General features: G+C 47.0%; 3 protein-coding genes across 3 annotated transcripts in view; 1 reads left to right on the forward strand and 2 right to left on the reverse strand.

Annotated features, from left to right (window-relative positions):
- LOC136571828 (uncharacterized) overlaps positions 1-1,271 on the reverse strand; it is a 12,048-nt gene extending 10,777 nt beyond the window's left edge. Inside the window, exons 1-2 of the mRNA XM_066572454.1 lie at positions 1,125-1,271; positions 453-623 (exon numbers count right to left, since the gene is read on the reverse strand). Coding sequence (XP_066428551.1) covers positions 453-623; positions 1,125-1,271 — 318 coding nt within the window. The remainder of the gene's footprint in view (positions 1-452; positions 624-1,124) is intronic.
- A 14,246-nt stretch (positions 1,272-15,517) lies between these two features.
- Positions 15,518-16,234, forward strand: LOC136571829 (orcokinin peptides type B-like). Its single transcript, XM_066572455.1, has one exon. It carries the CDS (start codon positions 15,518-15,520, stop codon positions 16,232-16,234), a length of 717 nt encoding a protein of 238 aa, XP_066428552.1.
- Positions 16,235-21,761: 5,527 nt separating this feature from the next.
- On the reverse strand, positions 21,762-88,335 carry LOC136571830 (Fc receptor-like protein 5). Its single transcript, XM_066572456.1, has 13 exons — positions 88,305-88,335; positions 63,762-63,782; positions 62,953-63,219; positions 55,248-55,499; positions 54,900-55,166; positions 51,250-51,525; positions 40,381-40,662; positions 30,434-30,763; positions 30,088-30,159; positions 29,903-29,958; positions 25,302-25,370; positions 25,145-25,182; positions 21,762-21,909 (listed from the first exon to the last, which is right to left on the reverse strand). Exons 1-13 carry the CDS (start codon positions 88,333-88,335, stop codon positions 21,762-21,764), a joined length of 2,109 nt encoding a protein of 702 aa, XP_066428553.1.
- Between the last annotated feature and the right edge of the window lie 55,844 nt (positions 88,336-144,179).

Consider the following 144,179-nt stretch of genomic DNA (forward strand, 5'->3'; position numbering starts at 1 on the left):
TCCCTACAACAGCCCACTCCCGTATCCCTACCTACTTGCCCCCCTGGGCATGCGTCGCCGGCAGGATCGGGCAACCACCAACAAGGGGGAACCCCGACTGGAGCCGCCCACACTAACATCCACAGCGTCAGGATGAGCTGAGCGCAACCGCCGACCGTCAGCGCCCCCCAGCGGTAACCCTATACTTAACAGTACCCCCCTCTTATGGGGGGCCTACGGACCCCCAAACTCAGGAGCGGGCCTGAGAGGATGAGTCCTGTGAAAAGATTTAACTCATCGTGTGGCGTGCACATCCATTGCGGGAACCCAAGAGCGCTCCTCAGGCCCGAACCCCTTCCAGGAGATGAGGTATTGAGGAACATCCTGCCTCCTCCTGGAATCCAAAATCATGTCAACTTCATGTTCCATCTCTCCCTGGACTAGGGTGGGGAGGGGGGCCCGGAGGTGGGCACCACAGGAGGGACGACATATCTCTTAAGAAGCGACTTGTGGAAAACCCTATGGACCTTCCACGAGTGCAGCAGGGCTAACTCATATGCCATGGGGTTGATGACTCTGGTGACTGAAAACGGTCCCACGAACCGAGGAGCTAACTTTAGTGAGGATACCTTTGATTTGAATTCCTAGAGGACAGATACACAAACTGACCCATGGTAAATGGTTCTGAAACCATATGTCGGCTCACGCTCCTACCCTGCATCACTAACCGCGAATGCTCCAGGTTACTACGTAACTTTCTCCAGACCTCATGCAAGTTCTGCATGAGCGTGTCTGCCGATGGATTGTTATAAAAAAAAGGGGAACAAGATAGAAAAACAGGGGTGGCGCCCATAGTTGCAGAAGAAAGGAGAAACACCCGATGCAGAACTAGTGTGATTGTTTATGGCAAATTCTGCCAGCACCAAATAGTCAACCCAAAGACTCTGCTGGTCACTTACATACATTCTGAGATATTGCACAAGCTCCTGGTTCATACATTCGGTCGGCCCATTGGTTTCGGGGTGAAAGGCAGAGGAGTAGGACAACCCGATACCTAAGCACCTGCAGAAGGCCTGCCAGAACCGGGCAACAAACTGCACTCCTTGGTCGGAAACAATGTCTATCGGGACACCATGAAGACTCACAATCTCTTTGATAAATATGATGGCTAACTCTGGTGTTGAGGGAAGCTTCTTCAACGGTATAAAATGGCCCATCTTAGAGAACCTGTCAACCACCCCCAGAATAACTGAAAAGCCTTGAGACACGGGTAAATCCGTAATAAAGTCCATCGACAGATGGGACCACGGTCTATCTGGAACAGGAAGAGGGAGAAGCGGCCGACCACGTAAATTTCTTAGAGAAAAAGGCACAAGGTTGGAGACCGGCCTGGCCTGAGGATTCCTGGGAGAGAACTACCCCCACTCCATGTTCCGAGGCATTGCCCTCAATGATGAACAGGCGGTTAAGATCAGGCTGAAGTAGAATCGGCGCTGTGGAGAAGGCCCTCTTGAGAAGTACGAAAGCCTTAACAGCGCGGAGACCAGGAGTCAACCTCCGCTCCCTTCTTAGTAAGGTCGGTCAAGGGTTTGGCCACAATCGAAAAATTCTTAATAGAGATGAGCGAGCACCAAAATGCTTGGGTGCTCGTTGCTGGAATCGAACTTTCCGCGATGCTCGAGGGTTCGTTTCGAGTAACGAACCCCATTGGGTTCGACTCGAGCATTTTTGTATATCAGCCATGCTCCTCTAAGGTTTTCATTGGTGAAAATCTGCAAAACCCAAGAAAGTAATGGAAACGACACAGAAACGGATAGGGCAGGCGAGGAGCAACATGCTGGGCTGCATTTCTGGTTCCCAGGTCCCACTATTCAGCCACAATAGCGGCAAGAGTGGGCCCCCCCCCCCCTAACAATTTTTACTTCGGACAAACCCTCATTAGTAAGCCACACCTTAGCTAAGCACCACACTACCTCCAACTAAGCACAAGCACTGCCTGCGGGACACACCGCTGCCTCTTCTCCTGGGTTACATGCTGCCCAACCCCCCCACACAACCCTGCGTCCGCAGCGCACACAAAAGTGTCCCTGCGCAGCCTTCAGCTGCCCTCATGCCACACGCTGGCCTCATGCCACACCACCCTCATATATTTATAAGTGCGTCAGCCATGAGGAGGAACCGGAGGCACACACTGCAGAGGGTTGGCAGGGCCAGGCAGCGACCCTCTTTAAAAGGGGCGGGGCGATAGCCCACAATGCTGTACAGAAGCAATGAGACATCCAATCCTGTGCCACCTCTGTCAGGAGCTGCAAACGTGGGCATAGCAAAGGGGAATCCATGTGCCACACAGTATTCATTCTGTCAAGGTGTCGCATAGCTCAATCCACACTGCAAGGGGAAAGCCGTCAGCGCTCTGCCCTCTACCCAAGTCAGTCAGTGTCTTTGTGCCAGACAGGTCAAACACCGCGATGGGAACTAAATTTGCACCAACAGCATAGGTGGGTCCTAGGAAGCCCAAGACATGAACAAAAAAATGATCTGAGCAGCCAAACATGGCAGACTTGCACCGCGCCCACAACATAGGCCTCGTCCCACAGCTTCAGCAATCCTAGGCAGGAAGCGGACTTTCATTGCACCCAGGACATAGGCCTCTGCACAAACCCTCAGCAATCGCGGGCCTACAGCGGACTCCTATGCTAGCGTAGCTGTGCACGTCTCATTAGCGCTGTATTGCTCCTGTAGTTTGTCCCAATGCAGTGCCACGGATAGTAGAGCTAACGTCAGATTAAATACAGGTGGGCTTCGGCCCACACTGCATGCCCCAGTCTGACCGGGGTTTTTTATAAATAGTCACAGGCAGGTACAACTCCGCAATGGGAATTCCGTGTGCACCCATAGCATGGATGGCTCCCTGGAACCCACCAGCGGTACATTAATATATCCCATTGCAGTGCCCAGCACAGCTGAGATAACGTCAGATTAAATGCAGGTGGGCTTCAGCCCACACTGCATGTCCCAACCTGACCGGGGTTTTTAATACATAGACACAGGCAGGTACAAATCCCCTATGTGAAGTCCCTGTGGACCCACAGCATGGGTGGCTCCCTGGAACCCACCGGCGGTACATAAATATATCCCATTGCAGTGCCCAGCACAGCTGAGGTAACGTCAGATTTAATGCAGTTTGGCTTCGGCCCATACTGCATGCCCCAGTCAGACTGGGGTTCTTTATAAGTAGACACATGCAGTTACAACTCCGTGTGGACCGACAGCATGGGTGGGTCCCAGGAAGCCAGCGGCGGAACATAAATATATCCCATTGCAGTGCTCTGGACAGCAGAGCTAACGTCAGATTAAATGCAGGTGGGCTTCGGCCAAGAATGTTTTCATAGTTTGAGATGGAGGACGGGAAAGTTTTTGAGGCAGTACGTGTCCTGTCCCCGTGTCCGTGGTTATATGCACCTTCCCAGTGACCGCGTCGCTGAAAAGTTGTCGCGCCTGTGGAACCTAGTAGCGTGGCCTCGCCACCATCATGTCTTTGGGAAGCCTCCATTTCCACTACCCTGTAACATTGCAGTAGCAGCAGTATAGGCAGAGCCGAGAATTAGTAACATTTCAGCGGTAAGAGTATGCACAAACCCCTGTAACATTTCATTGGCAGCAGTGAGGACAGACCCCACTAACATTTCATTTGCAGCAGTATACACAGACCCCAGTAACATTTCAGTAGTATGAGTATAGACAGACCCCAGTAACAGTAACGTAGAAGCAGTATGGGCAAAGCAGCAGATTCACATTTCCCTGGCAGCAGTGTAGGGAGAGCATAGTATTGGTAAGATTTCAGTAGTAGGAGTATAGTCAGGCCCCAGCAACAGTAATGTAGAAGCAGTAGGGACAAAGCAGCAGTTTCACATTTCCCTGGCAGCAGTGTAGGGAGAGCATAGTATTGGTAAGATTTCAGTAATAGGAGTATAGACAGGCCCCAGCAACAGTAACGTAGAAGCAGTATGGGCAAAGCAGCAGATTCACATTTCCCTGGCAGCAGTGTAGGGAGAGCACAGCATTTGTAACATTTCAGTAGTAGCAGTATAGTCAGACCCCAGTAACAGTAACGTAGAAGCAGTATGGGCAAAGCAGCAGATTCACATTTCCCTGGCAGCAGTGTAGGGAGAGCATAGTATTGGTACGATTTCAGTAGTAGGAGTATAGACAGGCCCCAGCAACAGTAACGTAGAAGCAGTATGGGCAAAGCAGCAGATTCACATTTCCCTGGCAGCAGTGTAGGGAGAGCATAGTATTGGTAAGATTTCAGTAGTAGGAGTATAGTCAGGCCCCAGCAACAGTAACGTAGAAGCAGTAGGGACAAAGCAGCAGATTCACATTTCCCTGGCAGCAGTGTAGGGAGAGCATAGTATTGGTACGATTTCAGTAGTAGGAGTATAGACAGGTCCCAGCAACAGCAACGTAGAAGCAGTAGGGACAAAGCAGCAGATTCACATTTCCCTGGCAGCAGTGTAGGGAGAGTGTAGTATTGGTACGATTTCAGTAGTAGGAGTATAGACAGGCCACAGCAACAGTAACGTAGAAGCAGTATGGGCAAAACCCACTATTAGTTACATTTCTGTTATAGCAGTATAGACCTGCCCCAGTAACATTTCCGTTGAAGCATTATGGGCAGAGCCCAGTATTAGTAAAATTACAGTAGTAACAGTATATACCAACCAAGGTAACATTTCAGGAGCAGAAGTATCGGCAGACCGAAGTAACATTTCTGTTGCTGAAGTATAGTCAGACCCAAAAAAATTGTGCAAAACTGCTCACAGCAGCCACAACAGTAATGCAATAGCTAAGCTGTGGCCCTAAGAAGGGCCGTTGTGGTTCTTGAAGACGTTAACACTGTCCCTATAGCAGCAGCAGCATCAGCAGGACTTTCCCTGATCTCTCCCAGTGTGTCTCTGTGGAGAGCCGCGGGCGAGGCTGATTTAAATACCTGGGGGTCACTTGATCTCGCCAGCCACTCACTGCAGGGGGATGGGATAGGGCTGGAACGTCACAGGAGGAAGTTGTAATGCCTTCCCTGTGTTTCTATTGGCCAGAAAAGGGTGCAAATTTCTCAGGGAAGGAAATGTAATGGAGTCGAGTGCCGCGTGGTGCTCGTCTCGAGTAATGAGCATCTCGAACACCCTAATGCTCGAACGAGCATCAAGCTCGGACGAGTGCGCTCGTTCATCTCTAATTCTTAATAAATCTTCGATAAAAATTGGCAAAGCCAAAAAGCATTGCAAGGCTTTTAAATTGGGTGGCTGCACCCACTCGGTAATGGCCCTAACCTTGTCCGAAATCATACGTATGGCCGAAGGAAAGATGACATAACCTAATAACGAGATCACCTGAACCTCAAACAGACACTTTTCCAGCTTAGCAAACAAGTGATGTTCCCAGAGACGCGAGAGGACAGTACGCAAATGCTCCACATGGGATTCCCAATCAGGAGAGAAGACCAAAATGTCGTCGAGATATATAACTGTGAACCTGCCCAACAAATCATGAAAAATGGTGTTCATAAATCCCTGAAAAACCGTCGGAGTATTATATAACCCGAATGGCATGACTAAGCATTTGAAATGCCCTAGCGGTGTATTAAAGGCAGTCTTCCACTCGTTTCCCTCTCTAACCCGCATCAGATTGTAGGCTCCCCTGAGGTCGAGTTTGGAGAACCACTTGACCCCCACAATCTGATTTAGGAGATCCGGGATCAAGGGTAGAGAGTACTGGTTCTGGATGGCAATCTTATTCAGGGCTCTATAATCAACTCATGGCCGGAGACTACCATCCTTCTTTTCCACGAAAAACAAACCTGCCCCCGCAGGAGACTCTGAAGGACGAATATGACCCTTGGCAAGACTCACAGTGATGTATTCCTTCATAGCCTCCCGTTCGGTCACAGTCACATTATATATTCCCCTCCTTGGGAATCTTACTCCCGGGAATTAAGCCTATCTTGCAATCCCACTCCCAATGGGGGGGGGGGGGGTAAAGCTGTAGCCAGTTGGCTAGAAAACACGTCCTCAAAACCCTCAATATATTTAGGTAGCAAGAATTCCTCACCACTAACCGAATAACCCGGAATTGAAACCAGATGACCTTTACACGTTGAGCCCCACTGGACCAATTTGGAGTGAGCCCAGTCAATCTGCGGATTATGGAGTCGTAAACATGGTAACTCCAGAACCATGTCTACAGAAAGATTCTCCATCACCAAAAAGGAACAGGTCTCGGTGTGTAACGCCCCTACCGAAAACAGAATCTCCGGAGTTCTTCTCTGGATAAAACCAGCATGCAGGGAAGTGGAGTCAATTCCGGAGACCCATACAGGGTGTCTCAGGAGTTGCAGCCACTGAGAAATGGGCTTAAAAAACGCAAAATTCACAAAATTTTCCGCCGCATCAGAATCTATAAACGCTTGGCTGACAAAATTGTAATTACCGTAAATAAAAGCACAGGGCAGAAACAACTTTCAAGATTCTGGAAGTACCTGAGTTCCTAGGCGATTCCTCTGGACATCACCTAGGAGCGGAGGTTTTCCAGCGGCTGTCCCTTGCGGCTGGTGGCGACCCGGTGTCCTGGATCTCCACAGTAGAGGCATAACAGGTGCTTGAGCCGGTACTCCTTATGCTCCTGTGGGGACATGGAGCCTAGTTCCATAGGTTCGGCGTCTTTGATGGGAGAGGCCGGGGCCTGATTCCCTGGAAGAGCAGGAGGTACTCTGTGCTGAGGGTTTTGTCTGGCCCTAGGTCGTTGGTCCGCCCTAACTGACAAGGTCATGGCTTAATCTAACGTCTCAGGTTCAGGATGTGACAACAACAGGTCCTTTACCGCTTCAGGCAACCCAGTCAGAAACAAATCATTTAAAGCACGGGCATTCCATCGGGACGCAACGCAAAACTGACAGAACTGTGAACAATATTCTTCCACTGAGCGCCTATCCTGGCGAAGTTTTAACAGCTTACTGACAGCATACCCTGCCCTATAGAGTTTATCATAAATTTGACCAAGGGCCCAAAAAAAAAGTTTGACGGACTGACTGGGTGGTGAGTCGGGAGGCAACAAAAACTTCCAATTTTTAGGGTCACCACTCAGCCATGAGATAATTAAGCCCATCCTCCGGTGTTCAGAACCGGACGAGTGGGGTCACAAACTAAAGTATAACTTGCAACCCTCCCGAAAAGAAAAGGCGGCTCTACGGTCACCTGAAAAGACGTCTGGCATGGTGGCCTTAGGCTCACACCATGCTTCCGGAACCGCTGCTGGAGTCGAGCTGACAGATCCTGCACCAAACCAGTTAGGGCTTGCACTTGGTTCACCAGAGAGGATACAGTCTCCATGTCTGGCCTTAACAGGCAGGTCAGAAAGAAAAGCCCCCGATCATATCGGTCATTGTTTCTGTTAGGGCTGTTAGGGGACAGATGGCCAAGGGAAGTTCCCTACAACAGCCCATTCCCATATCCCTACCTACTTGCCCCCCTGGGCTAATCCCCAGGGTGACAACTGGGCGTCGGTCCCTGTGACCTAGTAACAGAAATCCCCAGGAAGTAGGACAGGAAATGGATGGTCAAAACCTGCCGAGTAGAGCCCTACCGAGAGTATGGGACCGAGAGTAACAGGGGTAACCCAATACGTGGTTTACTTTAACAGTATTTTGTCATGGGTGATGCCACCGTTCCTTCCTCTGCGGTGACTCTAGATGATGGAATAGGTGGTCCACACACACACAAGGAACTTTAAATGGCAAAGCTGGGAAAGGTCGGCAGTGCTGGTTTACTTGAAAGAAACTATTTACAGTTCAACCAATTGCATAACTTCACACCAGCAGAAATAATGGTGCAGAAATCACAAAGTGGTGCGACAGGGAGGAAACTCATAGGATAGTGAAAGAAGTTACAGTCCTAGTTATCTGTAGGGTTCTGGTCCCAGTACAAACTCCTTTACACTCGCCAGCTCTCTACTGGTCGGCACTAACATTTGGCAGGCACTCCATGCTTCATGGCGGATAACCACTGGAGTATATTGCTAGGTTGGACAGGATCCAAGGTGCACTAGCATTGCTATGGGGCCCTTACATAAATCTTCTCCCCAAAGACTAGAGAAAACAAAAAGAGAAAATACATCACTGGAGCTATGCAAAAAGAGCACAGGACAAGTGGAATGACCATCACTTTCCCGGAAGAAACTACGTGAATAGTGATAGCTAAAAGTCAATACCCCCAACCAAGTTGAGGAAAAGAATGATAATGGGGCTGTAACCCTGTGACAGACAAGATTACAGACAGGCACTGGCTCACAAGTACAGTGGGTTAGATGGAGACAAACCTTCTAACACATTTACATACAATCACTCAAACACAGACATTCTTGAAATGTAAGTGACTTTACTTTCCACACTTTCTTTACCCTCCTGCACATTTCTTAAATGCCGCCGTGTAGCAGGAAAATCCTGAACAGTGCTTTTGGCCCTGGACAAATAGGTAGTTTCGGAGGACTGCTGAGAGGCCGACGCAGGCTTTCTGGGAGCTCTCTTCAGCTACAATCAGAGAAATAGAGCTGCACAACCGGATCCCCAAAGTTACGGTAAAAGGCCGCAGTTCTGGAGGAATGGCCGCTCTCGCCTCTTGGTTGTACTCATGGATAACAGTCCATGGCTGGTACGGCCTGTGGCATTCCCTCTAAGGGACCTTCTCGAGCGGGTCCGGCAGCTGTTCCTCCTCCAAAGAGATAGAAATGAGAGGCGACTATTTCCTTGCTGGCACCAAGTCCTTCTAATTCAAGTTCATTTCCCCAGTAAAATCGAGGTTGAGGCGGAGGATATCCGTCTGGCACGCAACTGGGCAGTGTAAGAAGACATGTCCTCTCCTGCTGTGTCCTGGTGAGTCAAGTCTAGAGGTACACTCAATGAGCTGGATGACTGCTCCCCTGGGCTGTCCTTAGCTTGATGGAACTGAATTGGATTTAGACTTTGCTCCGCGTTGGGATTGATCTCCCCTATTTTCTCACAGCCTCGGCAGGAACAGAGAGGCGGGCAATTTTCACGGGCTTAGGTTTAAGTGGAGAAGAACAGGAAGGCTGGCGCCATCTTGCCAACCAATTGTATAACTTCACACCAGAAGAAATAATGGTGCTGAAATCACAAAGTGGTGCAACAGGGAGGAAAATCATAGGATAGCAAAAGAAGTTACAGTCCTAGTTATCTGTAGGGTTCTGGTCCCGGTACAAACTCCTTTACACTTGCCAGCTCTCTACCGGTCGGCACTCACATTTGGCAGGCACTCCACGCTGCATGGCGGATCCACTCTCTCACTCTCTCTCCTTTAGTGGTTCTAGGCACCACTTGCATCTCCTGGGTAAAGCAGGCCCAGGGAAGGCTGGGGATACCATTCAGCCTCTTCTATTCCTAGTCACACAGAACTGTGTGGCTCTCTTGCAGCTCAGAACATAAGCTCCACTGCTTCAGATTGGGATGGACTGGCTTGCAGAGACTTTGCAAAACATATATACAAAGCACAATCACATGATTAACAACAAGATACATTTCTCAGACATCTTATATACCAGACAATTAACTCATTCAGTGCTGCAGTTATGCAATACACATTATATTCATGCAGCATAAAAGACACTGACAACACATAGCCACGAGACAAATGCATACACACATTATGAAGGGGCCCCGTTAACTCCTGGCCGCTACAATGACATCACTGATATATTGCAGTGCTATGATCATCCACAGATAATGATGTGACAAATCACAGGATGCACAATATTTCATTATGAGACACAATGTGGAGATTTGTTGCTTCCTTTTAATTTGCTAAGAAGGGGGATTAAACCAAAATTTTTTGGGAACATTTAGGAACAGAGCACACAAGCCCAGTGTATATAATATAGGAAATACAACAGTGAAGGGAACACAGAGACGTTGCACCTCTACCGCCCCGGTGAATAAGTTTGGTTTCATCCCCCTTTCTTCTCATTGAATATATCCAATTTGATTGTCGCCACTATCAGTGATTTCCTTTTTAACTTGAAAACGTTGATTGTGCAAATACATCATTTACAGATACGTCATCACATTAGTCAGAAAACAAGAAGTAAGCGCCAGATTTGATGGCATTAGTAGTTTGTGTCGACTACAGGCAACATGTTGAACTTCGTCTCCATCATGGTAATGTGTAAGTAGAATTTTCCTTTACATTTGATGTGTTAAAGGGGAACCTGTCACCCAGCTCATGTTGCCCAAACCACAGGTATGTACACTGCTCCCATGTACTGTAAGTCTTATTCTAAAACGCTGCTGCTGTACTGTGATTGTGTAGTAGGCTTGGTTCTAGTACCGTATGTAGTCAGCTTTGTTCTGATACCGTTTATATACAGCTAGGACTATTAATATATCAGAACATAATTTCATTTTCAAAATTCTCTGCGAAGATTAAAATTTCTCTTTAGACAACTTGGGGTTCAATTATTCTCATAGAAAACTCAAAAGCCACTAATTCACTTTTCACAGTCTTAGAGCAAAATGGTAAAATTCTTGTTCCATACAGACACTCCTAGGGGCACTTACTGTATATAGATTTCTTATTCGTTCAGTGGGAGCTGTGTACATTTTTATGTAGTAATCTCCCCCTAGTGGAGGCTGCTCATAGTTGAAGGTAACAGCTTGATGTCATTTTGTTTCAAATTTTTGTCTTTTTTTTCCAGGTGGAGGTGTCTTGTCTCATGTGATAATGCATAAAGGTAAGTTGACCAATGACCATTTACACGGCTTGTTTTGATATTTCTTCCATGCAATCATTCCTTTGCACCAGTAAAGGATCACTATGAATGATCCAAGTCAATGGTGGATTATATTATGTGCAGTTTGGGTGTCAGCCTGGTGCCCGAGGCTCTCGAGGGGTTCATGGCCTCCCAAACAGCCCACCAACTTTAAAGATTGGATGTCAGTTAAAAGTGGCCGGTGATCACTAAGTATGTGCTGCAAAAGGCCACAATTACTGTTATTAGAGTCCGGGGGGCCCTCACAGTAATGGATCTTCAGTCAAGAATCAGCATTGCAGTCACCTCTCTTCTCCTCCTCTGGCTTGCCACCTCGGTTCTCTGCTGAAGTTGAGTGCTCCACTGCTCATATAGTTGTGTATACTTATTTATTTCTGTGTGTAAAAGTGTGCCTTGTGTGTTTGTAAGATCTGTTGCTCTGAGTGTTATGTATCAGACCCCCCTTTAAGCCTGAAGAAGACTGTGCAAACAAGGCATCCCAGAAATATTCATGAACTGAAACACATTTACAGGAAGGAAGTGTTCAAAATTCCTTCTCAGTGTTGTGTAAATCATATTTTGCTGCAGCAAGAAATGTTTGGTGGAGGTGATTGTTGCCAAAGGGTGATCTACAGGTTATTAAATTCAGTGGTTCACTTACTTTTACTCCCTGTGCAGTGGCCCAGTAGGTCCTACAGAACAATCACAGCAAAACTTGTCTTTTCACATCTGTCTATGTGCCGCCCTTGGACATAGAAGGTGCCGTCTGTAGAAGAGGCTAAAAAATTCACAAGTTTGGTGCTACATCTGTACATTTTTTTCTGACGACTGCGAGCATAAACTTGGTTCTGTTAGAATAGGTTCACATCTGCATCAGACCTCCATTGGGAACCTCTAGCACAGACCCAGCGTGAAGTCATGTACAAAACAACACAGCTTTCTGCTGTACAGGATCATCCTGGAAGGCATAGCCGTAGGTGGACAGACCCCATTATAGTTAATGGATGCATCTGAATTTCAGTTTGTTTTGTTCCTATGATAGAGCAAAATAGCAGAAAGCAAAACAGTGGTGTGATGTAACCTTATCTTATGCAGGTAGTAAACTTAGTTCTGGTACAGTATCTATGTAGTAAGCTCGGTTATTGCACCCTATCTATGCAGTAAGCTTGTTCTCTTTCCCTATCTGTGTAGTAAGATTGCTTCTGGTACCTTATTAAGTTAGTATGCTTGGTTCCGGTGCTGCATCTATGTAGTAAGCTTGTTTTTTCTACCATATCGTATCTATGTAGTAAGCTTGCTTCTGGCACTATATCTATGTAGTAAGCTTGGTTTTGGCACTGTAGCGTAGTACAGTGGATATATAAAGTGTACACACCCCTGGTAAAACACCATGTTTTTGTCATGTTAAAAATCCAACAAAGATAAATCACTTCAGAATTATTTCCACCTTCAATTTGACCCGTTATTTGTAGAATTGTATTGAAAACCGTACTAGTACTTGTCACAGAGTACTAGTACTAGTACTAGTACTTCACTGCCCAGTGTTGGCAGATCATCAGGAACAAGACGAACTCTGCATACACATCATCTGTTCTGAACAATTAATGCCCCAAAGCTTTTCATATTTATTTCTTGCCATGTGTCAATCATGAAGGAGTGCTGTTCTGAGAAGCCCAGCTATTGTCTGTTCTGTTGTTACTACTGATCCGTTATTTTTCCGGATCAGACGGAAGCTAAATAAATAATTGAAGTGGCTCAGTATATTTTTGTGACAACTGGCCACTTGATTACCTCGGTTATTTATGCCAGCAAGCGTACTGTCAATTACGCACAATAGCAACTATTTGTAGCAGCGTTAAGAAATAATCACCATTCACGGTATAGGTAAAATACCGGTGTACTTGGTTAGGTAACTCCAAAAGAGATAAACAGCTGGCCAGATGGATAGCTTAGATATATAGCTTAGATAATAGCCTATCAGATATACTACGAGTTATGCAGAAAAGCAATTATTTCTGTACTTCTGGGGGGGGGCATCCGTGCCCTTTAGTGTTTATGTTTTTAATCTAGTTAGCTAATAAACATTAATTTTACAAAGTCTAGTTTGTGAATGAAAAACGTACTAAAATTATATTTGGGGTGGAAAATTACAAATTGCAAAACTAAAATAATGTGGTTGTGAACTAATATTTTTTTGATGCACCCTTTGACTTTATGACAGCATTCAGTCTTTTTGCGTAGGTGTCTATCAGCATGGCCCATCATGCCCTCTCTTACTTGTGAGGGCATCTCGTGTTTAGCGCCCTCTTCAGGTTACCCACAGATCTTCAATGGATTCAGGTCTGGACTCTGTCTGGGCCATTCCAAAACTTCAATCTTCTTCTGGCAAAGCCATTCTTTTGGTGATTTGGAGGTCTGCTTTGGGTCGTTATTGTGCTGAAAGGTGCAATTCCTCCTCATCTTTAGCTTTTTAGCTGAGGTCGGAAGATTTTGTGCCAAAATGGACTGATATTTGAAATTGTTCATTGCCTCCCTACCCCACAGCCCAGACATATGAAGAATACGGGAGATGGTTGCCACATGCACTATGCAGCAAAACCGGTATCCCATTTAAAGAGGTCAAGCGTGAAAACACAGGTTCCCCAGGTGCTGCCACCTCAGATAGGCCAAAGCCAAACAGATGTGTGGCAAAGTGGATCCATATCCATGTGCCTGACAGCTTGCTTCTGGGGCCATATCTATGTAGTCAGCCTGTCTCTGCTATTGTATCTATTTAGTAAGCTTGATTCTGGTATGGTATCGATGTATTAAGTGTCAGATCACTTTAAAACATTAAACTAATGAAGGGTCAAAAGTCTTCATACAGATCAGGGCCCATAGTAGCCTTAATCTGACCTTCACCCATGTCATGCATAGTCCAACCCCTTCGTGACCAGCATGAGAATGGCATCTAGGAACAAGCGTGATCCACACAGTCAGAGATTAGGAGATACTTGACTTGTTGTGTTACTCAATGCCACTTACTATCTGGAGGCTTTCAATGCATTCTTTGTAATATGCTCCATGTTTTTATCCAAAATGGGAAGAAAGTGAGGAATTTTAGCTCCTCTAATCTGCACCGTATTCATTTCACTCATAAGATAAATAAGTAGACAAAGAAAAAGCATCTCTAACAGGTTAAGGAAAAAATTATAAAAAAAACAACCAAAAATACAGAATTCCTCTTTTTGCGTGTATGAAAGTACGGTGTATTATTAGTTCTCTACTCCACCCATTTAAAGGGAAGCTGTTAGGTCCTGTAAGCCCCATAACCTAAAGCCATGCACTGCTGAGTCTGCGGATGGGACTTGCATAATTATCTGTGGACTACGTGTTGCGGAATTACATCTCCTGTATGTTAGAAATCCACAACTACAATTCTGCAAGACGTTCTTAATTCCACAACAGAAAGCTTTTCTGCTGCCAAATGTAATGGTTTAATTCGTGGTTTTGAAGTAAAGATGCGAAATACAAGCCCCATAGGAATAACATTGGGATGAATAGACGCCCACGCGGACCTTTCACAGCCTACAGAATATTTCCACAATGCACACCTAAAGATGCAGGTTAATGGCTGGATTTCTGCTCTGTAACTCGCATATACTTTATACATGTCGATTTTGTGGTGGAATTTTCAGCATTTTTAGGTGCGTCTTGCAGAAATATTCTGCACGTGTGGGAGGTACCTAATTGGGCCCTTTCTTTTCTGGGCATATTCACCATAAGGCCACTTATTTTCTTTGCACAGCACTTTTCTTGTCACTACCAGTAGACTAATATGGCTACCAAGAGGGCTCCCAATGAGGAAGGAGACTCCAACAGATTTCGATTGCAATATCCTCCACAGCACCGCCTATTGGAAGATAGCTGCCAATACTAGTGCTGCAGAGAATTATTAGATCACTCATTTGCATAGATATTTTCCCAGGGAACATTGCATAGCCTATAAGGCTCTCTACACCCTTGTGGTGTTGTCCACAAGGAGAAACATACTCTCCAGACTAACAGAGTGGGAATTAGTGTTCTTCATGCTGATGGGGTTCTTAAAATGTTAAAAGGGGATATCCAGCTTTAAAAAAATGTTAGTCTAACAAAAAGCTTGTAAAATAATGACAACAGGCATATTTAAGAACTGTAAATAGTTTTATATTTTCACCATTTTTGTCCTTTCTATGCTTTAATTCGACTTGTTTTTACTTTAATAGAAACTGATGGGAAGTCACGCCGCAGTGTTTATGAATATTACAACTATGAAGACAACAGTGACACCAATGGTTATGGGTATTACAAGAACTATGAAGACAACAGTGACACCAATGGTTATGGGTATTACAAGAACTATGAAGACAACAGTGACACCAATGGTTATGACTAGAGATGAGCGAACGTGTCCGTAACGGACACATCCGCACCCGGACACCGGCTTTAGCGAACACTGGAGTGTTCGCGCGTAAGTGTCCGGGTGCCGCCGGGGGGCGGGGAGATGCGCGGCGGCGCGGGCGGCAGTAGCGGGGAACAGGGGGGAGCCCTCTCTCTCTCCCTCTCCCCCCCGCTCCCCGCCGCACCCCCCCGCGCTGCCACGGCGGCCCCCGAACTTTTTCGCCCGAACACCGAGGTGTTCGCAAAGTTCGGTGTTCGGGCGAAAAAGGGGCGGGGCCGAACGTGTTCGCTCATCTCTAGTTATGACATGAACTACGAAGAGAGCAGTGACACTAATTGTGAATACAAGAACTATGAAGACAACAGTGACACGAATGGTTATGGTGATTACAAGAAATATGAAGACAATGGTGACACCAATGGTTATGGTGAATACAAGAACTATGAAGACAATGGTGACACCAATGGTTATAGTGATTACAAGAAATATGAAGACAACTGTGACACCAATGGTGATGGTGAATACAAGAACTATGAAGAGAACAGTGACACCAATGGTTATGGTTATTACAAGAACTATGAAGACAATGGTGACACCAATGGTTATGGTTATTACAAGAACTATGAAGACAATGGTGACACCAATGGTTATGATTATTACAAGAACTATGAAGACAATGGTGACACCAATGGTTATGATTATTACAAGAACTATGAAGGCAACAGTGACACCAATGGTTATGATTATTACAAGAACTATGAAGACAACAGTGACACCAATAGTTATGGTGATTACAAGAACTATGAAGACAACAGTGACACCAATGGTTATGGTGATTACAAGAAATATGAAGACAACAGTGACACCAATGGTTATGGGTATTACAAGAACTATGAAGACAACAGTGACACCAATGGTTATGGTGATTACAAGAAATATGAAGACAACAGTGACACCAATGGTGATGATTATTACAAGAACTATGAAGACAACGGTGATCGCAGTGGAACAATGATGAATTGAATTTTAGTGGTTATAATCCTACATGGGAAGAATATGTGTAGTGATCTGCATTAGGATATAAAACCACTTTTGCGCAAACCAACTGCTTCTTTGGCTTCACCAAGTGGAAAACTGTAAAATTACAAAATGCAGTTTTCAAAATTTGAATATATCCCTATAAATAAAATTCTAAGCATTCTATAATTAAAAATGTTGCTATTTTTTTATAATATACAAGGAATATTCTAGTAAAATAGCATTTTGATAAGGAATTTAAAATGGCATACAGGTGGAATATTTCATCCTGAATGAGAACATCCTGGGAAAAAATGTGTTCAGGGACCAGAATGTGTAGGTTATATTACCTGGTGTCATCCTTTTCATAGTTCTCCCCACCACTATTGCTGCTGGAGCACCTAGTGGGACTACTATTACTACTAGGGCACCTGGAGGAGGCACTGTAATTGGGGCCACTACTGGGGGCATAATTACTAGTTGGGGTCACTATAACAACAGAGCCCAAACTACATTCCCTTTTACCTTGGCAGTAACTCTACTGCCACAAAGAGCACACTTTTGCTATGACCAATTGTTACGGTACTAGTTGGGTTGCGTAGGTACGCACGGTGCGGGGCTCCCTGAACTTCAACCACGCCACTGTCCCTTCCTGGAGATAGCCCTGATGGTGGACACGTCCAGGCCGCCAACTCTAACCCTACGCTTCCTAGAAGGGACAGGCAGGAACCGCAGTAGCTATGCAAGAGAATACTACACACTAGCACTGACAGGAAAGGCAGATGACAAAAACAAACATGAACAATACAAACAGAAGAGAGGCAGATGTAAAAGCCTGGCTGATTACAGAAAGTAAAACAGACAATAGCAAGGTCTAACGGACAAGCTGACAGAAGTAGTATACAAACGGAAGGCACTGAAAATAAAAGCAAGGTCTAGCGGACAAGCTCACAGACACAGAATACAAACGAGGCAGACTGGAAAACCCTGACTGATAACAGCAAGGGCTAGTGCACAAGCTAACAGAAACAGGATAAAAACAAAGGCAGACTGGCTAGCACACTGAGGGAAAGGCGCGAGGTACCAGGGCCAGACTACCAGCAGGTCGAAGTAGCTGGACTACAAAGCGGACACTGAAAACCACAAAGTACAAGACCGACACTCAGCAGGTCAGAGCCGCTAGACTACTCAGAGGACACTGCAAACTGAACACTGAACAATAATCAGCAACTCCCCGGCAGCCTGAGCTGGATCTTATAGGGAGGCGGAAGGAGCCAATAGGTAGATAGACCTGTCAATCACCAGCACACCTCTCAGACACATAGCAGGGTAATTAACCTGACTGGAAGGCACAGGAGTTGGTAACCCTGGCTCGTCTGGACAGAACAAAGTGTGCTAGCAAAATTAACTATAGGCTGACAGGCGTAACACCAATTGTCACGGGACAGCGGTTAATAGGTTCGACAGTCAACATTCTGGGACATCGACACCTAGGGAAGACCTGCAAAGACAATTTAGTTCCAGCTCCCCAGCTCCTGCACTCATGCAAGATGGAATTGAAATTGCATCCTGCAGGGCCTAACACACTCCAACACACCTCGCTGCCACAACTGACCAACAGGTAGGCCAGCCACCACACACGCTCACTACACTTTGGTGTTATGGATCCCTTAAAGTTTTCAAGGAAGACTAGTGTTAAAGTATGGGTTTCCAGCAACACAGCCCCACGGTTGGGGGTTGATTAAGCTGGCTGGGTGTGGATTTCTGCAGCCAGCCAATCACCACCGGTCTGCTGCTCATATATACCAGCACCTCTGCTAGAGGCTGCCGGGCTTTCCTCTGCTTGTTCAGTATGTTCAGTATACACAGTGTCATGTTCCTGCATGTCTGTTTAGGATGCCAGACAAGAGGTGCGGACAGTCCTGTTCAGTGTGCATGGTGTTCGGTGTTGTATGCAAATCCCTGGTGTGTTGGTGTGAGCTGCGTTCAGTCCTGCTGGGTTACGTTTGTCATCTAGGTCTAGGTAGGTCCCTAGGTTTCAGCACGGAGACAACAAGGACCCTTGAAGTGGGCTCGCGGGCTTAAGTATCTTGGCCAAAATACGGACCAATACCTTGCATCTTATCTACATGTTTGGGGCATTTGTCTGTCAATGTGTTATGTCTATCCGTGAGTTACGTTTCCGAGTTCCGCAGGAGTTTCGCCAGTTCATGAGTGTGAATGACATAACAACTAGTAAAGTTTAAATCTTTATTCTACAAAAAGAGGTAGCAGTGATTAGATAAAAATATACAAAAGATGATTTACATAAGATAAGGAGCATACAAGTACATACAAACAGTATAAAACAAAAGGAACAAAATAAGAGAAAATATCAGTCCATGTTGTTCCCAATAGTCCTGATATGCGAGGGGTATCGCAAAAGGATGATCAGCCAACACTCGATGTCACCCCATGAATCTGACCCCTTGGATAAGAAAGCCACTTAGTTTTAAAGCCTCTGCAGAACCACACTCCAGCCAACCTTTTTCTAATGTCATTAAGGGCGGGTTGAGTATATGCGTGGATCTGTAGAAAACCCTGATTTAATTTTTTGGCCATATTTCCCTGGGAGACGCTACAATGGGGAAGATATAGCCATCATGTTTAATATCGGAAATTTATCTACCCATGGATACCAAACATAACAAGAGATACATGTTCAGCTACGCCTATAGGCAATTCTGGGGATTATATAGTGACGGGAGTAACTGCACCAGGTCCATAGTGTCCTCATAGTTATGAAAATGTACTTGATGTTGAGCTGGGGCCTTCGGGGGACTCATAATCCCCTATATAAAATTCCCCTTTGATGAGGACACTAACAAGTCGCGGTGCCAAAACGTCTATGAGAAATACCAGAGGTGTCAAATCTTGGTGGGCAGGGGGTAATTAACATCCCCTTGTCACTGGCTAACTTTATTGCCATCAGGATCAAGGACTTCCTGATGTGCATCAAGGTCCCTGTAGCCTGCTGATGGGAGAGAGGCGGGAATGTATATTGACTAGTTCAACTCAGCTTTCCGCTAGTCCAGAGCGATGGCAAGTTGATACAGAAAGGTGGGTGACACACATATCATTATACCACACCTACCTGTGGTCCTAGCACACATTTTATCCTGGGACAGGAGGGTTACTTTAATAGAGCATATTTAGTGCTGGAGGACCTTCCTGCCCTGCATTACACAGACAACCCATTGTTATGTATGAACACTGTGTAATGTTTAAGTTTTTCTATGGTGGTGCTGCACAGAAATTGAACATTTACCACTAGGTTCCCCACAGATTCCAGAGCGGGAATTCTTTGTTATTGGTTTAATTTCAACGAGCTCTTATATCAAGGATTGTTCTTCTATCAAGGATTGTCGAGAGAAGAACTTATCTAACCTATATGTGTTGTTACAAGAGCCAGAGAGATAGTCACTGCGACTACTAAAGGTGCCACGTTGGCACCTAAATAGAGTGCCGAATATCACCATCAAAACAAGTGGCAGGACTATCTGGGTATTTACAGCCGGCCTTAGCTACACGCGACCTGTGTGGACACATAGGGTGTCAGACATCCGCTTGTAGGGGAGGGGGCACTAGGCGGATGGGGGCTGAGGGTGATCACCCCCCTTAGGTTTGCTTGGCCAGAGGATCTTCCATGCAGCAGTCTTATGGATTTACATGAATCATCCTCCTCTTGGCTCTGCTGACTTCCCTCTGATATTCTGAGACACTCTGTCATTCCATTAGTGCCTCTGCAACACAATCGCTTAGTTCTGCTACTGTATGTATGTTATGAGCTTGGTTCTGGTATTGTATCTATGTGCTCGGATGGGTTTATGCAGTATTTATTTTATGAGCCTATGTACTGAGCTTCGTTCTGGTACTTTAATTATAACGTTGATTCTAGTAGTGTATCTTTGCACTGAGCTTGGTTCTGGGGCTTTATTTATGTAAAGAGTTTGGTTCTGGCGCTTTATTTCTAACTTTGGTTCTGAGGCTGTTTTTTTAACTTTGGCACTATACAGTTATCTAATACAGGTGAACTGGATCATATTTTCCTCCAGCAGGTTTCAGGGTATTCTGTAGCTTCCTAATTGTATAGTGTGCACACATAATGAAAGAAACCAATTGGACACAAGTCATCAGCTTTAAATCTCAACCAGCTCTCTCTGAGTTATAATCCTCAGAGCCCTAAATTTTATTGAAACACATGATACCTGCCCTTTATGGGCGTGCAACAGATTACATTAGTAACATATACATATTCTTATTCGCTGGGTCATATAGAATTCCCTGCCTCCCTGCCCACCTTCTCAAGTCCAGTGTAGTGTGGACTTTGTCCCCTCAGCATGCGGTCGAGCTGAAGGGATTTCAGTGTACGTGGCAGTCTTTGTTGAGAAGTTTCTTTGTGGGGGGAGTTTCGGTGTGGGGGAAGGTAGGGCTGGGGTAACACAATAATGAATACAGGTATACATAATATTGTGACTTTAACTCTTAGAGGTTGCTTGTGGAACTTTGTATTAGGCTAACATTATATCACACATCTTTCACCATGCCATTGCCCAGCAATTACCATAATGAGATTATGCAGCCATTAGCCTCTACAGAGTCAAATCACTACAGCTGCGTAATACTTCCAGTTCATTACAAATCAATAGACATTTTACGCTAACTAATTATCATGTCTACCACACAGGAAAGAATAACTGACACCCATCCCTCAGATTATAGACCTCAGCTATGCTGTTAGGGGGTGTCTGCCAACAAGTTTGCTTATTGTTTCCAATAACAAACAGCAGAATAGTGAGTGCAGCTCCGGAGGATAATACTGGATGTAACTCAGGATTAGTACAGGATAAGTAATGTATGTACACAGTGACTCCACCAGCAGAATAGTGAGTGCATCTCTGGAGTATAACACAGGATGTAACTCAGGATCAGTACAGGATAAGTAATGTATGTACAGAGTGACTCCACCAGCAGAATAGTGAGTGCAGCTCTGGAGTATAAGGTCACTATTAATACTGGGGCCATTACTACTACTATTAAGGCCACTGAGGGGGGCACTTACTATTGGGGCCACTACTGGAGCCACTATTACTCTGTCACTTCAGACAAGTCTCAGTAATTTATATATGTGTTGGGTATCTTGTGTATTGATGCTTTCAGTGCCTGTAAAATAAGTAGTTAAGCAGTTACCCTTCGCCTCAGGCAGCATAAAGGCTTGCTACACCCCTGATGGTACGTTGATGGTGCAAATGGGCCTGTCTGATTTTAAGTGACTTTTCCTCCCAGTGTGGCCCTGATTAGCCTTATACTAAAGGGAACAAGCTCCTGCGTAAACCCCGCGGCTCATCACAGAGCTCAAGATAAACAGTCCACTGCAGAATCAGCGATCTACATCAATGTAGACATATTCCCTGATTGGGGTAAAGCCGGGATTTATACATATATTATAATACCGATCTATTATGGACAGACATCGCCTGACAAACCCTGACTGTCAGATCTTACTGATGATGATTGAGCTCAGCGGCTGTGATGGAACAGTAGAGATCCGTAGAGTCAGATATCCCTGCAGTCTTTTCATCCGTTTCGCTACTTGGATTGAGTTTGGCGCACTTAACCGCGGAGTAGGTAACCGTCCACTGCTGAAAAAGCAAAAACAAAAATTCTCTGTATCAGTAAAATTTGCGAAATTTAAGTTTAACCCATTCCTGCTGCAGCTCTTTTTTTCCCTTTCATTTTTTCCTCCTCACTTTCAAAAAATCTTTCTTGTGGGACAAGTTGTGTTTTTCGGTGGTACATTTAACGTAGCTTATGATGCACTGCAACACTTTAAAGAGTTTCTAAGTGGGGCAAAATGGAAAAAAAACAAAATTGTGCCATTTTTTTTGGGGGGGGGGAGGCAGGTTGTTTTTATTGCTTTTAAGATGTAGCAAAAATGGCACGTTATCTTTATTCTTGTAGGTGAGTATTACAACGATACCAAATTATAGTTTTTTTTTATTTAGTACTACCATAAAAAATGCTTTCTGCCACCATAGTTTAACCCCCATAAGTCTTTTATTTTTCCGCTGATGGCGCTGTGGGAGGGCTAGTTTTTTATGCGGTGATTCCTTTTGGTACTATTTTGGCATACATAAAGCGTTTTGATCACTTTTTATTCTATTTTATGGGTGGAGATGGAGTGACCAAAAACACAATTCTGGCCATGCATTTTTCTTTTCTGACAGCGTTCATCATGCAGGATTAATAATGTGATATTTAATCAAGCGGCATTTTATGCACCAAATTATATATATTTATTTTTTTGATGCAATAACTGCGAAAAGTTTTTTTTTTTTTAATACTTTTTATTTTTCTAAAGGTTAAAAAATTTGTAAGAATGAAAAAAATCTTTTATTTTTTTTTTAATAAAAATTCTTTATTTATAGATTTGAAGGGGACACAGAAGGAGAAAAGGGTAATGGGGGCAGGGGTGTAAATCTTTATTTTACTTATTTTTACTTTCGTCTTAGGGCGCCCACCCACTGGCGTTTGCGATTTTCGCGTTTTTTGCCGCGTTTTCACGGCGTTTTCGCGGCTTTTTCATTAATTTCCATTGACTTTCATGGGTGCATTAGGAGAAAAATAAGGACACATATGCAACTGACAGTTCCTATGTTAAAAATCGCAACGCAACGCAAAAAAAACGCCAGTGGACAGGAGTACATTCAATTCTAATTGCTCTTGAGAAAAAACACAAAACGCAAAGAAAAAAAATCGCCAGTGGGTGGGCGCCCTTAATCTAATATAAGGGACTTAAACAATTTACTGCAATGCTGCTGTATTCTGACATCCTGTTAAGGCCGGGCTCACACGAGAGAAATTTCAGCGCGTATTACATGTGCAATGTACACATAGGTGATATGGAGTCCATGAAAGAGCATTGATTTTTATTGATCCTTTCACATTTGTGAATATTTATTGCGTGTGATACGCGTGCAAAAAAGAAATCAGCATGTTCCACTTTGCGGTGTATTATGTGTGATAGAGCCAATTGTTCTTTGTGGGCGCATAATCATCCCTGTACATACGCCATTACAACGCTGAGATACGCTGCTGTGACTCATGCTGTGTTTTACACATATGGTTGTGTGAGCCCGGCCTAAGACAAGCCACATGCACAACTTAGCAGGCAATCATTCATGGCAGCCCTGAAGGAGCCAGTCTGCCATGATACTAAAACGGCTTTGCCCACGGCTGTCGCTGAAGAGTGTGAGAGGTCAAAGACAGCCGACAGTCGGTCATGTGATATGGCCTCCTCTCAGCCTGTCATGTCATCAAGGTGGCTCTCCAGCCGTCTTAAATAACTAAGCCAGCCCCCTCTTCTATTACAGCCGATGCAGATACAGACAAAGGGCTGGCTTATGGGGTGAGCCAAACATGATGACTAGGTGGGCACAGAGAGACAGGCTATACCACGTGACCCGGTTTTTAAACCAGGCTGCAAATGGGGGCTCAGACACAGCAGGTGTAATGCCACCATTCCGTCCTCTGCGGTGAATCCAGGAGTTGAAAATAAATAGTCCACACACAGGGATAACTTTCTGAGCAAAACCGAGAACGGTCGGTAGAGCTCATTTACTTGAATAAAACTATTTACTGTCCACAAACTTTACATCAGCCAGCATGACACTGGTGTAGACAGGATAGTGGTATGACAGGGAGGATTCACATGATGGCAGATGAGTCCACAGTCTCAGTTATCTCTGGGATTCTGCTCCCGGCAACTCCAGCTCTCTACCAGTACCCACTCACGTTTTAGAAGTCCCACTCAACGCCGCCTGGTGGTTCCTCTCACTCTCTCTCAGCTTTCTATTTTAACACCGAGGAGGCCTGGGTGATTTGCTACCAGGGCAGGCATTAGGCCATCGCTCAGCTTCTTGCATCCTGGGGATCATCGTAGGATCAGGCACAGTTTCTCCTACTCAACAAAAGTTCCTTTCCCACAAGACAGGCTTCGCTGCTTGCACTCTTGTAGACTTGCATAGACTGACTTGCAGACTAACTTTTGCAAAAAGAGCCTTGCACTACACCTTGCATACACATATATAAAACATGATCATGTGATATACAACAAGATATATCTCCCAGACATAACCCAGACGTTAACCCATTCAGTGCTGCAGAGGTGCAATACACATCAAATTCACACACATGCAAGACACTGACAATACAATTCCACAGGACAAACACATTCATACTTATAGAGGGACCCCATTAACTCTTGGCCACTACACAGGTCCGTGTAAGTATTTAGCCTCCATGGACAACCGCTATGAAATGGTTCAGAGAACTGTAATATATATCCCACTAGACTATGTGGTATAGACTAGTGGTGGCCAGTTAGTAGATATCGATCTACCAGTAGATCTCAGAGCAGAGTAGTTCTTCATGTCTGGCACCAGGCTGCTCTCCTAATGGCTTTAAAAGGGTTGACCCATAAAGATACCCCCTATGATATGGGCATATGGACTTCATAAGGGGGAAAGTAAGAGTGGCCCCTGGTTTTGTGACCTTGAGCTGTCCATGCAAGTGCAAGCACCACTATGGCTCCTATCATTGCTACAGGGGCACCGAGACACATCAGTCAAGGAAGTACAAATATTTACAGCAGTGTCCTCTGTGTATTACATGTAGCTGTCCCCGATCCCTTGACAAATCATCTAACCCAAGATCTGTGAAATACAGAACCCTTAGTAAGTTTAGGCATTTCTAGTATAGACCAAGCCAACCGCATAGTGTGGCCTACCCACAAATATACTCTATTATTTCAGCGCACATGAGTAGTTTGTCCATGTTTTCTCTCTCTGTGGAGGCATTATCCATGGGCATACTTACATCATCTCTGGTAGCACCAGCTGGGTAGGAGGAAGGAGCTAAAAGAAGATAATGAAGAAAGATACATATCACTGGTTGTCACATTCTCCAAGGTTTCTTTCTACACAGAAAGTCAGTAATGTGGTCGGTAGCTTCAAATACAGAGTATATCCCTTACCTTGCACTGCTTTGATGTTAATATAGGTGCAACCTTCATCTCCATCGTCAAGATTCTCCCTTGTTGGTACTGGAAAAAAAGTGATTTAGTCATCCCTCTATTTGTAGACCCTGATAAATTACCATGCTGCATTAAATTAGAGGGTTAACACAATGCCCACAATCATTTAATCAGGAAATATAAGTATATATAATGTATATGTCAAAGATATGAGAAAACAAAAGCAGAGCAAGGATTAGGACTATGAAGAGGGGAAGAGAAGGTGATAGGGAAGGTGAAAAAGTGAAATGAATAGAATGGAAAGTGACCGACAAAGAGGAGAAGTGAGAGGAAAGAAAGAGAAAGTGGAGGCGATAGAAGAGAAGGTAAAAGGGATAGAAAAGAAAGAGAAAGTATACGGTCAGAACGGTGATCCAGAGGATCAGTAGAGTGGAGACCATGCATGTCAGGGCTGCTAGGGAACAGGGAGTAAAAGGGTTAATTAGTAAACTTCTGCTGGGAAAGGAAAGAGGGGGGGGGGTTGAGGGGGAAAGTTAGGGATTGGAGGATTAGGGATATGGTAATTAGGAGAGATAGAGGCTATAAAAGAGGGGTTTTTAGGTGGGAACGCGGGAATTGCTTTGAGGTATATAGGGCCGGGGTTGTGAGCAGTGATGGTCTGTTTATTATGACATTTAGATGCATCTTTTTTTAATCAAAATTCCAATTTTTGGCGGTCCTTGGAAAAGTTGTGGAATTATTGGGATTGGAGAATGCAGGATATTCTTTGCATTCATTTAGAATTCGAGCGGCAACGGAAGCTGCTGCATGGGGTTTAAGCTCAGCTGTGATTCAGAAGATTGGAAGATGGGAATCTAGCCGTTTTAGGTTATATATTAGGCTGGAGGAGTTGTTCAGGGGTTGTGATTGAGTAAAAAGAATTATTTTAGGGAGGGGAGGTGGTTTAAGAATAATAGAATCGTTGGGGGAATTGTTATTTCTAATTTTGTTTATTTCCCAGGTAATGTTCCAGCATTGGTGTGGATCCTGGGACATTCTTTTGTTTTTTATGTGACGGAGCATACAAAGATCTGACCGGCTGGCCATCAGATTGGTATTTCAAAAAGTGAGGCAACGATACGTTGGTTGGGGTTTAGAGGCATGGTATGGGGAAGGGTTTATCTCTGAGGTTTTTTGTTTTTCAGAGTTAGATAGGGCTCCTAACATATTAGTGCTATATGTGGAGGACAATGACTTGGGTAGTTGGCCAGCTAGAGAATTACGCAGGGACATCCAGCACGATTTTCTGCGGTTGAGAAAAATGTTCCCTAGGATGATGATTGTTTGGTCAGAGAAGCTCCCCAGAAAATCGTGGAGGATGGCCAGGTCAGTAAAAAATCAATAAAGCGAGGCTGAAGATAAACCGGCACATATCAGCATTTGTAACAAGGAACGGGGGAATTAGTGTCGGGCATCGTGATTTGGAGGGGGTTATTGGGAGTTATGGGTTAGAAGATGGGGTTCATTTACTGGGAAGGTCTCAATAAGGGTTTGTAGGTGTCACAGCGGATGTGACTCTAGCATACCCGGGTCATGAAAGTGAAAAGAATAAATGGAAGGTGAGATCACTGGAAAAGAAAGTGAGTGTTGAGAAAGTTGTGAAAGGGAATGGAAGTGAAAGTGAAAGAGAGAATGTGAAAAAATGGAAGAGAAAGTGATAGAAGGGAAAGTGAAGGGAATGAAAGAAAAAATGAAGTGGGCGGAGGAAAAAGTTAAAGAGCCTTTTATACGGCCCAATAATTAGGCAAGAGCGTTCACCCAAACATTCTTTTGCCCAATCATCATGTAAAACTGCAAAAGATCAGCTGACGAACCAGCAAACACTCCGACGTTGGTTTAGTGGCTGAATTAGGCCTATTGCACACGGGTGTATTTGCACAGGACATGCTTTTCTATGCCCACGAGCGAAAATCAACTGCAATTTTCCGCTTGTGGTGGGAAAATCGCAGCATGTCCTATTCTAGTGCGCGCCTCGCACAGGCTCACATGGATGGCTTCCATTACAGTCAATGGAAGCCATCTGTCCCGTGGCGAGGCCCGGCAGATCAGCGTCATTGCCTGCGTGACTCCCTGCACTGCGCAAGTGCGGCGGCGCGCCAGAGCAGAGAGAAGACAAGACAGGTACGCGGGAGTCAATGCTGGGGCACAGGGTCTGATTCCGCTGCGAGATGTCACCATTCAGCCTTATACAAGCATAAAAATGCCTGCTGGTCAGCTGTAAACAGGGAGCCGTGCAGCCAACCGGTGGCAGCTCTATGGGGAAGAACAAGTGCATTAATGATTGTTCATTCCCACAGTACAGCTAATCTTCGCATGTAAATATTAAGCCCTTAATACCATGGGACGTAAGTTACCTCCTGGCAGGGTGGTACTTAACGGAACAGGACATAAACTTACATCCTGTGGATGGCACAGAAGTGGGAAGCAGTTGTGACTGACAGTTGGCCCCCACTACAACAGTGCGGATCTGTAAGAACACCGATCGCTGCTGGATACCCCTTACATGCCGTGATAAATGTAGATCGCAGCATGTAAAGGGTTCACAGAGGGAACTCGCTCCCTGTATGATATCATCAGCCCCCCACTATGTGGGCCTCCATGGCTTGCAATCACTATTGTGAGTGATAATGCATTGCAGTACAGGAGTACTGCAATGCATCATCATAGATATCATAGCTTTTCTGGTTCAAGTCCTCTTCAGTGACATATAGTGACATAAAAATGTAAAAAAATAAAAATAGCAAAAAAATAGTTAAAAAACACTGGCAGTATAATGGTAAAGAATGGAAGAGAGGAAAGAGCCGGATGGAAAGAAGTGCTGGGATGGATGCATCATCTATCCAGGACTGCACACATTTAGGATATCTCCTTACTATTTTCGTAGACTCCTTCAGTCCATCTTGTAGCATTCGATCTGCTTACATCTTCATGGTTCTGCTCCTTGCTCACCTCTGTAGATGAAACATTTTTGTCATCCAGTTTATAGACGCGAGTAGAGATGAGCGAACGTGCTCGATTAGGACAATTACTCGATTGAGCATCGCTTTTTTCGAGTAACTGCCTACTCGGGCGAAAAGATTCGGGGGGCGGCGGGGTGGAGCAGGGGGGAGCTCTCTCTCTCTTTCCCCCCCACTCCCCATCACAACCCCCCGCTCACCTCCGGCGCCCCTCGAATCTTTTCGCCCTATTAGGCAGTTACTCGAAAAAAGAGATGCTCGATCGAGTAATTGCTCTAAACGAGCACGTTCGCTCATCTCTAGACGCGACTTCAGTTTTCATATCAGTTGTAATATAAAACGCACTGAAATGTCTTGAATTCCTCCTCTGGCAAAGAGTTTGAAAAGTCAGCAAAGGGGAAGGGATTCCCCTCGTTCTGGTGCAACTACGCTGGCCATCCGAATAAACCCTCCGATTGTCCATATAACGTGCATAATGGGGACTGCAAATACCCCGAGTCTGAATGAGCCCTTACAAACGGCCTTTTGAAGGCAACCAGAATGCTGATGTGGCCCTTGGTGAAAATGAGTTTGACAACCCAGGGCTAGACGGCGTGTCTATTGGCTCCTAATTGGCCCTATAGTAAGTCTGCTAATTCACTTACTTTATCTTATACATATAATAGTGGGGGTTCTACATTTCATGGTCTTTTTAGGTATATTACCTTCCTTAGAGATTGGCCCTCAAACCTGCATGTTTAAAGGAGCACTAACTTTTCAGACAACTTCTACTCATCTACTAACTTCCATTAGTCTCATCATTTCTGTAATATACTTGTATTAAAAATGTTGTTGCCTTACCACTGTAAATCACATTAGAAGTGGCTGCCACTAGGGGTCTCCCTTTCAGCTTCTCGGCAATCCTCTCTATTGTTAGGCTTAGAGCTTCCTTAGTAACAAGGACACAGGAAATCTTCCATAGCTACAGATGGAGGGGCTATATTTACAGGAGGCACCCCTGCATTTGCAGGCTGAAGGCTGACAGATCTGCAGACACTGTAATAACAATCTCTACAATCTCTGCCTTTCCTGCTGTTACAGCATGTCTGTGTGTGTATGAGTTTACTAATCATTTGTCCAGAATGTCTCTAAATGCCTGATCATCCTGGAAAAGTAAAGGGGTGGGCATTCAGATACTACCTCCCTGCTGATTAGGTCAGAGATAATGCAATGCAGCTTCAGAAGTGAGGGCAAAGAAGTAAAGGACAGTTAGTTACTGGCAGAATGCTGGCTTCCTCCATGCCCCCTGCATGAAAGTGGATTGCATCAGGGCAACAGAAAAATGGGGAAGACCACCTGAAAATCAGAACTTACAGACATGAAACGGTGCAAACAGCAGCAAATTATGGTAATGTGATTCTGGTGTATTTTAGAAAACTTCTTGAAAACTCAGGTGCACTTTAAGATGGGAGAAGTAGACTGTGTCTTATAGGGACAAAGATCAAAGTGCATTTTTGCTTGACGTGGCTGTTATGAATATTAGCAGTCATAACCTGTAGATGGTCGTTCCTTGTGACAACGTCCAACTGACACAATTTTTTCTCTGTATGTTAACATCAAACCTACAGCAAGGATGATGACCAGCAGCCCAATCCCAGGCACTATCCACTGAATACTGCGGTCTGTGGAACAGAAGAAGAGAAGCCATAAGGTGATAAGATAGATGTCAACAGTGATAATAGTCAAATTGGGAGTCCTATGAAGAAGACAAAGAAGAAGATTAAAGTGAAGGAGACAACAAAGAAGAATACCATGAGAGGAGAATGGGGAAGACAATGTAATAAGAGACAAAAACCTGATGAAGAAGCCAGTGAAGACGAAGACTATGAGGAAGATGGAGAAAACAAAGTAAAAGCCGATGTAGGAGGAAACAAAACAGAAGTTGATGAAGATGAAGATAAAGAAAAAAACAACGAGGCAGGACTTTCAGTTTGGATGCTCTGCACGAGCGCTAACGACCTTAGCAGTCATGTCAGCGCTCGTGCAGTTACTGAAACGACTGTCGGTCCGTGTAAAAGAGCCTTTAGAGAAAGACAAAGAAGTAAGCAACACGAAAAACTAAAAATGCAAGCTAGTAAAAGAAACATATTAACTTACTAGTGATCAAACCGGCAGCATTCAACTTCAAGATGTTGACACTCCGGATTTCACTGAGCACAGAGAAAGTTCTGTTGACTGATAGTTTATTCTTGGCACAACAGCGGTAGGTTCCTTCATGGTGATACTGAAGGGAATGTATGGACAAGATTTTTCCATTGTCTTGAAGTTGATAGAACTCAGAATCTTCCTCTACTGAAGTCTCATTATGCCACCAGAAGATAGAGATGGAAGTGCCTCGCCGGACGGAGCAGGTAAGTGTCAAGGATTGTCCAAGTACATAACCCTCACCTTCTGTATCTGCGGTGATGCTAATGTCCGCTACCGGCTCTGGTTGGAAGAGAAATGTGATACAAGCGGATCACTAGTAGAATAGAACTGGGCTTAGATTGCCTTGGAATCTTCAGATGACACTGCAGGCCATCGATTTCCATAGACTCTTCTGGCTTTCCTGATTGACAAAATCTTTTCTATTCCCTTTATGCAGCATATCAAAAGGAGGTTGAAGAAAGCAAAAGACCTTTGTGGACCATGATGCAAATTATTGTAGAGAATATTATAGACAATATAGATTGATTAGCCTTTTTATTAGAGACGCCCATCTAATAGAGCCTGGAACTTCTATGGCCCTTCAGACCCCCCACAATTTAGCGTGGTGTTCATCTACAAGTATCAGAAACCCAGAGTTTGCCTAGAAAATATACCCCACACTATTACTCTACCAGCATCAACTGTTGACAGGAAGGGGTCAGCGATTCATGCTGCTTGCGCCAAATTCTGACCTCCCATTAGCACGGGGTAACAGAAATGTGGATCCATCTGACCAGGAGTTGTTTGTCCGCTGCTCAGTGATACAAGTTTTGCGCTCTTTTCCCGCTGGAGTCTCATCTTTCTGTGTCTCTTAGACACAATGGCGCTGGAACTGGTCATCTGCTGTTATAGCCCATCCGTGCTACGGAACGGTGAGTTGTGCATTTGGACACATTAGTTAGAGCAACGGCATTGTATATGCCTGCAATTCACTAAACTGTGCAGCGCTTGAATATACGCAAGTGTGAATAGATCAATGAAAGTCAATGTACTTTCATAGACTCCATACACTGCGTATTATGTTCATGTACATTGCACTCGTAATACGCAAATTACATTAAATTGCGCTTGTATGAGTCTGGCTTCACTCATCTACATAAATCTATATTCATGCTACAGCTGAATGCTCCAATGGCAGTCCTGTGAGAACATTAAGAATAGCACTGCCTAAGGGATCACTCACATGGGTGTATGTGCTCCATGTAATCGGGCGTCCCCACACAAGCATATGCGCAGAAACGAACGCAATAGCAAACATTTTTGCACTGTGAACGTTGTGCTATCATGCGCTTATCTGCACATTTTACTGTACTTTTTGTGCTGTCATGAATAGAGATGAGCAAACGTACTCGTCCGAGCTTGATGCTCGGGCGAATATTAGGGTGTTCGGGATGCTCGTTACTCTTAACGAGCACCACGCGGTGTTCCGGTTACTTTCAGTTTCCTCTCTGAGACGTTAGCGCGCTTTTCTGGCCAATTGAAAGACAGGGAAGGCATTACAACTTCCCCCTGTGACGTTCAAGCCCTATACCACCCCCCTGCAGTGAGTGGCTGGGGAGATCAGATGTCACCCGAGTATAAAAGTCGGCCCCTCCCGCGGCTCGCCTCCGATGCCGTGTGAGTTAGCTGAGGGACAGTGCTATAGTGTTGGAGCTGCTGTAGGGAGAGTGTTAGTAGTGAGTGTAGGCTTCAAGAACCCCAACGGTCCTTCTTAGGGCCACATCTATCCGTGTGGAGGCTGCTGTTAGCAGTGTTGCCCTTTTTTTTTTTTTCCAAAATCGGCTGTGCAGAGCATTGCGCCCTGCAGTAATACTACAGGGACAGAAGTGGTGGTTAGGCAGGGAGAGTGTTAGGAGTGAGTGTAGGCTTCAAGAACCCCAACGGTCCTTCTTAGGGCCACATTTAACCGTGTGCAGAACTGTGCAGGCTGCTGTTAGCAGTGTTGCATTTTTTTTTTTTAAATCGGCTGTGCAGAGCATTGCGCCCTGCAGTAATACTACAGGGACAGAATTGTGTAGGCAGGGCCAGAAGACATATATTATTGATTGAATATAGTCAGTGGGCCTTTTCTTTAAAAAAAAAAAGGGAAACATTCTATTTGGCCTGCCTCTGACAGTCCTCAGCGTTCTGGGTACGTGTGTGGTGGGTGCAGAACGTAAAGAAATCATACGCAGCCAGCTACGTTTAACAGCAGGCTTGCGCCAATTTCTTTCCTGCCTGGGAAAAATCACCGCTCTGCTGTAGTTAATAACTCTGCAACCCTGCAGTTCTGTGACACATTTGCAGGGCCAGAAGACATATTTATTATTGATTGAATATACGCAGTGGGCCTTTTCTTTTAAAAAAAAAGGGAAACATTCTATTTGGCCTGCCTCTGACAGTCCTCAGCGTTCTGGGTACGTGTGTGGTGGGTGGAGAACGTAAAGAAATCATACGCAGCCAGCTACGTTTAACAGCAGGCTTGCGCCAATTTCTTTCCTGCCTGGGAAAAATCACCGCTCTGCTGTAGTTAATAACTCTGCAACCCTGCAGTTCTGTGACACATTTGCAGGGCCAGAAAACATATATTATTGATTGAATATAGTCAGTGGGCCTTTTCTTTAAAAAAAAAAAAGGGAAACATTCTATTTGGCCTGCCTCTGACAGTCCTCAGCGTTCTGGGTACGTGTGTGGTGGGTGCAGAACGTAAAGAAATCATACGCAGCCAGCTACGTTTAACAGCAGGCTTGCGCCAATTTCTTTCCTGCCTTGGAAAAATCACCGCTCTGCTGTAGTTAATAACTCTGCAACCCTGCAGTTCTGTGACACATTTGCAGGGCCAGAAGACATATTTATTATTGATTGAATATACGCAGTGGGCCTTTTCTTTTTAAAAAAAAGGGAAACATTCTATTTGGCCTGCCTCTGACAGTCCTCAGCGTTCTGGGTACGTGTGTGGTGGGTGGAGAACGTAAAGAAATCATACGCAGCCAGCTACGTTTAACAGCAGGCTTGCGCCAATTTCTTTCCTGCCTGGGAAAAATCACCGCTCTGCTGTAGTTAATAACTCTGCAACCCTGCATTTCTGTGACACATTTGCAGGGCCAGAAAACATATATTATTGATTGAATATAGTCAGTGGGCCTTTTCTTTAAAAAAAAAAGGGAAACATTCTATTTGGCCTGCCTCTGACAGTCCTCAGCGTTCTGGGTACGTGTGTGGTGGGTGGAGAACGTAAAGAAATCATACGCAGCCAGCTACGTTTAACAGCAGGCTTGCGCCAATTTATTTCCTGCCTCGGAAATCAAATCACTGGTAATACAGCATGCTGAGGGGTAGGGGTAGGCCTAGAGGACGTGGACGCGGCCGAGGACGCGGAGGGCCAAGTGAGGGTGTGGGCACAGGCCGAACTCCTGATCCAGGTGTATCGCAGCCGACTGCTGCGCGATTACGAGAGAGGCACGTTTCTGGCGTCCCCACATTCATCGCACAATTAATGGGTCCACGCAGGAGACCTTTATTAGAAAATGAGCAGTGTGAGCAGGTCCTGTCGTGGATGGCAGAAAGTGCTTCGAGCAGCCTATCATCCACCCACAGTTCTGCGCCGTCCACTGCTGCAAATCCGAATCCTCTGTCTGCTGCTCCTCCTTCCTCCCAGCCTCCTCACTCCACTACAATGACACATGCTCAGGAGCGGGAACACTCCCAGGAACTGTTCTCGGGCCCCTGCTCAGATTGGGCAGCAGTGGTTCCTCTCCCACCAGAGGAGTTTATCGTCACTGATGCCCAACCATTGGAAAGTTCCCGGGGTCCGGGGGATGAGGCTGGGGACTTCCGGCAACTGTCTCAAGACCTTTCAGTGGGTGAGGAGGACGATGACGATGAGACACAGTTGTCTATCGGTGAGGTAGTAGTAAGGGCAGTAAGTCCGAGGGAGGAGCGTACAGAGGATTCGGAGGAAGAGCAGCAGGACGATGAGGTGACTGACCTCACCTGGTTTGCAACGCCTACTCAGGACAGGTCTTCAGAGGGGGAGGCAAGGGCAGCAGCAGGGCAGGTTGCAAGAGGCAGTGCGGTGGCCAGGGGTAGAGGCAGGGCCAGACCGAATAATCCACCAACTGTTTCCCAAAGCGCCCCCTCGCGCGATGCCACCCTGCAGAGGCCAAGGTGCTCTAAGGTCTGGCAGTTTTTCACAGAGACGCCTGACGACCGACGAACAGTGGTGTGCAACCTTTGTCGCGCCAAGATCAGCCGGGGAGCCACCACCAACAGCCTCACCACCACCAGCATGCGCAGACATATGATGGCCAAGCACCCTACAAGGTGGGACGAAGGCCGTTCACCGCCTCCGGTTTGCACCGCTGCCTCTCCCCCTGTGCCCCAACCTGCCACTGAGATCCAACCCCGCTCTGAGGACACAGGCACTACCGTCTCCTGGCCTGCACCCACACCCTCACCTCCGCTGTCCTCGGCCCAATCCAGCAATGTCTCGCACCGCACCGTCCAGCCGTCGCTAGCGCAAGTGTTTGAGCGCAAGCGCAAGTACGCCGCCACGCACCCGCACGCTCAAGCGTTAACCGTCCACATAGCCAAATTTATCAGCCTTGAGATGCTGCCGTATAGGGTTGTGGAAACGGAGTCCTTCAAAAGTCTGATGGCGGCGGCGGCCCCGCGCTACTCAGTTTCCAGTCGCCACTACTTTTCCCGATGTGCCGTCCCAGCCCTGCACGACCACGTCTCCCGCAACATTGTACGCGCCCTCACCAACGCGGTTACTGCCAAGGTCCACTTAACAATGGACACGTGGACAAGCACAGGCGGGCAGGGCCACTACATCTCCCTGACGGCACATTGGGTGAATTTAGTGGAGGCTGGGACAGAGTCAGAGCCTGGGACCGCTCACGTCCTACCCACCCCCAGAATTGCGGGCCCCAGCTCGGTGGTGGTATCTGCGGGGGTGTATGCTTCCTCCACTAAACCACCCTCCTCCTCCTCCTCCTCCAACGCAACCTCTGTCTCGCAATCAAGATGTGTCAGCAGCAGCAGCGCGTCGCCAGCAGTCGGTGTCGCGCGTCGTGGCAGCACAGCGGTGGGCAAGCGTCAGCAGGCCGTGCTGAAACTACTCAGCTTAGGAGATAAGAGGCACACGGCCCATGAACTGCTGCAGGGTCTGACAGAGCAGACCGACCGCTGGCTTGCGCCGCTGAGCCTCCAACCGGGCATGGTCGTGTGTGACAACGGCCGTAACCTGGTGGCGGCTCTGCAGCTCGGCAGCCTCACGCACGTGCCATGCCTGGCCCACGTCTTTAATTTGGTGGTTCAGCGCTTTCTGAAAAGCTACCCACGCTTGTCAGACCTGCTCGGAAAGGTGCGCCGGCTCTGCGCACATTTCCGCAAGTCCCACACGGACGCTGCCACCCTGCGGACCCTGCAACATCGGTTTAATCTGCCAGTGCACCGACTGCTGTGCGATGTGCCCACACGGTGGAACTCTACGCTCCACATGTTGGCCAGGCTCTATGAGCAGCGTAGAGCTATAGTGGAATACCAACTCCAACATGGGCGGCGCAGTGGGAGTCAGCCTCCTCAATTATTTTCAGAAGAGTGGGCCTGGTTGGCAGACATCTGCCAGGTCCTTCGAAACTTTGAGCAGTCTACCCAGGTGGTGAGCGGCGATGCTGCAATCATTAGCGTCACCATTCCTCTGCTATGCATCTTGAGAAGTTCCCTGCAAAGCATAAAGGCAGACGCTTTGTGCTCGGAAACAGAGCCGGGGGAAGACAGTATGTCGCTGGATAGTCAGAGCACCCTCCTGTCTATATCTCAGCGCGTTCAGGAGGAGGAGGAGGAGCATGAGGCGGATGAGGAGGAGGGGGAAGAGACAGCTTGGCCCACTGCTGACGGTACCCATGCTGCTTGCCTGTCATCCTTTCAGCGTGTATGGCCTGAGGAGGAGGAGGAGGAGGAGGATCCTGAAAGTGATCTTCCTAGTGAAGACAGCCATGTGTTGCGTACAGGTACCCTGGCACACATGGCTGACTTCATGTTAGGATGCCTTTCTCGTGACCCTCGCTTGCACGCATTCTGGCCACTACGGATTACTGGGTGTACACACTGCTCGACCCACGGTATAAGGAGAACCTTTCCACTCTCATTCCCGAAGAGGAAAGGGGCTCGAGAGTGTTGCTATACCACAGGACCCTGGCGGACCAGCTGATGGTAAAATTCCCATCCGACAGCGCTAGTGGCAGAAGGCGCACTTCCGAGGGCCAGGTAGCAGGGGAGGTGCGGAGATCGAGCAGCATGTACAGCACAGGCAATACAACAGTCTTTAAGGCCCTGGACAGCTTTATGGCTCCCCAGCAAGACTGTGTCACCGCTCCCCAGTCAAGGCTGAGTCGGCGGGAGCACTGTAAAAGGATGGTGAGGGAGTACGTAGCCGATCGCACGACTGTCCTCCCTGACGCCTCTGCCACCTACAACTACTGGGTGTCGAAGCTGGACACGTGGCCTGAACTCGCGCTGTATGCCCTGGAGGTGCTTGCTTGTCCTGCGGCTAGCGTCCTGTCAGAGAGGGTGTTTAGTGCGGCTGGGGGAATCATCACAGATAAGCGTACCCGCCTGTCAACCGACAGTGCCGACAGGCTTACACTCATCAAGATGAACAAAGCCTGGATTTCCCCAGACTTCTCTTCTCCACCAGCGGACAGCAGCGATACCTAAGCAATACGTAGGCTGCACCCGCGGATGGAAGCATCGTTCTCTCTCACCATCCAAAACGGGGACATTTCTGCTTCATCAATCTGTGTATAATATTCCTCCTCCTCCTCCTCCTCCTGCTCCTCCTCCTGAAACCTCACGTAATCACGCCGAACGGGCAATTTTTCTTAGGGCCACAAGGCTCACTCATATAATTTTTCTTAAAATTTTTTATACGTTTCAATGCTCTTAAAAGCGTTGAAACTTTAACTTGAACCAATTTTTCGTTAAACTGGGCTGCCTCCAGGCCTAGTTACCACTTAAGCCACATTAACCAAAGCGATTAATGGGTTTCACCTGCCCTCTTGGTTGGCCATGGCCAATTTTTCTGATGTACATTAGTACTGTTGATACAGCAATTTTTGTGGGCCCTCGCCTACAGTGTAATCAAATGAATTTTTAGCCCACCTGCATTACAGCTGACGTTACATCCGCTGTGTTGGGCAATGCAATGGGATATTTTTATGTACCGCCGGTGGCTTCCTGGCACCCACCCATGCTGTGGGTCCACAGAGAATTATAAATGCATCTGTTTCCACTTCTAAAGAACCCCAGTCAGACTGGGGCATGCAGTGTGGGCCGAAGCCCACCTGCATTAAGCCCAACATTACTACCTCAGCTGTGTTGGGCAATGCAATGGGATATTTTTATGTACCGCCGGTGGGTTCCAGGGAGCCACCCATGCTGTCGGTCCACAGGGACTTGTAAATGAATCTGTTTCCACTTCTAAAGAACCCCAGTCAGACTGGGGCATGCAGTGTGGGCCGAAGCCCACCTGCATTAAGCACAACATTACTACCTCAGCTGTGTTGGGCAATGCAATGGGATATTTTTATGTACCGCCGGTGGCTTCCTGGCACCCACCCATGCTGTGGGTCCACAGAGAATTATAAATGCATCTGTTTCCACTTCTAAAGAACCCCAGTCAGACTGGGGCATGCAGTGTGGGCCGAAGCCCACCTGCATTAAGCACAACATTACTACCTCAGCTGTGTTGGGCAATGCAATGGGATATTTTTATGTACCGCTGGTGGGTTCCAGGGAGCCACCCATGCTGTCGGTCCACAGGGACTTCACAATAGGGAGTTGTACCTGCCTGTGTCTATGAATTAAAAACCGCGGTCTGACTGGGGCATGCAGACATCTTGACAGAATGAATAGTGTGTGGCACATAGGTTCCCCATTGCTATGCCCACGTGTGCAGCTCCTGATGGCGGTGGCACAGGATTATATTTCTCATTGCTTCTGTACAGCATTGTGGGCTATCGCCCCGCCCCTTTAAAAGAGGGTCGCTGCCTAGCCGTGCCAACCCTCTGCAGTGTGTGCCTGCGGTTCCTCCTCATGGCAGACGCACTTATAAATAGACATGAGTGTGGCGTGGCATGAGGGCAGCTGAAGGCTGCGCAGGGACAATTTGGTGTGCGCTGTGGACACTGGGTCGTGCGGGGGGGTTGGGCAGCATGTAACCCAGGAGAAGTGGCAGCGGAGTGTCATGCAGGCAGTGATTGTGCTTTGTTGGAGGTAGTGTGGTGCTTAGCTAAGGTATGCATTGCTAATGAGGGCTTTTCAGAAGTAAAAGTTGTTGGGAGGGGGGGCCACTCTTGCCGGTATTGTGGCTTAATAGTGGGACCTGTGAACTTGAGATGCAGCCCAACATGTAGCCCCTCGCCTGCCCTATCCGTTGCTGTGTCGTTCCCATCACTTTCTTGAATTGCCCAGATTTTCACACATGAAAACCTTAGCGAGCATCGGCGAAATACAAAAATGCTCGGGTCTCCCATTGACTTCAATGGGGTTCGTTACTCGAAACGAACCCTCGAGAATCGCGATAATTTCGTCCCGAGTAACGAGCACCCGAGCATTTTGGTGCTCGCTCATCTCTAGTCATGAACCATTCAAATTGGCCCAGGACACACCCGTGCCATAGTTTATTAGACTGTGCAGCCTAATTAGTACCAGATGTGTACGATTTCCGCACTCTATGGGGCCTTTGGTGCAGGAATGCCCACATAGATAAGGCATGTTGTATTTTTTTTCAGCAAAAACGCATAACGTGAGAGAACCACTAAAATCAATGGGTTCTATTGTCTGCGCATTGTACACACAAATATTTCGATGTGAGTCCGCCCTTACACACGTATATGTCACATTCGTAAAATACACGGTACACAGCTAATACTCAGGTACGTGCATATTTGCTGCATATGTTAAATCTCTATAGCCTATATTGGTGTGAATTGCGTATTACACACGGGAAACATATGTACGTAATATATGGACTACATACGCCCGTGGGAATGAGCCTTTGAAGGGGTTGTCCCGCGCCGAAACGGGTTTTTTTTTTTTCAACAGCCCCCCTGTTCGGCGCGAGACAAACCCGATGCAGAGACTTTAAAAAAAAAACGCACAGCGCTTACCTGAATCCCCGCGCTCCGGTGACTTTTTACTTACCCGGTGAAGATGGCCGCCGGGATCTTCTCCCTCGGTGGACCGCAGGGCTTCTGTGCGGTCCATTGCCGATTCCAGCCTCCTGATTGGCTGGAATCGGCACGTGACGGGGTGGAGCTACACGGAGCCGCTCTCCTGCACGAGCGTCCCCATTGAGAAAAGAAGAAGACCAGACTGCGCAAGCGCGTCTAATCTGGAGATTAGACGCCGAAAATTAGACGGCACCATGGAGACGAGGACGCTAGCAACGGAACAGGTAAGTGAATAACTTCTTCTAACTTCTGTATGGCTCATAATTAATGCACAATGTACATTACAAAGTGCATTAATATGGCCATACAGAAGTGTATACCCCACTTGCTTTCGCGGGACAACCCCTTTAAGTTCTATTCTTGCTGTGAAAATGACAAAAACCACAACAAACCCCAAAGACATTGTTATAAGTCAGCGGTGACCAACAGACTCCACAGAGTTCATCATATCACTGCTCCAGCACAATATCGTATCTTCCATTATGAAGCCATGACGTATATACGAACAAAGCTTTAGCCTATAATACGGATTTATTAACATTTGAGGTTGTTTTGGGGGAAAGTTCTTTGGTATAATATAAGACATAAATTATAAGAACTTTTAGTAAAACATAAAATCCACACAAAGCAACTACTTACCCACAACTAGCAAATTGTCTGCCGCACTCTGTTGATGTTGGGTTTGGAAGTCATTGTAGGAAGCACAGTAGTAGAGTCCACCCATGGTCAGTGACCTAACGGTCAGTCGTAGCTCTGCTGCCCCCTTTTGGTGAATGGTCATATTTCCGAATAATGTCTCATTGTGATAGAACAGGTAGTATATAGGGAGGGAACCTTTACTGGACTCACATCGAAGAATAATGTCATCCCCCAGAACCATCTTGTTTGGTAAGAGCTTTAGGTTAGGTTTATTTACAGCAGCTGTGGACAGAGAAAATGTACGTTACCGCAATTAGTTTTTTAAAAAATTATTTTTGAAATATTCTTATATGATATATTAGGATTTCTTTGTTGCCATATACAGTAGGGATTGAGTTTTCTGAATTTTGGAAAACATTTCACCTAAATATGATAAGATTATCATTTACATCATACAAATATGTACGCTATGTTGACAAAAGTATTGGCCCCACCACCACCACCACTCCGGTGCTGTCAGGTGATGCGTGAGCATTAGGTATAAAGCAGAGGATTATACAGGAGATCCCAGTACAGAAACCATTAGAATACCACCAGGTGTAGAGTTGACAATGAGGTCTGGGGTGGGATGTCACCAACCAATGAGTACGGTACATTGCAGCGCTTTTGGACCTACCAAAGTCCACTTTTGGACATGCTATTGGGGGATAGAAACCATCCGGTGTGTGCGGTGCAGCCACGTTCAGGGAGACCCCGCAAACTGACAGAACGTGGACAACGAAGCCTTGTATGACTTGTGAAGGCATGCCGTACATTGTCTGCCCTCGTCATGAGGTCTCACAGGCCATTGGAACATCCATTAGTACCAGAACCATCCGTAGGGACCTGCATGTGAAGCGTTAGCATGGACAAGCGGCTGCACACAGCACAGCAGTGAATGCATAGAGGTGTCTGCAGTGGTGCTTGTAATGTTGGACTATAATTGAGTTGACCAACATGACTGATCACCATATCATACAGCACAAAGTGTAGAGGCTTTATTTGAGAAGCAGAACATCTGCAGACTTCATTGTTCAGCCCAAAGTCTGGATCTTAATCCTATAGAGCATCTTTACAGATCTTACATACAGGAATACAGTCTAGAATACAGGAGCGGAAGTGATGTCAGATGCCAGGTAAAGGGTGCCATAAGCAGGAGCTGGGGAGCTAGCAGGAGCAGGGGACACCGGAGCGGCGCAGGAGCCGGCGCCGGTGCCACCAGGAGTCCAAGAGAGCGGTCGGTTATCGGGCAAAAGTGGAGGAGCGGGTTCCCGAAGCGCCAGCAGCACAGGGAGCGCGGCCGCCGGGAGAGAGGTCCTGCCGGTGAGACTGCTGGTGACGTCACCGGAGCTGCAGAGGAGCTGCCGACAGAGCAGATAAGTGTACTCTGTGTGTCTTAGTGTGTGTGTGTGCCTGTGGGTCTAAGTGTGTGTCTGTGACTAAGGAAGGGGGTATTAGAGTGTGAGTGTATAAGTGTCTGTGTGCAAGGTGTAAGTGCGGCAGGATTAGGGGATTGAGTGAGAGTGCGAGCGTTAGATCAAAAATAAAATGTGTAAGCAGTTGCGCATAGGCGGAAGTGTGTGAGCAGTTGCGCATTGACGGCAGCGTGTGAGCGGTTGTGCATAGGCGGCAGCGTGTGAGCGGTTGCGCATAGGCGGCAGCGTGTAAGCGGGTGCGCATAGGCGGCAGTGTGTAAGCGGTTGCGCATAGGCAGCAGCGTGTGAGCGGTTGCGCATAGGTGGCAGCGTGCAAGCGGTTGCGCATAGGCGGCAGCGTGTGAGTGGAGTGTGAGCAAGTCTATCTTCACTACCGCATGTGAGCGGTTGCGAATGGTCGAAGACTTGTGTGGAGTGTGACCTATTCAATCTTCACTACTTACATAAGTAAATTGTAGATCCCCATTAGGATGAGCTCCATGCCTGGTAATGTCATTCAGTGTGCTACTTGTGCAATGTATGCGGTCCTTGATCAGCCGATCGAGGGTGCATACTGCTGCGCAAGATGCGTGCATGTCGCACATTTAGAAGCCCAAATCCTGGATCTAAATGGGCAACTGGCAACACTGAGAGCCATTAACATCATGGAAAGGAGTTTGGTGCTCACTGAGCAGACACTCGCTGGGGTAGAGGCGGGGGCGGATGGTAGTACGGAAGTGCAGGGGGAGCAGGCAGTCAGCTGGGTGTCAGATAGAAGGAGGCGTAGAGGAAAGAGATCCAGGGAGGCTAGTCCTGAACTGGCACAACCCAACAACTTTGCAAAGTTGGCAGATGAGGGGGATGCCATTACAGAGCCAGCACCGCTGCAGCACGACATGCCCTCTGAACGCCAGGGAGATGACTGCTCCAGTGAGACAGGGACAGGGAGCACTGGGCAGGTTAGACAGGTCCTAGTGGTGGGGGACTCAATTATAGGGGAGACAGATAGGGCAATCTGCCATAAAGACCGGGATCGCCGAACGATGTGTTGTATTCCTGGCGCTCAATTTCGACACATCGCGGATCGGATTGACAGATTACTGGGAGGGTCTGGATAGGATCCAGCGGTCATGGTGCACGTTGGCACCAATGAACAAATTAGAGATCAATGGAGGGCCCTCAAAAATGATTTCAGGGACTTAGGATCCAAGCTTAGGGCGAGGACCTCTAGGGTAGTTTTCTCGGAAATACTACCTTCACCACAAGCCACACTAGAAAGGCAGCAGGATCTTAGGGAGGTAAACAAGTGGCTCCGGAGTTGGTGTAAGAAGGAAGGATTTGGGTTCCTGGAGAACTGGGCTGACTTTGCTGTCAGTACAGGCTCTACCATAGGGACGGGCTGCATCTCAATGGGGAGTGTGCAGCTGTGCTGGGGGAGAAGATGGCTAGAAGGCTGGAGGAGTGTTTAAACTAGGGACTGGGGGGGAGGGAAAAAAGAGAAATAGGGGGGTAGTCAGTGTAGCTAGCGACCTGGGTCTAAGCAATGAGAAGGAGAGTCGAGCAGGGGGTGGGGTTAGTACAATTAGAACTGACAGATCAGCCAATAGTACCATTAGCAGCAAAACGAATTTAAAGAACAAAAAAATCGATACAAATTGTATGACCACAAATGCAAGAAGTCTGGTCAACAAAGTGCGTGAGCTTGAAGTGAGAATGGACGATGAAAACTATGATATAGTTGGAATAACGGAAACATGGTTTGATGATAAGTGCGATTGGGCGGTGAATTTACAGGGTTACAAACTCTTCAGAAGAGACCGTGGAAACCAGAAAGGGGGAGGGGTATGTCTGTACTTTAATCGTACTTATTGCCCAGGCTACGGGAATATATAGGTGCAGGATATGAACAAGTGGAATCTCTGTGGGTAGAAATACAGGAAGAGAAAAAATAACAAAATCCTGGTAAGGGTTTTCTATAGACCACCAAAAGCAACAGAAGAAACTGAAACATTACTATTAAGGCAGATAGAAGAAGTGTTAAACCGCAACAAAGTAATTATCATGGGGAACTTTAATTATCCAGATATGATATGGGAAAACAAAACCTGCAAATCTCACAAGGGTGATAAGTTCTTGAGATCAATTAAAGATAACTACCTTACCCAACTTGTGCGGAAACCAACGAGAGGGAGGGTCATTCTGAACTTAGTACTAACTAACAAACCGGAATGTATAACGGGGGTGCAGGTTGAGGGGCACTTGGGAAACAGTGACCACAATATAATCAACTTCCAGCTGTCAATCAATAAGAAGCCTTATCAGGGAGCGACAAATAAACTAAACTTTAGTAAAGCAAAATTTGATGAGCTTAGAACTACTATCGGTAACATTAATTGGGACAACATCCTCAAAAATATCAGTACGGAGGACAAATGGGAAACATTTAAAAGGATTCTAATCACCTCATGTGAGCAGTTCATTCCCTTTAAAAATAAAAGAACTTCAAGTAAAAGGAAACCAATGTGGCTCGACAAGACGGTAAGAGGGGCAATAAATGAAAAAAAGAAAGCGTTCAAACTACTAAAGCAAGAAGGCAGCGAAGAAGCGCTAAAATCGTACAGGGAAAAAAACAAAATATGCAAAGGTAAGATCAAAATTGCTAAGGAGGAAGCAGAAAGACTGATCGCCAAAGAGAGCAAAAACAACCCGAAACTATTTTTCAACTATATTAACAGCAAAAGGATTTGCACTGAGAGTACTGGCCCTTTAAAAAATAATGCAGGAGAAATCATTGAAGATGATGGAGGGAAGGCAAACCTATTAAATAGTTTCTTTCAAAGCGTATTCACAAACGAAAAGGAAATGCCACACGAGATGCAGGGGAATAAAATGAACGCGTCACAAAATATTACATACCTAACGCAGGAGGAGGTGCGGAAGCGGTTAAAGAAGATTAAAATCGATAAATCGCCAGGCCCAGATGGAATACACCCAAGGGTACTAAAGGAACTAAGTGATGTGATAGCTAGGCTGCAATATCTACTATTTATGGATACTATCAAGACCGGGGTTGTACCACTGGATTGGCGTATTGCCAACGTGGTTCCAATTTATAAAAAGGGGTCCACAAGTAAGCCTGGTAACTACAGGCCGGTAAGTCTCACTTCAGTAACTGGAAAAATATTCGAGCGGTTTCTGAGAGACTCCATCGAAGAATACCTCAAGAAGAACAACGGAATAACTCCTCCATGGATTCATGAAGGGTTAATTATGTCAGACCAATCTGATCAGCTTCTACGATGAAGTAAGCTCTAGGCTGGACCTGGGAGAGTCTATTGATCTCGTATATCTGGACTTCTCTAAAGCATTTGACACTGTGCCGCATAATAGGCTAATATATAAAATGAGACAGCTCGGATTGGGTGAAAACTAGAGATGAGCGAACGCGTTCGTCCGAGCTTGCTATTCGTGCGAATATTAGGGTGTTCGGGATGTTCGTTATTCGTAACGAACACCATGCGGTGTTCTGGTAAATTAAACTTTCTTCCCTGAGACGTTAGCGCTTTTTTTTGGCCAATATAAAGACAGGGAAGGCATTACAACTTCCCCCTGCAACGTTTAAGCCCTATACCACCCCCCTGCTGTGAGTGGCTGGGGAGATAAGGTGTCCGCCTGATATGAAAGTCTGCCCCTCCCGCTGCTCGCTATGGATGCATTCTATATGCGCTCAATGGGGCCAGCAGCAGCAGCGCTGACCCCATTGAGAACATATAGAAGACAAATCCTTCTTCTCTGGCACAGCTGTAACAGCTGTAGCAGAGAAGAACGATGTTTGCCCATTGAATTCAATGGAACCGGCAATACAGCCGACTCCACTGAATGCAATGGGCTGCCGGCGATCGCAGGATGAATGGTCGGAAAGGGGTTAAATATATAACCCCTTTCCTGCAATTCATCCAGAAATGTGTTACACTAAAAATATATACCGGCGTATAAGGCGACCGGGCGTATAAGACGACCCCCCAACTGTCACCTTATACGCCGGTAATACAGTGGAGCAAAGAATAAAAAGCATTACTTACGTTTTTAGATGATCTGCGGCGCTCCTGCAGGCTGTCACTCCCTCCTGGTCCACGGCAGACAAGCTTTCTCCACGAAAGACTTTAAATCCCTGCCTCCAGAAGCACATGTGCCTTCAGCCAATCACAGCCAATGACAATGATGTCATTGAATGGCTGTGATTGGCTGTGTTTCTGGAGGCGGGGATTTCAAGGCTTGAAATCCCCGCCTCCAGAAACACAGCCAATCACAGCCATTCAATGACATCATTGTCATTGGCTGTGATTGGCTGAAGGCACATGTGCTTCTGGAGGCAGGGATTTAAAGTCTTTCGTGGAGAAAGCTTGTCTGCCGTGGACCAGGAGGGAGTGACAGCCTGCAGGAGCGCCGCAGATCATCTAAAAACGTAAGTAATGCTTTTTATTCTTTGCTCCACTGTATTACCGGCGTATAAGGTGACAGTTGGGGGGTCGTCTTATACGCCCGGTCGCCTTATACGCCGGTATATATTTTTAGTGTAACACATTTCTGGATGAATTGCAGGAAAGGGGTTATATATTTAACCCCTTTCCGACCATTCATCCTGCGATCGCCGGCAGCCCATTGCATTCAGTGGAGTCGGCTGTATTGCCGGTTCCATTGAATTCAATGGGCAAACATCGTTCTTCTCTGCTACAGCTGTTACAGCTGTGCCAGAGGAGGACGATCTTTATGCTGACAGTGGGGGGGGGGGGGGGGGGGGGCACTCTTGCCGCTATTGTGGCTTAATAGTGGGACCTGTGAACTTGAGATGCAGCCCACCATGTAGCCCCTCGCCTGCCCTATCCGTCACTGTGTCATTCCCATCACTTTCCTGAATTGCCCAGATTTTCACACATGAAAACCTTAGCGAGCATCGGCGAAATACAAAAATGTTCCGGTCGCCCATTGACTTCAATGGGGTTCGTTGTTCGAAACGAACCCTCGAGCATCACGGGAAGTTCGTTACGAATAACGAACACCCGAACATTTTGGTGTTCGCTCATCTCTAGTGAAAACGTGTGTATCTGGGTACAGAATTGTCTCAGGAAAAGAAAGCAGAGGGTGGTAATAAACGGTTTGTACTCTGATTGGGCCACCGTTACTAGTGGGGGCCACAGGGTCCAGTATTAGGCCCCATTCTGTTCAATATATTTATCAACAACCTTATAGAGTGGCTGCACAGCAAAATATCAATATTTGCAGATGACACAAAATTATACAATATAATCAATGCAACGGAGGACAAGGTACGGCTACAAACAGACCAAAATAAGCTAGGGGCTTGGGCAGAAAAATGTCAAATGAAGTTCAATGTTGAAAAATGTAAGGTTATGCACATGGGCAGGAGAAACGGATGTCACCAATATACACTAAATGGGGTACTGCCAGGGAAAAGTGATATGGAAAAAGGCCTGGGGGTACTAGTGGATTGTAAATTAAACTGGAGTAACCAATGACAGTTAGCTGCTGCAAAAGCTAATAAAGTCTTGGGGTGCATTAAAAGAGGTATAGGGGCGAGGGACGAGAACATTATCCTCCCACTATATGAGGCACTTGTCAGGCCCCACATGGAATACTGCGTACAGTTCTGGTCACCGGTGCTCAGGAAAGATGTTACAGTGCTGGAGGGGATTCAAAGAAGGGCAACTAAACTAATACATGGAATGAAGGGACTGGAATACCCAGAGAGGCTATCCAAATTGGGATTATTTACCCTGGAAAAAAGACGGCTAAGAGGCGATCAAATAAATATGTATAAATGCATAAGGGGACGATACAAGGATCTCTCCATGATCTGTTTATACGCAGGACTGCGACGGTAACGAGAAGGCATCCGCTACATCTAGAAGAAAGCAGGTTTCATCGCCAACACAGAAAAGGGTTCTTTACTGTAAGAGCAGTGAAACTGTGGAACTCTCTGCCTGAGGATGTGGTGATGGCAAAATCCATAGAGGAGTTTAAAAAGGGGCCTTGATGTCTTTCTGACGGGGAAGGATATTACAGGATATAAATCTTAGGTTAATTGTTAATCCGGGTATACAGGTAGGTAGGAAATATTAGGGATTGATCCAGGGATTAGTCTGATTGCCATTAGGGAGTCGGGAAGGAATTTTTCCCCCAAAGGGGCTAATTGTCTGTGTTTCAAGATTGGGATGCGGTTCTTAAGTTGGAATATTCTCTCCACTTATATGTATAATCAGACCAACTCATTCTTCCGGTAGTTTTTGTGGTTCACTTAGATGGTGTTTAACAAAAATTGGATGAGCCACAATGTCCTTCTTGTAAATAAGGTCTCCCCTCTGCTACACACAAGGCATACTACTTTTCTTCAGTGGCTCAGGTATGCTTTATTCATGAACCCAATGACCTTAGTCTGCTTATGGAAAATGTTTTTGCAGTTTTCAAACCAAGTCTTGGTCTGAAGCTCTCAATTATCAGATTTACCCAAGACAATGGCATTGCAAACAGGCAAGGAGAAAGGCAGACATTGTTAGTGGATTTATGTTTTTGGGTAAGGACATCCAGAGTTACATCGGGCCATTATCCAATCAATCTTCAACCTTGGGACTGTGCCAGTGAATGGGAACAACCGAATGATTGATTTTTACATGTAATGACTCGTAAATGACTGAACTGTGATTTTTATGCCTGCATAAGATGAACCACGAACAATAAGTGCACAAATTACGTTCATTGTTCAATCATTGGCCGTGTTTACATATGGACCTCAGTGGGTCCGACAACCCCATTATGGCTGACCTCTTAAAGTGTCTTGATACATGACTGAGATACTAGCCAAGCAACAGACAACAGTGGGTGGCTAGTACCCAAGTCCAATGTCAAAGCTCTACAAGAGGTTGAACATTAACTTACAGGGTAGCCACCTATAGATGGCAGTAAATAGATGGCATTATTTCTTCTATAACAGAACTAGCGCTCCTGTGAGGCTGGATGTGTTACTGCAGTATCATTTCCTGTTGAGAAGACAATTATATTTCGGACTTCTTGTGTGGAGTGATACTCACTTTGTACCAGGAGGATTAGCCCAGTGCTGTTTTTAGAAATCCCCTTATAAGTTAGTGAACATGTGTAAGTCCCCGTGTGCCCTTCTGAGGGTTGTGATATCACATACTGGTCCTTGTAGCTGCCGCTTTGTACCGTTTGCGAGTCTCTGTAGAATGTAAATAATTGAATATAGGGCCAAAAAGAAGACTGACACTTTAGCGTCACTTTATCCCCTTCTTGAACTTTTTGTTGATGGATATGTAGTTTTGGCTTTATGAACAACTCTTGAAAATACAATGAAAAATTGTAATATCTAGTAAGAAAGAGCAGAAACCAACTCTAATGCTCAGCAACGTGCTTGGAAATGCTTCTTTAATAATTGTATGTGTAGTGGCCCAGAGTTATTGTGGCCCCTCTATAATGTTCTATGTCTGTCTTGTGTCAATGTCTTGTCAGTGTGTTGGTTGTGGTGTGCATTTGATTTATGTGTATTGGATGTCTGCAGGCATGAATGGGTTAACGTCTGGTCAGGTCTGGAAATATATTGTTTTGTCCTGTGTGCAGTATAAAAGAGGGGTTACATATCTATGTAAGAGAGAATCAAAAGAGAAAATCAAAATGTAGACTCAAGAGAGTAGATCTGAGAGCAAAGAAACATGAAAGTGTCAGAGATGCGGTCTGCTGTTCACGCCAGGGCCTAGCCCTGCATGGAGACTACCTACGGCCTCCATTTGTAGAGAGAATGAAAGCCCGGACATGATGGAAACGCATCCATCCGGGGAAATGGAAAACTCCTACCAAGCGAACGGAATGTGAACATATGACAGGAGAGAGGTTGCCGGGAGAGAAATCTCACAGATAACTTAGACTGTGGATGATACAAATGCCCCGAGAATCCTCCCTGCTGCACCACGATGATTTGCTTCTGTACAAAGACTGGTTTATTTGGATATAATTTCAAGAGTTTAAGTAAACGAACAGAATCAACCGTTCTCGGTTCTCGTTCAGAAAATACCCTGTGTGTGGACTACTTTATTACATCTGAGAGATATGCGGCAGAGTATGGGACGGTGGCATCACGAGTGACAACTGAACTTAGCCTGATCCCCGGTTACTATCGCTCTGATCTCCCTCAACAATAACTTGGTTGGGTCCCGAGCTACCCCCAGGGGAGGAGATGGTAGAGTCCCATGATAAGGCCTTTCTCTACCCTGCTGTCTCCATGGCTGGGCCCGCTCCACGGGCACTGCATATGTTTGCCCTTAAACCCAATATTTGGTTTCACTAGTAAAAGCGAAGTCCACACAGATATCTGCTAGATTCCAATGTAGAGCATTAGGCTGTGTTCACTGGTATCCGGATTATCCACTCTGCAAATCCACACAGAAATCTGTAAATCTAACATGTAGATTTAGATGCAGATTGGGGCAGAATTAAGCCACTTGGAAATCCTGTTATAATCTGCATATTTGATGTGAATTTTGGTGCGGGTTTTTCCACGTGAAGGAATAATCTGCTGCAGAATACTCCACTATGTGTGCAAGCACCCTTAGGGCTCGTGCCCGCAGCGTTTTACACATACACAGCCCATATGCTCTGCTGGCAGAGACCGCATACAGGGTGTGTGTGGCACTGCGCATGCTCGGGAATGACACGATCACGGCAGGCGCAGTGTGATTTTTTTTTCTTTCTTTTTTTAAAAATTCCCCCCTCTGTTCAGAGTTAGGGTGTATATGGAAACGCTGCCCACATGCAATGTATTGTGTATGGACAGTGTATCATACCAGCCCATAGAAGGGCTGCATATCATACATAGAGAGCATGCTGCGATTTATTTCTCTTGCGTATTGATACGCAGTGTCCACACACAGGTGTGCATGGAACAATGAAAGACTTTCATTGTCTCCATTCATGGTGTATCACGTGCAACGCATGTGTATTATGTGGTGAAAAACGCCCGTGGACATGAGTCCTTAATGTGGTGCCTTAGTAAGCAAATTGTACCAAAGAAGACCATTGACCTTGCCAAATCCCCTCTGCGATTTGGACGCTGTTTATAAGTAGCTTCCCAGTGTGGAAGAAATGGAGAGTGGCGAAAATGAGTCATAAAAAAGCAAGAAGTTCATTCACATCAAGCACCATTTTTAGCAAAACTATTGATACAAATATACGGCAGCTATAAGCCGGTAGTAAGAAAAACAAGTATGCTGAACATGCCCAATGAGTTGCGCCAAATATATTACACCGGGTGCAACAATTGATATTTCTCCAGCATTTTCCCCAAGTTGGAAAGTCATGCATCTTACAAGGAATAAATGTTCATACCAACCTGTTATCCTGATGGGTGTCACATCGCTCATCTTCATCACAGTGCCTAACACAGTCCGCACCTCGCAGGTATAATTCCCAGAATCCTCCAGCTGAGCGGACTGAATCTGGTATGTATTAGAATTAGATGATATGACTTCCTGCCCGTTTCTGTAGAAGGTGAACCGCAGCTCTGTGTCCTCTCTGAGAGGGTTACGTCTTGTGTCACACGTCAGGGTCAGGGCATCTCCTTCCTTTATATTGTCAGGGGCTTTTATTTCTGGTCTCGTAAACAGATCTAGAACAGATTATAATAGTAGTCTTATCACTGCAGCCCCTTGGAGCTTATGACCGGGGCTGATGCCCTGTGTGAAACCTTCCATACTCTTCATATGGTGTATTGTCAGACCGTGTGCAGCACAAACATCTAGAGGAGCCGACTATCACTTAAACGAGTGACGTCACCATTAGCTCATTTGCTCTCGTGCAGCCTGTTTATTCCGGCAGATAAATTGTTGGCTCGTTCAAATGGGATTCGTTCAGTCTTTCACATTCGCTGTATAAGTGACTGAATGACTGAACGACTGTTTTTTAAACCAAATGATAGGCAAATGAGCCAACAATGATTTTTATGGCTGCATAAAATGAACGACGAACGAAAAGTAAACAATCCTCATTCCGTTGTTGGCTCGCGTTTAAACTGAACGATTACACAAATCTGCGACCAAGAAACTACATAGGATTTTTCTACTGTTTCTTATAGATTTTTACTCACTGAAACCTGGAATAACACAAAAAAAATGCTATCGTGTCCAGTTTTTTTGCAGAACCGATGTTTTTAGTTTAGTTAAGCGTGACATTTTCCTTTAACCTGAAATCTGGTATCCTATTTTTCATTCTAAAAATCCTATCCAATGATTTCATATTTATAAGACTGATACTCAAGAATAATACCAAGAGAAAATGAGAGGAATGAAAGGAAGGGAGGGGGGGGGGGGGGGTAAGGGGGGTTGGCAGTGTGAGAAAGCTCAGCTGATCATGTCCTAACAGGTTTATTTTCTTCATCGCCAAAAGATGGGGAATGTTTCATATATCTGTGTTCCAAGTTCCCAAAACTGTCTGAAGCCAAGGTTAAAAAGGGACTTTTTACTGGCCCCAACATATGAGAACTCTTATCTGGTCTCCTTTTTTCAGAAACAATGGATGAAAAAGAAGCGTGGGACTCTTTCAAGGACATCATTGGCAAGTTTTTGGGGAATACTGAAGACCCTCTCTACAAAACCATTGTACAAAGTATGTAGGCTGTCTTTAAAGCTCAAGGATGCAAGATGAACTTAAAAGTTCATTTCTTAACCCCCCATATCGACTATTTTCCCGAAAACTTGGGAGCCTATAGTGAAGAGCAGGGTGAAGGATTTCACCAGGATGTCCGTGATATCGAAAGACGCTACCAAGAAAGTTGGGATGCCTCGGTGCTAGCTGTCTACTGTTGGATGCTCAAGCGGGAAACAAAAAATGGAAAGCGAAAGCCTAATCAAAAGAGCATCAAAAAGAAGAAGAAAAGGTTTCACAGGCAAAAAGAATGAACATGCAATGATAAATGCATCATTAATATATTTTAAAATAAATAGTTCATTGTAATAAAATTGTGATTTTTTTTTTCATTGCTTATATGCATTTAAAATGTAAACTCTTCATATATTGTAAAAAAAAAAAAAACTGTACGTGATGGGGTAAATGGAGGTCATTTTTGCATTCAGCAAGCTTAAAAACAATTAAAATTTACCTAAAATATCTCATGCAGCTGAAATTTTTTTTTTTTTGTAGACCTGTGTTATTGTTCACTGTTGCTCGTTTGAACACTCTTTTGAATGATAATTATTCCGCATAAAAGCACCTCTAGTAATAATTGCCCTTCGGTAGTCCTACTAATAGCGGCTCTACTAAATAATAGTGCCCCTACTGTGGCACCACTAAGTAATAGTGCCCCTGCTGTGGCTCCGCTAAGTAATAGTGCCCCTAATGTGGCCCCACTAAGTAATAGTGCCGCTGCTGTGGCTCCACTAAGTAAGGCCACCTGCAGACAAGCGGGTCGGATCCGGCGGCGAGGATTCTCGCTGCGGGACCCGACCTGAGCGCCTGCAGGGACGAGCGTGTACTCACCCGCGCCCGGCGGCCCCAGCTCTTTCATGTGCCGGCTTCCGGGCAGCCGGCGGCCGGGTGAGTGACGTTTCTGTGCGGGGCTCTGCGAGCCCCGCACAGAAATAGGACATGCCGCGGTTTGTTTGCCGCGCGAGATTTCGGCGGTCTGCATAGGATTGCGTTTGTTAACACAATCCTATGCAGGCTTTGAGCGGTGGAAATACAGCGGGAAATCCCGCCGTGGGATTTCCACCCGTGTGCAGGCGGCCTAATAGTGCCCCTGCAGTTGCCCCACTAAGTAATAGTGCCACTACTGTGGGCCCACTACGTAATAGTGCCCCTGCTGCGGCTCTACTAAATAATAGTGCTCCTACTGTGGCACCACTAAGTAATAGTGCCCCTGCTGTGGCTCCACTAAGTAATAGTGCCCCTGCTGTAGTTCCACTAAGTAATAGTGCCCCTACTGTGGCTCCACTAAGTAAAAGTGCCTCAATTAATAATAGTGACCTTCTTTGTGGCCCCAATTAGTTATAGAACCTCCTCAATGGCTCCAATTAGTAATAGGACCTCTCTATTTGTAACAGTACCACCTTTGTGGCTAGAATTATTATTATAGCCCTTTTTGTGGCCCACAATTCATTACCGAACCCCTCTGTTGCCCAAATCATTAATAAGACACCCCTTCTGTAGCCTATTCAATCACTATAACACCACCTTTGTGGACCCTGAAATCCAGCCACCTGTAGAGTGTACAGTAGGTTGCTAACACACACTGACACTTCGCATGCTATCTCGCATAGTATAACCGCACTCCTCCTCTTCCTGACGCCAGTGATCACTGTACTCTGAGTGATGGAGCTGGGGGGGGGGGGGGGGGGGGGAGGCATGAGGTTATGCTGTGTGAGTTAGCATGTGTAGCGTTTGAAGGTCCTGTATGAGTGTGTGTCATCAAGCTAATGTAAGCATTACAAACAGCCAGACTTTTAGGAGTGGGGGGCAGGGCAGCCTGAAACATTCACAGGGGGCCCAGCCCGGGGTGCTTAAACCTCCCTGCCCCCTCTGGCCCAACCTGCCCCTGCATACAGTGCTAAAGTATAAGAGCCCTATAGTCTGATGCCCAAAATACTTTGCTCAAATAGCATAACTGTAATCCTGCTCTAAGTGGTAGGGGGTTACATAGCAAGGATAAAAATAAGGCCCCTCTTAGATACTTCTTGACACCACCACACTGCTAACCAACCAGCACCAGCTTCCCCTTTTCATGACTCCAGTATGGCTTCCTATGGGGATTACATCCCAGTGCAGGTTCTCACCACCCATTTAAATTCAGATGAGACCAACTTTGGATTGGCGTTTGTTCTCCACGAGCCCCATAAGAGCCCCATGAGCTGCCTGCATTCAGGCTTGAGTGCAGTATGCGGGAAGGCTTCCTCCTCAGAAGTTTGTCTGCCCCATTAGTACAAGTCATTTTAACTAGAACCTGTTTGGAGGGAATGGGGGTCTTGGGTCCGTGCATTGCCTCATTCTTACCTTGGACAAATACAAATATTTCTTCTGCCTTTAATACTTCTCCATCTATAGCTGTTTTTTCACATCGGTAAATCCCGCTCATGGATTTAGTCGCACTTGGCAGATGGAAAATCTCTTTAGATTTAATGATAATTGCTCCGTCCTTATAAAATATTGTGGTCTTCTCATCAGCTTTGGAGTATGTAGAGTATGGATTGCTGTGACATCTCAAATCCACAGAGTCGCCCTCCAAGATATTGGGGGGATATTGCAGAATGATGTAAACGTCTGAAAACAAGAAATAGCGGATATTCCACAACGTACATCTCCTTGTAGACATGTCCCATCATAGTTGGGGCAAATACTCACCATCTGAGACATCGAGTCTGACGGGGAAATTTAAATTCTGTACTCCACATTCAAAAATCCCACTGTACTCACGACGTGCCGAATATGTTTTGATATCTTTCTTTTCCGTCATTAGTTGATTACCATCTTTGTACCACACATATTTCTGGTTTCGTGATGCAGAAGGTCCTGTCTCACAAGACATAGTCATCTCTTCCCCCACAAATATATTTCTGTAGTTTGGACTGAAGGTCACTCTGAATTTATTATAACCTTAAAAAAAATCAAAAACATAGTTAAGAAAAGTGACGCCAGATGTGTTTGGGCCACTGATTCCCTTGTTATTATAAATGTAACAGGGCACATTTACTTATACATTTACCGCCGTTTTATACACCAGTATACATACATAGTATGTTAGGCTGAATGAAGACAATGTCCATCTAGTTCAACCTCTTTCTACGCCCCACCCCCCACCCCTGTTGATCCAGAGGAAGGCAAAAAACCCCAACGAGCCAGATACTGATTCAGCTCATTTGGAGTCGTTTGCCCGACACTCGTCCAATGTAAATGGGCCTTAATTCTGAGCTGATCAAATTTTACTTTACTGAAGTTTAGTTTTTTTGTCGCTCCCTGATAAGGCTTCCTATTGAATGACAGCTGGAATTTAATTATATTGTGGTCACTATTTCCCAAGTCCTTTAGCAGCATCTGTAGTGATTTTTCTCTGCTGTCCACGGTTAGGGTTCGGGTAATTTTTTCAGTTTGCCTTCAGTTATTAGCTGTAGAGCCTTCCATGGAGGGTGGTACTGCTAATAATTAGAGATGAGCAAGTACCAAAATGCTCAGGTGCTTGTTATTCGAGTCGAGCTTTTCGTAATATTCGAGAGCTCTATTTGAGTAACAAACCCCATTGAAGTCAATGGGAGACTTGAGCATTTTTGTATTGGACTCGCCGGGTGCCCAGCTTTTTTTTTTCTCTCTCTTCCCCCATCACCCCACCCCCCAGCCAGCCAGCCAGCCACATACTGCTGTGGATGTGTGCACGCTGGCACGTCACAGCAGGAAGTGGTAATGCAGGGAGGGGTCGAACATGGTGTGGTACTCGCTCGAGTAACGAGCACCATCGAATATGCTTCAAGCTCGGACGAGCATGTTCGCTCAACTCTACTAATAATGTAAGCCTACCAAGAACAGTAACCCGAACCCTAAGCGTGGAGAGCAGGAAAAAATCACTGCAGACGCTGCTGTATGCAGCACACGGGTAGGCTAACAGCAGGGCTGATAAGGGGATTGCTGGTGCCATAGGAGAGCCGGTGGCAGCGGGGCCAGTACACGTGAGACTGAGTGAGTGAGAGCGGGGACTGGATGTGGCAGAAGAGAGCTGGAGGCACCAGGGACACTACAGGGGAGATGACCACAGTGAGAATGGGGTGCAAAGCAGCTAGGAGAGGACTGACACTGGGAGTCAGGCCAGGAAATGGGAGACGGGGAGTGGAGGTCGTAGAGGACAGCCGCAGAAAGCAACCCTGCTGTCTGCTAGTGCTCCCCTGCCTCCTGTACCTGCTGCAGCTGTCACTGCCGATGATTCCCCGTCCTCATTGTCTGCTCACTGACTGCTAGAACTTGGCAGAGGAGGCTGCCAGCTTGCCAATCAGGAACAATGGGAGTCAACCCCCTGTCAATCTGGTCTTCACCTGCACTTCCTGGTGGCGTCAAGATACACCAGTACCAAAAATTTCTGAAAATCTGAATTTTGTTATTCTTTGCTCCCTGTATTTCTACCCACGGAGATTCCACGTGTTCATCTCCTACTCCTATATCTTCTCGTAGCCTCAGCATTAAGTAAGATTTAACATACAGACATGCTCCTCCTTCTTTCTGGTTCCTACTGTCTCTTCTGAAGAGATTGTAACCCTGTAAGTTCACCACCCAATCTCACTTATCATCAAGCCATGTTTCCGTTATTCCCATTATATCGTAATTTTCTTCAGACATTTTCGCTTTGAGCTCATCCACTTTACTGATCAGACGTCTTGCATTTGTTGCCATACAGTTTATATGGTGGTTGTTATTCTTTATTCTCATTGTTCTACCTTTGGTTCTATACTGCCAGTTCTAACTGTAATAACCCCACCTCCTGCTCGACCCCCATTCCAATTACTTGGTCACAGATCACTGACTACACTATCTACCCCCCTATTTCTCTTTTTTCCCTCCCCCCCGGTCCCTAGTTTAAACACTCCTCCAGCCTTCTAGCCATCTTCTCACCCAGCACAGCTGCACCCTCCCCATTAAGATGCAGCCCGTCCCTATGATAGAGCCTGTAACGACAGCAAAGTCAGCCCAGTTCTCCAGAAACCCAATCCCATCCTTCCTACACCAACCCCAGAGCAAGTTATTTACCTCCCTAAAATCCTGCTGCCTTTCTAGTGTGGCCTGTGGTGCAGGTAGTATTTCCGAAAAAACTACCTTGGATGTCCTCGCCCTAAGCTTAAGTAAAGTAATTGGCTAAGATTCTTAGGAATGCTGCCAGAAGCCTCTGTCTGACTACACATCATGTCTGCAGCAGGTGGTGGGGGGGGATAATTCTCAGACTATGGGAGTCAGTAAAAGTGTAATTTTCTGGTGAATTTGGCGGAACCGCTTGTTATATTAAGGTATCACTGAAAGGGTAATGATAAATTATAACTTTTAATAATTCTAATAAAAAATCAGGAACTGATCATAGCTAATAGTGATGACATAAATATGATATAAACGCAAAAACAGCACAAAAGAAAAGAAGGGAGGAGGGGGGAACACACCAAGAAATGCCTGGATCTCCCTCTATAGTTGGTTATCCCCAAAACTCTGGCTACCTAGTAGAAATTTGGCTACATGCCCTCTCATTTCTAAGCCTGAGTCTAGACTACAGTCTGTCAGTTCTGAAAAGAACTACCAAGGTGTGGAGTTGCGAAGGATGCACCTAGCGTGACTGCACCTTAAAATGTCATCAAGAGACTGCTGAACAGGTTCACCTATTTATTCCATATGCTCTTCCCCTTCAGGTCCTGGAAGAACCAATGGAGACATAGAAGCACACCTGAATGTCAATAGCAAAAGTTTCATGCCAGACACTATCCAGATGGCAGAAGTCTATGCAAACCACAGACTTCAGAAGCTGAGACAAAGTTAGCTCAGTTGGTAAGAGCATAGCGTAAGCAGTTGCAAGGTTACAGGTTTGATCCCCAGAAGGGCTAGTTACTTGGAGTATTGCAATAAGCACAAGGCTAAATCCCATGATCCAGGAGACTCTGCGGTCTCCGACTTCATAACCATTGCTATGCATTTCTCCTTTTATACATGCCGATCACCAGAGATAAACTATTGGGTTAGACCTAAGTTTCCTATAGCAGTCTTTCTGTTCTAAAATATCCATACACATGATTATGTTCATCTGACGAGGGAGGACAACAATCTTTCCCCTATTGTCAGAAGGGTTGATAATAATGGTATTGTCATTTTCCAATGTAGATAATGCTTCCCTCTCAGATCTTTTCAAATTTTGACATCTCACTTGGTTACGTTCTAATTTTTAGAACTCATTTTGCCACAAACATGTCAATATTTTTATAGCCACCTACTGGTGGTAACTTCTTACTTCTAAGTGCTAAATTGGTGAATGGGACTTCGCCCTCTTATCTGTTGCTTTGCTTGAAGAGATCTTTCAGATTTCTAAGGTCCTCCAGATCTTCAATATTAAGGCCTAGCTCTTCACATCCTCCTTTGTCATAAATTGAGAAGAATTTTGTTCATTTCAAATTCCTCGCAAAGAGATTTAAATCCTTTGTCCATGCAAAGGCATCAAATCTCACCGAAGGGACATAGGAAAGACCCCTTTTCAGTACGGTCAGTTCCGCTGTCATTAAAATTCTTTTTGAGAGGTTTATTATATGCATTTAATTCTCTCTTATTCTGTTCACTCCTTCCTCTCCCATAGGAGATAAGACGTGATTGGGGGAGGATTGGATAAAAAAAAACCTTTTCCTCTCAGTGTTAGCCTCTCTATTTGATTGAGAGCTTCTGCTTTTTCATCTTGTACTCCTACCATTACCTTTATATCTACTATGGGGGTGCTCTTAAACTTGCCCTGTCTGATGTATCATAATCAGATGATGAAATATCTGTATTCGTAGGGTGTTTGCCTGTATAATCATATACCCTGTTCTCTTTGAAGTTTTTTACATCCCTAATACATTGGAGTATTTTTTCTCTTTAATAAACACAGTGATTATTTTCTATATTTGTTTCCAGGTTTTGTTCTCTTTTAGGAAATGATGGATCTCCAGAGAACTTTTTTACATTAGTAATTAGCGCATCCAGTTGGGCACTTAGTTTCTCTTATACCTTTTTTTCTTCACCCAGGGCTATATTGATTATTAAACTTCTTAGAATTAGAAAAAAAACGTACAAAGACATAACTCCCAGAAAAAGGAGCCAAATCTGATAAACTGCAGGGCAGACTCAATCACCAAAAACCCTAGTAGCATTCAGAGAGCCAGATTGCAATATGAGGGAGCTAAATGTTCTGTGCAGACTAATGAGCAGCCACTCAACCCAACCCAGATTGGGGGAGGAGTGACTGCTAACAAACATAGTCTGCACATTTGAACTGATACCAACTGATACATCATCCTGGTCCCCTCCATAAATATCATTCATGTTTGTCCTATGTTGATGCACTGTGCAAAACCTGTCTTGTCATTTCCAGTGTGTGTTGCACAGCTGCGGCGCTTGAAAGGTTAACTTTAATAAAATCATAGTCTGCATGGGTATTAGTGTATCTTGACGCCACCAGGAAGTCCTGGTGGAGTCACGATTGACAGGGGGTGACGCCCCCTGTACCCGATTGGCTGCTCAACATCCTTGCAAATAGGTCCTGGAAGGGCAGTAAATGTGCAGGGAAAATACATTAAGCTGGGGAAAAGTGAACGGAAAATATATACAGTGGATGCACAGTGACAGCTGCTACGTCGGCACCGAGGCACTCGCTGCAACCCGCCTCACAGCTGTAGCAATGAGCCGAAAGTGTAATTAACCGGCTTTTCGTGCACCATCGGCGGTGCACCACAGGAAGCACCCCCATCCGATTTCAGTAGACCATAGCGGCCGCTATGATGCAGGGCCGGGGGGACACACAGTGTTATGCGGTGGCAGCTCCTGCAGGGCCGGTGGGACAGACTGTGTTATGCACCGGCGGTGGAGCAGAACCACTGACGGCGCAAGCTTACAGCGGAGGACTGGCCGGCAGGGATTTGACAGTGCCGGCGGCAGAGAAGAAGCAGCTCTCAGGGCGCCAGCTGTCAGCGGGGAAGCGGCATCCACGGAGCTCAGAGTCCCGCCGGAGGAACAGAAGCACTAACAGCGACAGTGGCCAACAGGGAGCTGACAGTTCCGCTGACGGAAACCACGCGGTGAGGGCTCCAGCTGTAAGCAGTGGGATGTTAGGGTGAGGGTAACATAGAACCTTCCTGGCTTGGCCCAATCGGGAGCTAGGGGTGTGACAGGGGCATACCAAACCCCTAGCTTCCTGTGGCGTCAAGATACACTAATACCATATGCATGCAAATATGTCAGTCTGTCATGTCATGTGGTATGTGAGAAGGTATAAATAGGAGTGCTTGAGAGTGGGAAAGAGTTCCGTCTTCAACCTGTGTTCAGAGAGAGTCCCATCTAACACAGAGCCATATGGAAGCACCTTCAGCTTCCTTATGGTGAAGATGGAGGCAGAGGAGAAATATTCCGTTATGAATGTATTCTGGATGTGAGTGGAGTGAGCTCCAACAAGAGTGTGAGCCATTGTAAGTAATCACTTTTCCTGACAAGGCCAGTGTAGAGGTAATACGTAATTCTTCAAGCTTTCCTACACGGCCGTCCAGAGCCAGGATCACCACATAAAAGTACTCTCCTCAAGTCAATAAATGCTGACAGAGTGTCTGTGGAATGACCTTACCCCTTTTACTCCTTCAGAGTGTTTCCCTTCCAGGAGCGGTTCCTGGCAGATAACGTAGACTGCAGGACCGGTGTCATCCTGTGTTTCCTCCCTGACCTCACACCTCTTGTCTTGCCTGCACTGTAAGAACTGTACCTCAATTGCCTTGTAATTGTTGTCTCTACAAGTTTACTAAAGTAAAGTTCTTACCGGGCCCTAACCATTACTAGGGACCCGAGGTACTAAGAAAACTGTCTGTCTAATTTCATTCTCCGCTAATGATCACACCGGTGTGTAGGAACGGTGGTGTCACCCGTGACAATTACTACCCCCATCATCCTGTTTATTGGCATTCCCTATCCTGTCTTTTGTGGCCTGCAGATATACTCTGGCCTTGGCTGCGTGTTATCCCTCTGGGAAGTCTAGTAAGTGCCGCCGTGATAAGCCATCACTTTACCCTCCCAGCTCCCCCCATATGTCAGGTGTCCGGGGTCTCCTTATGGGACGCTGCACCAACCATATATAAGTGCGCTATAGTGAGATAGCGTAGGTTCTGACGAACGCGTGGTGGCCTTGCCATGGCTCATGAGCTCATGTGTTTTGGCCAAAATGCAAAACTAACACCTGCATTTATTAGTGGCTTTTTTTGCACTCAGTGTGCTATGGATGCTGGGGAAGCCCAGGATAACCTGTCAGTGTGGCGCACTGTGCTGATACAGGGCAATCGTGCTTTGCCAGTAGGGGTTGTATTCCTGTATTGTGTGGCACACTTACCTATGGCTGACATCCCTGGTATCAGTTCATATGTGCGGACTATGTTTGTTAGCAGTCACTCCTCCTCCAATCTGGGTTGGGTTGAATGACTGCACATTAGTCTGCACTGAACATTTAGCTCCCTCATATTGCAATCTGGCTTTCTGCATACTAACAGGGTTTATGGCGAATGATGGTGCATTTTTGGCTCCTCTTTCTGTAAGTTATTCACTAAATAACTTTCAAGGCTCTTTATCTTCAAAAAGACTTAATCTAATACTTATACGTTTTCGTCAAATGTTTAAATGCTACATTGATATAGGCAGAGTGGGTGGATACAGAAAGTTCAGCTTCTGAGAACACTTCTTCCGTGTCTTTTAACCATTTATCAATGTGACAGAAAACCCGCCATACTAACAAGCTCCCAACCTAAAAGGAAATTATACTATCACTTAAAAATGACGTACTCAGTATAGACATCATGGGTATTCCAACTAATAACAAGGTATCACTGAAAGGATAATAGTAAAATATAACTTTTAACAATTCTAATTAAAAACCAGGAACTGATTGTTCTTGTTTCATTGTTTTTTATGAACAGCTGAAAGTTTGTAAATTTGGTAAACCGAACTTGTCATGGGGGGATAATATTGATTGCTACCGTATGTGTGACAAATGTATGAAGAGGTGCAAAGTGACAGCATTTGTCTAATCTTCTGGGACGCCATGTGCCAAATTAGAAATCTACAGCAGCTGGGGAGTTTTATAGGTTTGTGGTAATTTATGTCAATTTTTGGCATAAATTATAGTAATTATATTGGGTTTGTGAGGCCACACCCCTTTATACTGGGTCCCATCCATTTTCAAAAAATGTTGGCTGGTAAATATCTCCAAAACGTCACTTGCAGCAAAATTGCAACTTTTTGATTTCACGGTTCTGGAAGAAGCCAAATATACGAGCCGCAATAATACTTCTGATTGCAGTGAAAGATCATTTACCTTTATCAGCAACATATAATGTGAATACGTGACTGCGAACACCAGAAGCGCTGCTGCATTCATAATCTCCGGCATCAGGATATTTCGCCTGGCTAATTATAAATTCATGTTGTTCTCGTTGTATTATCTCATTGTCTTTATACCAATAGATGTAGTGGTCGTTGATGTTTTCATTTGGTCCAACGTCACATGTTAAAGTCACCGACTCCCCTGTGTAAATGTGGTTCCAGTTTGGAGTACAGGTGACCACATACCGGACTGACTGTCCTGTAAAGAACGAAAACTAAAAGTTTCCATACAGTAATAAACGAAGAAGCCAAAACTACTACCTAAAAACATTATTAAATAATAATACAGCAGCTGATAAACAGCCTGTATATCATGTTGGAGAGGTAGTCACAGCCCCGCCCCTGCTGATGACATCACTAATGTAATGACATGTGATCAGACATTATTTCCCCTCACCTTATACTACAGTGACATCATCTATTACTGCTGACAACCAGCCTGTATATCATTTCCGAGAGGTAGTCACAGCTCCGCCCCCAGGTGGACATCACTGATTTAATGACGTAATCAGACATGAGATCTTTACACCTTATACTACAGTGACATCATCTATTACTGCTGGCAACCAGTCTGTATATCATGTCTGAGAGGTAGTCACAGCCACGCCCCCTGCTGGTGGCATCACTGATATAATGAATGTGATCAGATATGAGATCTTCTGTACTATTTTATCATTGAGTTCAATATGTGTAAGTACAATTGTTGCATTTTCTTCAATCATGGATTGGTGGAATATTTACCTGAAATTTCCATAATCAGCACTGAAATAAAGGATAAAAATACAGATAATTAGAAACGATGAATATGAGATTTCACCAACATCCTGTCTATAATTACCACAAAACTAGATTACATGTACAATACAACCAAAGGGACAATCTGGATAACTCATCTTTTGCATCTCTAAATAGGTATGACAATGCCAGACTGGTGGATTTATTCTCATCGGCGGGACCAGCGATATAATATCTGCTGAAATTAAAAGGGTATTCCAATCTAGACCTTTTATGGCATATCCACAGGTGTAGATGGTGTGGATTTCACCTCTGGAATCTGCAGCTATTTTGAGTTCAGGCCCCCACCATCCCTGGCCTGGCTGTATGCATCGAGCAGGAGATGGTCAGGAGGATGGAAACCGCTGACGGGCTTTGCTGAACTGTTCATGGAACTCCTAAGGTCAATGGAGTTACGGAAGGAGCGTAGCTCATTGTGCTATAATCTATACGTAACTCCTAGTGACTTCTATCGGAGATGCAGAAACAGCGTAGCCCGGAAGCAGTCTACTGTTTCACTCCTCCCAGCCACCTTGTTTCTAGTGGAGCTTTCATCAGGACTATGCCTGGTTCAAATGGGAACACTCCTTTGAGGCTTTTGTTTTGAGTAAGATCTTCAGGTATCCAAGGAGTTTTATGATACTTGAGGAAATGTGTACATGAGAAAATACAGAAGAATACATTTGTACTGCTTTTAGCATTTTTTTATACTGGGTTTCATTTTGACTTCTCTGTCACTACTTTCCATTTTATTTTTACAGACACAACAAGAGAACAAGTCTGATGAAAAGGAAGCACAATGTGACAAAAGTTAAAAATAGGTGACTTACATTCAGAGAAATTTGCATTAAAAACTCATCAAAAGAACAGTGAAAAATAGAAATAACAAACTAACTAAATACATTTTTTATAACAAATAATAAAACATTAAAACTAGAGATGAGCGAGCACCAAAATGCTCGGGTGCTCGTTACTCGGGACGAAATTATCGCGATGCTCGAGGGTTCGTTTCGAGTAACGAACCCCATTGAAGTCAATGGGCGACCCGAGCATTTTTGTATTTCGCCGATGCTCGCTAAGGTTTTCATGTGTGAAAATCTGGGCAATTCAAGAAAGTGATGGGAACGACACAGCAACGGATAGGGCAGGCGAGGGACTACATGTTGGGCTGCATCTCAAGTTCACAGGTCCCACTATTAAGCCACAATACCGGCAAGAGTGGGCCCCCCCCCTCCCAACAACTTTTACTTCTGAAAAGCCCTCATTAGCAATGCATACCTTAGCTAAGCACCACACTACCTCCAACAAAGCACAATCACTGCCTGCATGACACTCTGCTGCCACTTCTCCTGGGTTACATGCTGCCCAACCCCCCCCCCCCCGCACGACAGTGTCCACAGCGTACAACAAATTGTCCCTGCCCAGCCTTCAGCTGCCCTCATGCCACGCCACCCTCATGTCTATTTATAAGTGCGTCTGCCACAGGAAAAGCAGGCACACACTGCAGAGGGTTGGCATGGCTAGGCAGCGACCCCCCCCCCCATAAAAGGGGCGGGCCGATAGTCCACAATGCTGTACAGAAGCAATGAGAAATCCAATCCTGTGCCACCTCCATCTCGAGCTGCACACGTGGGCATAGCAATGGGGAACCTATGTGCCACACACTATTCATTCTGTCAAGGTGTCTGCATGCCCCAGTCAGACCGCGGTTTTTTATAAATAGTCACAGGCAGGTACAACTCCGCAATGGGAATTCCGTGTGCACCCACAGCATGGGTGGCTCCCTGGAACCCACCCGCTGTACATAAATGTATCCCATTGCAGTGCCCTGGACAGCAGAGCTAACGTCAGATGAAATGCAGGTGGGCTTCGGCCCACACTGCATGCCCCAGTCAGACTGGGGTTCTTTAGAAGTGGACACATGCAGTTACAACTCCGTGTGGACCCACAGCATGGGTGGGTGCCAGGAAGCCACCGGCAGTACATAAAAATATCCCATTGCATTGCCCAACACAGCTGAGGTAGTAATGTCGTGCTTAATACAGGTGGGCTTCGGCCCACACTGCATGCCCCAGTCTGACTGGGGTTCTTTACAAGTGGACAGATGTAGGTTAAACTCCGTGTGCACCTACAGCATGGGTGGCTCCCTGGAACCCACCAGCGGTACATAAAAATATCCCATTGCATTGCCCAACACAGCTGAGGTAGTAATGTCGTGCTTAATAAAGGTGGGCTTCGGCCCACACTGCATGCCCCAGTCTGACTGTGGTTCTTTACAAGTGGACAGATGTAGGTTAAACTCCGTGTGCACCTACAGCATGGGTGGGTGCCAGGAAGCCACCGGCGGTACATAAAAATATCCCATTGCATTGCCCAACACAGCTGAGGTAGTAATGTCATGCTTAATGCAGGTGGGCTTCGGCCCACACTGCATGCCCCAGTCAGACTGGTAATATGTACCTTAACAGTAACCTCGTTGGTGGTAATGTGGTGGTGACTGCGGACCTGGTAGCGCGGTTTTATGTAGTTGGTTTTTGGAATGTGGCCAGGATTAAGTGGGCCGTGGCGGGGGGATGGTGGTGGTGCTCTCTTGTTGTGTCGTTAAAGGTGAAATTCTTGGACTGCCACCAGATGGACCAATGCAAAGGTATTTGCCAAGAATGTTTTCATTGTTGGAGGAGGAGGGGGATGTTTTGGAGGCACTATGTGTCCTCTACACGTGTCCGTGGTTATATGCACCTTAACAGTAACAGCGTTGGTGGGAAATGGCCTCGCCGCCATCATGTCTTTGTGAAGCCTCTGTTTCCACACCCCAGTGACATACCATTAGCAGCGGTATAGGCAGAGCCCAGAATTATTAACATTTCAGCGGTAGCATTAGGGACAGGCCCCACTAACATATCACTAGCAGCAGTATAGGGGGAGCGCAGTCTTAGTTCCATTTCAGTAATAGTAGCACTCAAGACAGGCCCCAGTAACATTCCCATTGCAGCAGTTTAGGGAGATCAGTCAGAACAGTCTCTTTCACATTTCAGTAGCTGCAGTATAGACAAGGCCCCAGTTACATTTATGTAGCTAAAGTGTAGGCCAACCCCACACACCTTTCTGTACCATGAGTGCAGGCGAAGAACATAGAAATTACTATGATTACACTGTAGGTGAGGGCCAAAAAAAATTGGTGTACCAACAGTACTAATGTACCTCAGAAAAAATTGGCCATGCCCAACCAAGATGGCAGGTGAAACCCATTAATCGCTTTGGTTAATGTGGCTTAAGTGGTAACTAGGCCTGGAGGCAGCCCAGTTTAACGAAAAATTGGTTCAAGTTAAAGTTTCAACGCTTTTAAGAGCATTGAAACGTATAAAAATTGTTTAGAAAAATTATATGAGTGAGCCTTGTGGCCCTAAGAAAAATTGCCCATTCTGCGTGATTACGTGAGGTTTCAGGAGGAGGAGCAGGAGGAGGAGGAGGAATATTATACACAGATTGATGAAGCAAAAATGTCCCCGTTTTGGATGGTGAGAGAGAACGATGCTTCCATCCGCGGGTGCAGCCTACGTATTGCTTAGGTATCGCTGCTGTCCGCTGGTGGAGAAGAGAAGTCTGGGGAAATCCCGGCTTTGTTCATCTTGATGAGTGTTAGCCTGTCGGCACTGTCGGTTGACAGGCGGGTACGCTTATCTGTGCTGATTCCCCCAGCCGCACTAAACACCCTCTCTGACAAGACGCTAGCCGCAGGACAAGCAAGCACCTCCAGGGCATACAGCGCGAGTTCAGGCCACGTGTCCAGCTTCGACACCCAGTAGTTGTAGGTGGCAGAGGCGTCACGGAGGACGGTCGTGCGATCGGCTACGTACTCCCTCACCATCCTTTTACAGTGCTCCCGCCGACTCAGCCTTGACTGGGGAGCGGTGACACAGTCTTGCTGGGGAGCCATAAAGCTGTCCAGGGCCTTAAAGACTGTTCCCCTGCCTGTGCTGTACATGCTGCTCGATCTCCGCACCTCCCCTGCTACCTGGCCCTCGGAACTGCGCCTTCTGCCACTAGCGCTGTCGGATGGGAATTTTACCATCAGCTTGTCCGCCAGGGTACTGTGGTATAGCAACACTCTCGAACCCCTTTCCTCTTCGGGAATGAGAGTGGAAAGGTTCTCCTTATACCGTGGGTCGAGCAGTGTGTACACCCAGTAATCCGTAGTGGCCAGAATGCGTGTAACGCGAGGGTCACGAGAAAGGCATCCTAACATGAAGTCAGCCATGTGTGCCAGGGTACCTGTACGCAACACATGGCTGTCTTCACTAGGAAGATCACTTTCAGGATCCTCCTCCTCCTCCTCCTCCTCAGGCCATACACGCTGAAAGGATGACAGGCAAGCAGCATGGGTACCGTCAGCAGTGGGCCAAGCTGTCTCTTCCCCCTCCTCCTCATGCTCCTCCTCCTCCTCCTGAACGCGCTGAGATATAGACAGGAGGGTGCTCTGACTATCCAGCGACATACTGTCTTCCCCCGCCTCCGTTTCCGAGCGCAAAGCATCTGCCTTTATGCTTTGCAGGGAACTTCTCAAGATGCATAGCAGAGGAATGGTGACGCTAATGATTGCAGCATCGCCGCTCACCACCTGGGTAGACTGCTCAAAGTTTCCAAGGACCTGGCAGATGTCTGCCAACCAGGCCCACTCTTCTGAAAATAATTGAGGAGGCTGACTCCCACTGCGCCGCCCATGTTGGAGTTGGTATTCCACTATAGCTCTACGCTGCTCATAGAGCCTGGCCAACATGTGGAGCGTAGAGTTCCACCGTGTGGGCACGTCGCACAGCAGTCCGTGCACTGGCAGATTAAACCGATGTTGCAGGGTGCGCAGGGTGGCAGCGTCCGTGTGGGACTTGCGGAAATGTGCGCAGAGCCGGCGCACCTTTCCGAGCAGGTCTGACAAGCGTGGGTAGCTTTTCAGAAAGCGCTGAACCACCAAATTAAAGACGTGGGCCAGGCATGGCACGTGCGTGAGGCTGCCGAGCTGCAGAGCCGCCACCAGGTTACGGCCATTGTCACACACGACCATGCCCAGTTGGAGGCTCAGCGGCGCAAGCCAGCGGTCGGTCTGCTCTGTCAGACCCTGCAGCAGTTCGTGGGCCGTGTGCCTCTTATCTCCTAAGCTGAGTAGTTTCAGCACGGCCTGCTGACGCTTGCCCTCCGCTGTGCTGCCACGACGCGCGACACCGACTGCTGGCGACGTGCTGCTGCTGACACATCTTGATTGCGAGACAGAGGTTGCGTTGGAGGAGGAGGAGGAGGGTGCTTTAGTGGAGGAAGCATACACCGCCGCAGATACCACCACCCAGCTGGGGCCCGCAATTCTGGGGGTGGGTAGGACATGAGCGGTCCCAGGCTCTGACTCTGTCCCAGCCTCCACTAAATTCACCCAATGTGCCGTCAGGGAGACGTAGTGGCCCTGCCCACCTGTGCTTGTCCACGTGTCCGTTATTAAGTGGACCTTGGCAGTAACCTCGTTGGTGAGGGCGCGTACAATGTTGCGGGAGACGTGGTCGTGCAGGGCTGGGACGGCACATCGGGAAAAGTAGTGGCGACTGGGAACTGAGTAGCGCGGGGCCGCCGCCGCCATCATACTTTTGAAGGGCTCCGTTTCCACAACCCTATACGGCAGCATCTCAAGGCTGATAAATTTGGCTATGTGGACGGTTAACGCTTGAGCGTGCGGGTGCGTGGCGGCGTACTTGCGCTTGCGCTCAAACACTTGCGCTAGCGACGGCTGGACCGTGCGGTGCGAGACATTGGTGGATTGGGCCGAGGACAGCGGAGGTGAGGGTGTGGGTGCAGGCCAGGAGACGGTAGTGCCTGTGTCCTCAGAGCGGGGTTGGATCTCAGTGGCAGGTTGGGGCACAGGGGGATAGGCAGCGGTGCAAACCGGAGGCGGTGAACGGCCTTCGTCCCACCTTGTGGGGTGCTTGGCCATCATATGTCTGCGCGTGCTGGTGGTGGTGAGGCTGTTGGTGGTGGCTCCCCGGCTGATCTTGGCGCGACAAAGGTTGCACACCACTGTTCGTCGGTCGTCAGGCGTCTCTGTGAAAAACTGCCAGACCTTAGAGCACCTTGGCCTCTGCAGGGTGGCATGGCGCGAGGGTGCGCTTAGGGAAACAGTTGGTGGATTATTCGGTCTGGCCCTGCCTGTACCCCTGGCCACCACACTGCCTCTTGCAACCTGCCCTGCTGCTGCCCTTGCCTCCCCCTCTGAAGACCTGTCCTGAGTAGGCGTTGCAAACCAGGTGGGGTCAGTCACCTCATCGTCCTGCTGCTCTTCCTCAGAATCCTCTGTGCGCTCCTCCCTCGGACTTACTGCCCTTACTACTACCTCACCGATAGACAACTGTGTCTCATCGTCATCGTCCTCCTCACCCACTGAAAGGTCTTGAGACAGTTGCCGGGAGTCCCCAGCCTCATCCCCCGGACCCCGGGAACTTTCCAATGGTTGGGCATCAGTGACGATAAACTCCTCTGGTGGGAGAGGAACCACTGCTGCCCAATCTGAGCAGGGGCCCGCGAACAGTTCCTGGGAGTCTTCCCGCTCCTGAGCATGTGTCATTGTAGTGGAGTGAGGAGGCTGGGAGGAAGGAGGAGCAGCAGACAGAGGATTCGGATTTGCAGCAGTGGACGGCGCAGAACTGTGGGTGGACGATAGGTTGCTCGAAGCACTTTCTGCCATCCACGACAGGACCTGCTCACACTGCTCATTTTCTAATAAAGGTCTCCCGCGTGGACCCATTAATTGTGCGATGAATGTGGGGACTCCAAAAACGTGCCTCTCTCCTAATCGCGCAGCAGTCAGCTGCGATACACCTGGATCAGGAGTTCGGCCTGTGCCCACACCCTCACTTGGCCCTCCGCATCCTCGGCCGCGTCCACGTCCTCTAGGCCTACCCCTACCCCTCAGCATGCTGTATTACCAGTGATTTGATTTCCCAGCCAGGAAAATAAATTGGCGCAAGCCTGCTGTTAAACTTAGCTGGCTGCGTATGATTTTTGTTTAAGTTCTCCACCCAGCACACACGTACCCAGAACGCTGAGGACTGTCAGAGGTAGGCCAAATAGATTTTTTCCCTTTTTTTTTAAAGGAAAGGCCCACTGCGTATATTCAATCAATAATAAATGTGTTGTGGCCCTGCAAATGTGTCACAGAACTGCAGTGTTGCAGAGTTATTAACTACAGCAGAGCGGTGATTTCCCAGGCAGGAAATAAATTGGCGCAAGCCTGCAGGCCAAATAGAATTTTTTCGCTTTTTTTTAAAGGAAAGGCCCACTGCGTATATTCAATCAATAATAAATGTGTTGTGGCCCTGCAAATGTGTCACAGAACTGCAGTGTTGCAGAGTTATTAACTACAACAGAGCGGTGATTTCCCAGGTAGGAAATAAATTGGCGCAAGCCTGCAGGCCAAATAGAATTTTTTCCCTTTTTTTTAAAGGAAAGACCCACTGCGTATATTCAATCAATAATAAATGTGTTGTGGCCCTGCAAATGTGTCACAGAACTGCAGTGTTGCAGAGTTATTAACTACAGCAGAGCGGTGATTTCCCAGGCAAGAAATAAATTGGCGCAAGCCTGCAGGCCAAATAGAATTTTTTCCCTTTTTTTTTAAAGGAAAGGCCCACTGCGTATATTCAATCAATAATAAATGTGTTGTGGCCCTGCAAATGTGTCACAGAACTGCAGTGTTGCAGAGTTATTATCTACAGCAGAGCGGTGATTTCCCAGGCAGGAAATAAATTGACGCAAGCCTGCTGTTAAACTTAGCTGGCTGCGTATGATTTTTTTTACGTTCTCCACCCAGCACACACGTACCCAGAACGCTGAGGACTGTCAGAGGCAGGCCAAATAGAATTTTTTCCCTTTTTTTTAAAGGAAAGGCCCACTGACTATATTCAATCAATAATAAATGTGTTGTGGCCATGCAATGTGTCACAGAACTGCAGTGTTGCAGAGTTATTAACTACAGCAGAGCGGTGATTTCCCAGGCAGGAAATAAATTGGCGCAAGCCTGCAGGCCAAATAGAATTTTTGCCCTTTTTTTTTTTAAAGGAAAGGCCCACTGCGTATATTCAATCAATAATAAATGTGTTGTGGCCCTGCAAATGTGTCACAGAACTGCAGTGTTTGCAGAGTTATTAACTACAGCAGAGCGGTGATTTCCCAGGCAGGAAATAAATTGGCGCAAGCCTGCAGGCCAAATAGAATTTTTTTCCCTTTTTTTAAAGGAAAGGCCCACTGCGTATATTCAATCAATAATAAATGTGTTGTGGCCCTGCAAATGTGTCACAGAACTGCAGTGTTGCAGAGTTATTATCTACAGCAGAGCGGTGATTTCCCAGGCAGGAAATAAATTGGCGCAAGCCTGCAGGCCAAATAGAATTTTTTCCCTTTTTTTTAAAGGAAAGACCCACTGCGTATATTCAATCAATAATAAATGTGTTGTGGCCCTGCAAATGTGTCACAGAACTGCAGTGTTGCAGAGTTATTAACTACAGCAGAGCGGTGATTTCCCAGGCAGGAAATAAATTGGCGCAAGCCTGCAGGCCAAATAGAATTTTTTCCCTTTTTTTTAAAGGAAAGGCCCACTGCGTATATTCAATCAATAATAAATGTGTTGTGGCCCTGCAAATGTGTCACAGAACTGCAGTGTTGCAGAGTTATTATCTACAGCAGAGCGGTGATTTCCCAGGCAGGAAATAAATTGACGCAAGCCTGCTGTTAAACTTAGCTGGCTGCGTATGATTTTTTTTACGTTCTCCACCCAGCACACACGTACCCAGAACGCTGAGGACTGTCAGAGGCAGGCCAAATAGAATTTTTTCCCTTTTTTTTAAAGGAAAGGCCCACTGACTATATTCAATCAATAATAAATGTGTTGTGGCCCTGCAATGTGTCACAGAACTGCAGTGTTGCAGAGTTATTAACTACAGCAGAGCGGTGATTTCCCAGGCAGGAAATAAATTGGCGCAAGCCTGCAGGCCAAATAGAATTTTTGCCCTTTTTTTTTTAAAGGAAAGGCCCACTGCGTATATTCAATCAATAAAATATATCTTCTGGCCCTGCCTACACAATTCTGTCCCTGGAGTATTACTGCAGGGCGCAATGCTCTGCACGGCCGATTTGGAAAAAAAAAAAAATGTGCAACACTGCTAACAGCAGCCTCCACACTACTGCACACTGTTAGATGTGGCCCTAAGAAGGACCGTTGGGGTTCTTGAAGCCTACACTAACTCCTAACGCTCTCCCTATAGCAGCTCCGGCACCAACAGCACTGTCCGTCAGCTATCTCACAAGGCATCTGTGGCGAGCCGCGGGAGGGGCCGACTTTTATACTCGGGTGACATCTGATCTCCCCAGCCACTCATTGCAGGGGGGTGGTATAGTGCTGGAACATCACAGGGGGAAGTTGTAATGCCTTCCCTGTCTTTCAATTGGCCAGAAAAGCGCGCTAACGTCTCAGAGATGAAAGTGAAAGTAACCCGAACATCGCGTGGTACTCGTTACGAGTAACGAGCATCCCGAACACGCTAATATTCGCCCGAGCATCAAGCTCGGACGAGTACGTTCGCTCATCTCTAATTAAAACATTAACAAAAATCCTAAACATTAAAAAACTAAACTCCAAAATGATAATTCAAAGAAGCTGTACTGTTTATTATATAATTTACTGTATAGTCTGTTGCTAAAAGCGCGTACAATGTTGCGGGAGACGTGGTCGTGCAGTGCTGGGACGGCACATCGGGAAAAGTAGTGGCGACTGGGAACTGAGTAGCGCGGGGCCGCCGCCGCCATCATACTTTTGAAGGGCTCCGTTTCCACAACCCTATACGGCAGCATCTCAAGGCTGATAAATTTGGCTATGTGGACGGTTAACGCTTGAGCGTGCGGGTGCGTGGCGGCGTACTTGCGCTTGCGCTCAAACACTTGCGCTAGCGACGGCTGGACCGTGCGGTGCGAGACATTGGTGGATTGGGCCGAGGACAGCGGAGGTGAGGGTGTGAGTGCAGGCCAGGAGACGGTAGTGCCTGTGTCCTCAGAGCAGGGTTGGATCTCAGTGGCAGGTTGGGGCACAAGGGGAGAGGCAGCGGTGCAAACCGGAGGCTGCTGTTAAACTTAGCTGGCTGCGTATGATTTTTTTTACATTCTCCACCCAGCACACACGTACCCAGAACGCTGAGGACTGTCAGAGGCAGGCCAAATAGAATTTTTTCCCTTTTTTTTAAAGGAAAGGCCCACTGACTATAGTCAATCAATAATAAATGTGTTGTGGCCCTGCAATGTGTCACAGAACTGCAGTGTTGCAGAGTTATTAACTACAGCAGAGCGGTGATTTCCCAGGCAGGAAATAAATTGGCGCAAGCCTGCAGGCCAAATAGAATTTTTTCCCTTTTTTTTAAAGGAAAGGCCCACTGCGTATATTCAATCAATAATAAATGTGTTGTGGCCCTGCAAATGTGTCACAGAACTGCAGTGTTGCAGAGTTATTAACTACAGCAGAGCGGTGATTTCCCAGGCAGGAAATAAATTGGCGCAAGCCTGCTGTTAAACTTAGCTGGCTGCGTATGATTTTTTTACGTTCTCCACCCAGCACACACGTACCCAGAACGCTGAGGACTGTCAGAGGCAGGCCAAATAGAATTTTTTCCCTTTTTTTTAAAGGAAAGGCCCACTGACTATATTCAATCAATAATAAATGTGTTGTGGCCCTGCAATGTGTCACAGAACTGCAGTGTTGCAGAGTTATTAACTACAGCAGAGCGGTGATTTCCCAGGCAGGAAATAAATTGGCGCAAGCCTGCAGGCCAAATAGAATTTTTGCCCTTTTTTTTTAAAGGAAAGGCCCACTGCGTATATTCAATCAATAAAATATGTCTTCTGGCCCTGCCTATACAATTCTGTCCCTGGAGTATTACTGCAGGGCGCAATGCTCTGCACGGCCGATTCGGAAAAAAAAAAATGTGCAACACTGCTAACAGCAGCCTCCACAGTACTGCACACTGTTAGATGTGGCCCTAAGAAGGACCGTTGGGGTTCTTGAAGCCTACACTAACTCCTTAAACTCTCCCTGCCTAAGCACCACTTCTGTCCCTCAGCTATCTCACAAGGCATCTGAGCCGAGCCGCGGGAGGGGCCGACTTTTATACTCGGGTGACATCTGATCTCCCCAGCCACTCAATGCAGGGGGGTGGTATAGAGCTGGAACATCACAGGGGGGAAGTTGTAATGCCTTCCCTGTCTTTCAATTGGCCAGAAAAGCGCGCTAACGTCTCAGAGATGAAAGTGAAAGTAACCCGAACATCGCGTGGTACTCGTTACGAGTAACGAGCATCCCGAACACGCTAATATTCGCCCGAGCATCAAGCTCGGACGAGTACGTTCGCTCATCTCTAATTAAAACATTAACCAAAATCCTAAACATTAAAAAACTAAACTCCAAAATGATAATTTAAAGAAGCTGTACTGTATATTATATAATTTACTGTATAGTCTGTTGCTACAAGAAAGGAAAACTCTCCGGACTCATTGAGAAAAGGTACAATGAGGCATATTTTCTTAAATTGGCATTTCATACATTGGTCTAAGTAAAGTTTTCAGCAGATAAATTGTGAAAAGTATTCCCCCCCTCTTCAGTGCTCTCAATGGATGTGTGAGCATTAGGTTTAAAGGAGAGGATCACACAGCAGATCCAAGTACAGAAACCATCAGAATGCCACTATATGTAGAGCTAACAACGGTGTTTGGTGGTGGAATTTCACCAGGTGTAGAGCTGAAAATGGGGCCTGGTGGTGAAATGTCACCAACCAATCAGTACGGGACATAACAGCACTTTTGGACCTTTCAAAGCCCACTGTTGGCGATGTAAGAGGAAATGAAAAAGATCAACCACATTTAAGAAGACCTCATAAACTGAAAGAATGTAGACAACAAAGCCTTGTTCAAGCTGCGAAGGCATCATGCACATTGTATGCCCTTGCTCAGGTGGTCTTACAGGCTACTGGAATTCCACTAGCACCAGAATCATCCTTAGTGAAATGTCCACACCCAGCCAGCGCAGTGCAGCCCCACAGGTGTTTTTTTTAGCTGGCTGGGTGTGGATTTCTCCAGCCAGCCAATCCCCCAAGTCTCAGACCCCTGTGTGTTGGGTGCCTGTGTCTCCGGAGGCCCCTCTTTAAGGGAAAGGTACTGTTAGGGTGTGCTGCTGGGCTCTGTTGCTCTACATAGGTTTCCAGCAGCGCAGCCCCACAGGTGGAGGTGGATTAAGCTGGCTGGGTGTGGATTTCTCTAGCCAGCCAATCCCCCTGGTCTGCTTCTCATATATACCAGCTCCTCTGCTAGAGGCTGTTGGGCTTCCCTCTGTGTGTTCAGTGGAACAGTGTCATGTTCCTGTGTGTCTGTGTAGGGTACCAGATGTGTGGTGTGAATACTCCTGTTCAGGGTCCATTGTGTTCTGTGTTCTATGCAAATCCCTGGTGTATTGGAGTGAGCTACGTTCAGTCCTGCTGTGTTTCATTTGTCATCTAGTTCTAGGTAGGCCGCTAGGTTCCAGTGCATGGCCCTCCATATCAGGACGATTGCCCCACATGCAGGTAGGTTTCCTGTGGAAGTTGTCTTGTTAGAGTAGGAACCTGCGAAACATTGAGGACCCTTGAAGTGGGCCCATGGGCTTAAGTATCTTGGCCAAAATACGAACCAATACCTTGCATTGAATCTATTTACTTCTGTTTATGTGTGTGGGTATGCTTGATCGTGTTTTGGGCATTTGTCAGTCAGTGTGTTATATCTGTCCATGAGTAATCTCCGCTGTTTCCGAGTTCCGCCAGAGTTTCGCCAGTTCGTGAGTTTGAATTATGAAACAGGAACTGCATGTGAAGAGTTAACATGGGTGAGCAGCTGCACACAACATCACGGTAGTGAATGCACAGCGGCACCTGCGATGGCGCTTCCAGTGTCATTATTTTACTGTAAATGGGTGGAAGCAAGAGTTGTGGACAGCTGAATCAGAGTACAACATATTCCGATCAGATCGCTGATGACTGCATTGTACCAACAGTCAAATTTGGAGAAGGTTCTGTTATGGTGTGGGGGTGTTTCTGCTGGGAAGGACTAGGACCATTGGTTATGGTGAAGACCACACTCAACGGCAATTCAGACAATGTGGTATCACTTACCCTGTGATAATACTTTGGAACAGCTCAGTGTCTCTACCAACATGACTGAGCACCATGTCATACGGCACGCAGTGTGGAGGAGCAGAACGTCTGCAAACTTCGCTGTCTGATCCAAAGTCTGGATCTTAATCCCAACAAGCGGGGCGAACTAGAGGGCTGTATCCGTGCATGCTTAATATGCCCATCATCCCCCGCATCACTATCTGAAGCTCTCCTCCAGGAATGGAGGCAAATCCCCAAACATTTATGGGAATTTGATGGAAAGCGGCTGTGGAGGGTTACTGCAGTGAATGAGGACAAAAGCCGCTCAACACTGGATGGAAAATAGGAATAAAATCCAATTTCATCACCTTCTATGTGTGTCCCAATACGTCTGTCAGCATAGTATTCATAAATGTTGTGAACAATGCATAAATATATAAATCTTGCGTTTCATTTTGACTTCTCAGTCACTACTTTCCATTTTACTTTTACAGGCACAAGATATAGAACAAGTCTGGTGAAGAGGCACTGCAATGTGACAGAAGTTAAAAATAAGTCACATTTGTGGAAATTTGCATTAAAAACTTAGCAAAGGGGGCATGACTTAGCCAGCAGCGGGAACGGATACCATTTCAGGAGCTTCAGCGTGGGGAAGGCTTTCTGAAACAATCTTGACGTCCTGAGCGCACGGCTGAAGCCGAGAGCTGCACCGCTAACACCACCAGAGTGAGAGCTGTGAAACAAGAGCTTCCGTGGGTCTCTAGGTGGAGTTGCAGGAGCGCGGCCTACCTTACCAGGCGCATCCCCAAGCTGAAGTTGGGAGCACAGCCGACCGGATGTGAGGTAGCGGCCCACCAGCGGCCAGATCCCGTGGCCGATTGTAGTGGGCTCCTGCCGGGAGGAAGCAGCACAGGAGGCACAACTGCTGGTGGGTGAAGGCCACCTGGAGTGGAGACACAGCCGGAGGGGAGGTGAGAGAACTCAGGACTTGCCTGCAGGCACTAGGAGGGCAGAAACTGTCACAAGAAGAGAGAGGGGCTGAAGACACAGGGGGCTGTATCTGGACTGAGGGCTTCCGGTGTGAGTGCTGTCCAAGAAGAGAGGGGGTCATTCTCGTGAATTCGTAACCAAATCTGAGACCTGGGTCAGAGGACAGACGAGTAGGAAAAAAAGACTGAGGATATTATAGACACTATAGAGACAGACCGAAGTCATGTGGCAGACCTGGAAACTAAAATTGAACTGTTAGAGGCCAAATATGAGGACTTGGAGAATAGGTCTTGTCGCTCCAATATCAGGATTTGGGGGCTCCCGGAGACCATAACGGCCTTAAAAGAAACTGCAATTAATCTGTTTTCAGCATCATTGCTGCAAATCGACCAGGCCTATCTGAGGATTGACCGGATCCACAGAGCATTAGCTCAACTTCCAAATTCGGACCTCCCTAGAGATGTCGTCCTCAAGTTGCACTATAGTGAGGTCAGGGATCAACTGTTGGCGACGGCCAGGAATCTCACCCCATTGTCGGGAGTGTCATAGTGGAGGATATTTTACCTCCTGAGCCAGCAGAACAGAATGTGCCGGCCACATCCTGTTCTGCTAACCGTTATCAGAATATGCAGCTTGATAGAAATACACGCTCATAACCTCAGAGCACATTTTTTACCTGCACATAACCCTCAGGCGTCATTTGACGAGACGATGCTCACTCCACCTCCTGCCCCCTCCATCGAACACCAAAAGATGGCACCGTTTTTTCATCTGAAACCACATGATGTTGGACGTGCATGACGACAAAAGCTCACACTGGACCGGATGGAAAAAGACCATAATTGGACTACCCAATCCCATGCTTTGATTTCCAATCACGTATTGCTTCCTGCATGCCCATAAAGGGCAGTTAGCCCATAATGCTATAAAAGATGCTTTACGCCTACTAATAAACAGAGTCCAGGAAGACTTTCTACACTGAAAGTCTTGTCTCCGTGTGATGTCTTCCATTGTGTGCACAATCTCTGAACATAAATCTGGAAGGGTGCAAACATTCCTATTGATTACGCCGTGGACCCAAAATAAATCCACGCCACTGGTACAACTGTATGCTGATATAGACCCTTCTACACTTGCCTTCAGGTCAATTTCACAGGCCTTGTGCTCAGCCAATATCAGATACAAGTGGGGATTCCCGTTTGCACTCCTCTTTCAATATCATGGACGGTCATATTTAGCTAGATCTCTGGAAGAGGCATACAGGATTCTTGGAAGAGCACAGATCCAGATGGAGAGACCCGGGAAGTCGGGCGTTCGCGCCCTCGTCCTTGATGAACTTGGATCACTCCACGCTCTCCAAAAACCAGATCTGGACCCTCTACCCGGGTCTCGGGGGCTGGTGAGCCCAGTGCATCATAGAAAATAATAATCTTCAGCTTCTCTCATGATGAGGAGTGTGAGTTTTTTAGACGAAAACAAAGAGATGAGATGGAGGGTTTTTCAATGGTTATAGCCACTGTACTGATGTCAAACTCGATTGGGGTGGGGTGCGTCTTGCAGATTGATCTGAGGAAACCCACTACCATGACTATTAAAAGTATTTGATTATGCAAGTTTATGTGTTAAGTGCTAGGCCAGTGGTGGATTAATAGCTGCTGAATAGTTCAAAGATGGTCGACTCTTCGATTGGACTCTTGTTCACAATGGTCTCAGTACCGAGGTTACCAAAGTGTACTATATGGCCACGGCCCCCCAAAATGCATAGCGGTGTCATGACATTGTTGCATAAGTCATTCCCGCTTCAGGTGGAGCAGATAGAGAATGATCAAGAAGGGAGATTCTGTATTGTTTTTGGCAAACTACATGACCAACCAATGGCCATAATTAACATGTATGCCCCCTTGGAAAGCCCCTCGCCCATTCTACGATCAGTCTCTAGGAAGCTTCTACTGTATCCACAATACACGATGTTGTGGGCGGGTGACTTTAATTTTTCCTTTAGCTCAACTCTGGGTGAATCGAGTGACAACCCAAATAGATTTTTGGTATCACAACGAAGGGAATGGGAGACTAAATTAGCACAGCTCAGGCTAGCGGATAGTTGGAGGGAGATTCACGGAAAAGAGAGGGGGTTACACTTTTTACTCACTGGCGAGTCAGACATACTCAAGACTTCATTATACCTTGGTATCCATATACCTTCTACCCCACCTAACAACCACCAGACATTGTCCTTGTGTCTACTCAGACTATGACCTTGTATTGTCTGAGATTAATGATGACATAGCCCCGGGAAACATATTTAGATGGTGATTGAACTAGGCCCTTATGCAGGATCCCAGGATCTTGGGTTAAATCTCTAATCAGATCTCTGAGTTCTTTGGCCTTAACACTAGCCCAGAAGCGAAGCCTCAGTGGGTTTGGTTGTCCCACAAGGCATATATCCGAGGATAGCTTATACGGTTGTCTTCCCAGAGGAAAAAAGAAAAGTCACAAGCTTTCCAGGCTCTGGAAAGGAGGATATTCCTATTGAAAAACTAAAATCAACGCATTCCTTCAAGGGCTACAACCAAAGAGATCAGAGACACTAAGCTGCAACTTAATGCCCTCCTGTGAGAAAGGGTGGAACGGGCACTCCAATGAACTAAATATAAATATTACAAGTATGCCAACAAATCGGATAGGTTATTAGCAGCAAGATTGCGGGACACACAAAGGCTAAACTCGGTATTTAAGCTATATACCCCTCATAATACCACTACTACCAACCCAAACAAGATTTATAATACATTTGCCAATTTTTACGCATCTCTATACCAAGAACACAAGTGGGTGGGGAGAGCTTGGGGCACGAGTTCATCGGGAGTCCCCCCCCCGATACCCACTATTTCCCAAGAACAAAGGGAATCCTTGAATGCAGATATTACTGTAGAGGAAATAGCAGATGCCATCGATAATTTGAAACTCGGGAAGGCTCCGGGCCCAGACCGCTTTAGAGCCATTTATTACAAAAAATACAAAGACATATTAATCGAGCCCACGCAAAATATGTTCCAGACCCCGATGAGTGGAAAAATCCCACTACAAGAATTTTTTAATTTTGACCTAACGGTGATCCCCAAAGCTAATAAAGACCCTCTTTCCCCTAAGATTTATCGACCCATCTCTCTTCTGAATACAGATTATAAAATATTTATCGCTATCTTGGTGACTCACATAAACCAGTTTCTTCCTTAATTGATCCATAAATATCAAGTGGTGTTCATGCCATATAGACAAGCCCCAGATAATATTAGAAAAGTTTTAAACATTATTGATTAGACACAAAAGAATAACATTTCCTTAAATCTTTAAGCCTTAGATATTGAGAAGGCATTTGACTCTCTGTCTTGGAACTACATATTTTTTGGACTACAGCAAATGGGATTTGGGGGATATTCGTATAGGCCCTTAGATCCCTTTACTCCTCTCCATCCACTCTTCTAAAACTCCCTATGACTGAAGAAACTCAAAATTAGTAGACTTGAATTTTGGGCTTTCAACACCAGAAACACTATATTCCGTATTTGGGTGTTAATTAGAGATGAGCGAGCACCAAAATGCTCGGGTGCTCGTTGCTCGAGTCGAACTTTCCGCGATGCTCGAGGGTTCGTTTTGAGTAACGAACCCCATTGAAGTCAATGGGCGACTCGAGCATTTTTGTATATCACCCATGCTCCGCTAAGGTTTTCATTTGTGAAAATCTAGAAAACCCAAGAAAGTGATGGAAACAACACAGAAACAGATAGGGCAGGCAAGGGGTAACATGCAGGGCTGTATCTCAGGTTCCCAGGTCTCACTATTAAGCCACAATAGCGGCAAGAGTGGACCCCGCCCTAAACAATTTTTACTTCGGACAAACCCTCATTAGCAAGGCACACCTTAGCTAAGCACCACACTACCTCCAACCAAGCACAAGCACTGCCTGCGGGACACACCGCTGCCTCTTCTCCTGGGTTACATGCTGCCCAACCCCCCCACACGACCCTGCGTCCGCAGCGCACACAAAAGTGTCCCTGCGCAGCCTTAAGCTGCCCTCATGCCACACGCTGGCTGCATAGCCACACCACCCACATGTCTATTTATAAGTGCGTCTGCCATGAGGAGGAACCGGAGGCACACACTGCAGAGGGTTGGCAGGGCCAGGCAGCGACGGTCTTTAAAAGGGGCAGGGTGATAGCCCACAATGCTGTAGAGAATCGATGAGAAATTGACGTTCGATCTTCATTCCAATCCTGTGCCACCTCCGTCAGAAGCTGCAAACGTGGGCATGAGTTACATAGCAATGGGAAATGCATGTGCCCACACAGTATTCATTTTGTCTAGGTGTTGCATAGCTCAATCGACACTGCAAGGGGAAAGCCATCTGCACTCTGCCCCCTACCCAAGTCAGTCAGTGTCTTTGTGCCAGACAGGTCAAACACCGCGATTGGAACTAAGTGTGCACCAACAGCATAGGTGGGTCCTAGGCAACCCAAGACATGAACAATAAATAAATCAGAGCAGCCAAACATGGCAGACTTGCACCATGCCGACGACATAGGCCATGGCACACAGCCTCAGCAATCGTAGGCAGGAAGCGGACTTTCACTGCACCCAGGACATAGGCCTCTGCACAAACCCTCAGCAATCGCGGGCCTACTGCGGACTCCAATGCTAGCGTAGCTGTGAACGTCTCATTAGCGCTGTATTCCTCCTTTAGTTTGTCCCAATGCAGTGCCCCGGATAGCTGAGCTAACGTGAGATAAAGTACAGGTTGGCTTCGGCCCACACTCCATGCCCTAGTCAGTCTGGCCTTTTTTCATAGTCACAGGCAGGTACAACTCTGCTCTGGGAAGTCTGTGTGGACCCACAGCATGGGTGGGTCCCAGGAAGCCACCAACGGAACATAAATAAATCCCATTGCAGTGCCCCCGATAGCTGAGCTAACGTGACATAAAGTACAGGTGGGCTTCGGCCCACACTGCATGCCCGAGTCAGACTGGGTTTTTTTAATTAATAGTCACAGGCAGGTACAACTCCCCTACGGGAAGTCTGTGTGGAGTGGACCCACAGCATGGATGGGTCCCAGGAAGCCACAGATGGTACATTAATAAATCCCGTTGCAGTCCCCCGGATAGCTGAGGTAACATCAGATAAAGTACAGGTGGGCTTCGGCCAACACTGCATGCCCCAGTCAGACTGGGTTTTTTAGAAATAGTCACAGGCAGGTACAACTCCCCTATGGGAAGTCTGTGTGGACTGGACCCACAGCATGGGTGGCTCCCTGGAACCCACCGACGGGACATAAATACATCCCATTGCAGTGCCCCGGATGGCAGAGCTAACGTCAGATGAAATACAGGTGGGCTTTGGCCCACACTGCATGCCCCAGTCAGACTGGGGTTTTTTAGAAATAGTCACAGGCAGCTACAACTCCGCCATGGGAATTCCGTGTGCACCCACAGCATGGGTGGGTCCCAGGAAGCCACCGGCGGTACATAAATGCATCCCATTACAGTGCCCTGCACAGCTGAGCTAACGTCAAATTAAATACAGGTGGGCTTCGGCCCGCACTGCATGCCCCAGTCTGACTCGGTTTTTTTATAAATAGACACAGGCAGGTACAACTCCCCTATGTGAATTCCGTGTGCACCCACACCATTGGTGGGTCCCTGGAACCCACCGTCGGTACATAAATAAATCCCATTGCAGTGCCCTGCACAGCTGAATTTACAGCAGACACACAGCGGTGTAAAAAATGTTTGAATTCTTATTGGCGTGCAGTTGAAGTGAGACAGCGCTTATGTAACGCAAACTGTAGCCAGGAAAAAAATAATTCAGAAAACTGCAAGCAAGCCTAGCTGTGCGATATGCAATACTGATACTCCTGAGCTCACAGCAGCCATGCAGTGAAATGCAGAGAGTCACAGCTAGCCATAAGAATTTACTGGGGTTTTTTTGGTAATTTTTGTGCAATGCAATGCAATGCAGGCTATATTGCGCCAATGTGAGTTTCACTGTATGGGGGTCTGTCACCGTGTGTGCAGTTTACAGCAGACACACAGCGGTATAAACAATTTTTGAATTCTTATTGGCGTGCAGTTGGAGTGAGACAGCGCAAACTGCAGCCAGGAAAAAACTTATTTGGAAGACTGCAAGCACGCCTAGCTGTGCAATAATGAGGTACTACAACTACCAGCAGCCACGGAGTTAAATGCAGATGGTCACAGATAGCCCTAAACAGGTGCTTTTTTGGGGTACTTGTTGACAGGATTCTACAGTAGCACTGTCCCTGCCTCAGCAATACTGCCCCTATACTCTGCATAATTGGCTGCAGACTGAGAACGCAATAGTCTGCAGAGCCCAAGATGAAAGAAAAAATTTGGTGCAAAGCTGCTCCTAGCAGCAACAACTGTAATTCACACGGTAAGATGTGGCCCTAAGAAGGACTGTTGGGGTTCTTCTAGACAGGATTCCACACTATCACTGTCCCTGCCTCACTAATACTTCCCCTATACTCTGTATAATTGGCTGCAGACTGAGAACACAATAGTCTGCAGAGCCCAAGATGAAAGAAAAAATTTGGTGCAAAGCTGCTCCTAGCAGTAACAACTGTAATTCACATGGTAAGATGTGGCCCTAAGAAGCACCGTTGGGGTTCTTCTACACTACCCACTGTCCCTGCCTGACCAATACTGCCCCTATACTACGTAGTACAGACTGCAGCCTGAGAACGCTATAGCCTGTATGTACGATATAAAAAAACAAATTGTGCAAAACTGCTCCCAGCAGCCACAACAGTAGTGCACTAGGTGAGCTGTGGCCCTAAGAAGGACCGTTGGGGCTCTTGAAGACACCAACACTCTAACTATAGCAGCAGCACCCTCCCTAATCTCTGCCAGCGTGTGTCTGAGGCAAGCACCGGGCGCGAAAGATTTAAATACTCGGCGGTCACCTGATCTCGACAGCCACTCACTGCAGAGGGGTGGGATAGGGCTGGAACGTCACAGGAGGAAGTTGTAATGCCTTCCCTGCATGTCTATTGGCCAGAAAATGGCACTAACATTTCAGGGAAGTAAATGTTATTGACTCGAGTGCCGCGTGGTGCTCGTCTCGCGTAACGAGCATCTCGAACACCCTAATACTCGAACGAGCATCAAGCTCGGACGACTATGCTCGCTCATCTCTAGTGTTAATCTAACCACCTCATTGTCTATTCTGTACAAATGGAATTATCCCCTCCTGATACTGAAAGTCACTTCAGGGATGCTAAAATGGGATGATCCATTGTTATCTTCGGTGTGAAGGATACATACTGTCAAAATGAACCTGCTCCCACGAATATTATACCTCTTTCAAACCCTGCCTATTCCAGTCTCCAGAGAGGTATTAAATAATTTTCAAAAACTTATTTTTAAGTTTATTTGGGCCAATAAATGCCTTAGAATTAAAAATAATGTAATGTACTATCATAAAAGACAGGGGGTCTTTCTGTGCCTAATTTGAGAAAGTATTACACAGCTGCTAGAACTGCTCAATGGATAGAGACTCTGGGGGGAGACGGATCTCCGATGTGGGTGGATCTGGAGGCAGCAAAAATAGCCCCACGGACATTTTCGGAATTGATAAGGTCAAATGGTTTTATAGTTCCCAATCTGTATAATATTAGCCCGTTTACCTACTATTCATTGCGTACTTGGAGGAGTATTTGCTTTTAGTATAATCTCTCTACTAATCCTTCTAGGTTTTTGCCTCTGATACCAAATGTACGATTCCCTCCAAGCTTGGACTCAGCTCACTTCCAGTGGTGGAAAATTAATGAACTAACCTCCACCATTTGAAAGAGAGTTCCCACCTGCTGACAGTTGCTCAATTCCAAGCCAAGTTTGATTCTCATCCATCCAAACATTACAGGATCAATCAAGTTTTTCATTTTCTATATTCTCTTCAGCTACCTCAGGTTCTTCCGGATATGACCTTAATGGAAACCTCCTTAAAAATATTGCACCGTACCCACTTGGTGCCTGCCAGACTGCATAAAATTTACCCAACATCTTCACCCCTATGTTTTAGGGGATGTACAGAGGTGGGAACTCAGCTACACATTTTGTGGACCTGTTCTGAGGCAGCTAGGCTCTGGACTCAGGTACATAGGCTATTGCACAGACTATTTGTAGGCCCATTTCAAAAATTTCCTTCGGTGTTTCTCCTAGGAGATTGACAGCCACAGGTCAAATACCGGGCACATAAATTGATTCAAATTATTTGTATGGCGGACAGAATTTATATCGCAGCTAGATGGAAACAACAGCACCTTTCTTTTCAAGATGTGATGAATAAAATTTCACAGAATGTGATGTACGAGAGGTTACATGTTATAGGGTCAGACTCGTTAGAGAGATTTGGGCAGGTGTGGGGACCCTAGATAGAACTGGTAGATATTCCGGGACTCCAGCATATCGTCCTGTCGACCTAGAGGGACCTGGTGTACCAATTAGACTACAGACCTGTTGAGTAGAGTTGGCCAGTTAAGAATATGCACAAAGAAATCTGAAAGAATGGTGACCTTGAGTTAGTTTAGTTAAATTTTATTGTTATTGTGAGTTATAAATTCAAATATGGCATATATCTGATTCTTTTGGCGAAATAAATAAAATACAAAACTAATGAAGGAGATTACAAGATAAAAAGTATATCTGAATTATATATTGTAGAGGTGCACTACAGAGAATGGCCTGTAGGGAGCAACAGACAGGCATTCTGGTGCCTGAGAAAAGGGAAAATACCCATAGGTGTGGTCAGGAAGTTGGATATAAGGGTACATTCCTGCTACACCCAGGGAGATGTTGGCTGAGAGAGCCAGAGAGGACCTGTGCAGCAGAGCTAAGCTGCTGCAGGCCGGTGGCCTAGGAAAGGCCAGAGTCTGACAAGGGTGACCACCCTAACCTTAACACCCAGGTGGAGTGTGTATGTGGACTTTTATGTTTTGTTGAAGAACGTTATATGGACTCTGTTTACGTTGGTTGTACTGTGAATAAAGACTGGCAGGAGCCAGGTTTAAAGGATATCCGCGTCTCCAGAGAGTACTTCTACGTGGTCGGTGCCCATTCCAGTCTGAGAGTTGGCGATCCGCAGGCGAGTGCACCCCGCTTGCTTACAATATAATCTCTGATCAATGTATTGAATGTAAGTTCAACCATTTAGCCCCCTGTGTGGGGATTACTGCTATAAAACTGATATAATTGTCAATATATGTTTCTTTAATAAAAATCTTTTAAAACTAAAAACATGAAAAAAACTAAATAAATTCTATCTATTTAGCAAATAATGAAATTTTAAAACATTAAAATACTGAATTCTGAAATTGAAATTCAAGGAAACTGTACTGTATATAATTTACTGTATTTTCTGCTGCTGGAAGAAAGGGAAAGTCACTCATTTAGAAAAGGTACAATGGGGCGTATTTACATAGACTGACGTTTCATACACTTGTGTAAGTCAAGTTTACGTCAGAGAAAACAGAACAAATCTATTAATAGAAGCAAGCCGCTATTTTTACTTCTGACACCCGGTGGCACCTCCATGACGGACGAGCTGGTGTACGTTTCAACTATAATTTACCCTAATTTCTGACATATTATAGTAAATCTTATGAGCACCACACTGCGGCACCTAAAATTAAGCCCCATCCATGTTTTTAAAAAAAGTTTTAGGACCTGATGTAAATTCTCAAAAATTCCAATATTGGCCCTTGTACCAAAATTGTGATTTTTGCAGGCCAGAAATTTGATGTACAAGAATTGATACATTTATCTCATAGAGTTTTCAGGAATCCCTGCAGTAAAACATGGTCATGTACATACTGTAGAATTAAAGGGCTATGTCCATATCCTGTGCTTTCCCACAGCCTCTGTAAGGTTAATGTCATATTATATGGCACCCATTCAAATGACTGAGAGACCATATAATACACAGTCAAACCAAGTTTGTTGTTGTCTTTATAGTTCACTGTGGGGAGTCACGAAAGGATATCCATAGGCTCTAAATGAACCTACGGATAGCGGTTGCCCACATGGGACAATTCAAAGGCTCCTCACATGACTAGTATAAAACATTACAAACAACCCACAATGTCCAATGCTCCATAGTTATACTTATGAAGCTACGAATGTTGGATTACTTAAAAGCATCTGATGACCCAGGACTCTGCAATCACCCACAAGTCTCACCGGGCTTCCTCTATAGGGTCAGGCCAGGCTGAGTTAATTAACAATCTATGAAAGATAATTAATCGTTCTCTACTTACCGATGACAGTGAGGAGGGTGAAGACGGGCATGGTACACTCTCAGTATGTGCTATATGCAGCATCTGCTTTCTAACTAGATGTTCACTGTTTCACTTCTCCTTTTTAAGTACTTTATTTGAATGATTTGAAGGAGGAAGGGTTTTGGCTATTACTTTCTCAGAAAAGAGATGCAAAAGTAGTAATTAGATTATTACAGCACCCCACAGGAAAATTCCAGTAAATGCGCTATTAGTTTTGGTTTGTTCCCCATAATATAATATCTTTCCAGAGGTTGGAGTGTTACAGTACTAGTAGTGTGCACAGGTACGCACGGCGTGGGACTCCCTGACCTTCACCCATGCCAATGTCCCTTCCTGGAGGCAGCCCCAAAGGTGGACAGGTCCAGGCCGCCAACACTAACCCTACGCTGCCTAGTGGCAGGAGAGGAAGGAACCGCCGTACCTATGCAGATGAAAACTTACTAGTACCGACAGGCTAGGCCGATAGAATAGACCAACACGACAGGAGAACCACAGAACACAGGCAGAGCTGGATCGAGACAAGGTAACTTTCACTGGAGCAGGACCGAAGTCAGACACACAGGAAACGGAACCAATAACTGGCAACTGCTATCAGCAGCTGCCAGACTATATTCAGGACCAATCAAGTCGGCTGACTGGAGCTCCCAGCCAGCCACTATAACTCACAGAGGTAGAGCGGTCGCGCCTCTCATAGCAAACAACTTCAAAGGGGTTTTATGAAACACCCTATGCACCCTCTAAGAACTTGGTAAATCCAACTCATAAGCTAGAGGATTAATGACTCACGTTATGGCAAAGGGACCGATAAAACACGGCGCAAGCTTTACTGAGGGGAGATTCAATTTTAAATTCTTCGTGGACAGATAGACCTTTTGACCAACCTCAAATGGCTCCGACACAGTGGATCTTTTACAACTACGTAGTTGCATACGACCACTTACTTCCTCCAGATTCTTGTGCACACCATTCCAGACCTCACGCAACTCACTAGTAACAACATCAACAGCGGGACAAGCTGTAGGTACTGGAATGGAAGTCAGGAACCGGGGATGCTGACCGAACACGCAGAAGAAAGTTGACACCCCGGTAGCAGAACTGATACGATTATTTATGGCAAATTCGGCCAAAGGTAAAAACTCTACCCACCGACTGACCCTCTGGCCCACAAAAAGTATTGTACTAGGTCTTGATTTTTACGTTCTGTTTGCCCATTCGTCTGCGGATGAAACGCTGATGAGAAAGACAGAGATGTTCCCAAGTTTTTACAGAAGGTCCTCCAAAATTGGGCCATCAATTGCACTCCCCGATGTGAAACTATATTGACTGGTATTCCGTGCAATCTTATAATCTCTCTAATGAAAATCTTCACTAATTCAGCGGCAGACGGTAATTTTTCCAAAGCAACAAAATGGGCCATTTTCGAGAACCTGTCAACAACTACCAAAATGGTGGAACAACCTTGTGACAGAGGCAGGTCAGTGACAAAATCTATGGACACGTGCGACCATGGACTACCAGATACTGAGAGCGGCATTAACTGTCCCTAAGGGCTCTTATGGTGACTCTTACCACGTGCACAAGCTGAACACCGATTTACAAACTCCCAGACCTCCCATGCCATGCCAGGCCACCAGTAGAATCGGGAACATAGCTCAAGAGCCCCCTGGACCCCCGGATGCCCTGCAAAAATGGATGAGACTCTTCCAGAACTAACAACCGCAGAGACATCGGTACAAATAACTTCCCTGCCGGAACCCCCTCCCGGGCTTCCTGTTGATATTCCTGAAGCTGAGACGGAAGGTTCCGTGTCAGGGCTGCCACCACAACACCGGGTGGGAGGATGCCTTCCGGAGAAGAGTCCTTAACCTCCGGAGTCACGAAACTGCGGGAGAGGGCGTCAGCTTTCACATTTTTATCTCCCGGCAGGTACATGACTGTAAAATTGAATCTCGAGAAGAAAAGCGCCCACCTGGCTTGCTGCGCATTAAAACACTTAGCATTCTCTAGATACACTAAGTTCTTGTGATCAGTGAAGACTGTCACCTGGTGTCGAGCCCCCTTCAGAAGATGATGCCATTCCTCAAATGCCCATTTTATTGCCAACAGTTCCCTGTTCCCAACATCGTAGTTGCACTCAGTGCTACTGAATTTATGGGAAAAGAAGACACACGGACTATACCCTGAACGGCCCCCCAATTCCTGGGAGATGACTGCCCCCACCCCAACCTCCGAAGCATCTACCTCTATGAAAAAGGGCTTCTGAGGATCCGGCTGAACAAGCACCGGCGCGGTGATAAAAGCCCGATAGTCAACACAAGGCCGCAAAGACCCATCTTTCTTTTCAACAAAAAATAGGTCTGCTCCAGCTGGTGACTTTGATGGTCTGATATGTTCCTTGGCTAAAGCCTCTGAAATATAGGATTTAAGAGCCTCATGCTCCTGACCCGACAGATTAAATATGGCCTCCCCACCGAACTAGCTCCAGAGTAGTCCAATCGAACTGAGGATTGCGCGTCCTTAGCCACGGCAATCCCAGAATGTTATCCACGGACATCTTCTCCATTACCAGAAATGAAATAACCTCCGAATGTAATGCGCCCACCATGAACCAAAGTTCTGGTGTCCTCCAACGCACTACCCCTGAGGACAGAGGGGTTGCATCGATACTGGTAAAGTGGATGGGCAAACTTAACGCAGTAAAACTTGATAACAGTGGTCTTACGAACTGCAAATGGATAAGGTTCGTGGCCGACCCAGAATCAATAAATGCCTGTCCCACCCTGTGAAAAGCCTTGTAAGAAACACTACAAGGCACCAGTAATTTAGGGAGTACCTGACCTCCTAGATGACCATCCCGACAGTCACCTAGGAGCTGAAGTTTTCCTGCTGCTTCCGTATCTGCCTTTCCTGGCAGGAAGGGGTGCGATGACTAGCCTTGCCACAGTAGAAACAGAGTTGGTTAGAAACCTGGAACTGCCTCCGTTCTTCAGGATTCAACCGGTCCACTTCCATACCATCAGCTCCGGCGGTTGACAGTGGGGTACAGGCTGTAGAAGTCACCAAAAACTTAGCACCACAGTTTTGACGGTACTCTAGTCTACGATCAGCTCTGACTGCCAATTCCATAGCCTGATTCAAAGTAGAGGGTGACGGATAGAACAGCAATAGATCTTTTACTTCATCAGACAGGCCTACCAAAAACAAATCTTTGAGCGCACAGTCGTTCCATGCAGATTCACTTGAATACTGCCTGAAATTAGAGCAATATTCTTCTGCCGACTGGCGCCCCTGGCATAGGGCCAACAACTTACTGACTGCATAACGTGCACGATTGGGTTCATCAAAAATATTCCCGAGTTCAATTAAAAAAAGAGTTTACCGACTGCAGACAAGCGGAATCAGCCAGTAAAGAATAGGCCCATGACTGAGGCCCTAAATTTCACTGGGGCAGGACTAAAGTCAGACACACAGGGAACGGAACCAATAACTGGCAACTGCTATCAGCAGCTGCCAGACTGTATCCAGGAGTCTCCACCCCTTGAGCAGAGACCAATCAAGCCAGGGGACTGGAGCTCCCAGCCAGCCACTATAACTCACAGAGTTAGAGTGCGCACGCCTCTCATAGCAGGCACGTGCGCGCCACCCCAAACGTGGGCGCAACACCATCCCAGAACGCCGTGGCGAACCGCGCCACTGCCACCCGTGGTCCCTGATCGGCCTCATGGTAACATGGAGCTGCATTTTTAAACATAAAGCTACAAATATTCTGCTTTATTTCACACAGAGTTTAAATGATAAAACTGTGTCTGGAGACACCACTAGGGGGAGCTAACTGTATACATCTTGTATGGAACTCAATCATAAATCTGTATACCGTGAGCTCCAGCTAGGGGTAGCTGCAGGTAGCTACAATGATAGTATGAGCTAAAGCGGGGAATACAGAGCTATTGTCCATCTCTCTTTCTATTCATCTCCATGTAGAATAAAGACACCTACACAAGTTATTTTTATCTTTTTTTAACAATCATGTGGAGCAGGTATTTTTACAGGAAAATTGCATATTATAGGTGAATGTTGTGATCCACTCTTGCCAAATCAAAATATCTTCTGTCATTAAGTCATTGTATACCTTAACCCTTCCTGTTCCATATTCCCAACCCAAGATAACATGTCTTCCATGATAATAAAGAATCACAGTGAAGTCATTCATAGCAGGTGAATTGCTGGTCATAACCCTGGTTGTCTATGATATCAAAAGGATTAGTATCATTATCCCTGATGGTTTAAAGCAGAGATGGGTTAATGTGATCATCCCTGGTGGTCTAGGGCAGAGAATGGTTCAATTGCACCATTCCTGGTTTAGGATAGTGACGGGTAAATGTCATCATCCATGGTGTTCTAGGGCACTGAAGGGGTTAATATTATCATCTAATGTTATCTAAAAGAACAAACAGCTTAGTGTCATCATCCATGGTGTCTAGAGCACAGATGGTTTAATGTTATCATCATTACTGGTCCAGGGCAGAAAAGGGTTCAGTCTCATCTTCCCTGGTGTCTATGGCAGAGATGGGTTAAGGTCATCATCATTGGTCGCCTAGGGCAGAGACAGGTTCAATGTCATCATCCCTGGTGGTTTAGTGTAGAAACAAGTTAATATCATCATCCCTGGTGTTCTAGGGCACTGAGAGGGTAAATTATAATATCATCCCTGGTTGTCTAAAATAGAGAAGGGTTCAGTGTCATCATCCCTGGTGTCTAGGGCAGAGATGGCTTAATGTCATCATCCTTGGTCGTCTAGGGCAGAGACGGGTTCAGTGTCTTTATTCCTGGTGCTTTAGGGTAGAGATGGGTTAATGTGATCAACCTTAGTGGTCTAGGGCAGAGAAAGGGTTAATATCACCATCCCTGGTGGTCTAGGGCAATAAAGAGTTAATGCATTATCCTTGGTGGTCCTACAGTCCACAGCAATGCTATAGAATATATTTAAGAACAGCAAAAACATTTATTTCATAACATCAAAAATTACAAAAAGTTTGATTATGCATGAAATTTACATATGAACAGTAAAACACATTATAGAGCAGACTTTTTTCAACAGCAATGAAAGGGGGACAAGGATGCAAAGGTTGAGGGGCTGGTATGTTGCCACAAACAGGACCAAAATTATAGAAAAAATGGTGCTGTGTAAGATGGCGCCACTAATAGTCTTCTCTTCTTTCCGCCACCTTTTGACTATCATACAAACACTGAATAGCCCCTTTATTAGAGACCCCCATCTAGTAATGCGTTGGACTTCCTTTGGTCTTGTGAACCAGCAATTTGTTATGACATAGATTCCACTAGGTGATGAAATCATTCTGCAGCAATATCGGCCCCTGCGGACAGGAAGCTTCTTGTTGCCGCAGATTAGATGGAGATGCTGATATATTCTGACTAGTTGACAGGAAGTGGTCATTAATTCATTCTACTAGCACCCATTTCTGATCTCTAGAGATGAGCGAGCATGCTCTTCAGTGCTTGCTGCTCGTTCGAGTATTAGGGTACTGGAGATGCTCGTTACTCAAGACGAACACCACGCGGTACTGGAGTCAATTGCTTTTCCTTTCCCTGCATGTTTAGCGCCATTTTCTAGCCAATAAACATGTGGGGAAGGCATTACCACTTCCTGCTGTGACGTGCCAGCCATCTGCCCGCCAACAGCAGTGAGTGGCTGGGCCGATCACGTGACCGCCGAGTATTTAACCCCTTAGTGACGAAGCCTGTTTGCGCCTTAGTGACGGAGCCAAATTTTGGAAATGTGACATGCGTCGTTCAACGTAGCATAATTCTGTAAAGGCTTTACATATCCAAGTGATTCTGACATTCTTTTTTCGCCACATATTGTACTTCATTTTGGTTGCAAAAAGAGACCGATATAATTTGTGTATATGTATTAAAAGTACCAATATTGGAAAAATTTTGAAAAAATTGTCATTTTTTCAAATTTTCAACTGTAATATCTCAAATATGTCCAAACATACTGTACAAATTTTTGATAAGATATATATTTCCATCTGTTTACTTTATTCTGAATGCACAGTTGAAAAACTTTTGTGTTTTTTTTAACCATTTATAGGACGCACAAATTTAACATTACTTTTCAGCATTTTGAGGAACACTTTGTTTTCCTGCACCAAGCCAAGTTTGCAAAGGCTCATGAGTGTCAGAATAATAGATACCGCCCCAAATGACCCCATTTTAAAAACTACACCCCTTAAAGGGGTTGTCCCGCGCCGAAACGGGTTTTTTTTTTTTTCAATAGCCCCCCGTTCGGCGCGAGACAAACCCGATGCAGGGATAAAAAAAAACAAAACGGGTAGTACTTACCCGAATCTCTGCGCTCTGGTGACTTCTTACTTACCTTGCGAAGATGGCCGCTAGGATCTTCACCCACGGTGGACCGCAGGTCTTCTGTGCGTTCCATTGCCGATTCCAGCCTCCTGATTGGCTGGAATCGGCACACGTGACGGGGCGGAGCTATGAGGAGCAGCTCTCCAGCACGAGCGCCCCATTCAACACAGAGAAGACCGGACTGCGCAAGCACGTCTAATCGGGAGATTAGACGCTGAAAATTAGACGGCACCATGGAGACGAGGACGCTAGCAACGGAACAGGTAAGTGAATAACTTCTGTATGGCTCATAATTAATGCACAATGTACATTACAAAGTGCATTAATATGGCCATACAGAAGTGTATACCCCCACTTGCTTTCGCGGGACAACCCCTTTAATGTATTCACTGAGGGGTGTCATGAGTATTTTGACCCTACCAGTTTTTTTCAGGAATTAATTCAATTTAGAGGAGAAAAAATAAAATTTCATAGTTTTGCAAATATGTCATTTTAAAGACGTATTTTTTTCCTATATTGCCCATGAAAATGAGGATTTACACCCCAAAATGGATACCCCCGTTTCTCCCGTGTTCAGAAACATACCCATTGTGGCTCTAATCTTATGTCTGGATGCACAACGGGACCCAAAATGAAAGGAGTAGTCGGTGTCTTTCAGAACATAAATTTTGCTTGAAGGCGTTTTAGGCCCATAGCACTTTTGTAGAGCTCTTGAGCGGCCAAAACCAAAGAGAACCCCCACAAGTGACCCCATTTTGAAAACTAGACCCCTTAACGAATTTATCTAGGGGTGTACTGCCCATTTTGACCCCACAGTTTTTGAATGAATTCAAGCAAAGCAAAAGGAAAAAAATGTGATTTTCTTTTTTTGGCAATTCTGTCGTTTTAAAAACTGCTTTTTAGGTACAGCACACACATGAATGAAGCCTTGCACCCCAAAATGGATACCCCTGTTTGTCCCGTGTTCAGAGACATACCCATTGTGGCCCTAATCTTATGTGTGGATGCACAACGGGGCCCAAAATGAAAGAAGTAGTCGGTGGCTTTCAGAACAGAAATTTAGCATGAAGGTGATTTAGGCCCCATTGCCCACTTGTAGAGCCCTTGAGCGGCCAAAACGACAGAGAACCCCCACAAATGACCCCATTTTGAAAACTAGATCCCTTAACAAATTAATCTAGGGGTGTACTGTGTATTTTTACCCTACAATTTTTGAATAAATCTAAGCAAAGCAGTAGGAAAAAAGTTACAATTTTCATTTTTTTGGCATTTGTATCAATTAAAAACAGGTTTTTTTTGTACAGCACACATAGGAATGAAGACTTTCACCCCAAAATGGATACCCTTGTTTGTCCCGTGTTCAGAAACATACCCCTTGTGGCCCTAATCTACTTAAAGAACACATGGCTAGGCCTATAATGGAAGGAGCACCCGTTTGATTTCAGGGTACAACGGGATAAAATCCAGGCCCCATTGCCCACTTGTAGAGCCATTGAGCGTCCAAAACTATAAAGAACCCCCTCAAATGACCCTATTTAAAAAACTAGACCCCTTAATGAATTCATCTAGGGGTGTACTGTGTATTTTGACCCCACAGTATTTGAATAAATCTAAGCAAAGCAGAAGGAAAAAAATACATTTTTCATTTTTTTGGCAATTTTGTCAATTTAAAAACTGTTTTTTTTGTACAGTGTACATAGGAATGAAGACGGTCACCCCAAAATGGATCCCCCCGTTTGTTCCGTGTTCAAAAACATACCCATTGTGGCCCTAATCTACTTATAGGACACATGGTTAGGCCTGTAATGCAGGGAACACCCGTTGGATTGCAGGGCACAACTGAATAAGTCCCAGGCCCCATTGTTCATTTGTACGGAATAAAAATTGACTCCCTAAAAATATCCCCCCCCCCTCCGCGCCCTTTTCGGCGTTCCCCAAATCTTAGATAAAAGTAATAATGTGAACTGTGTGGTATTTCCGAAGACAGGGGGCTTACGGAGGCTGGTTGGGATGGGTACATGGGGCAATAAAACCGTGTATCCCCCCTCCTCTCATGCTTTTTGGGGGTCATTTCTTGACCTCAGTGGTGGGTATAGGGTGTAAAAAGTGGCACTCTGTGAGTCTCCGTAAGCTTGATGAGGTGCGGCGGTCTCGCACAGAAGACGCTCAACAAGCTGCTCCTGGAACTGCAGGAAGGCGAACGTTCCCGGGGCTTCTTGTAAATTGCGTATTACAGGTAGCGGTCTGAATAACGCTGGGCTCACACGGCCGTAGGTGGAATCTGCTTGCGGAGGCCCGCAGTGGATCCCAGCAGTGAGCCCGGCTGTGACCCTGCGTCATACTTTTTTAAATTTGTATTTCCCGCACAGTCGCTTAGCGATGACGCGGGTACCCGCAGCCCGTATACAATGTAGTTGCGTATGGGCTGCGGGTATATCCGCGACCATGGAGCACAATAGGCTCTATGCTGTGGATAGTCGCGGTAAAATAGAACATGCTGCGTTCTCTTTTCTGCGAGTGGATTACGCAATTCCGACCTGCTAATGTGAGCGGAATTGTGTAATCCAATGCGATTGATCCATGTATTACCGCGGATCAGAAGCATGCGGAATCCATAATTCCTATCCGGTCATGTGAGACCGACCTAAGGTAGATCGCTACCTTTTTATCACATGATCGGGGACCACTCAACGAGGCCACCTGTCACTGCTCCAGGCTCTCGGTGACCGTTGGTCACTGGGAGCAAGGAGATTTTAAATTTCCTGTGCTCCCTGACTCCTGCGCATGTGTTCGCTGTTTTGCCGGCGGTCGCATGCGCAGGATCCGGGAAATTTCACGGAGGAAGATCGCGTCGGGGTGCAAATACGGAGGCCTCTGGTAAAAAGTTTCATCTCCTCTCACTGATCGCATCGGTGAGGGGAGATGAAGCTTCACCTTTTTTTTACTTTTACGTGACCGCCATTATCCATTGGATAACGGCGAACACGTGATCAGGAACCGCTCACCGCGGCCCCCCGTGAAATCTCCAGGCTCACGGCTAAGTTTTGTAGCCAGGAGCAGGGAGATTTTAAATTATCCTGGCAATCCACGGCTTTTGCGCATGCGTCCGCCATTCTGGCGACGGGCGCGTGCGCAGAAGCTGGGGTAAGGTCCGCGGATAAATCCGCGGGCCTTAGGTACGTCATTTCATCCTCCCTCACGGATATGATCCGTGGGGGGAGATGAAACGCAAGCTTTTTTTACTTTTTTAAACTTTTTAAAACTTTTTTTAAACTTTTTTTTTTACTTTTACACTTTTTTTTTCACTTTTTACACTTTTTTTTTTTACTTTACATGATCACTGTCATCCATTGGATGACAGTGATCATGTCCCCAGTGACATCCCTCTGCTCTTGGCTACACATCGCAGTCAAGAGCAGAGGGATTTTAAATTTCCCGGGGCTCGAGCCCGTCTGTGCACGCGCCCGATGTCAATCATCGGGCGCGCATGCGCAGACGGGGATTCGGGTCCCGGAACATCGGGACATCGGGGAGGACTTAGGTGAGTATTTTCACCTCCCTTCATGGATCCGATCCATGAGGGGAGTTGAAACTGACTTTTTTAAAAAACTTTTTTAAACTTTTTCGCGATCGCCGCTATCCAATGGCTAGCAGCGATCGCGGGCCCAGGGACCGCTCACAGCGGTCCCCGGTAACACCTCCTGGTTCCCAGCTACCTTCAGGAGCCGGGAGCCAGGAGATTTCAAATTTGCCGGGGGCTCCCAGGCTTCTGCGCATGCGCCTGACGTCATCGTCTGGCGCGCATGCGCAGAAGACCGCCGGCGGGTCCGGGAGGACCCGCTCTCCGGGGGACACCGCCGACAAGCCAGGTAAGAATTTTCAGCTGCTCTGATGGATCCGATCCATCAGAGCAGCTGAATATCTAACTTTTTACGCACTTTTCTTTACTTTTTTGAGATCGGCGCTATTCATTGGATAGCGCCGATCGCAATGCCGGGGGGGGGGGGGGGGGGACTGCCCACATCCTGGGATGACAGCTCCATGCTGTCGGCTACCTGCGGGCACCGACAGCATGGAGCTGTCACGTCCTCAGGCAAGTGGGCATTAATCCAAAGAGGATGCATAAAACTACGTCCTCTAGGATTAAAGCCCACTTACTGAGGACGTAGTTTCCCGATGGGGCAGTCGTTAAGGGGTTAAACTGGTCTCGCCCGCGGCTCGCCTCAGACGCATGCTGGGAGGGGCTAGGGAAAGTGCTGATGCTTATACAGGGAAAGTGCAAGCATAGGATCCTCTCGTCAAGAACCCCAATGGTCCTTCTTAGGGCTACTCCTCATCGTGTGCATTATAGCATTGGCTGGGAGCAGTAGTGCACCCTTTTTTTTTTAAAGCAACTATCCCTCTGCAGAGCATTACAGCTATAGCTTTCTCAGTCTGCAGTGCATTAGGCAGAGTGTAGGGACAGAGTTGCTGAGATAGGGAAAGTTTTACAGTAGGGATTCTCTCTACAAGAACCCCACGGTCCTTCTTAGGGCTACTCCTCACCGTGTGCATTATAGTTGTGGCTGGCTGGGAGCAGTAGTGCACCTTTTTTTTTAAAGCATCTAGCCCTGTGCAGAGCCTTTCAGTTATACCGTTTTCAGTCTGCAGTGCATTAGACTGAGGTCTCACCATGAAACAGTACTCTAATCTTTCCTAGGCCACTGCAAACCCTTTCAGTTATACCGTTCTCAGTCTGCAGGGCATAACGCAGAGTTTAGGGACAGAGCTGCTGAGATAGGGAAAGTTTTACAGTTGGGAACTTCTCTACAAGAACCCCAACGGTCCTTCTTAGGGCTACTCCCCACCGTGTGCATTATAGTTATGGCTGACTGGGAGCAGTAGTGCTCCCTTTTGTTTAAAAGCATCTAGCCCTGTGCAGAGCCTTTCAGTTATAGCGTTCTCAGTTTGCAGTACATTAGACTGAGCTCTCACCGTGAAACTGCACACTAATACTTCCTAGGCCACTGCAAAGTATTTTAGTTATACCGTTCTATGTCTGCAGTGCATTAGACCGAGGTCTCACCATGAAACAGTACTCTAATATTTCCAAAGCCACTGCAAACCCTTTCAGTTATAGCGTTCTCAGTCTGCAGTGCATTAGACAGAGGTCTTCCGTGAAACAGTACTCTATTATTTCCTAGGCCACTGCAAAGTATTTCAGCTCTGCTGCTGTGCAGAGCGCCTCACAATACCCTTTCCTTGATGGGGTTGAGATAGCCGCAGTTACCAGCACTATCCACTGGCTTTAGAGTCTTCTCCCACTCCATACAGCCTCTATTATCTACAAGTCTCTAAGAGCAGTAAATTCCCCCTAGGTATCAGCGCAAGACAGCGGGTTAATTTTTTCCAGTCACAGCATAGAGCCTCCGCTATCTACAAGTCTGTGTGTGGTGAATTAAGGCCCAGTTGTCAGTGCTGTACAGTGGGGTAATTTATTTGGGCCATGATGAGGAGTAGGGGTAAGGGTCGAGGACGTGGACGCGGACACGGGATGATGAGACACAGTTGTCTGTCAGTGAGGTAGTAAGGGCAGTAAGTCCGAGGGAGGAGCGCACAGAGGATTCGGAGGAAGAGCAACTGGACGATGAGGTGACTGACCTCACTTGGTTTGCTAAGCCTACTGAGGACAGGGCTTCAGAGGGGGAGGTAAGTGCAGCAGCAGGACAGGTTGGAAGAGGCAGTGGGGTGGCCAGGGGTAGAGGCAGGGCCAGAGCGAAGAATCCCCCAACTGTTCCCAAAGCACCCCCTCGCGGCAAGCCTCTGTGCAGAGGGCTGGGTGTTCAAAGATGTGGATGTTTTTTAGTGAGAGCCCGGACGACCAACGAACTGTGGTGTGCAACCTGTGTTGCACCAAGATCAGCCGGGGAGCCATCACCACCAGCAGGCACAGGCATATGATGGCCAAGCACCCATAAGGTGGGACGAAGGCGAAGGCCATTTACCACCTGTGGTTCACACCACTGCCTTTTCCCCTGGGCCAAAACCTGCCACTCAGATTCAACCCCCCTCTCAGGACACAGGCCCGACCATCTCCTGGCCTGGACCCACAACCTCACTTCCACGGTCCTCCACTCTATCCAGCAATGTCCTCCCCCCTCCTCCTCCTCCGCCACCTCCACCTCTCAATTAAGAAGTGTGAGCACGTCGCCAGCAGTCGGTAGCGAGCAGCGCGGCAGCACAGCGGTGGGCAAGCTTCAGCAAGCCATGCTGAAACTAATCAGCTTAGGTGACAAGAGGCACATGGCCCCCGAGCTGCTGCAGGGTCTGACAGAGCAGACCGACCTCTGGCTTTTGCCGCTAAGCCTCCAACCGGGGATGGTCATGTGTGACAACGGCCGTAACTTGGTGGCCACTCTGCAGCTTGGCAGCCTCACACACGTGCCATGCCTGGCCCACGTCTTCAATCTGGTGGTTCAGTGGTTTCTGAAAACTAACCCCCACTTGTCTAACCTGCTCGGCAAGTGCACATTTCCGCAAGTCCACCACGGACGCTGCCACCCTGAGTACCCTGCAACGACAGTTTCAGCTGCCAGAGCACCGACTGCTGTGCGACGTGCCCACACTCTGGAATTCTACGCTGCACATGCTGGCCAGGCTGTACGAGCTGCGTAGAGCAATAGTGGAATACCAGCTGCAACATGGGCGGCGTAGTGGTAGTCAGCCTCCGCAATTCTTTTTTTTTTAAACATTAATTTTTATTGAGAAATTTTCAATATACAAGGAATATGTCAGCAGAAAAAGTTGTACAAGCATATCCTAGTTGAGTGATCACAAAACTAATTCTGTTCAGGTATTATACAAAGTATATGAGTAAGAATTTCTTGCTTTTTGCTAGTGCTTTTCTTGTAGGTATATTTCACTGAACACTGTGGCCTGGCCAGGGCCAAAAAACAGTTCTAGAATGGAAAAAAAGGGAGAAGGGAGGGTCTTAGGGGGGGGGGGGGGAGGGGAGGGGGTTCTTCTGTCTCGGGACCACGACCCAGAAGGGAGGAGATGCTACAGGGCTATGTTTTTTTGGTGTTGTTTTTTTTATCGGGAAGTTGATGGGTAAACCTCTACTTCAGGGAGGGCATAATCTATCCATGGGGTCCAAATACTCAGAAATTTGTCATATTTGTCTTCTGTTATGGAGGTTAACTTTTTGTTTATCAGGTACCAGTTCATTCTACGTTTAACCTCTGAAAAGTCTAATGACGCTCTTCGTCAAGAATGAGCTATAGTTTGCTTTGTAGCTAGGAAAAAGAACGAAATCAGTCTTCTAGAAGAGGGAGGCAAATTTGTAATCCGTTTATTTAACAGGGCTTCCCATGGATTTTTACGTAAATTATGATAGGTTACTGAGTATATTAGGGAATATGTTCTAATCCAGAGCCTTTTAACCCGAGGGCATGACCACCATATGTGGAAAATGTCTCCAGGGGAGGAGCAACCTCGGAAACAATCTTTAGAGTGACCTGGTACTGCGTGTGCTATTCTTGTCGGGACCGAATACCATCGCAGGAGTATTTTATAAGATGTTTCCAACATTAGCGTATTTCTGGCCCTGCCGTTGGTAGATCTCCAGATTTGAGAACACTCGTCTTCATCTAAGGTATTACCTATATCCCGTTCCCATCTTGTTACATATGGTATGTACTAGTCTTGAGTATATTTGTGAAATAAGGCCTTTTGTCTGTGAGTATTTAAGGCAAAATGTTTCGAAGAGAGTAATAGATAATGGAGAACTAGTGTTCCTAGGAAGAGTAGATATAAAACTCTTAAAGGGGTTGTCCCGCGAAAGCAAGTGGGGTTAAACACTTCTGTATGGCCATATAAATGCACTTTGTAATATACATCGTGCATTAAATATTGGCCATACAGAACTTATATACTTACCCACCCGGTGTTGGCGTCCCCGTCTCCATAGTGCCGACCGAAGCAGACTGCGCAAGCGCGTCTAATCGAGGCAGAAGAAGGCTTCGGTCGGCGCCATGGAGACGGGGACGCCAACACCGGAGGGGGTAAGTGTATAACTTCTGTATGGCCAATATTTATGCACGATGTATATTACAAAGTGCATTTATATGGCCATACAGAAGTGTTTAACCCCACTTGCTTTCGCTGGACAACCCCTTTAAGCTGCAGGTAACGGAATATTTCAGAGGATGGTAAGTCTAAGTTTTTCTGAAGGATGGGAAACGCAACCATGCCTTCTAGTGAAAGTAAATGGTATGTTTTGGAAATACCTTTATTTGTCCAATTCTGAAACGATAGAGGGGAATCATATCCTGGGTGAAATAAGGGATTATGCAAAAATTGTAAGAGGGGTAAATGAGGGGAAATCAGCTTTCTGGGATATTTTATGTTGTCCCAGATTTTAAGGGAGTGTTTTATAATGTGATTAGAAATATTGGGTCTATGGGCCGCGGGGGTCCACAAGATCGAGTCCACTGTGAGAGGGTGTATCTCACTAGTCTCAAGAGTAAGCCACAGAGGAGCATTAGTTGTGGAATGGAGGAAGGCCAGCTGGGCTACCTGGGCTGCCTGGTAATATCTTAATAGGTGTGGAACTCCCAAGCCTCCCTGCAGCCTATGTCTATACAAAGTGGAACACGACACTCTGGGAGTGGAGTTATTCCATATAAAGTGGAGGGTCATCTGCTGAAGAGTCTTCAGGATGTGCACGGGTACTCGAACCAGGAGAGCTCTAAAAAGTAAAGAAGCTTAGGGAGGAATGTTATCTTTAGAGAATTCACTCTACCATCTCTCAATCCATGAGATATGGTATCGGTCACAACTTTCTAGAAGTAGTCTAAATTTACGGAGGAGTGGGATATAACTTTGTGTGTACAATGAGGCATAGAAGTTTGTCAAATTTATACCCAGATAGCCCAGCGAACCAGACACCCACTTAAAAGGAAAGTTGGATTGGAGAGACCATTTGTGGGGATAGTGTGAGGTTGAAGGCCTTAGACTTAGCGCCATTAATCGTCAACCCAGAGAGTGACCCAAATTTGGACAGTTCCGCCATAAGGTTAGGGATAGAAGTATGAGGAGAGGAAATTATTGCCAACATATCATCAGCAAATAAGCTGATTTTATGGTGAATCGAAGCAATTTCAATTCCCCTAATGTCAGGGTTGTTTCGAATTTTTATTGCTAGAGGTTCTATGGCTAGTATGAAGAGGAGAGGAGACAGCAGACACCACTGCCTTGTGCCCCGTTGGATTGGAATGTGGTCTGAGCAGAAGCCTTTATAGCGAACAAATGCATTAGGGCAGGTGTAAAGAATGCGCAACTATGTTAGAAATTCAGTGGGAAATTTCCAATGTTCCAATGCTGAGAATAGGTATGACAAAATAATAGTGTCAAAGGCTTTATAGATGTTCAAAGAAAGCAGCATTGCGGGGATGCCCCTAGTTTGGCAAATGTGTTTTAGATGAGATAACCGACGGAAGCTGTCTGGAGCTTGGCGACCGGGGACAAATCCCACTTGGTCTCTTCCAATTATTAATGGTAAAGCTTCATTCAATCGCAAGGCTAATATTTTGGTAGGGCGTTTTATGTCTACATTAATTAGGGAGATAGGCCTGTAGCTCTGTTTATCTAGTAGATCCCGTTCAGGTTTAGGGACCATGGAAATGGCTGCCAATAGAGAAGTTTGTCCTACTTGTTGTCCCTCTCTGATAGCATTAAAGTAATTTGCAAGATGGGCATGCAATATCGGGGAGAATTTATTGTAATATGGGGCAGAAAATCCATCAGGGCCCGGGCGTTTATTGACTTTCAGTGTTTTTATTGCGTCCTTGACCTCTTCTGTGGTAATTTTAGCCGCAAAGAGATCTACAAATGTATTGGAGAGTGTGGGGAGTGTGATATCTTGAAAGTATGAGGATAGTTGTTCTGGGGATGGGCGTTGTGTTTGGGAGTATAGTTTAATCAGAAATTGGCGGAATTCTGAAACTATTGTCAGCGGATTAGCTGTGACTGTACAGTGTTTAGTTCGGAGCTTAAAAAATGAGCTCACAGAGTTGTTAATTCATAATCTGTGGGCTAGAGGCGTTATTGGCTATAAAAGCACTGGCGGGACCATCGTAGTTTCTGTTCAACAAGTTCCGTAATGCACATGTCCACTTCTGTCCTAGCCTGGAAAAAGTACATTCAAATTCTCTCGAGATGGGTGTTTTTTGGCTGTCTTCTAATTGCAGTACTTTTTGTTCTAGTTTTAGTTGTCGAGTTAGACGCTCTCTCTTTCGTCGAGCTGGTATTTGGATGAGGAAGCCTCAAAGTACAGTTTTATGTGCTTCCCACAGAGAGGAAACCAAAGGACCATTAATAGCGAAATATTCCTCAAGTTGTGGTGTTATTAAGGATAACATTTCAGGGAATGCTAGGAGAGAATCGTTAATGGTCCATGTGGTGTTAGTAGGTTTTGATAGTAAGGAGTCACAGGTCATTGAGACAGGATTATGATCGGACCAGGGGACAGAGAAGATTTTGGAGTGAGTTATTCGTGGCAGAAAAGCGTCGGGGACTAAAATGTGGTCAATTCTTCTATATAGGGAATGAGGAGCCGAAAAATGTGTGAAGTCCTTGGTTGTTGAGTTAGCTTCTCTCCAGGAGTTTACTAAGTGGTATTGGGAGAGGAGTACCTTAAAGTTATGTGATATAGAGTTTTGTGGAGACAGCAAAGGTGATGGGAGGAAAATTGCGTTCCTGTCCAGTCTTGGGTCTAAGATACAATTTGAGTCTCCGCACAATATAACTGTACCAATTTTATTGGTTTCCTCAATCTCAAGCAAGCTTGTAAGGAAACGAATTTGTCCAGAGTTCGGGGTATAGTACGAAACAAAAGTTACTGGGACATCTTGAATTACTTCTGTGAGTAGTAGGTAGCGACCTTCGGGGTCAGAAATGGTTTAAGTATGGGTAAAGGGGACTGAACGACCAATGCATATTGTCACGCCCTTTGTTTTAGTTGGAGCTGTCGCCGAATAAAAAGTGGGAAAGTGTGGGGAAAGGTAGTGTGGGGAGGAGTTGGTGGAAAAATGGGTTTCCTGCAGGTACACTATGTCGGCATGGATGCTTTTGTAATAACGGAAAGCTTTAGTTCGCTTATTAGGGGAATTAAAGCCCTGCACATTGTGCGAAATAATTTTTAACGTCATAAGTGGATGTATAGGCAAATATTCAGTATGGTTATCCAAAGGCTCCAGTCCTGAGAGATAAGAAGGGGGAGGAACAGAGGGAAGAAGGGGTAGGAAGCAATGGGAAAGATGGCCAACATGTAAAATTAACGTGTAGGACATTACCAAAAAACTTGCATGGAATATGCTGCTGTGGCTGTCACAGCAGCAACGACTTGCGGCAACGACATAACGCAATAACACCAGAGAGGAACTACTAATTGATACAGAAGATGAGAGCAAGAAGATCTTTCATAATAGGTGAATATAAAGTAATAAGGAGAAATGAGGGAGGAAAAAAGGGAGAGAGGAAGAACGAAAAAAAGGAGAAAAAAAAGGGAGGGGGATCAAGGGGGGAAACTGTAGCTCAACCTTTAAACATTCTGCCCATTATATCTATAGCTTGACCAGTTATCTTCAATCGGATGAATAGTTTGTATATGTAGCAGAAAGGCACTCGTATTTCTTGTAGACTCAACCGTCTAGCTAAACGTAGTCATAGTAACTGTTCCATTTTTGTCTGAGGGCCAAGGAGATCAGCATAGGAGGGATCTGTCTGCCAGCGCTCAAGGTTGTCTTCAAATGGAGCTGGAGGAGTATGGTAAAATAGATTTGGCTATTATGAGGGGGGTAGGGACAATAATATAATAATAATCTTTATTTGTATAGCGCCAACTTATTCCGCAGCGCTTTAATGAAACTTGGTATCATAAGAGTGGTATCAGACTCCTTCTAGAAACTTGGTATCATAAGAGTGGTATTAGACTCCTTCTAGAAGTTGGGTAAGAAGAATTTTATCTTGGGCGAGCCATGTAGTGGCAGTCCTTGTGGTCAGGTAATCCCAAATACTGGACTGGTAGTTACTGTACTCTAGAATTTTGGTTTCAAGGAGTTTTAGGAGGCTGTGTTGAGTTTGGAGAGCCCAAGTGCTGGGATGGTTGTTGGAGCTGTAATTCTTTGAAGCAACATCTGGCTCCCTCCAAGGATAAAATAGTGTGAGTTTTATCCTGAAAGGTGAATGTTAATCTGAATGGAAAACCCCATCGATATTGGGTGCGCTTTTGTTGGAGGATTTCCAAATAGGGCTTGAGGGCTCTTCTCTTGGCGAGTGTAGAGGGAGCCAGGTCAGGAAACAATTGATAGTGATGTCCTTGAAAGGTAAGCTTTGGGACAGTGCGGGCTGCCCTGACAATTTGCTCCTTGGTGCAATGGAAATGCATTTTCAGTATGATGTCTCTTGGCGGGCCACCCGATTGACGAGCTCGTAACGCTCTGTGGACTCTGTCCATCTCCAGCCGCTCTATGGGAATGTTGGGGCATAAATCTTGAAATAATACCGTAGTGGTGGATTGCAGGTCCTGGATAGATTCAGGGAGGCCACGTATACGTAGGTTGTCCCTACGTGCCCTATTTTCAGCATTTTCCAGTTTATCGTGCAGGAACAGGATTTCTTCATGCAACTGCTCCACTTCCTTCTTATGGACTCAATGTCTGTTGTTGCATTGTCCATTCGATCCTCTAGCGTTGCCGTATGGCTGCCAAGGTCTCAAATTTCTTTAGTGATTTTGGTCGTTACTCGTTATATCATCTGACGTTTTTGAGTGTTCCTTTGACAGCATTATCTGGATTTGGATTAGCAGAGAGTCAGATAGGGAAGTTGAAGTTGCCTTTAACTCAATAGAACGTGTAGAAGTGGTGTCCTGGGATGGGATGAGGTCTCCAATCGACGAACGGGATGACTCGTCGGAGAAGATTGATGTTGATGGTATTTTCGATGTTCTTTTGGTCATTGAATGAGACAAGTTACTTTTCCCTGACTTAGATTGGGGAGGACTCATGTTGTTGGTGTGGTATTTGAAGGGATAAAAGGGCAATAGAGTTATTACAAAAGTAGGGGTCTCCTCTAGTAGATGTCCTCTATAGGGCGCTATACGTAGTTGAAGTTACATTGAGGCCCTGTGGGCACTCATGGAACTCAAAGTCGGCTGCAGTGTTTCTATCCTCTTTCCTTTTCTCCCTCTCTCCTCCTCTCTCCCCCACTATCCTCCACCTGAGCAAACAGGCAGCTTATTAGCAGGACAACAGGGTCAGTATACAGTTCCACTGGGCAGGTCTGTTATTTAATGTAGCAGAGCAAGATGCTGTGGATCTGTAAGAGCCTGCTGCAGAACTTTATCTGAGAAATCTGTACTGTCTGTTTAAGAGGCAGGTTATAGGATCCTCCCTGCCTGCTTCACATACACTGCTTTACAAATTGTAGGGACCTCTCTGCTTGCTCTGTGTGTTTATTGTATTTAATAAAAGTGAGAGTTCCACCTCAATGATAGTGGCAGCAGGTCTACACTTGTCTGCAGTGGGACTAAAGCGAGCTGCTGCTAGTGCTCCAATTTAGACTCCCTAGCAGCCCCTATTGATTGCAGGAAGAAGAGGGATGGGTTCTCCCTCTCCCCCAGACCAGCAAGATAGCAGTCGCTGCTATTATGCAGCCCAGCAACTACAAGATGGTGGCTCCCGAGATCGCAGGGCCTGATATTGAACCCAGACACGCCGTAAGCAGAACAGCAGGTCCCACGGAAGAGGTGAGGATCTTTCCAGCAGCTGACTGACACCCCCCCCCCCCCCATGGAGAGGAAAGCAGGAGAAGCAGCTATGTCCGCAGTCCGGTGTGTTGGAGGATCCGGGTCCTCACAGGCAGCAGTTGTTTGTGACGTCTTCCAGCCGGCGACACCAGGGTCTCAGTGGGCCGCGGTAAAAAGATCAGCGCCACAGCTCAGTGTTAGAATTCCTCCTTCTGTTGCACTTACCCCCGATGGGGAAGCTATAGTACCGGGGTGTAGAGCTCTGGGGAGCCTTTTATGTGCCAAAAGCAGCGGGATTTTCAGGATTCTTGAGGAGCAATGGAACCGTGTGACCGCTTACTCCATGTGCTAAGCCACGCCCCCGCAATTCTTTACAGAGGAGTGGGCATGGATGGCAGACATCTGCCAGGTCCTCAGAAACTTTGAGGAGTCTACCCAAATGGTGAGCGGCGATGTGGCCATCATTAGTGTTACCATCCCGCTGCTTTGCCTGCTGAGAAGTTCGCTGCTAGGCATAAAGGCCGACGCTTTGCGGTTAGAACAGGAGACAGGGAGGACAGTATGTCGGTTGATAGCCAGACCACCCTCATGTCTATATCTCAGTGCGTTTTGAAGGAGGAAGGGGAGGAGGAGGAGGAGCGGGAAGAGACTGCTGGCCACACTGCAGAGGGTACCCATGCTGCTTGCCTCTCATCTGTTCAGCGTGTATGGGCTGAAAAGAAAGAGGAGGAGGATCCTGAAAGTCATCCTCCTAGTGAGGACAGTGATGTGTTGTGTACTGGGACCCTGACACTTCATGTTAGGGTGCCTTTCCCGTGACCCTTGCATTAGACACATTCTGGCCAACACTGATTACTGAGTGTACACCCTTCTAGACCCACAGTATAATGAGAACCTTTCCACTTTCATTCCCGAAGAGGAAAGGCGTACGAGAGTGATGCAATACCACAGGGCCCTGTGGAAAAAGTGATGCTAAAGTTCCCATCTGACAGTGCTAGCATCAGAAGTAGCAGTTCAGAGGGCCAAGTAGCAGGAGAGGCCCGGGATCAGGCAGCATGTCCAGCGCAGTCAGGGGAACACTTTCCAAGGCCTTTGCCAGTTTTATGGCTCCCCAGCAAGACTGTGTCACCTCTCCCCTGTCAAGGCTGAGTCTGAGGGAGCAATATAAAAAGATGGGGAGGGAGTACATAGCCGATCATACCACTGTCCTCTGTGACGTCTCTGCTCCATACAACTATTGGGTGTCAAAACCGGACACGTGGCACGAACTTGCGCTGTACGCCCTGGAGGTGCTTGCCTGCCCTGCCGCTAGCATCTTGTCAGAGAGGGTGTTTAGTGCAGCTGGGGTGATCATCACAGATAAGTGTAACCGCCTGTCAACTGCCAGCGCCGACATGCTTACACTCATAAAGATGAACAAAGGCTGTATTTCCCCTAGACGTCTCTTCTCCACCGGTGGAAAGCAGCGGATCCTAAAGATTATTTTAGAAATATGCATCCTCTCTCTAACCCCCCAAAAAGGGGAGAAGTAGCTTGTTCTATCCCTTTCGTATCTTACTTCTCCTCCTCCTAAAACAGCATGTCATCACGCTGAATTGCCAATTTTTCTGCAGCCCAAAAGGCTCTGTTAAAACCAATGTTTTCGGAGGGCTGCCTCCAGGCTCTGTTACACATAAAGGTACAATGAGCTGTATGTTTACAAAATGTTTATGGCTTTCACCTACTCTCGGGGTTAAACAATTTTTCAGGGGTACACTTGTACTCTTGGTACACCAATTTTTCAGGTCTTTGCCTATACTCTTAGCCAACAAATTTTTCCTGCCTTCGCCTATCTTCTTGGCAAACCAATTTTTTCAGGCAATCGCCTATACTCTTAGGTAACTAATTTTTCCAGCCATCAACCAAGACTCTTGGCAAACAAATTTTTCAGGTGTTCGCGTATACTCTTGCTACAGAAATGTTTCCGGGGTCCGCCCATACTCTTGCTACTGAAAGGTTTGAGGGGTCAGCTTATACTCTTGCAACAGAAATGTTTTAGGGGTTTGCCCATAGTCTTGCTATAGAAATGTTTCGGGGGTTCGCCTATACTCTTGCAACGGAAAAGTTTCTGGGGTCCGCCTATACACTTGCTACTAAGAGATTTGTGGGGGTTCGCCTATACACTTGCTACTAAAAGGTTAGAGGGGTCCGCCTATACACTTGCTACTGAAAGGTTTGAGGGGTTTGCCTATACTCTTGCAACAGAAAAGTTTCTGGGGTCCGCCTATACACTTGCTACTAAGAGATTTGCGGGGGTTCGCCTATACACTTGCTACTAAAAGGTTAGAGGGGTCCGCCTATACACTTGCTACTGAAAGGTTTGAGGGGTTCGCCTATACTCTTGCAACAGAAAAGTTTCTGGGGTCCACCTATACACTTGCTACTAAGAGGTTTGAGGGTTTCACCTATACTCTTGCAACAGAAAAGTTTCTGGGGTCCGCCTATACACTTGCTACTAAGAGGTTTGGGGGGTTCACCTATACACTTGCTACTAAAAGGTTTGAGGGGTTCGCCTATACTCTTGCAACAGAAAAGTTTCAGGGGTTCGCCTATACATTTGCTACTAAGAGGTTTCGGGGGTTTGCCTATACACTTGCTTCTAAAAGGTTGGAGGGGTTCGCCTATACTCTTGCAACAGAAATGTTTCTGGGGTCCGCTATACACTTGCTACTAAGAAGTTTGGGGCGTTCGCCTATACACTTACTACTGAAAGGTTTGAGGGGTTCGCCTATACACTTGCTGCTAAAAGGTTTGAGGAGTTCGCCTATACTCTTGAACAGAAAAGTTTCAGGGGTTCGCCTATACTCTTGGTACACCGATTTTTCAGGCAATCGCCTCTACTCTTAGGCAACTAATTTGTCCAGCTTTTGCCTAGACTCTTGGGAAAGCAATTTTTTCAGGTGATTGCCTATACTCCTGCTACAGAAATGTTTCCGGGGTCCGCCCATACTCTTGCTACTGAAAGGTTTGAGGGGTCCGCCTATACTCTTGCAACAGAAAAGTTTTAGAGGTTCGCTCATAGTCTTGCTACAGAAATGTTTCGGGGTTCGCCTATACTCTTGCAACGGAAAAGTTTCTGGGGTCCGCCTATACACTTGCTACTAAGAGGTTTGGGGGGGTTCGCCTATACACTTGCTACTAAAAGGTTAGAGGGGTCTGCCTATACAGTTGCTACTAAAAAGTTTGAGGGACTCGCCTATACTCTTGCAGCAGAAAAGTTTATGGGGTCCACCTATACACTTGCTACTAAGAGGTTTAGGGGGTTTGCCTATACACTTGCTACTGAAAGGTTTGAGGGGTTTGCCTATGCTCTTGCAACAGAAAAGTTTCTGTTGTTTGCCTATATACTTGCTACTAAGAGGTTTGGGGGGTTCGCCTATACAATTGCTACTAAAAGGGTGGAGGGGTCCACCTATACACTTGTTACAAAAAGGTTTGAGGGATTAGCCTATACTCTTGCAACAGAAAAGTTTCTGGGGTCTGTCTATACACTTGGTACTAAGAGGTTTGGGGGGTTCGCCTATACACTTGCTACTAAAAGGTTAGAGGGGTCGCCTATACTCTTGCTACTGAAAGGTTTGAGGGATTCGCCTATACATTTGCTACTAAAAGGTTCGAGGGGTTCGCCAATACTCTTGCAACAGAAAAGTTTCAGGGGTTCGCCTACACTCTTCCTACAGAAATGTTTTAGGGGTCCGTCTATACTGTGGGTGCACAAAGGTTTCCCATAGCGGTGTTCAGGAGTCTGGCACAAAAAAACTGAATGACTTGGGCAGAAGTGTGGGCTGAGGTCCTGGGCAGGGTGAAACTGTGCCATGTTTGGGCACTCTGATTTCTTCATGTGTAATACTGTCTTTAAGTTCATGGACCCGCCTATGCTGTGGGTGCACAAAGACTTCCCATTGCGGTGTTTTACCTATCTAGCGCAATAACACTGAATGACTAGGGCAGAAGTATTGGTCGAGGTCCTGGGCGGGGTGAAACTCTGCCATGTTTGGGAACTCTCTTTTCTTCCTGTTTAATACTGTCCCTAGGTTCCAGGGGGTCCGCCTATGCTGTGGGTGCACAAAGGCTTCCCATTGCGTTGTTTTACCTGTCTCGAACAAATACACTGACTGACTTGACTAGGGTGCAGACAGATTTCCCATCGCGGTGTTTTACCTATCTGGCACAAATACACTGACTGACTAGGGCAGAAGTGTGAGCCAAGGTCCTGGGCGGGGTGAAACTCTGCCATGTTTGGGCACTCTGATTTCTTCATGTGTAATACTGTCTTTCAGTTTCATAGGCTCGCCTATGCTTTGAGTGCACAAAGATTTCCCACTGTGGTGTTTTACCTGTCTGGCACAAATACACTGAATGACTTGGGTAGGGTGCAGAATGCAGACGGCTTTCCCAGCGCGGTGTTCAGCTATCTGACACATACACAGAATGAAGTGTGTGGGGACACATGGATTTCCCATAGCTATGTAACTCACGGCACCTTTAGTCACACAAGGTGGAGGCTGGGACCAAGCCTGACCTCGCTCACGTGCTTCCCACACAGAGTATTGCGGGTCCTACCTCGGTCATGTTTTCTCTGGCTATGCCAACTCCTCCTTCTGCTTGGGGTCTGGGGATCGGCGCTGGTCGACATGTATTTGCTCTCGTGTTACCACAGTTATTTTAGACACTGGTTTGGACCAATCAAAAGAAGCGTAACTGAATTAAAGAGACGTTCACAGCTGTACTAGCATCCAAGTCCACTTTATGTCCTCGATTTCTGAAGGTGTGGGCAGAGGCCAAGGTCCTGGGGGGGATGCAACTGCGCCAGGTTTGGCCTGTTGAACTTCTTTGTGGTTCATCCAGTCTTTGGAGCGATGAAAGCAACCATAACTGATTTAATGAGACATTTACAGCTGTACTAGCATCCGAGTCCGCTTTATGCCCACGATTGCTGAGGGTGCGTGCTTCCCACACAGAGTATTGCGTGTCCGACCTCGGTCATGGTTTCTTAGGCTTATTATGCCACCTCCTCCTCCTGCTTGGGGTCTGGGGATCTGCGCTGGTCGACATGTATTATCTCTCGTTCTATAAATTACCACAGTTATCTGAGATACTGGATTGGAGCATTCACAGGAAGCGTTAGTGATTTTATGAGACTTTCTCAGGGTAACTGTATACCTGTGGTGGTTACTTTTGCTTCAAACCAATCTTTGGTGTTAGTATTCGCTGCTCCATTGTGGAGATGTGTAGAAGTGCTGGCACCTGAGTCCCCTTTATGCCCACATTTGCGGCTCCTGACAATTTTGTGACGGAGGTGGCACAGGATTGGAATTATGATTGTACGTCAATTTATCATCAATTCTCATCAGCATTGTGGGCTAACACCCATACTTTCAAAGAGGGTCGCTGCCTGGCCCTGCCAACCCTCTGTAGTGTGTGTCTCCGGTTCCTCCTCATCGCAGACGCACTTATAAATCGTCATGAGGGTGGTGTGGCTATGAAGCGAGTGTGTGGCATGAAGCCAGCTGAATGCTGCGCAGGGAAAATGTTGTGTGCGCTGTGGACGCAGGGTCATGCAGGGGGTTGGACAGCAATGCCAGCATGTAACGCAGGAGAAGAGGCAGTGGTGTCACCTGCAGGCGGTGATTGTGCTTGGTTGCAGCTAGTGTGGTGCTTAGCTAAGATGTGCCAGCACGTATGCCTTGCTGCTTACGGTCTTTCCCAAGTAAATTGTTAGGGGGGTGACCATCAGGCTCTGGTCCCCATTTTGGCTTAATAGTGGGATCTGGGAGCCTCAGATGCAGCCATGCATGCTGCTCCTGCTGTTCCCTATCCATTTCTGTGGTGTTTCCATGACTTTCTGAGGTTTTCCGGTGTTTCTCAAATAATCCTGTATGCGGAGCATCGGTCCCATACAAAAATGCTCGAGTCCCCCATTGACTTCAATGGGGTTCGTTACTCGAAACGAGCTCTCGAGCATTACGAAAAGTTTGACTAGAGTATCAAGCACCCGAGCTTTTTGGTGCTTGCTCATCTCTCGTGGTAAATAATGGTTCATACTCTGATTGGGCCACTTTTGCTAGTGGGGTGCCACAGCGTTCAGTATTAGGTCCCATTCTGTTCAACATATTTATCAATGACCTGAGAGGGACTGCACAGTAAAATATCAATATTTGGAGATGACACAAAATTATACAAGATAATTACTACAACAGAGGACAATGTACGGCTACAAAAAACCCAGTTAAGCTGGGGGCTTGGGTAGAAAAATGGCAAATGAAGTTCAATGTTGATAAATGTAAGGTTAGGCACATGGGCAGGAGAAACAGATGTCACGAATAGTAATAAAGTCTTGGGGTGCATTAAGAGAGGTATAGGGGCGAGGGACGAGAACATTATCCTCCCACTATATAAGGCACTTGTCAGGCCTCACATGGAATACTGTGTACAGTTCTGGACACCGGTGCTTAGGAAAAATGTTGGAGTGCTTGAGGGGGCTCAAAAAAGGGCAACTAGATTAATAACCAGAATGAGAGGACTAGAATACCCAGAGAGGCTAACAAAATTAGCAATAATCACCCTGGAAAAAAGACGGCTATGGGGTGAGCATATAACTATGTATAAATACATTAGGGGACAATACAAGGATTTCTCCCATGATCTATTTATACCCAGGACTGCAAAGGTAACAAGAGGGCATCCTCTACGTATAGAAGAAAGCAAGTTTCATCACCAACACAGAAGGTGGTTCTTTACTGTAAGAGCAGTGATACTGTGGAACTTTCTGCCTGAGGAAGTGGTGATGGCAAAATCCATAGAGGAGTTTAAGAGGGGACTAGATGCTTTTCTAGAGCACTATGATATTACAGGATATAAACATTAGGTGACCAGCGGCTTGTTGATCTGGGTCTTACAGATAGGTAGGAACCATCAAGGGTTGATCCAGGGATTATTTTGACTGCCATTATGGAGTCAGGAAGGATTTTTTCCCCCGAATGGGCTAATTGGCTTCTGACTCATTCGGGTTTTTTGCCTTCCTCTGGATCAACAAGGTGGGGGGGGGGGGGGGGTGAAACAGGCTGAACTAGATGAACATTGTCTTCATTTAGCCTAACATACTATGTTACTTTGTTAGAAGCAATGAGATGAAACTGAAAGGGAGGAGATGCAAATTAGATATTAGAAAAAACTTTCTGACAGTGAGGGTGATCAATGAGTGGAACAGGTTACCACGGGAGGTGGTGAGTTCTCCTTCAATGGAAGTGTTTAAACAAAGGCTGGACAAATATCTGGGATGATTTAGTGAATCCTGCACTGAGCAGGGGGTTGGACCAGATGACCCTGAAGGTCCCTTCCAACTCTACAATTCTATGATTATAGGATGAATGGTGAAACAATAAACAATTTATTTAATAGACGAAGAATATCCTTCAGTAACCTTCATACAGTTTGCATTACTTTGTTGCTTGAAAAAGATATGCACATCTATTTACATGCAGGCATTCAGGGTAGGACCTCGGCCTCTGCCCACACCCTCAGTAATCGTGGGCATAAAGCAGACTCGGATGCTAGTATAGCTGTGAACGTCTCATTAAATCAGTTACGGTTGCTTTCATCGCTCCAAAGACTGGATGAACCACAAAGAAGGTCCACAGGCCAAACCTGGCGCAGTTGCATCTCCCCCCCCCCCCCCCCCGCCAGGACTTCGGCCTCTGCCCACAATCTCAGTAATCGTGGACATAAAGCGGACTTGGATGCTGTGAATGTCTCCTTAATTCAGTTACACTTCTTTTGATTGGTCCAAACCAGTGTCCCAGATAACTGTGGCAACATGACAGCAAATACATGTCGACCAGCGCTGATCCCCAGACCCCAAGCAGGAGGAGAAGGTGGCATAATAAGCCCGAGAAACTGTGACCGAGGTATAGGTGAACACCTGAAAAAATTGATTTGCCAAGAGTATAGGCGAAGGCAAGAAAAATTAGTTGGCTAAGAGTATAGGCGAGGGCCTGAAAAATTGGTGTGCCAAGAGTACAAGTGTACCCCTGAAAATTTGTTTAATCCCCAGGGCAGGTGAAACCCATAAACATTTTTTAAAGATCCAGCTCGTTGTTGCTTAATTTGTAACAGAGCCTGGAGGCAGCCCTCCAAAAACATTTCACTGAGGCAGAGAGTGTCTATATAACCAAAATCTAGAGCCCTTCACAGTAATAGACAAACTAAAACTACAATACTTTATTAATAATGGTTAAAATCTCACGGGGCTACTCAAACAGACTCACATATATCACGCACAAAGAAAAGAAAAGAAATCTCTCATACCCTGATGGTTAAATTGATATCTCAAGGAGTCTTTGACCGATTTCAGATATAATTGGTCCAAGAGCATGAGATGAACAGCTCTTAAATAGGAGCTATGTCCATCATGAGTATATGAGAGACTCTGATTGGAACTGTCAGTATCAGTGCAGAGATTGATCAAAGCTCTGCCAGATATAATAGCCGGAGAGAGTATTGCTCAATCACCAACTACAGAGTGTTGGTTGATAGATGATTGACCCAATCACTCGGAGTGGGTATAGCTTGATAAAAATCTATTCCTCCGGATATTTAAATTAAGTGAATACTCCCCCTCAGTGGTAAGACCAGATGTTTACTCAGTACAACTATGGAGGGGGTCTATTCACAATGTTATAGTTGATAGGTCACACATCATGAATGATTACTTAAAGGGGTTGTCCCGCGGCAGCAAGTGGGTCTATACACTTCTGTATGGCCATATTAATGCACTTTGTAATGTACATTGTGCATTAATTATGAGCCATACAGAAGTTATCAAAAGTTTTATACTTACCTGCTCCGTTGCTGGCGTCCTCGTCTCCATGGTGCCGACTAATTTTCGGCCTCCGATGGCCAAATTAGCCGCGCTTGCGCAGTCCGGGTCTTCTGCTGTCTTCAATGGGGCCGCTCGTGCAGAATGCCGGCTCCGTGTAGCTCCGCCCCGTCACGTGCCGATTCCAGCCAATCAGGAGGCTGGAATCGGCAATGGACCGCACAGAAGAGCTGCGGTCCATGGAGGGAGCGGACCCCGGCGGCCATCTTCAGCAGGTGAGTATGAAGACGCCGGACCGCCGGGATTCAGGTAAGCACTCTCCGGTTTGTTTTTTTAACCCCTGCATCGGGGTTGTCTCGCGCCGAACGGGGGGGGGGGGGGGGGGGGGTTAAAAAAAAACAAAAAACCGTTTCGGCGCGGGACAACCCCTTTAATTTAAGTTCATGGTTCTTAATCTAGGTTTGATGTTGACATTTTATCAGGAACCTGACAGTAATGATGTCAGTGTTGGATCGAGATATTGACAGCTACAGTATGGGTAGGTAGGAACTGAGATGGCTATTAGTAATTTAATATGGACTGACAGAAGCACTTGCCAGAATTCGATAGATTGGCGCATAGATGGCAACTGGAGGCTTATACCTAACACCACCAGAGCCAATGTGTTTTATGTTAGCAGTGCTGAAAAGCCTGTAGGTGGCATAATCTGGGCACGTAGTCCCAGAGTGGTCCAGGTCTCAGTACACTGCTCTGAATAACAACTGACACAGTCTAGGCACATGAGCTCAGAGTGGTCCAAATCTCAGTGCTGCAAACTCTAAATTGAGTGCACTGTTATTGATAATGACTGACACAGTCCAGGCACATAGTCCCAGAGTAGTCCAGGTCTCAGTGCTGCAGATTCTGAGATGAGTACACTGCTATTGATAATAGCCAGGAAACCTATAGCTAAATTTAGTCCCATAGACATATAGTTCCCAGTCCTATAGAATCTTTGTGATACTAATAGCACAGTCGATTGACCGATAACTGCACCTGTCCCATAAGCGTATAGGTCCCAGTCCTATATAATCATTATAATCCTAATAAAACGGCTAATAAACCGGTAGCTGCATCTGGCAGCTCTAGATAATAATCCCCCCAGGTTGTTTTTCGAAGTATACCAAAATAATAAAGAGTAAAAGATATATAGTGAGAGATAGCACCTCCGGCCTGGGTGGTAGACATTATTAATAAAGTATTGTAGTTTTAGTTTGCCTATAACTGTGAAGGCCTCCGAAAACATTGGTTTAAAAAGAGCCTTTTGGCCCACAGAAAAATTGGCGGTTCAGCGTGATAACATGCTGTTTGAGGAGGAGGAGTATCCGAGAGGGATAGAACAAGCTACTTCTCCCCTTTTTTGGAGTGATGGAGGATGCATATTCCCCATGTTGCAGCTAAAAAGAATCTTTAGGATCCGCTGCTTTCCACCAGTGGAGAAGAGAAGTGTGAGGAAATCCAGCCTTTGTTCATCTTTATGAGTGTAAGCATGTTGGCGCTGGCAGTTGACAGGCGGGTACGGTTATCCGTGATGATCCCCCCAGCTGCACTAAACACCCTCTCTGACAAGACACTAGCGGCAGGGCAGGCCAGCACCTCCAGGGCGTACAGTGCAAGTTCGTGCCACGTGTCCAGTTTTGACACCCAATAGTTGTATGGAGCAGAGGCATCACGGAGGACGGTGGTGCAATTGGCTATGTACTCCCTCACCATCTTTTTATATTGCTCCCTCGGACAAACCCTCATTAGCAAGGCACACCTTACCAAAGCACCACACTACCTCCAACCAAGCACAATCACTGCCTGCGGGACACACCGCTGCCTCTTCTCCTGGGTTACATGCTGCCCAAACCCCCGCACGACCCTGCGTCTGCAGCGCACACAAAAGTGTCCCTGCGCAGCCTTCAGCTGCCCTCATGTCACACGCTGGCTTCATAGCCACACCACCCTCATGTCTATTTATAAGTGCATCTGTCATGAGGAGGAACCAGAGGCACACACTGCAGAGGGTTGGCAGGGCCATGCAGCGACCCTCTTTGAAAGTGTGGGTGATAGCCCACAATGCTGTTGAGAATTGATAATAGATTGACGTTTGATCTTCATTCCAATCCTGTGCCACCTCTGCAAACGTGGGCAAATGTGGACAAAAAGGGGATGCAGCTGCCAGCCCAGCACTTCTACACATCTCCACAATGCAGCAAAACTCAGTGTGAGAAGTATGTGAGCGGGCCCTGGGTGCTGCGAGTGACATAGCAATGGGGAATCCATGTGTCCACACACTACTCATTCTGTTTGGGTGTCGGATACCTCATCGACAACGCAAGGGGTAAACCATCTGCACTCTGCACCCTATCCAAGTCTGTCAGTGTTTTGGGGACAGACAGGTAAAACACTGCTATGGGAAGTCTGTGTGCACCCACAGCATGGGTGGCTCCCAGGAACCCACTGACGGTACATAAAGAAATCCCATTGCAGTGCCCCGGATAGCTGAGGTTACATGAGAGAAAATCGATGTTGGCTTCGGCCCACACTCCATGCCCTAGTCAGTCTGGGTTTTTTTAAAAGTGCCAGGCAGGTACAACTCCGCTATGGCAAGTTTGTGTGCACCCACAGCATGGGTGGCTAGCAGGAACACACAGACGGTACAGAAAGAAATCCCATTGCAGTGCCCTGAATAGCTGTGGTAACGTGAGAGAAAATACATGTTGGCCTCGGCCCACAATCCATGCCCTAGTCAGTCTGGGTTTTTTGGGGGGCCAGATAGGTAGAACACCGCGATGGGAAGACTTAGTGCACCCATAGTATACACAGACCCCTGTAATATTCCTGTAGCAAAGGTATAAGCATACCCCAGTAAAAGTTATGTTGCAGAAGTCTAGGGAGACCCCAGTAACATTTCTGTAGTAACAGTACAGACAGACACCAGTAACATTTCATTAGCAGAAGTATAAGCAGACCCCTGTAACATTTCTGTAGCAGAAGTATAGGCAGACCCCTGTTACATTTACGTGCCAGAAGTTTAGGCAGACCCAGTAACATTTTAGTAGCAGAAGTATACCCAGACCCCCTAGTAACATTTATGTAGCAGCAGTATTGCCAGACCCCTGTAACATTTCTGTAGCAGCAGTATAGGCAGACCCCTGTAACATTTGTGTAGCAGCAGTATATGCAGACCCCTGTAACATTTAAGTGGCAGCAGTATAAGCAGACCCCAGCGCCATTTCTGTAGTAGAAGTATAGGCAGACCCCAGTAACATTTCTGTAGTAACAGTATAGGCAGACCCCTGTTACATTTCTGTAGCAGCAGTATAGGCAGACCCCTGTAACATTTCTGTAGCAGCAGTATAAGCAGACCCCTGAAATATTTATGTGGCAGAAGCATGGGCAGACCCCTCTAACATTTTTGTAGCAGCAGTATAGGCAGACCCCAGTACCATTTCTGTAGAAGTAAAGGCAGACCCCAGTAACATGTCTGTCACCGCAGTATAAGCAGACCCCTGTAACATTTATGTAGCAGAAGCATAGGCAGACCCCAGTACCATTTTTGTAGCAGCAGTATACGCAGACCCCTGTAACATTTCTGTAATAACAGTATAGACTGATCCCAGTAACATTTCTGTAGCAGAAGTATAGGCAGACCCCAGTAACATCCTTGTGGCAGCAGTATAAGCAGACCCCTGTAACATTTACGTGGCACAAGTATAGGCAGACCCCTGTAACATTCAAGTGGCAGCAGTATAGGCAGACCCCTGTAACATGTAAGTGGCAGTAGTATAAGCAGACCCCTGTAACTTTCTTGTAGCAGAATTATAGGCAGGCAGACCCCTGCAAAATTTCTGTAGTAATAGTATAGGCCAACCTCTGAAACATTGGGATACCATGAGCGTAGGCGAAGGCCGGAAAAATTAGTTGGATAAGAGTGTAGGCGTGGGCCCCAAAAATAAGTGTACCAAGACTACAAGTCTACCTCTGAAAAATGTATCAACCGCGAGGGCAGGTGAAACCCATAAACATTTTTTTAAAGATACAGCTCAATAGATACAGGCCAGCTGTGAAACGTATACCACAGGTTGACGTCCAGAAGGACAGTAGAAAAACAAGGGTTCCGCCTTCGCCAGCACCCCACAAATCGATAAAGCCCACGTGCCCCCCCCATCCCTTGCCCCCACCTTCCCCCCTCTACCCCCCCCCCCCCCCGTGATGTCTTAGTCTAGTTATATGTCCTTCATAAATGTTCTTTACCCAAAGTTCCAAGCCGAAGCTTCAATGAAGAATACCTCCTAGTCGGTTGGAGAATGTTTGACTTTTATTATGTTTTACAAGACTTAAAGGTACATGTACATTTGTCGGCTTGAACGACATGTTTGTAACATACAGAAAATGCAAAATAAAAAATGATTGAACATAAAGCTACAGCTCACTGTTGCTTAATTTGAGCCTGTAGGCAGCCCTGTTTAAAAAATTGGTTCATGTTACAGTCTCAATACTTTTGAAACTTTGAAAAATTGTAAAAACATTGGTAGATGTAGATGAGCCTTTTGGGTTGGACGTACAGCGCGATGACATGTTGTTTCTGGAGGAGGAGTAGCAGGAGGACTAATGTCAGAGACAGATTGACAAAGATAAATGCCCCATTTTCCCGATGATAGAGAAGAGTGCTTTTATCTGCGGTTGCAGCGAAAAGAATCTTTAGGTTCCGCTGCTCTCCGCCGGTGGAGAAGAGAAGTCAGGGGAAATCCAGGCTTTGTTCATCTTTATGAGTGTAAGCATGTCGGCACTGGCAGTTGACAGGCAGGTACGGTTGTCCATGATGATTCCCCCAGCTGCACTAAACACCCTCTCTGACAAGACGCTAGCGGCAGGGCAAGCCAGCACCTCCAGGGCATACACCGCAAGTTCGTGCCACGTGTCCAGCTTTGACACACAATAGTTGTATGGAGCAGAGGCATCACGGAGGACAGTGGTACGATCGGCTACGTATTCCCTCACCATCTTTTTACAGTGCTCCATCCGACTCAGCCTTGACTGGGAAGTGGTGACCAGTCTTGCTGGGGAGCCATAAAGCTGGCAAAGGCCTCGGAGAGTGTTCCCCTGCCAGCGCTGAACATGCTGCCTGATCTCCGCGCCTCCCCTGCTACTTGGCCCTCGGAACTGCAACTTCTGCCACTAGCGCTGTCAGATGGGAAGTTTACCCTCAGTTTGTCCACCAGGGTCCTGTGGGATTGCATCTCTCTCGAACCCCTTTCCTCTTCGGGAATGAGAGTGGAAAGGTTCTCCTTATACCGTGGGTCGAGAAGGGTGTACACCCAGTAATCCGTAGTAGCCAGAATGCGTCTAACGCGAGGGTCACGAGAAAGGCAGCCTAACATGTAGTCAGCCATGTGTGCCAGGGTACCAGTACGCAACACATCGCTGTCCTTACTAGAAAGATCACTTTCAGGATCCACCTCCTCCACAGGCCATACACGCTGAACAGATGAGAGGCAAGCAGCATGAGTACCCTCAGCAGTGGGCCATGCTGTCTCTTCCCCCTCCTCCTCCTCCTCCAAAACACGCTGAGATATAGACGTGAAGGTGCTCTGACTATCAAACGACATACTTTCTTCCCCCGTCTCATGTTCCAACCGCAAAGCGTCAGCCTTTATGCTTTGCAGTGAACTTCTCAGCAGGCATAACAAAGGAATGGTGATGCTAATAATTGCAGCATCGCCGCTCACCATCTGGGTAGACTCCTCAAAGTTTCCAAGGACCTGGCAGATATCTGCCATCGAGGCCCACTCCTCGGTAAAGAATTGAGGATGCTGACTCCCACTACGCCGCCCATGTTGGAATTGGTATTCCACTATTGCTCTATGCTGCTCATACAGCCTGGCCAACATGTGCAGCGTAGAATTCCACCGTGTGGGCACGTCGCACAGCAGTTGGTGCTCTGGCAGATTAACCCGATGTTGCAGGGTCCTCAGGGTGGCAGCGTCTGTGGTGGACTTGCGGAAATGTGCGCAGACGCGGTGCACCTTGCCGAGCAGGTTATATAAGTGCGGGTAGTTTTTAAGAAACCGCCGAACCACCAGTTTGAAGACGTGGGCCAGGCATGGCACGTGTGTGAGGCTGCCGAGCTGCAGAGCCACCACCAGGTTACGGCTGTTGTCACACACGACCATGCCTGGTTGGAGGCTCAGCGGCGAAAGCCAGAGGTCGGTCTGCTCTGTCAGACCCTGCAACAGCTCGGGGGCCGTGTACCTCGTCACCTAAGCTAAGTAGTTTCAGCGCAGCCTGCTGACGCTTGCCCACCGCTGTGCTGCCACGCCGTGCCACACCGACTGCTGGCGACGTGCTGCTCACATTTCCTAATTGAGAGGTAGAGGTTGCGTAGGAGGAGAAGAAGGGGGAGGGTTTAGAGGAGGTGGCATAGACCGCCGCAGATACTAGAACCGAGGAAGGACCTGCAATTCTGGGTGTGGGTAGGACGTGTGCGGTCCCAGGCTCTGACTCGGTCCCAGCCTCCACCAAATTCAACCAATATGCCGTCAGGGAGATATAGTGGCCCTGCCCACCAGTACTTGTCCACGTGTCCGTGGTTAAGTGGACCTTGCCAGTAACCGCGTTGGTGAGGGCACAATTGATGTTGCGGGAGACGTGCTGGTGTAGGGCTGGGATGGCACACCAGGACAGGAAAAATAGTGGCGACTGGGGACTGAGTACCGTGGGAATGCCGCTGCCATCATGTTTTTGAAAGCCTCCGTTTCCACAAGCCTGTACGGCAGCATCTCCAGGCTGATCAATTTCGCAATGTGCACGTTTAAAGCTTGAGCGTGCGGGTGCGTGGTGGCGTATTTGCGCTTGCACTCTAACGCTTGCACTAGTGATAGCTGGATGCTGCGCTGTGAGACATTGCTAGATGGGGCCGAGGACAGTGGAGGTATGGGTGTGAGTGCAGGCAGGGAGGCGCTCGTGCCTCTGCCCTGAGAGGGGAGGTTGGATCTGAGTGGCAGGTTGGGGCACAGGGGGAGAGGCAGTGGTGCGACCCGGAGGCGGTGAACGACCTTCGTCCCACCTTGTGGGGTGCTTGGCCATCATATGCCTGCGCATGTTGGTGGTGGTAAGGCTGGTACTGGTGGCTCCCCAGCTGATCTTGGTGTGACACAGGTAGCACACCACTGTTCGTCGGTCGTCTGCACTCACTGAAAAACATCCACACCTTTGAAGACCTAGGCCTCTACAGTGTGGCTTGGCGCGAGGGGGTGCTTTTGGAAACAGTTGAGGGAGTCTTCGCTCTGGCCCTGCCTCTACCCCTGGCCACCCCACTGCCTCTTCCAACCTGTCCTGCTGCTGCACTTGCCTCCCCCTCTGAAGGCCTGTCCTCAGTAGGCTTAGCGAACCAGGTGGGGTCAGTCACCTCATCGTCCAGCTGCTCTTCCTCCGAATCCTCTATGCGCTCCTCCCTCGGACTTACTGCCCTTACTACTACCTCACAGATAGACAACTGTGTCTCATCATCATCGTCCTCCTCACCCACTGAAAGCTCTTGAGACAGTTGCCGGAAGTCCCCAGCCTCATCACCCGGACCCCGGGAACTTTTCAAAGGTTGGGCATCGGTCACGACAAATTCCTCAGGTGAGAGAGGAACCATTTTTTCCCAATCAAGGTAGGGGCCCGAGAACAGTTCCTGGGAGTCTATCTGCTCATCAGAATGTGTCATTTTCAGGGAGTGAGGAGGCTGGGAGGAAGGAGGAGCAGCAGTGAGAGGATTCAGAGTTGCAGCAGTGGACGGCGTAGAAGACTGGGTGGTCGATACATTGCTGGATGCATTTTCTGCCATCCACGACAGGACCTGCTCACACTGCTCTGTTTGTAATAAAGGTCTACCACGTGGACCCAAAAAATGTGATATGAAGCTGAGGACCCCAGAAACTTGCCTCTCTCCTAATCCCACAGCAGCTGGCTGCGATTCACCTGGACCAGGAACTCGGCCTGTGCCCACACTCTCACTTGGACCTCCACGTCCTCGCCCACGTCCACGTCCTCTAGCCCTACCTCTACCCCTCAGCATTGTGTATTACAAATAGAGCAGACACTGAGCGGTGTGAATAATTATGGAATTATTGGCATACACTTTCACGCTGACAGCGGTTATGTAACGCTAACTCCAGGCAGAAACAAAGAATAAGGAAGGCTGCAAACAAGCCTAGCCGTGCAGTAGTAATTCACTACAACTCCCAGCAGTCAGACAGTAAAATGCACACGGTCGCAGGTAGCCCAAAGAAGGAGTTTTTTTTTTAATGTTTTTGAAGAAGAATACAGGCTATATAGCATGTATATGACTTTCCGTCTATCAGTGGCTGTCGCCGTACACTGTGCGTGAAGTTGACGACAGACACAGAGCGGTGTGAATAATTATAGAATTATTGGCGTACACTTTAACGCTGACAGCGGTTATGTAACGCTAACTCTAGGCAGAAGCAAAGAATAAGGAAGGCTGCAAGCAGGCCTAGCCGTGCAATAGTGATTCACTACAACTCCCAGCAGCCAGGTAGTAAAATGCACATGGTGACAGGTAGCCCAACGAAGGAGCTTTTATTTAAATTTCTTTTTAAAAGAATACAGGCTATATAGCGTTATATGACTTTCCCTGTATCAGGGGCTGTCGCGCACGCTGTGCATGAAGTTGACAGCACACACAGAGCGGTGTAAAAAATTATGGAAATATTGGCGTACAGTTGGAGGCTGATAGCGGTTATGTAACGCAAACTGCAGTCTGAAAAAAATTATACGCAAGGCTGCAGAAAGGCCTAGCTGGGTAATAGTGAGGCACTACAACTCCCAGCAGCCAGGCAGTAAAATGCACATGGTCACAGGTAGCCCTAAGAAGGACCGTTGGGGTTCTTGTAGACAGGATTCTACACTACCACTGTCCCTGCCTCACCAGTACTGCCGCTATACTCTGTATAATTGACTGCAGACTGAGAACGCTATAGCTGTAATAGCCTGCACAGCCCGAAATGAAAAAAATTTTTTGGTGCAAAACTGCTCCCAGCAGCACAGCAGTAATGCACACGGTCAGATGTGGCCCTAATAAGGACCGTTGGGGTTCTTGTAGACAGGATTCTACACTACCACTGTCCCTGCCTCACCAGTACTGCCCCTATACTCTGCATAATTGACTGCAGACTGAGAACGCTACAGCCTGCACAGCCCGACATGAGAAAAAAAAAATTGTGCAAGACTGCTCCCAGCAGCCACAACAGTAATTCACACGGTCAGATGTGGCCCTCAGAAGGACCGTTGGGGTTCTTGAGGACGCCAACACTCTCACTATAGCACCAGCAGCACTCTCCCTAATCTCTGCCAGTGTGTGTCCGAGGCAAGCCGCGGGCGGGACTGCTTTAAATACTCGGCGGTTACTTGATCTCACCAGCCACTCACTGCAGGGGGGTGGGATAGGGCTGGAACGTCACAGGAGGAAGTTGTAATGCCTTCCCCACATGTCTATTGGCAAGAAAATGGCGCTAAACATGCAGGGAAGGAAATGGAATTGACTCGAGTACCGCGTAGTGCTCGTCTCGAGTAACGAGCATCTCGAACACCCTAATACTCGAGCGAGCATCAAGCTCGGACGAGTACGCTCGCTCATCTCTAATTACCTCTTATTAATGATGCAGCCCTTTTTTTCTATTTTCGTTTTTTCCTCCTCCCTTTAAAAAAAATCATAACTCTTTTATTTATCCATCAACGTCGCTGTATGAAGGCTTTTTTTGCGGGAAGAGTTGTAGTTTTTAATGGTGTTTTTTAAAGTACCATGTAATGTACTGAAAAAATTATAAATGGAGTAAAATGAAAAAAGAAACGACATTCCGCCATCTTTCGTTGCGTCTTGTTTCTACGGCGCACAAACTGCAACAAAAATGACATGATAACTTTATTCTATGGGTCAGTACGATTACTACGATACCAAACTTGTATAGTTTTTTTTTCACTGTACTACTCTTTTTTTTTTTTCAAAGACATTTAATTTTTTTCAATTATTTTCTGCCGTCATTTTGTGCGCGCAATAACTTTATTTTTCTGTTGACGTAGTCCTGTAGTTTCTGATAGTACCAATTCGGAATACATACGACTTTTTGATCGCTTTTTATTTAGTTTTTTGGGAGACAGGGTAACTGAGGAAAAGTGCATTTCTGGCATTCTTAATTTTTTTTTAAAACGACATTCACCGTGCGGAACAAAATAATGCACTACTTTGATAGATCAGACTTTTACGGACGTGGCGATACCAAATATGTATTTCTATTTTATGATTTAGATTTTTTAATAATAGATATGGCAAAAGGGGGTGATTTAAACTTTTATAACTTTTTTTTTTTTTTTTTAATAATAAGACTTTATTGATTTTTCTTAACTTTACTTTAAAGTCCCCCTGGGGGACTACAACATGCAATACTTTGATCGCTCCTGCAGTATGACGTAATGCTATATTTACATCGGGGGATTTAATTTAAAGGGTTTAAAGGGTTAATAGCCGTGATCGCCCTGTGACTTCTCTGCATACATGCCTTGACGCTCCAGGATGTAAATGTACGTCCTGGAGCGGGAAGGGGTTAAGATGAAAACCTAAAATCTTGAATCGCAAAAAAACTCTAGCTTATGGCTCAATCAGATGGGCGTTTTTATGTGCAAATTTTTGGGCGCAAAAACGCATGCGTAAAAAAATCTGCGTGGCCGAAGCGGGCATCACGCTGAAAAAAATGCTCTTGGCTGCGTTAATGCACACATAAAGTGCGCTGCCCGCTATCTCCTGCTGCAGCTGTGACAACTGCAGCAGGAGATTTCTTAGATGTGAAACCCCTGGATGCTGTCTAGAGATGAGCGAGCACCAAAATGCTCGGGTGCTCGTTATTCGGGACGAACTTTTCGCGATGCTCGAGGGTTCGTTTCGAGTAACGAACCCCATTGAAGTCAATGGGCGACCCGAGCATTTTTGTATTTCGCCGATGCTCGCTAAGGTTTCCTTGTGTGAAAATCTGGGCAATTCAAGAAAGTGATGGGAACGACACAGCAACGGATAGGGCAGGCGAGGGGCTACATGTTGGGCTGCATCTCAAGTTCACAGGTCCCACTATTAAGCCACAATAGCGGCAAGAGTGGGCCCCCCCCCCCCCCTCCCAAAAACTTTTACTTCTGAAAAGCCCTCATTAGCATGGCATACCTTTGCTAAGCACCACACTAGCTACAACAAAGCACAATCACTGCCTGCATGACACTCCACTGCCACTTCTCCAGGGTTACATGCTGCCCAACCGCACCCCCCCCCCCACAGCGCACACCAAAGTGTCCCTGCGCAGCCTTCAGCTGCCCTAATGCCTCACCACCCTCATGTCTATTTAGAAGTGCGTCTGCCATGAGGAGGAACCGCAGGCACACACTGCAGAGGTTGGCACGGCTAGGCAGCGACCCTCTTTAAAAGTGGCGGGGCGATAGCCCACAATGCTGTACAGAAGCAATGAGAAATAGAATCCTGTGCCACCGCCATCAGGAGCTGCACACGTGGGCATAGCAATGGGGAACCTATGTGTCACACACTATTCATTCTGTCAAGGTGTCTCTGCATGCCCCAGTCAGACCGGGCTTTTTAATTCATAGACACAGGCAGGTACAACTCCCTATTGTGAAGTCCCTGTCGACCGACAGCATGGGTGGCTTCCTGGAACCCACCGGCAGTACATAAAAATATCCCATTGCAGTGCCCAACACAGCTGAGGTAGTAATGTCGTGCTTAATGCAGGTGGGCTTCGGCCCACCCTGCATGCCCCAGTCAGACTGGGGTTCTTTACAAGTGGAAACAGATGCATTTATAATTCCCTGTGGACCCACAGCATGGGTGGGTGCCAGGAAGCCACCGGCGGTACATAGAAATATCCCATTGCATTGCCCAACACAGCTGAGGTAGTAATGTTGTGCTTAATGCAGGTGGGCTTCGGCCCACACTGCATGCCCCAGTCAGACTGGGGTTCTTTACAAGTGGACACATGTAGGTTAAACTCCGTGTGCACCTACAGCATGGGTGGCTCCCTGGAACCCACCGGCGGTACATAAAAATATCCCATTGCAGTGCCCAACACAGCTGAGGTAGTAATGTCGTGCTTAATGCAGGTGGGCTTCGGCCCACACTGCATGCCCCAGTCAGACTGGGGTTCTTTTCAAGTGTACAGATGTAGTAAAAACTCCGTGTGCACCGACAGCATGGGTGGGTGCCAGGAAGCCACCGGCGGTACATAGAAATATCCCATTGCATTGCCCAACACAGCTGAGGTAGTAATGTCGTGCTTAATGCAGGTGGGCTAAAAATTTATTTGATTACACTGTAGGCGAGGGCCCACAAAAATTGCTGTATCAACAGTACTAATGTACCTGAAAAAAATTGGCCATGGCCAACCAAGAGGGCAGGTGAAACCCATTAATCGCTTTGGTTAATGTGGCTTAAGTGGTAACTAGGCCTGGAGGCAGCCCAGTTTAACGAAAAATTGGTTCAAGTTAAAGTTCCAACGCTTTTCAGAGCATTGAAACATATAAAAATTGTTTAGAAAAATTATGAGTGAGCCTTGTGGCCCTAAGAACAATTGCCGGTTCAGCGTGATAACGTGAGGTTTCAGGAGGAGGAGCAGGAGGAGGAGGAGGAGGAGGAATATTAGACACAGATTGATGAAGCAGAAATGTCCCCGTTTTGGATGGTGAGAGAGAACGTAGCTTCCATCCGCGGGTGCAGCCTACGTATTGCTTACGTATCGCTGCTGTCCGCTGGTGGAGAAGAGAAGTCTGGGGAAATCCAGGCTTTGTTCATCTTGATGAGTGTTAGCCTGTCGGCACTGTCGGTTGACAGGCGGGTACGCTTATCTGTGATGATTCCCCCAGCCGCACTAAACACCCTCTCCGACAAGACGCTAGCCGCAGCACAAGCAAGCACCTCCAGGGCATACAGCGCTAGTTCAGGCCACGTGTCCAGCTTCGACACCCAGTAGTTGTAGGGGGCAGAGGCGTCACCGAGGATGGTCGTGCGATCGGCTACGTACTCCCTCACCATCCTTTTACAGTGCTCCCGCCGACTCAGCCTTGACTGGGGAGCGGTGACACAGTCTTGCTGGGGAGCCATAAAGCTGGCCAGGCCCTTAAAGACTGTTGCACTGTCTGGGCTGTACATGCTGCTCGATCTACGCACCTCCCCTGCTACCTGGCCCTCGGAACTGCGCCTTCTGCCACTACCGCTGTCGGATGGGAATTTTACCATCAGCTTGTCCGCCAGGGTCCTGTGGTATAGCAACACTCTCGAACCCCTTTCCTCTTCGGGAATGAGACTGGGAAGGTTCTACTTATAGCGTGGGTCGAGCAGTGTGTACACCCAGTAATCCGTAGTGGCCAGAATGCGTTGAATGCGAGGGTCACGAGAAAGGCATCCTAACATGAAGTCAGCCATGTGTGCCAGGGTACCTGTACGCAACACATGGCTGTCCGCACTAGGAAGATCACTTTCAGGATCCTCCTCCTCCTCCTCCTCAGGCCATACACGCTGAAATGATGACAGGCAACCAGCATGGGTACCGTCAGCAGTGGACCAAGCTGTCTCTTCCCCCTCCTCCTCATCCTCCTCATCCTCCTCCTCCTCCTCCTGAACGCGCTGAGATATAGACAGGAGGGTGCTCTGACTATCCAGCGACATACTGTCTTCCCCCAGCTCTGTTTCCGAGCGCAAAGCGGCTGCCTTTATGGTTTGCAGGGAACTTCTCAAGATGCATAGCAGAGGAATGGTGACGCTAATGATTGCAGCATCGCCGCTCACCACCTGGGTAGACTGATCAAAGTTTCGAAGGACCTGGCAGATGTCTGCCAACCAGGCCCACTCTTCTGAAAAGAATTGAGGAGGCTGACTCCCACTGCGCCGCCCATGTTGGAGTTGGTATTCCACGATAGCTCTACACTGCTCATAGAGCCTGGCCAACATGTGGAGCGTAGAGTTCCACCGTGTGGGCACGTCGCACAGCAGTCGGTGCACTGGCAGATTAAAGCGATGCTGCAGGGTGCGCAGGGTGGCAGCGTCCGTGTGGGACTTGCGGAAATGTGCGCAGAGCCGGCGCACCTTTACGAGCAGGTCTGACAAGCGTGGGTAGCTTTTCAGAAAGCGCTGAACCACCAAATTAAAGACGTGGGCCAGGCATGGCACGTGCGTGAGGCTGCCGAGCTGCAGAGCCGCCACCAGGTTACGCCCGTTGTCACACACGACCATGCCCGGTTGGAGGCTCAACGGCGCAAGCCAACGGTCCGTCTGCTCTGTCAGACCCTGCAGCAGTTCGTGGGCCGTGTGCTTCTTATCTCCTAAGCTGAGTAGTTTCAGCACGGCCTGCTGACGCTTGCCCACCGCTGTGCTGCCACGCCGCGCGACACCGACTGCTGGCGACGTCCTGCTGCTGCTGACACATCTAGATTGCAAGACAGAGGTTGAGGAGGAGGAGGGTGCTTTAGTGGAAGAAGCATACACCGCCGCAGATACCACCACCGAGCTGGGGCCCGCAATTCTGGGGGTGGGTAGGACGTGAGCGGTCCCAGGCTCTGACTCTGTCCCAGCCTCCACTAAATTCACCCAATGTGCCGTCAGGGAGATATAGTGGCCCTGCCCGCCTGTGCTTGTCCACGTGTCCGTAGTTAAGTGGACCTTGCCACTAACCGCATTGGTGAGGGCGCGTACAATGTTGCGGGAGACGTGGTCGTGCAGGGCTGGGACGGCACATCGGGAAAAGTAGTGGCGACTGGGAACTGAGTAGCGCGGGGCCGCCGCCGCCACCATACTTTTGAAGGACTCCGTTTCCACAAGCCTATACGGCAGCATCTCCAGGCTGCATCTCCATTTTGCTATGTGCACGTTTAACGCTTGAGCGGGTGCGTGGCGGCGTACTTGCGCTTGCGCTCCAACACTTGCGCTAGCGACGGCTTGACGGTGCGCTGAGAGACATTGGTGGATGGGGCCGAGGACAGCGACAACCTGCCCTGCTGATGCCCTTGCCTCCCCCTCTGAAGACCTGTCCTGAGTAGGCGTTGCACACCAGGTGGGGTCAGTCACCTCATCGTCCTGCTCCTCTTCCTCCGAATCCTCTGTGCGCTGCTCCCTTGGACTTACTGCCCTTACTACTACCTCACTGCAAGACAACTGTGTCTCATCGTTATCGTCCTCCTCACCCACAGAAAGTTCTTGAGACAGTTGGCGGAAGTCCCCAGCCTCTTCCCCCGGACCCCGGGAACTTTCGAATGGTTGGGCATCAGTGACGATAAACTCCTCTGGTGGGAGAGGAACCACTCCTACCCAATCTAAGCAGGGGCCCGAGAACAGTTCCTGGGAGTGTTCCCGCTCCTGAGCCGGTGTCATTGTAGTGGAGTGAGGAGGCTGGGAGGAAGGAGGAGCAGCAGACAGAGGATTCGGATTTGCAGCACTGGACGGCGCAGAACTGTGGGTGGATGATAGCTTGCTCGAAGCACTTTCTGCCATCCAGGACAGGACCTGCTCACACTGCTCATTTTCTAATAAAGGTCTCCCGCGTGGACCCATTAATTGGGCGATGAATGTGGGGACGCCAGAAACGTGCCTCTCTCCTAATCGCGCAGCAGTCGGCTGCGACACACCTGGATCAGGAGCTCGGCCTGTGCCCACACCCTCACTTGGCCCTCCGCGTCCTCGGCCACGTCCACGTCCTCTAGGCTTACCCCTACCCCTCAGCATGCTGTATTACCAGTGATTTGATTTCCCAGGCAGGAAATAAATTGGCGCAAGCCTGCAGGCCAAATATAATGTTTTCGCTTTTTTGCAAAGGGAAGACCCCACTGCGTGTATTCAATGAAAAACAAGAAGTTTAATATCTGTGGTGTGGCCCTCAAAAAGTGTCACACAACTATAGTGTAGCAGAGTTATTAACTCTAGCAGAGCAGGTATTTGCCAGTCAGGAAAGACAATGGCGCTAGGCTGCAGTAAAGCGTAGCTGGTTGCGTCTGATTTTTGTACGTAGTACACGCAGCACACACGTACACGCAGACCTTAGGACTGACACAGGCAGGCCAAATATAATTTCTTTTCCTTTTTAGCTTAGGGAAGCACCCACCGCGTATATTCAATGAACAAGAAGTTTAATATCTGTGGTGTGGCCCTCAAAAAGTGTCACACAACTATAGTGTAGCAGAGTTATTAACTCTAGCAGAGCAGGTGTTTGCCAGTTAGGAAAGACAATGGCGCTAGGCTGCAGTAAAGCGTAGCTGGTTGCGTCTGATTTTTGTACGTTGTACACGCAGCACACACGTACACGCAGACCTTAGGACTGACACAGGCTGGCCAAATATAATTTTTTTCCTTTTTAGCAAAGGGAAGACCCCACTGCGTGTATTCAATGAATAATAAATGTCTTCTGGCCCTGCCTACACAATTCTATCCCTGTAGTATTAATGCCGGGTGCAATGCTCTGCACAGCCGGTTTTGAGAAAAAGAAAAAAATATGCAACACTGCTAACAGCAGCCTGGACAGTACTGCACACGGATAGAAGTGGCCCTAGAAAGGACCGTTGGGGTTCTTGAAGCCTACACTAACTCCTAACACTCTCCCTGCCTAACCCCCACTTCTGTCCCTATTGCTGGGCGCAATGCTCTGCAGATCCAATTTTGGACAAAAAATTACTGTGCTAACACAGTACTGCACACTAGTAGATGTGGCCCTGAGAAGGGCCGTTGGGGTTCTTGAAGCCTACACTGACTCCTAACGCTCTCCCTACAGCAGCACCAGCAGCAGCACTTTCCCTCAGCTAAGTCACAAGGCATGTGTGGCGAGCCGCGGGAGGGGCCGATTTATATACTCGGGTGACATCTGATCGCCCCAGCCACTCACAGCAGGGGGGTGGTATAGGGCTTGAATGTCACAGGGGGAAGTTGTAATGCCTTCCCTGTCTTTCAATTGGCCAGAAAAGCGCGCAAACGTCTCAGAGAGGAAACTGAAAGTAACCGGAACACCGCGTGGTGCTCGTTACGAGTAACGAGCATCCCGAACACCCTAATATTCGCACGAATATCAAGCTCGGACGAGTACGTTCGCTCATCTCTAATGCTGTCACATCCACGGTTTCACCTTTGGTCAATGTCCAGTGACAATGGGACTCCCCGTGAAGGTGAAGAAATCCTTTGCCACAGCTGTCACAGCTGTGCTAGAGGACTGCAATGCTATCTCATTGAATTCGATGGAGCCGGCGCTATAGCTGGCTCCATTGAAATCAATGAGATGCTGCCAGCCCCTGCAGTGATTTTCGGGGGAGGGCTTTAAATATAAGCCCTTCCCTGAAAAGCATTCCTAGAATGTGTAAAAAATAAAAAAATATATATACTCACCTGTCTGCAGCTGCCTTGGCTCAGGCGCATCCAGCCGCGTAATCTCCCTGAACTGCTGTGAAGTGCTTTCAGCAGGAAGGGATTTAAATTCCCCACCTGCTGTAAGGGCTGCCTCTGATTGGCTAAGCACTGTGACCAATCAGAGGCAGCACTCAGCTATTGAATTACAGCTGAGAGCTGGCTGTGATTGGTCCCTGCGCTCAGCCAATCAGAGGCAGCACTCAGACATTCATTCAATTCAGCCATTCATTGAATTCAACTTCGGACAGGTAAGTATTTTTTTATTTTTTACACATTCTAGGGATGCTTTTCAGGGAAGGGCTTATTTTTAAAGCCCTTCCCCCAAAATTACTGCGGAACTTGCCGAAAGCCCATTACTTTCAATGTGACAGCATCCAGGCGTCTCAGATCCAAAAAAAGAGAGATGCCGCAGTTACTTGCGTTTTAAAATCCGCTGCCCTATATCTACCTCTGCGCATATTTGTAAATATCGGGCATATGACCGATGCCATGGAAAAGCATTGGTTCTTAATGGATGCGGATCGCAAATGCAAGCAACATGCGCACATAAAAACGCCTGTCTGACTGAGCCCTTACAGAGAAAAACTAATTTCAGATTTGAGATCACACTCAAATTAAGTGAGAATAAAAACAGATTACTGCTCCTCAGATAATATCTTACACAGACAACTTCCTCCTCCTCAAATACTAATATTACACAGACAACCTCCTCCTCATATACCAATATATTACACAGATAACCTCCTCCTCATGCAGTAAGATATTACACAGGCGACCTCCTCATATACTAATACATTACACAGATGACCTCTTCCTCCTCATATACTAATATATTAAATCACATTATTTAATATATTAAATAATGTGATTTAATATATTAGTATATGAGGAGGAAGGTGTGTGTATGTATATATATATATATATATATATATATATATATATACACACACACACACACATTTAAATTCTTTCCGTGTCTAAAAAGAAAATACACGGGCAACGCCGAGTAATCAGCTAGTTCTCAATACATAACTTTTGAAATATAATTTGTGTGTAAAACAACTATATATACAGTGTATAGTTTAATGCAAGTGATGAGGTGTGCCAGGGATTGGCATCAACAAATGACTCAGCCAGTATATATAAATGCAAGGGGTATTATCGTATCTTGTCACCACCAGGAAGTACTGGTGGAGAAAAGAGTGACAGGCAGGTGACACCCCCTGTAGCTGATTGGCTGCAAAGCTGGCTGGTGTGCAGGTCCTGGCAGGGCACTAAGATTCTCCCACAGCGGCAGCATTGGGAGCGCTACCGGAGGCAGGACATGCACAGCATTCAGAGGCAGCATTGGAAGGGGAGGACAGCGGTTAACCTGGGAGAGGGGAGGACAGCGGCTAAGTGGTGGAGCAGCGGCAGCACATGCTCACGATGCAGAGGAAGCATTGGCAGGGGAGGACAGCCGCAAACCTGGGAGCGGTGGCAGAGGATGCACAGGCTGCGCCGGCAGGGGAGGACAGCGGCAAGCCTGCGAGCAGTGGTGGTGCTGCCTGCAGCGGCAGCAGAACATGCACAGCCAACGGCGGCAGGAGAGGCACAGCCGTCCAATATCCTCGAAGTGCTGTGGCTCGGAGCGGCTGCGGCGCCGCCAGGAGACACACTGCCAGTGGCACAAGCACAGCCAGAGCAGTGAGGCCACAGAGGCAGTGTTAGCTACCGGTTGCCCAGGATGCAAGAGGAATGTCTGCTCCGGGGAAAATTGTGGCTGCAAACTCTGTATAGATTGTTGCCTGGCCTGCACATTTAGGGTTAGCGTGAGTTTTCATGTTAGGCTTACATTATGAACTGTAAATGCTTCCCTGTTACCCCTGTAACATGCAAGTATTTTAAGCTAATAATGTAAGCCTAACATGAAAACTCATCCTAACCGTGCAGGCCAGGCAACAATCTTTACAGACGCTGCTAGGACCTTACACAAGTCACCCAATCGGGAGCTAGGGGTGTGACAGGAACATTCCTCCATCCAAGCCCTGTCAAACCCTCGCTTCTGGTGGTGACAAGATACAATAATACCGATGCAAGGCTACAACTGCTAACCAAACCGATGGGGAAGGCCGAGCTACAACTATTATTTTGGGTCCGATAGGACTATTTTACATTAAACCGCCCACTAAGAACAGATCATAAAAAGATTTTGAGTCTTCTTCAGCAGCATAAGCCTTTCCCTGAGCAGGACTGTCCTTTAGAATCACGATATGTTAGTGAAATAACAATATTCTCGGTACTTACAGACCTTCTAGAGCAGAGCTGACATGTTACCGGCAAATGGTGCCAGCGTAGTGATAACTGTTATCTGAAGTCAGGTGTGTACAGTACAAGTCTCACTTCCCCTTTCTAGTATTCTGTAATAAAGTGAAAATAAAAGCACTAAATTAGTAGCGAGGAAACCTCAGTGATCATGGTCAGACACACAAAGGTGCCTCATCTATCTTAAAGTAGTTTTCAGATGTAAGCTACTGATGGCCAAGCTGCAGGATATGTCATTACCAGTAGATCAGTGGGAGTCCATTGCCCAGGACCGACGCTGATCATCTGTTCTCTGGGCCAATGTGCTTGTCAGTGAGCTGAATTATGAGAAAGCAGATAGCTCAGTTTTTACTGCACTGGCCAGACTTGGTATTGCAGGCTAAGCTACAATTCATTTCGATGAGAACTGGGCACTGAAATTGGAATGGGGCTGTCTGCTTCCTACAAAAATCATTTCAAAACACAAGCACACTTGCCCACAGAGTAGCAGGAGTCCGTACCAATGTCGTATTGATGACCTATTCTAAAGGTAGGCCATCAATAGCTTACAGCTGAACAACCCTTTAGTGCCAAGATGGCATCACCTATTCAGATGCCCTATTAGGGTATATGAACATCATACTTTGAGGTCTACTGCTCAGGACTCCTCTTTATGTCCCAGAACAGAGACCTGCTCTGTAAGAGAACCTTCTGTTCCGTTATTACTAGAGATGAGCGAGCACCAAAATGCTCGGGTGCTCGTTACTCGAGACGAATTTTTCGCGATGCTCGAGGGTTCGTTTAGAGTAACGAACCCCATTGAAGTCAATGGGCGACTCGAGCATTTTTGTATATCGCCGATGCTCGCTAAGGTTTTCATTTGTGAAAATCGGGGCAATTCAAGAAAGTGATGGGAACGACACAGAAACGGATAGGGCAGGCGAGGGGCTACATGTTGGGCTGCATCTCAAGTTCCCAGGTCCCACTATGAAGCCACAATAGCGGCAAGAGTGGGCCCCCCCCCTCCCAACAATTTTTACTTCTGAAAAGCCCTCATTAGCAATGCATACCTTAGCTAAGCACCACACTACCTCCAACAAAGCACAATCACTGCCTGCATGACACTCCGCTGCCACTTCTCCTGGGTTACATGGTGCCAATTCCCCCCCCCCCCCACGACCCAGTGTCCACAGCGCACACCAAACTGTCCCTGCCCAGCCTTCAGCTGCCCTCATGCCACGCCACCCTCATGTCTATTTAAAAGTGCGTCTGCCACAGGAAAAGCAGGCACACACTGCAGAGGGTTGGCACGGCTAGGCAGCGACCCTCTTTAAAAGGGGCGGGGCGATAGCCCACAATGCTGTACAGAAGCAATGAGAAATCCAATCCTGTGCCACCTCCATCTGGAGCTGCACACGTGGGCATAGCAATGGGGAACCTATGTGCCACACACTATTCATTCTGTCAAGGTGTCTGCACGCCCCAGTCAGACCGTGGTTTTTTATAAATAGTCACAGGCAGGTACAACTCCGCAATGGGAATTCCGTGTGCACCCACAGCATGGGTGGCTCCCTGGAACCCACCCGCTGTACATAAATGTATCCCATTGCAGTGCCCATCACAGCTGAGGTAGTAATGTCATGTTTAATGCAGGTGGGCTTCGGCCCACACTGCATGCCCCAGTCAGACTGGGGTTCTTTAGAAGTGGAAACAGAAGCATTTACAACTCCCAGTGGACCCACAGCATGGGTGGCTCCCTGGAACCCACCGGCGGTACATAAAAATATCCCATAGCAGTGCCCATCACAGCTGAGGTAGTAATGTCATGTTTAATGCAGGTGGGCTTCGGCCCACACTGCATGCCCCAGTCAGACTGGGGTTCTTTAGAAGTGGAAACAGATGCATTTACAACTCCGTGTGGACCGACAGCATGGGTGGGTGCCAGGAAGCCACCGGCGGTACATAAATATATCCCATTGCATTGCCCAACACAGCTGAGGTAGTAATGTCGTGCTTAATGCAGGTGGGCTTCGGCCCACACTGCATGCCCCAGTCAGACTGGGGTTCTTTAGAAGTGGAAACAGATGCATTTACAACTCCCAGTGGACCCACAGCATGGGTGGCTCCCTGGAACCCACCGGCGGTACATAAAAATATCCCATTGCAGTGCCCATCACAGCTGAGGTAGTAATGTCATGTTTAATGCAGGTGGGCTTCGGCCCACACTGCATGCCCCAGTCAGACTGGGGTTCTTTAGAAGTGGAAACAGATGCATTTACAACTCCGTGTGGACCGACAGCATGGGTGGGTGCCAGGAAGCCACTGGCGGTACATAAATATATCCCATTGCATTGCCCAACACAGCTGAGATAGTAATGTCATGTTTAATGCAGGTGGGCTTCAGCCCACACTGCATGCCCCAGTCAGACTGGGGTTCTTTACAAGTGGAAACAGATGCATTTACAACTCCCAGTGGACCCACAGCATGGGTGGCTCCCTGGAACCCACCGGCGGTACATAAAAATATCCCATTGCAGTGCCCATCACAGCTGAGGTAGTAATGTCATGTTTAATGCAGGTGGGCTTCGGCCCACACTGCATGCCCCAGTCAGACTGGGGTTCTTTAGAAGTGGAAACAGATGCATTTACAACTCCCAGTGGACCCACAGCATGGGTGGCTCCCTGGAACCCACCGGCGGTACATTAAAATATCCCATTGCAGTGCCCATCACAGCTGAGGTAGTAATGTCATGTTTAATGCAGGTGGGCTTCGGCCCACACTGCATGCCCCAGTCAGACTGGGGTTCTTTAGAAGTGGAAACAGATGCATTTACAACTCCGTGTAGACCGACAGCATGGGTGGGTGCCAGGAAGCCACCGGCGGTACATAAATATATCCCATTGCATTGCCCAACACAGCTGAGGTAGTAATGTCATGTTTAATGCAGGTGGGCTTCGGCCCACACTGCATGCCCCAGTCAGACTGGGGTTCTTTAGAAGTGGAATCAGATGCATTTACAACTCCCAGTGGACCCACAGCATGGGTGGGTGCCAGGAAGCCACCGGCGGTACATAAAAATATCCCATTGCATTGCCCAACACAGCGGATGTAACGTCAGCTGTAATGCAGGTGGGCTAAAAATTCATTTGATTACACTGTAGGCGAGGGCCCACAAAAATTGCTGTATCAACAGTACTAATGTACATCAGAAAAATTGGCCATGGCCAACCAAGAGGGCAGGTGAAACCCATTAATCACTTTTGTTAATGTGGCTTAATTGGTAACTAGGCCAGGAGGCAGCCCAGTTAAACTAAAAATTGTTGGAGGTGAAAGTTTCAACGCTTTAATGAGCATTGAAACGTATAAAAATTGTTTAGAAAAATTATATGACTGAGCCTTGTGGGCCTAAGAAAAATTGCCCGTTTGGCGTGATTATGTGAGGTTTCAGGAGGAGGAGCAGGAGGAGGAGGAGGAATATTATACACAGATTGATGAAGCGAAAAGGTCCCCGTTTTTGATGGTGATACAGAACGATGCTTCCATCCGCGGGTGCAGCCTACGTATTGCTTAGGTATCGCTGCTGTCTGCTGGTGGAGAAGAGAAGTCTGGGGAAATCCAGGCTTTGTTCATCTTGATGAGTGTTAGCCTGTGAGCACTGTCGGTTGACAGGCGGGTACGCTTATCTGTGATGATTCCCCCAGCCACACTAAACACCCTCTCTGACAAGACGCTAGCCGCAGGACAAGCAAGCACCTCCAGGGCATACAGCGCGAGTTCAGGCCACGTGTCCAGCTTCGACACCCAGTAGTTGTAGGGGGCAGACGCGTCACGGAGGACTGTCGTGCGATCGGCTACGTACTCCCTCATCATCCTTTTACAGTGCTCCCGCCGACTCAGCCGTGACTGGGGAGCGGTGACACAGTCTTGCTGGGGAGCCATAAAGCTGTCAAGGGCCTTAAAGAGTATTGGCCTGCCTGTGCTGTACATCCTGCCTGATCTCCGCGCCTCCCCTGCTACCTGGCCCTCGGAACTTCGCCTTCGGCCACTAGCGCTGTCGTATGGGAATTTTACCATCAGTTTGTCCGCCAGGGTCCTGTGGTATAGCAACACTCTCGAACCCCTTTCCTCTTCGGGTATGAGAGTGGAAAGGTTCTCCTAATACCGTGGGTCGAGCAGTGTGTACACCCAGTAATCCGTAGTGGCCAGAATGCGTGTAACGCGAGGGTCCCGAGAAAGGCATCCTAACATGAAGTCAGCCATGTGTGCCAGGGTACCTGTACGCAACACATGGCTGTCCTCACTAGGAAGATCACTTTCAGGATCCTCCTCCTCCTCCTCAGGCCATACACGCTGAAAGGATGACAGGCCAGCAGCATGTGTACCCTCACCAGTGGGCCAAGCTGTCTCTTCCCCCTCCTCCTCATCTTCCTCCTCCTCCTCCTCCTCACCGCGCTGAGATATAGACAGGAGGGTGCTCTGACTATCCAGCGACATACTGTCTTCCCCCGGCTCTGTTTCCGAGTGCAAAGCGTCTGCCTTTATGCTTTGCAGGGAACTTCTCAAGATGCATAGCAGAGGAATGGTGACGCTAATGATTGCAGCATCGCCACTCACCACCTGGGTAGACTCCTCAAAGTTTCGAAGGACCTGGCAGATGTCTGCCAACCAGGCCCACTCTTCTGAAAATAATTGAGGAGGCTGACTCCCACTGCGCCGCCCATGTTGGAGTTGGTATTCCACTATAGCTCTACGCTGCTCATAGAGCCTGGCCAACATGTGGAGCGTAGAGTTCCACCGTGTGGGCACGTCGCACAGCAGTCGGTGCACTGGCAGATTAAACCGATGTTGCAGGGTGCGCAGGGTGGCAGCGTCCGTGTGGGACTTGCGGAAATGTGCGCAGAGCCGGCGCACCTTTCCGAGCAGTTCTGACAAGCGAGGGTAGCTTTTCAGAAAGCGCTGAACCACCAAATTAAAGACATGGGCCAGGCATGGCACGTGCGTGAGGCTGCCGAGCTGCAGAGCCGCCACCAGGTTACGCCCGTTGTCACACACGACCATGCCTGGTTGGAGGCTCAGCGGCGCAAGCCAGCGGTCGGTCTGCTCTGTCAGACCCTGCAGCAGTTCGTGGGCCGTGTGCTTCTTATCTCCTAAGCTGAGTAGTTTCAGCACGGCCTGCTGACGCTTGCCCACTGCTGTGCTGCCACGACGCGCGACACCGACTGCTGGCGACGTGCTGCTGCTGCTGACACATCTTGATTGCGAGACAGAGGTTGCGGAGGAGGAGGAGGAGGGTGGTTTAGTGGAGGAAGCCTACACTGCTGCAGATACCACCACCGAGCTGTGGCCCGCAATTCTGGGGGTGGGTAGGACGTGAGCGGTCCCAGGCTCTGACTCTGTCCCAGCCTCCACTAAATTCACCCAATGTGCCGTCAGGGAGATATAGTGGCCCTGCCCGCCTGTGCTTGTCCACGTGTCCGTTGTTAAGTGGACCTTGGCAGTAACCGCGTTGGTGAGGGCGCGTACAATGTTGCGGGAGACGTGGTCGTGCAGGGCTGGGACGGCACATCGGGAAAAGTAGTGGCGACTGGGAACTGAGTAATGCGGGGCCGCCGCCGCCATCATACTTTTGAAGGACTCCGTTTCCACAAGCCTATACGGCAGCATCTCCAGGCTGATAAATTTTGCTATGTGCACGTTTAACGCTTGAGCGTGCGGGTGCGTGGCGGCGTACTTGCGCTTGCGCTCCAACACTTGCGCTAGCGACGGCTGGACGGTGCGCTGAGAGACATTGGTGGATGGGGCCGAGGACAGCGACAACCTGCCCTGCTGATGCCCTTGCCTCCCCCTCTGAAGACCTGTCCTGAGTAGGCGTTGCACACCAGGTGGGGTCAGTCACCTCATCGTCCTGCTCCTCTTCCTCCGAATCCTCTGTGCGCTGCTCCCTTGGACTTACTGCCCTTACTACTACCTCACTGCAAGACAACTGTGTCTCATCGTTATCGTCCTCCTCACCCACAGAAAGTTCTTGAGACAGTTGGCGGAAGTCCCCAGCCTCTTCCCCCGGACCCCGGGAACTTTCGAATGGTTGGGCATCAGTGACGATAAACTCCTCTGGTGGGAGAGGAACCACTCCTACCCAATCTAAGCAGGGGCCCGAGAACAGTTCCTGGGAGTGTTCCCGCTCCTGAGCCGGTGTCATTGTAGTGGAGTGAGGAGGCTGGGAGGAAGGAGGAGCAGCAGACAGAGGATTCGGATTTGCAGCACTGGACGGCGCAGAACTGTGGGTGGATGATAGCTTGCTCGAAGCACTTTCTGCCATCCAGGACAGGACCTGCTCACACTGCTCATTTTCTAATAAAGGTCTCCCGCGTGGACCCATTAATTGGGCGATGAATGTGGGGACGCCAGAAACGTGCCTCTCTCCTAATCGCGCAGCAGTCGGCTGCGACACACCTGGATCAGGAGCTCGGCCTGTGCCCACACCCTCACTTGGCCCTCCGCGTCCTCGGCCACGTCCACGTCCTCTAGGCTTACCCCTACCCCTCAGCATGCTGTATTACCAGTGATTTGATTTCCCAGGCAGGAAATAAATTGGCGCAAGCCTGCAGGCCAAATATAATGTTTTCGCTTTTTTGCAAAGGGAAGACCCCACTGCGTGTATTCAATGAAAAACAAGAAGTTTAATATCTGTGGTGTGGCCCTCAAAAAGTGTCACACAACTATAGTGTAGCAGAGTTATTAACTCTAGCAGAGCAGGTGTTTGCCAGTTAGGAAAGACAATGGCGCTAGGCTGCAGTAAAGCGTAGCTGGTTGCGTCTGATTTTTGTACGTTGTACACGCAGCACACACGTACACGCAGACCTTAGGACTGACACAGGCTGGCCAAATATAATTTTTTTCCTTTTTAGCAAAGGGAAGACCCCACTGCGTGTATTCAATGAATAATAAATGTCTTCTGGCCCTGCCTACACAATTCTATCCCTGTAGTATTAATGCCGGGTGCAATGCTCTGCACAGCCGGTTTTGAGAAAAAGAAAAAAATATGCAACACTGCTAACAGCAGCCTGGACAGTACT

The sequence above is a fragment of the Eleutherodactylus coqui genome, chromosome 6 (assembly GCF_035609145.1).
Source record: "Eleutherodactylus coqui strain aEleCoq1 chromosome 6, aEleCoq1.hap1, whole genome shotgun sequence".
Classification (NCBI taxonomy): Eukaryota; Metazoa; Chordata; class Amphibia; order Anura; family Eleutherodactylidae; genus Eleutherodactylus; species Eleutherodactylus coqui.

Excerpts from the sequence above, each read along its gene's own strand:
- LOC136571829 (XM_066572455.1), top strand. The coding sequence starts at position 15,518 with ATGAACTACGAAGAGAGCAGTGACACTAATTGTGAATACAAGAACTAT.
- LOC136571830 (XM_066572456.1), bottom strand. The coding sequence starts at position 88,335 with ATGCCCGTCTTCACCCTCCTCACTGTCATCG. Across the intron at positions 63,783-88,304 it reads CACCCTCCTCACTGTCATCG|TGCTGATTATGGAAATTTCA; the intron begins GTAAGTAGAGAA and ends CCTTTATTTCAG. Across the intron at positions 40,663-51,249 it reads GACACCCATCAGGATAACAG|CTGCTGTAAATAAACCTAAC; the intron begins GTTGGTATGAAC and ends CTCTGTCCACAG.